The sequence below is a fragment of the Pristis pectinata genome, chromosome 4 (genome assembly GCF_009764475.1).
Source record: "Pristis pectinata isolate sPriPec2 chromosome 4, sPriPec2.1.pri, whole genome shotgun sequence".
Classification (NCBI taxonomy): domain Eukaryota; kingdom Metazoa; phylum Chordata; class Chondrichthyes; order Rhinopristiformes; family Pristidae; genus Pristis; species Pristis pectinata.
This window is the reverse complement of record NC_067408.1, coordinates 76,247,412-76,369,463: the sequence shown is the minus strand read 5'-3', so window position 1 is coordinate 76,369,463 and position 122,052 is coordinate 76,247,412. Positions and strand designations below refer to the sequence as shown.

The 122,052-nt window shown below is 38.6% G+C and overlaps 2 protein-coding genes across 2 annotated transcripts; one reads left to right on the top strand and one right to left on the bottom strand.

Moving 5' to 3' along the window:
* The first annotated feature begins 11,719 nt into the window (after nt 1-11,719).
* LOC127569324 (SR-related and CTD-associated factor 4-like) lies at nt 11,720-78,047 on the top strand. Its single transcript, XM_052013853.1, has 19 exons — nt 11,720-14,750; nt 51,374-51,457; nt 51,885-51,929; nt 52,035-52,196; nt 52,819-52,960; nt 54,243-54,382; nt 55,002-55,151; nt 55,339-55,433; nt 55,746-55,866; nt 57,325-57,504; nt 57,584-57,675; nt 60,183-60,373; nt 60,660-60,760; nt 62,345-62,458; nt 64,024-64,180; nt 66,027-66,142; nt 67,447-67,609; nt 70,751-70,849; nt 74,415-78,047. The coding sequence occupies exons 1-19, from the start codon at nt 14,721-14,723 to the stop codon at nt 75,272-75,274; spliced, it is 3,042 nt and encodes a 1,013-aa protein (XP_051869813.1). The 5' UTR covers nt 11,720-14,720; the 3' UTR covers nt 75,275-78,047.
* Nucleotides 78,048-81,699: 3,652 nt separating this feature from the next.
* LOC127569657 (superoxide dismutase [Cu-Zn]-like) lies at nt 81,700-115,983 on the bottom strand. The gene is made up of 6 exons (XM_052014457.1): nt 115,912-115,983; nt 115,528-115,809; nt 110,324-110,420; nt 93,231-93,300; nt 84,178-84,295; nt 81,700-81,816 (listed from the first exon to the last, which is right to left on the bottom strand). The coding sequence occupies exons 1-6, from the start codon at nt 115,981-115,983 to the stop codon at nt 81,700-81,702; spliced, it is 756 nt and encodes a 251-aa protein (XP_051870417.1).
* Nucleotides 115,984-122,052: the final 6,069 nt, after the last annotated feature.

The following is a 122,052-nucleotide window of genomic DNA, read 5'->3' as shown; positions in this document are numbered from 1 at the left end:
GATAGGTTTGTCCCATTGAGGCAGGGTAAGGATTGTAGAGAGAAGGAACCGTGGTTGACACGAGATGTAGAATATCTTGTCAAGAAGAAGAAAGAAGATTACCTGAGGTTTAGAAAGCATGGATCAGACAGGGTTCTGGAGAGTTACAAGGTAGCCAGGAGGGAGCTTAAGAATGGACTTAGGAGAGCTAGAAGGGGGCATCAGAGGTCCTTGGCGAGTAAGATCAAGGAAAGGCATTCTACACGTTAGTGAAGAATAAGAGGATGACAAGAGTGGGGGTAGGACCGATCAGGGATAAAAGAGGAAACATGTACCTGGAGTCAGAAGAGGTAGGGGAGAACCTTAATGAATACTTTGCTTCAGGATTCACCAGAGAGAGAAAGACCTTGACGATTGTGAGGATGGTGTACAACAGACTGATACGCTAGGGCATGTCGATGTGAGGAAAGAGGATGTGCTGGAACTATTGAAAAACATTAGGGTAGATAAGTCACTGGGGCCGAATGGGATATATCCAAGTTTATTACAGGAAGCTAGGGAAGAGATTGCTGTGCCTTTGGCGATGACCTTTGCCTCCTCATTGGCCACTGGAGTAGTGCCAGATGATTGGAGGGTGGCAAATGTTGTTCCTTTGTTTAAGAAAGGGATTAGGGAATTACAGGCCAGTGGGTCTTTCTTCAGTGGTAGACAAATTACTGGAGAAGATTCTTAGAGGCAGGATTCATGGGCATTTAGAGAAACATAGGCTGATTAGGGACAGTCAGCATGGCTCTGTGAGGGGCAGGTCTTGATCAGACTCAGAACAATGTGATAGACTTAATTATTCTCTGAAATGAATTAACAACTACTCAATTGTGTGAAAGCAAAAGTCTGAACAGACAACCTGATATTGACCCAGATACTGGATGTGGGCATGGCAGAGTCTTCATCATGGAAGATGTGCCTAACCTGGGAGAGCAGTCTCAAGTCTAGCCAGACAAGGACCCACATGGGATACTTGTTCTTAAGGTTAGGGCCCATTGGATCCTGGGTAAAATGGCAAACTGGATCCAAAATTGGTATGGCAATAGCAGACAGAGGGTGATGGCAGAGGGTAGTTTTTTGTGATTGGATGCCCATGACTAGTGGTGTCCCACAAGGATCGCTGCTGGGACCCTTGTTTGCAATATACATGAATGATGTGGTTGTGGGAGGCAAAATTTGTAAGTTCATGGATGAAAAGAAGATTGACAGAGTTGTTGATTGTGTGGAAGGTAGCTTTAGGCTGCAAAAAGATATTGATGTGTTGGTGAAATGGGCTAAAAATAGCAGATGGAGTTTAACCCAGACAAATGTGAGGTGATGCATTTTGGGAATACTAATGAGGCCAGACATACACCATCAATGATAGGGTCTTAGGAGTACTGAAGAACAAAGAAACCTTGGAGTACACGTTCATAGATCCTCGAAGGTGGCAACACAAATAGTGTGGTTAGGAAGATATATGGGATACTGTCTTTCATTAATCAGGGCATAGAACACTACAGCACAGTACAGGCCCTTTGGCCCACAATGTTGGCCTATCTAACTCTTCCCTCCCACACAGCCCCCTATCTAACCCTTCCATTTTACAGACCCCTGCAGATGGACATTGATAAGATCTAAAAGACTGCAGATCACAGTTATCCTCTGATAATAATTTTTTATGTGCAGGGCCTGTGAGATAGAAATCAAAAGTCTCTGAGAACTGCCACTTAGCCCCCAAGACTAACAGTGCCTATTCTTAACCAGCTCTTGTTCAGTGTGCCAAGTAATGTTCCCTGATATTCCCTGATGTACCTGAGCAAGTGATAATGAAAGATGGAAATTTTAAAAAATTTATTTATTTTTCATGATCAGGGCATTGCTAGCAAGGGCAGTTTTTATTGCCATTCCTCATTGTCCTTGAAAAGGTGATAGTAAACTGCCTTTTTGAATACTGCAGTGCTTCTGGTGAAGGCATTCCCACAACAGCTTTTGCAAAGGAGTTCCAGGACTTGGACGAAGCAATGATGAAAGAAATATATTTCCAAGATGGTGAGCAACTTGGAGGGCAAAATGTAAGTGGAGGTATTCTCATGCCAGAAGCCCCCGTCCTTCTTGGAGGTTGAGGCCATATGTTTTGGGGATACCATCAGAGTCACCTTGGCCAACAACTGCAATAGATTTTGATGGATGATACACATCATAGACACAATGCACTGGTGGTAAATGGGGAACCATTCAAGTGGGGTGCTTTGTCCTGAATGCTGTCAATTTTCTGGAGTGTTGCTAGAGTTGCGCTTCTCTAGACATGTTGAGAGTATTCAATCGCATTCCTTCCTTGTCCCTAGTAGATGGAAAACTTTTCCAAGCAGGAGGTAAGAAGCTCACTGCAGAATACCCAGCCTCTGACCAGAATAGTGACCTCCAGAATTTGGACATTCTGGGATGTTGGCTACTTCTGGGGAATTGGGAATTCTGAATGATACTTGGAAGATATATACACACATGCATGTTGAATGAAAAATATCCCTCCCAGTTACATTACATGAGAATAGATGATATGCAGAGATGTTGTATTTTTGTGTACGTCAGTAAGGCAGCAAATTAGAAAATAGATAGGAAAAGGATAAGAGTTTCTTGGAATGGAATTCAGGTGTGTCTTACCTCACCTACTTCCTTTTCTCTGTAATCTCCACCGTGGAGATTTCCAATGGGTCATCCTCAAATCTAAGTTCACAGGGTTGTGTTTTATTCTAGCCTCATGCCATTTTATTCTGCAAGATGTAAACATAGTTTTGAAATGTAAGTTTGGGTGCAGGTGGTGCAGTTAGTAGTGCTGACGACTTACAACTCTGGCAACCTGGATTCAACCTTGATCCAACCTTGACCGCTGGTGCTGTCTGTGTGAGTTTGCAATGTTCCCCCTGTGATTATGGAGGTTTCCTCCCACATCCCAAAGACATGGGAGTTAATAGGTTAAGTTGCCCATAGTGAGTAGGTGAGTGCAGAATCTGGAGTGAATTGATTGGAATGTGGGGAGAATAAAATGGAATTAGTTCAAATGGTGTCTTGATAGCGCAAACCTGGTGTGCTGAAAGGTCTGTTTCTTTGCTGTATGACTCCATGATCTGACAGAGTGACACTTGAATGTAATATTTTTCTCTAATTGAGTAAAGAATAGTGTGGCACTTAACTAAATTTTATTGGAAGTTTCCTTTCCAGAATACTATTATTGACATTGATGTGGCAATAGTTTCAATTGGAATAGTTGCTTTCTATGCTGTTGATCAGAAAAGAGTATTTGAGAATGTGATTAAATGTGGCCCAAATCAAGGAGTAACAGATTAAAAAGAAACTTTGTGGCATGTTTAATTTGCATTAAGAAGGAACAATTTCTCTGTAAACAATCTGCCTCCTGAGCCTGCAGCATAGCAGCAGTGCCCAGAGTATTCAGACCTAGCTAGTTCTCCTGCACCAATATGTGCACTGTTTCAAAAATTTGTAGGAAGTAAGTATGCTGTCATCCTGAGGAAAGCACCTCCATCAATCCATTTTTATTAATATTTAATTAGTATGTACATGCTTATTACCTAAAACATCCTACTGTTACTTCTTTTCTCATACTCGTGTTAACATTTGTCCATTACAGTATCAATTCCTATGTTAAGGTTTGTAATGGAAATCGCATATAAACATCACTCAGACTGCACTATTCAACCATTAGGAGGCCTTTCATAAATAGCTAAAAATGCTTTCGTAAAAGTCATCTGAAAATGTTTCAACCACCAGCTTTTCTTTACAATGCCCAAAATAAAACTTTAAATAAAATTAAAAAGATAAAATTTATGCAAATCACAGTAGTATATTTATCCAATGAATTCCCTTAAATTAAGATTTCTACTTGATACCATCAACCTCTCTGTTAGCTTCGGTTATAATTTGTTCCTTTACTTAGAATCAGCACTTCTTTACTTTTCAAACTGCGTGAATTGGACCTTCCAAAAGGTTACATCACTCCTGCCCTTTCTAATTGCATTGAGTAGTGTGAATGCTGATGGTCAACCACAGAAATTTGTTCGTAGTGCCTCCCTCGGGATGACAGCATGCTTACTGTCCTACAAATTTTTGAAACAGTGCACATATTGCTGCAGGAGAACTAGCTAGGTCTGAATGCTCTGGGCACTGCTGCTATGCTGCAGGCTCTAACAGGCTTAACTCTTAATATTACCATCTCAGGTGCCCTCACTGGGAAGCACCTCCTGGAAGTATCTGCGTAATAACAAAAAAGAAGACAAGATTTACTTTAAAATTCATTGTAATGAATCTTGGAAAGAAGCAGTATAGTAGTTTTCTGATTTGCTACTCGACATTAACTAGCTCAGTGTAAGGAATTGCTGCAAATGGTAGGAAGGACATTGGCACTTTGGGGGAGGGGTAGCATAAAAGAGAACTTTGCAAAAGGAAGGTATTTGTCTTGAAGTACTTGTGCTGCTCTTTTTATCCCACACCCAATCTTTTCTCACACTGCACTGCAAATCAATTATCCTCAAATGGATGTCTAATTATCTTGTGAAAGTTCCTATGGAGTAGCCTCCCACCATCCTTCTGGAAGTGTTTCCACACCATTAGTACACTGTGAAAATAAAAAAATAATATTCACTTCATTTTGCCTCTAGCCAATTACTTTAAATCTATGATTACCAAAGCGCAAGTCAGAGGAGATATCTTTTCCCTACTTGTTGCATCAAAATGCCCCTCTGTATCTTTAGACAACCTTCTTCGCTGTTTATAACCCCACCAATTTTCGTGCATATTCCATGATGTTTCCCTCAGTGCATCACTTAGCTTTTATCCATACTAAATTGCATCTGCTTGTCATATATCCACTTCATCAGTTTGTACAGTTAAGCCTGAATTGGACAATACTGCTTTGCATTTGCTACATTTGTAAGTTCTGTATCATCCACAAACATTGAAATATCTGTCCAGGTCATTTAAATAAAACAAAGAAAGTAATGGTTTGAACCTCTATCCCTAATTTATCTCTGCAGTCAGAAAAAAAATAGTTCTGCATCTCTGCACTGCCTTCTTATCCCTAGGAAATTATGCACCTGTTACCACCATCCCTTTATAACCACATGCTTCTATTTTCTGATTAGATCTGTTTTGTGGTATTTTATCAAAAGCCTTCTGAAACTTCATATCTACAACATCTACTGTACTGTCTGCATCAACGGTCTTTTGCTTCATCAACAAACATAACCAGTTTCACCTGACAAGATTTGCCTCGGACTCATTCAGTGGAATCACTTGTTGTTATAAAACTTTGGCATCTGGCAGCATTAACCAACATCATGTTCTCACATTTCTTTACAACACAGGTCTCAAATATCTCATTGAGTCTATGCTGGCTTTCAGAAGATTCTAATCAGAGCCATTCTCCAGTTATTTCCCTGTTGCCTATTTTCTCTCACATACCCATCAATTCTCCTGATTCCCCAGTGACCTACCTGCACTGGGGGCAATTTACACAAGCTAATTAATCCACTAGCATAACTTTGGGATGTGGGAGGAAACTGAAGCACCTTGGATACCTCTGGTTGAAGCACAATATACAATATGATGTTGAGCATCTGTGTTTTGGTTACTGACAGAAGGGTCAGGTATTCAGTGAATAGAGTAAATGGTATCATAAATGTTGACCCTGAAATCTTGGTGGCTGTTTTTTTTGGTATTGAGATATTAATAAGAATGGTATTTTTGTTTTTGTTGACTGCCAAAACAATCATCATCAAATGAGAAGTCAGTACAAATTGAGTATGTACTTTTCCACTGAACTGTAATGTCGTGAATAACAGAGCACAACCTAAACCCTAAATCAATAAGTGCAATGCTTCTACTAAGTGACTACAGGTGTCATTCCTTCTCCTTTTCCAGTGCTTTTCCTAAGTGCAGTTCATAACTAGAATATTGAAAGATGGTCAGCTCTAGATGGGCCAATGCGTAACTGATCGATGATGTAGCTGAGAGATGTATTCCAGGCTGGGGATGGAGATGGTAAGTGAAGACGTTGGAAAAACAAGTAAACATCTGGAAAAGAATAGATGCATAGACTTATAATTGGCTGTACGGAAAAAAGGAGGTATCTGGAGAGTATGTGAAAGAATGTATGAGGTATTGGCTGTGACAACTCCAGAGACCAACCATTGCAAGGAAGAAGGTGATTCCTCCACATCTGGGATGGGGAGTCAGGAAAACCCTTTATTGTGAACCTAGTCAGTTTACGAGGCTAAAGGTAATATTCCAGCTGAGTAATAGAAAAGCAAACACAATGATGCACATTAACAGTGACAGTGAAAGTAATTGGTTTATGCATGTCAGTATATGGATGAGTTAAGATATCAGATCATAAATATAACTGGAAATGTTGTCAGACGTACAACAGAGGCAATCAAAGAAAATGTGATCTTGTAGTGCACTGTTTCAAGAAGGTGGCTCACTACCACCACCATTACAAGATCAGTTAGGGATGGACAATAAATGCTAGTCTTGCCAGTGACAACAACATGATAAATAAAATTATAACAAAGTACTAAGAACAGAAGGGAACAGATTTACAGTAATTGGCTAAAGAAAGGGAGATCTGAGGAAAGTCTCTCGTCATGAGTAGTTATGATTTGGAATGCGCTACCTAAAACAGCCAGAGGATGGAAGTACAAATGAAAGATGTGGGTTCAATGATCTCCTTTAGAGCCATCATGATTCGGTAAGAAGTAACATTAATGTGGTTCTTCTTTGTTGACATGGTGCCACAGTTTAAATACTCCGTATAAATGTATTCTACAGTCAATCAGAGATCAAATACTTCCTGCTTTTTTATTGTTTATTTGAAATGCTATTTTTACTTGTTTCTTCAGTTGTAAAAAATTACACTCTTATCAATTTTTTTTATAACCAATCGGGTGAGAATTTGAAAAGCTTTGTAAAAGGAATGATCAAGTGTTACAAAATGGGAACTGGCTATTTTTCTCCATGTTAAACATTCAGGCAACTCCCACTCTCCTATAGATGGCAGGGGTAAAGGGTGTCCATTCAGAGTGCACAAGGGGGAAAAGTGGAGTCCCACAAAGATCAATGCTGGCACCATTAGGATTTCCAATTCATATTAACAATTTAGAATCAGAAATACCCTTTCCAAATTCTTGGATAAATACAACTTTGGAGAAAGGGAGTGACTGAGGAAGACTTGAACAACTCACAAGATGACATTTAATAAATTTGTAGAATGGGTAAATAATTGGCAAATCAATTGCAATCTAGATAGAGTAGGCTGGAGGAACAAAATGAACTTACAAATACATATATCATTAAAACTGGCATTGGATAAAAAGATCATAAGAAGCAAATCAGGCCCAAGAGTTTATTTATGAGCTGAGAAAAGTTAGAAATCAAACATGTTTTAAATTACAGGAGAGAGGGAGATGAGGAAACAACAAAGAGAATGTCTGTGAAATAATCTTCTCTCTCCACAGATGCTGCCTCAACAGCTCAGTATGTTCAGAATTCTTTTTTAAAAAAACAGATTTCCAGTATCTAAATTTTTTGCTTTCTAAGGGATTATTTACAGATGTATGGAATTTAAATTTAGAGAAATTATGTTAGAGACAAGTACAAAGCAGTCATCAAGAAATCATACAAAGAAATCAGAAGAAAACTCTTGCTCCAGAAAACGTGAACATCATGACCGCAAGGAGGAGTTCAGACAATTTATACAAGTGCATGTAAAGAAAATCTGGAGAGCCATGTTATGTACAAAGGAATGCAAGGTGGAACTGATTGAGGGAGGTTGGGAGAAAGTTCAAGTAATTCATCAATGTTGATTTTTTTTCTATTTCTGTGAAATTCTATACACAATTTCTTTAATGTTCTGCTTTCTCAACAACAATGTGATTCCTTTTATAAATAATTTGTGAATCATTCAAAAATGTTTTGTGCCAGAAAATCCATACAGATGACCTCCAGGACCGGTTTGCATTCCTGGAAAATGGTCTATATCACAACTTTTTGTTACATGAAGCCACACTATCTGCACATGCGTCAAGAAACATGAGTTGAAAAAAGATTGTGTTTTTTCACTTTTTCCTCCACAAATTCCATGAGAGCAAATTTTATTCTATATCTCAAAGTTTTGGGTAATAATTTGTGAATTCTGCAAAGGCAAATTCTGTTACCCGAATGGCCATAATGTGGGGGTTGTCTGCATTTTCAAAATTTCTTCCGAACTCACCCTTAATTCTTTTTGCTTACATCTTAAAATCAATTCCCTCTTCTGACAAACAATCTGCCACTATTTACTGAGAAAATCGTTAACTCTTCAGTTCATGTTATAATTGACTGACATTTTTAACGCAGTGACATATTAATCGAAAGACTATACAGTATTGTCGATCTTTTATTTCATTTGCTCATGATGTTAATTAATATGTTAATAAATGTGTTCCAACATTTACTGTCATGACAAATGTACTTTTGTGCTTCCAGTTTTTTCATATTATCGTAATTCTCATGAGGCACTTTTAGGAACATAATATCATGTAAAATGCAATGCATTATTCCTTTGTCAAAGTGTAGGTACGTATACTTGTAAGGTTGCAAAGACTACGTGCTTTTAAGCTTTATGAGACTAAGAAGTGATTTAGTAAAGTGAACTGGAAAAAGGTACTTGAAGACAAATTAGTCTGAGCAGCTTGAGGGATTCAGGCTAAAGATATTCCCACAAAGAAAAGGGATAAGACTGTCAAATCCTAACATCTCTGTATAAGATGCACAAAGGGTAAAATTATGCAAGTTATGTGAGCCACAGAGAGCTTAATATAGTAGAAAGCCTGGAAGACTATAGAAAACATAGAAGAGAAATTAAAAGAAAGAAAAGGAAAACAAAGAGAGTACCATGAAGGTCAGTTTGTAAGTACGGGCATTCGTAAGTCGGGAACTTCCTGTATTTGGGAAAAAAAACAGCAAATAACATCATATAAAAATCCGAATGTACATAAAGGGCAAGAAAACAAGTAGGGCATATCGGAGACCTATTTTCACAAAAGGTGAGGGGGGAGGGATGATGCTAACGTTGTTCAAGGAGCATGTTTGAAGTATTGGAAAGGATAAACATAATAAAATAATAAATATTAAAGGGTTGAGCATCTTTTGAAAGTTGTTAAATAATTAAAATGATATTGTAAGAAATTAGTGTATAATCACAGGAATATTACATCACTGGTGTTGAGTAACCGGGGGCTCCTGAGATTCGACAGTGCCACAACTTGCAGTTTGAACTATAGGCAAAGGAGATACGTATCTGAAAGTTAGTACTGTTGAGAATGGCCTTGAAGTATGGCTGCACTGAGATGTGCAACCTAGAGCTCAGATCACTGAGGATGGTGAATATGGTTTTTACCATTGTGAAAGGTAAGTGCAAGTTTGGCAAAATTCAAGGCATGAAGCTGGAGACTGGCATCAAAGGAGTAGGAATCCATATGTACATTTATCACATAAATTTTATGCAGAGGTTTGTTGAGCTGTTATGTGACAGCCTTCATTTGGTACCAGAGAGCTACAATAATCATGGGGTAGTAATGCCAAAGTGCATAAGCTGCAATTATGAAAAAATCTATTACTACTTCATTCATCTTAGCCTTCAACTGGGTAACCATTCTCTTGAAACTCTCTACATGTTTGACTATGTGGGACTACACTTCTGGAGTGCATAAACATTTCCTCTTGTTTACTGCTAGGTGTGGTCCTTACAATCAGTATTCTGATACATGTCCCTGGATACTTTGTTGGTTTGAAATAGCCCACATGCTATATTATTATACAAGAATTCACTGGAATTCAAAATATTTGCTTCTTATTTTACCTTCCTGTTTTTTTTTGTCCTGGGAAACTTGCTCTTGCTGACCTTGAGTACTTTATTCACTGTGCTTCAAATTCCATCTGTGTCTTATGTTATCTTTTCCCAACTCTTCTCTTTCCTCCTTCTTCTTTGTTATCAGGAATTGACTTTTCACAGCCATTTAATAGAAACTCACTGACTCCCACAACTGCCTGGATGATCTCAAGCTATCTCTTTTCAGCATATCTTACCTATTTCCATCTTCTGAAATACCCTCCACAGCGGAACAACAATAGATTCTGCTGCACAGAGCCCCAGCAACCCAATTTTATCCAAAAGTCATGCTGCCTGTGTGGAGCCTGCATGTCCTTTGTGTGATTGTGTCAGTTCTTCCCCAGGTGCTGTTTCCACCTACATCCAAAAGACATGCTGATTGGTTAATTGGCTGCTGTAACTTGTCCCAGAGTAGATGGATGGCAGGAAATTGGTCGTATGTGGGGTAAAAGGTTACTGGGAAATAAGTGGAGGAATGGACTGATGGAAATGCTCCAAGAGCCAGCAAAGACATTAATAAATCTATTCATAATTGCCTAAGGATTAGAGATTTTACAATTAGGTATAAATAGTACAAAAGCAAATGCTGAACCTGCACAAATCATTGTTTAGGCTGCAGTTAGAACAGCTTTCAGTTTGGTGGCCTTATTTTCAGAAAGGTGTGAAGATGAGATATTTGTATACTCAAGGATGTCAGCCCTCACAATATTAATTTTGGGTGTGTGGGTTCTCTGTTCTTGGAAGCTTTTAGACCATCCTTGGAAATTACCTTGTCCTGGCAAAGGTGTTTGAACATTCAGAGGTGTCTCTCATTGCAGATATGTAACTGAATGGAAGCATTGTCAGACTCAAAAGTATCGAAGTAAACAATGTCATTGTCGCTATTGAGCTTGTATTGAATCACTTATTGTTACCTTTGTTCTTAAAAGTATAAAAACTTGATGTACATTGAGTTTGAGGGACTCTACTGAGAGGGTTTTCAGGAGAATGCCTGCTTGTCGTGATGAATAAAGACCATTTATGTCAACCAGCTTCAGTGTCTCTCTGGTGATTCAGTTCACATTCACAGCAGGAACATTGGACAGAGAAAGGTTGAAGGAGAGGGACGTCAGGTCTCTCATCATCATTCCATGGGGAAGCAGAGGGGAGTGTGGGGATGGGAGGCATTATTTATGAGGGAAGACCAGATAGATTTTGAGTCTTCACAAAAAAAATGAAGAGTTGAGAAATGTGTTGAAAGGTTCTGAAGGATTCTGATTGGATAAAAATGTACATTTACAGATTTCACAAATGACAAGCTAAGCCAACTAAGGATATAACTTAAAAATTAAAAGCAATATAAACAAGGTGTTGAATAAGTTTTCTTCCCCCACAGGTTTTTCAAGAAGTGGTCCACAAGTGGACTCCATAATAACTTTTCAAGAAAAAGTGAATACAAATTATCAGAGAAACACTGTCAGGGTGTAGGGAAAAGCTAAGAACTAGCTCTGTTAGAGTGAAGCCCTTCACTATGCTGCTGAACATGTTTTATAATTCTCTTGCTGTCCAATATTATATGGCTCAAAGGATAAGTTAGTCATGTCGATGAAAGTTCTGAAACTTGGGAATGTCATATTTCTTATCCAAATGGATTAAATGAAGCAAAGCTGTAAATAAGCACTGACGATGTTTTGAAGTTAAATGCTAATCTTGAAGAATTAAACACAGTTTAAATTCTTTTTGATTTTGTGTTTATTTGAGAGCTGTCAATGAGTAGCCAGCAATGACATACAAATAGCCAGCAAAGACACGTAACTGGAAAGCAGATACATTGATATTTCAGGCAGATGTGACCCAGGTTAGGCTAATATTCTTCAATTCCTTTCGTTCACAATAATCCATCAAGCCTTGTTTAAAGGTTACAATTGATCTATTAGCAAATGTGTTAAGTGTACTTTAATCTTTACCATGTAAAGAATTGCCTCCTAACCAGTCCAGAAAGGCTAGACTATTTTTGATTATGCCTCTTGTTATGAAATTAGAAACAAAAATTACCCCATCATGATCTGCTGGATATTTACAAGGACTTATCTTTGGTTTGTATTTCAGTTTAAGAATTTCCAACAATATGTAATAAAAATCAGAAATTGCTAGAAGCATCCAGTTAGGCAACGATGTGAAGTTTATGTTTTTTGTCATCACTCTTTAGTAAGAAGACTTGACACATCAACATTATTTCTCCCTTTGCAGGTGTTACTTGATCAACTGGATGTTTCCAGTATTTTCTGTTTATTTGATGTACACTCCCATAAATGAAATACAAAGGACACAACTCTATGATACACATCAGTCAGAGATGAAAAAAGAAATCTGAAATTAGAATACGAAAATCACAGAAATATTACAGTACAGAAGGCAGCCGATGGAAGCCTATTAACAATGCAAAAATGATCCAGATAATCTCACTCCCCCACCCTCCCCTTGGCCCTGCAACTTTTTTTCCCTTCAAGTATTTATCCAATTTGCTTTCGAAGCTGCATCCATTACCCAACTTTCCCTGCCTTAGCTGTGCATTCCAGATCCAAACAATTCATTTCTAGTTCTTTTGTCATTAGTTTCATCCTGTGTCCACTGGTTTAGTGTCATAGAGAGATACAGCACAGAAACAGGCCCTTCAGTCCACCAAGTCTGCAATATCAAGCACATGATATTTACATGAATATGTAAATATTCATCCTACATGAATCCCATTTTTTAAAAATTTTCCCCTCATTTCCATCAACTCCTCTCAGATTCTACTTCTCACCTGCACTGCACAATTTACAGTCATCAGTTAACCTACCAACCCATATGTCTAATGAACGTGGGAGGAAACTAGCGCACTCAGAGGAAACCCATGCAGTCATTGGAAGAATGTGCAAACTCTACACAGACAGGACTGGAGGTCAGGATTGAATCCAGTTTTTTGGCGCTGTGAGGCAACGGCTCAACTAGCTGCACCAGTGTGCAGCTGGTAGAGGTTCTTGGCCTTTCCAACATTCAGAAGATTTCTCATAATCTATTCTGTCTCGATCCTTCACTATTTTAAATATCTCCACAGATTTCCTTTCACCTTCTCTTCCGAGGAGAACCACTCCCATTACTCCAGCCTATGTAACACAGGCTTTGACATCTTTCTTAAAGATTAATACCCAGAACAGGATTCAATACTTCAGATTTGGCCAAATAATTGCTTTATAGATGTCCATTATGATTTCCTTGGTTGTAATTTCTACCTCTAAAGCCCAGAAAGATTTCTTCAACAGCTTTTTCAGTTTACTTTTTCAACCACTTTTGACCCATTTACACATTTTTTTGTCTGATTTTGGCCATAATCTCACAAACCTTTATAGATTCAAGGTGGTGCCCAAGAACAGAAAAAGATGTAAATCTTGTGTTCAAAAAGGTGTACTGATAAACCCAGTAACAGCAGACCAGTCAGATTAAACTGAATGATGCATAGAGTTCTAGAAACAATAATTAGGGAGAGCTACAGGTATATATGCGTGGATAAATTGATTCACAAAGCATAGAGTACAAGGGCAAGCAAGTCACAACGAATTTTTATGAGACTATGGTGCCTGTGATGCTGCTACAAGTAAGTTTTTCATTTCACCAGTGCACACATCTACTTGTGCATATGACAATAAACTCGACTTTGACTAGTTTGCCACAACTGCAGTATTGTGTTCAGTACTGAGCACCACATTTAAGAAAGATGTAAAGGCTTTGGAGCAGGTTCACAAGAGATTTACTGAAATGATTTTAGGGATAAGGGACTTTAGATACACTGATAGACTAGAAAGGCTGGGATTTTCTGGAATACAAAGCGGTGCGAGGAGATCCAAAATATTTCAAGTTATGAAGGATTCAGACAGAGTACATGGAGAAAAATAAGAAAATAAAAAACTGCTTTAATTCTTAAATAAAAACAGTAAATGCTGGAAACGCTCAGCAGGTCAGGCAGATGAAGAACTTGATACGTTAACCCTGTTTCTCTTGCCGCAGTTGCTGCCTGACCTGTTTGATCCAGGTAACTGGTCCCATTGATAGAAGGGTCAAGAACATAGGAGCGAAGAAATGAAGCTGATTCGCAAGAGAACCAATTGTTTATAGTCCGGAATAAACTGCCGGTGATGGTAATGGAAGCATACACAACAGTAGTAGTGGACAATAGAGTGCTGGGCAAGTGTCTGAAAGGAAGAAGGGCAAGGAGTAGATTATTTTTACCTAGAGCCGGTTCAGATTAGACGGGCGGAATGGCCACCAGTCGTGCTGTAACCAGTCTGTAATCTCACTGCTCCTGGACCGCTTGTGGATCTAAACTGTGAGATACAATCTCTTAACATTTGAATGCACTTGCAGTTAATGTGATAAAAATACGTGAGGGTAAGATTATTTCCGACACAATGTACACCAGCAGGCCGAGTAACTGCGTCGCCCACACGGCCAAGTCAGCCCGCAGAAGCGCGGGTTCGCGTCGCCGACCGGGCCCGGGGGCGCGCGTCGCCAGGCGGGCGTCTGCGCGCACTCCCACAAGCCTCCACGGCGGTGTTGTGCAGCCGCCGCCATGTTGATCGAGGCGCGTGTGGAGCCGCTTTGGAGGTGAATGCGGAGTCGGAGCGGGAACCGAGCCGAAGGAAGCCGCCGAGGCCGAGCTGTGAACTGAGGCGAGCCGAGGGGCAAACAGCTGAAGGGACCGCGGAGCCTTTGTGAAGAGCCTGGAGACGGCGGCACCCCAGACACCGACAATATGGAAGCCGTCAACGCCTTTAACGACGAGGTGAGTGAGAGCAGAAGCCGCTCGCACCGGCCTCTTTCCTCCTTCAGCCTCCCCGAAGCAAGGTTTCCGAGGAACCCGGGGCGGATATCATATCCGACCCGGCACCATCAATCCGAATTCTCCGGGCTCTTGCTGCACTCAGTCCGGCCGCACTAGGCCTCGAGAACCCGTTTCTACCGAGGAGGAGTTGGTCACAGCGGAGCAATCAGAAGATGGAGGCGGCTGACGAGCGCGGCGTGTTATGGCGGCAGGCCGGGCTGGGCCGGGCCTTGTCTGCGGCGGTTGTCACATTGAAGCTCCCGCGTCACGATCGGGGGGAGGGGGGTGGGTAGGCATTAGCCCGGCCTGGGCCCTTCTGGCTCTTTTGGGAGCCAGGGCTTTGCAATGTTGTAATTGCAAACGAGTTTGCCGGGGTCATTCTGGGTCGGGATTCTTTTGATGTCCTTGTTCTTTCACCCCCCCCCCCCCCAACATTGTTTCTGGTGAAATCCTGGGGTGGTATTGAGTTCTGTTAGACCCGGGAGAGAGGACAATGGTTCTGGATCTGTGTGTAATTAGAGGACGCTAAACCCTCGGCCTGCAATTTGTCTGCGGAAGCGTCGCGCCAAATTACTCCGCCTGCCCTGGTTTCTGGCTTTTATAAATAGTAAAACCAACAGGGTGCTCATCCGTGGTTAAGATCTTATCCCATTTGTGCAATTTATAATCAACAAAGCTTGAAATCCAACGTGTTGTTTTGAAGGCTGATTTACGGCAATACATCCTGTAACTTGTTCTGTTCGCGCATTGTCGCTTGTCGATAGGACAGTATTTGGCAGGGGGACCTGGACTTTTTTTTAACATCAATGGTTCTACTTTAGATGCGAATATTTTTCACATTTTAATTGAAGAAAATACGAAATATATAGCTAATATAGTTACAATACAATAATGGCTATTTTAAAATTAATAATTAATACTTCATATGCTTCCCTTGATCTGGGACGTGCTATTGTTGACGGGGTAAGGTTAGATTTTCCCAAAAAATCTGGCACTTCTCCCTTAATTTGTCTTATTTTAATAAAGGCAGTATGCACATGTTCATTTGTATCAGTGTTTATTATCTGGGTTTGATTAAATACACTGGTATAATGAAACATTGCTTGTTAAATAAGTATTTGCACTAAGTTAAGTCCTTGTACGTGGTGCAGTTTTTTTTATTTCAAGCACATGAATATAGTTTTCTTCAATTTTCACAGCCGAAAATTCATCATTATTCAAAATGTAATATGTGCTATTCACCCCAACTCTGAAACAAAAATGTGAAATATTATGACTGTTGAAAGGAATCTTCAAATTACACAGCTAGAAAGCTAGTACTGAACTTTTGCCAGATTTTCTAGGTACATATTTTCTTTTTTTATTTACTGCTGAAGATTAACTTTTTTGCATTTGTGCAGATTTAGTGTGGTATACATTGCTGCAAAATAATTAAAAGAATAATTAAAATTTAATGCAGCAATGTAAACACTGATGAACATTGAAAGGGAAGATAGTATTTAGATTTTGGCAAGAAATGGATAGAAGTCTTGATAAATTTGATACAGCATATCCAACCAATGCAGACCCACTATCAGCAAAAGCCAATTCAATATTCAGCTAAATAGCAAAAAAGAAAGCTGAAAAAGAAGGGTGAAATTGTATTTGTTCATGCCCTGGTTAGACTGTACCTTGATTAGTGCATTTCAGTCCTGATAACTTGGGCATTTATCTGCTGACGGCATGTAAAGAAAAGCAATGAGGCTGTCACCAGTGAGAGTGGTTTGCTTGATGAGGAAAGGCTGGAGAATTTTGAAGGAAGGAGTGAGGGTAAACTTGTGAAGGTGCAGATGAATAAATGTATGAAAAACGTTTTTAAAAAAGTGTGATCTTTTCAAATGAATTCAGGAATTAATGTTCAAAATAGTTAAGGCCAAGATTAAGTCTGATTGGGGAAAAAATGAAAATTGTGCCAATTGATCTTCTGAACAGAATTGTTGTGGCAAGAACATGTAACCACTTAATGATCAAATTTTCTATTGAGAAGTTCAGATGAGTAAAATGGCCACCTTCATTCATTATTGTTTGTCTCATGTTTTGTGCTTTAAGTTGTCTCCTGTCATGTAAAATGAAGTCAAACTACTGGATCATAATCAGACAGCCATTTTGAAGTAATCATTGATAGTCTTTTGAAGGTAACATTGAAGTTGTTATCTGCACACAACCTACACTGATAGTTTGAGCAGTTAGATGGCTTAGCAACTTTGTTCTTTGTGAAAGCATTTTGGCAAGGGCTTGTGCTATAGCTTTAAAACAGTGCAGATGTCACTACTGTAATGAATACATTCCTTCAATTTATTGTCCAGTTGTCCTCTCATGTTAAAGGGAGAAACCCATGAGTTTTCTTTTTGTCTTAACACTTGTAAATCTCCTCTGGACAATCTGATGTAGTTTGGATTTTCAAATTCTGGCATCATGGATGCCTTTCATCTATTTCCATGCATCAGCTTCAAATAATGTAAATTTTATTTTGTGTTTTCATGAACTTTGTAATCAGCACATAAAGTCTATTTTCTACTTTGGGTACATGGGAATGATGAGATTTCAATTGATACAATTTGGCTGCTGTTGTATGATAGCCATTCAGTTGGTTCTGCTGTTCAAATTTCCAAGAAAATGATTGGTGGTAGAATTATAAACAAGTGGAATAGAATGTTTCAGTCTCCTTTGTTCTTCTCATGGGCTGCATCTTCACTGTATCAGTGAATGTATATATCACATTCATGTGAAAGGATGAAGGGGCTGATGGTAGTGATCAGTTGGAGGTGTCAGGAATGACTTAAGTAAGAAGTTGAAGATGGGAAAAGGCATAGGTTGTATTTGTTTACTTAAAGTGTGCAAATAGTAACTGCATGTTTATTATTCAGTTGTATGTTAGTAATTTTACATTAACATTGAAGATTACAGAAAGGAACTATTGAAGTAAATTTTTTGATTTAATGTGCAGAACTGTCTATTTCCAAGAGAATTACAGTTTAAAGTTCTTTGACAGAAACAAGTTGTCACATCTTGAAATAGTGACATTTTAAATTTGTGACTTAAATATTTTAGTCACAATAAGCACACAATTCAACCTTATAAAGTTTTGACGTTGATCCTGATGATTGAGCAATGGAAAGGCTATAAAGGAAGTGATACGCATTAAAATCAGAATTACATTTTAATTAGTCTTTGAGACCTGATGGAAGAGATGTTTACTAAAAAAACTTGATGATAAAAAGTTTTCTCTTGACAAGTGAATCAAAAAGGGAAAAGGGAAAAAGGGAGCATAGCTTTAACAATACCTGAACAAAGTTATTTTTCTGAAGGGATTATTTGAACATGTGCTTTACAACAGTTTGCATTTGTATAGTGCCTTCGGTGTAGCACATACATTGATAAGTCACACAAGATATTAGCGCAGATGACCTAAAGCTTAACTGAAGAGAAGTGAGAAGTATCTTGAAGAAGAAAAGAAACATTGGAGTTTAGAGGAAATTCTGGAGTTTAGAGCCTGGGAGCTGCTGGGGCAGCTGCCTGTAGGAGAATGAATAAGCATAGGGATGAACAGGAGGCCATGATTTAAGGAGTGCAGATATATGGCTGGAGGGAATTAGTGACAGAGCTGAGGTTGTGAAAAGATGTGGAAACAAGGAGCAGGAATTGGCTCCTTTGCCTCTCATCTTGTAATACCCCTGATTTACTGAAATCTGTTAATGTCCAATTTAAAATTAGTAATTGACCTTGCAGTAATTGTTATTTGTAGAAGAAAGTTCCATATTTCTTTCATTAAAGTTAATAATTTTAAAATTTGACTTTTAGTAAACTGAAAGCTAGCAAGTGAACACCTGTAGGGAGAATGAGACCTTGTGTGAGTTAGGCTAAGGGCAACAAGGTTTTGGATGACAAGATGTTCATGGAGAGTTAAAATAATAAGGCTAAAATAATCCAATCTGGAGGTAACAAAGGCATGGTTGTTAGCTTCAGAATATCATGGAGGTTAAATTAGGTGGTTATTGATAGCACAGATAACAAGTCTAAGGCTCATCTTGGGTTCAGGTGTAACACCATCATGCAAGCAGCCAATTCAATGTGAGAAAGTTACTCAGGATGTGAATGGCCAGAAAATTGAGTTTGTGCTTGGATCCAAAATAAGTTGCTTGGTCATTCCAAGATTGATTTGGAGGAGTGTCTGTTCGTCCATTGGTATGGTACCAGAGGTGCTGATGCAAATTTGGGAAGAGAATGGTTACTGGTATTCGGAACGGGAGAGGTCGTCAAATCCAGCCAGCAAATGGTGGAAATGTGTCTACTGCAAATGACAAGAGGAAAATATTAGGATTTAAAATTTGATTCATTGAGGAGAATTTAAAATTCAATTTAACATTAAAACAAAGGGCAGTGGAGTTGGATGAGAAAGTTACAGCAGTATTAATCTGTGCACAGTGGTTCATATTCCTTCCTCACAATAAATTTGACTTTTTTGTACATATGCTTTGATGTTGGGTGCAGGTGTTAATGGTAAGGGATGGTAAAATTTGAAAATAGTTTGATGCTGTCCTTATTTAAAATTCTGTCTTGGAATGGTGTCTAGCTGAACAGTGCTGCATTCGTTTGGTTTTTGTTGCTTTGAATGTTGTGGTGGTTACTTTCCCAGAATTGTTATCTTTATACTTACAATTCTTTTAGTCACAATGAAGGAAGGACGCCTGTCTCGTAACATAATGCTATGCTGTTTGGGGATGTCTTATCACATTCCTGAGAAGTTCTCTGTTGGTCATGGTGGGCAGTGAATTCATTGACAAGGAGACTAAGAAATTGACCTGCTGTACCCTTGTGGTTCGTAGTGATAGCCATCCATCATATTCTTGGCTTGAACCTTATTGGAGAGGTATTTTAAGGACAATGTGTCATTTGGCATTAAGTTTTTTTTAGCCTAAGCAACATGGTTGAACCTATTAAATGTCTCATAAATAGTTAGCCTTAATATGTTGATGATGGGGAACTTAATAATGATAACCTTGTTGATGATTGATTGGGTGAGGATTGAATAGATTGAGTTTTAGTTCGGAGGTAAGTGTTGGCATTTGTAATTGTTACCTTTCATTGTAAATTGAGCTGAATACTGGAATCGTTTGCGAGCAACCCTACTTGGGACCTTGTGAAAGGAGGTCTTTTATAGGGCAGCTCAAGGTGGTTCCAAAATATGATGCTCTTTGCCAAAAACCCACTTGATAACCATGGGGATGCTGAGATTGGGTGATCCATTACAGGAAGAGAATGTCATTCTAACCCTTTACAGATTGGGATTTCTTTCATGTTCTGATCCCTTGAGATGAAGTAAAAAATTTCTGTTCGTCTTTGGTTAGTTTTGAACCTTTGCTGTAACTTTTAGTCCTTTTGGATACCTGAACATCAAATCCTTTTAGTGTTTGGTAATCCCCTCCCCTCCCCCCAGAATGTTTGAGGGATTCAGAGTAGATGAATTTAAACTTCACACAATACAGTGTATTTCATTCACTTGTTACTCTGCTCTAACTTTTTGTTTTCTTCTGTATAATTCACCATTCATCCTCAATTAGCATCACTTGCAAACTTGGCGGGTACAACATTATTCCTTTATTCATGTCACGATAAAAAATATTTTTTAAAAGTTGAGATCAAGGGACATATCCCTGGAGAATGTCACTTTTTATATCCCTTCAATTGTTCACTTCCTGTCTCTAGTTCCACACACTTCATTTTTGATTCCTTGCACGAAGCTTATGAAGTCCTAACTGCAAATTCACACAATCAGCGTCCACAAAGCCTTTCTTCTCAATGCTTGCAATCTTCTCAAAAAACGTTACTGGTCCACATGGCCTAATCTTCACAAAAAGACTTGAGATGGTCACCTTATACTTGTTAAGTGCTGATTCACTGTATCTTAGTGATAAATTCCAGTAACTTTCATGTAAATGTTAATCTGGCAGTTTGGTAATTACCTCATTTCTTCCACCCCTAAAACAATGGAACAGATTTTTGTGATCCACCAGCCTGATTCCCATCTTAAGCAAGGATTTGATAATTGAAAGAACAGTGGCCCAACAAATAACTTGGCTTGGGTTCATACTCTTTCAATATTTTGCACAAAAAGCCATATTCTGGGGCATTATTGCTCCTGTGGTGACAGTGCCTTTTTGTACTCGGCTGAGCAATTCAAGTAATGTTTCTGTAATGGTGTGTGCTCATCTTAGGGGAATCTATTGAGAGGAAGAAAGATTCTGCTTTGAAAGTAAGGAAGGGGTAGAAGTTTTGTTTTCAAAGCTGTCCAGAAAAATCTTGGCAATTATGCTTAGAAATTTTGTTAAACCATTTTCAAAGTTTCCTATTGCATTACACATTCTGAGGGTGTCCACACATGACCTGATGCCCATGTCATCATGCCAATACATGAAGTAAAGTGGATTTGCACATGAGGTGATAGTTATTAAAGCAAGTTTATTTGCATTTTTTCTAACTTGATTTTTTTTTATCTTTGTATGTGTTTCTGCAGGTTTTCTTATCTTATCCCTCTTTTCTCGAAGGCAGGGATTCATGCTGGACGCAGTTCCATCAATGGTATTGGCTCTTCGGGGGTTTGGTGCCCGCCATTCCTTTCTAATCTATTGTTATTATTGAGCCTGAATAGTGATCTTGGTAAACTGATTTTGATAGGGCATAATAAGCTGAGGTTGACCCTGTTTCTCTCCTGGGACATATTAATGTGTTCTTCCAGAAAATATTATAAACAGTTTGGAAGTCATGTGCAGCATTACGTGCTGTCAGAGCTTGCTGAGATTCATTAGTTGAGCCCAAGACCTTGCTGGTACTAATTATTGAAATCTGTATCTTATTGCTTGTGCATTTATTCAATAGTATCAGGATAGTGAATATTTGTCTTTTCCTTTTGCTTTCTACCAGAATCTTTTCCAAAGAAGTACTGGGTTTACACCAGATCGTATAATAGAAGCCTTGTCTAATGGTGAATTTGGTTCTGCCAAAATTTCCTTTTTTTTTGAGCTTATGTCAGGTGTGCATATCTAAAATTAAGAATTTCTTAATTCAAATATGGTAAACAAAATTTGTATGTGAGTACAAGGTTACTTGTTTTTGCCATTAGGAATGATCAGGCTAATGATTGTAATCTGCAATTTAAATCAAGTAATCAGCAGAGCATCTGGAATATTGAAAAAAAATCAGAATAGGTTGATATCATTTGGTAGTTAGCCCCAGGAAAAACCAAGGTATGATGGGTTCTGAAGTGGACTTAAGAGGCAACTTGTGACCCATTAGCCGTCGTCAGGAGGAATCACTGATCACAAGTGAGATTCTGTGGAATGGGAAACAAACATTTTGAAAGAGACATTAAATCTGTCTGTGTCAGTCAAAGGTTCACTGGCTTGGTATTTTAAGCTGGTTAAAAATGGTGTCTTTTTCTAAGGGTTAGATTATGCATTAATAACTTAAGAATATATCAACTCAAAATTTAGAGATATCTCACAGCAAAGTCATAGTGCAGCATACGAAGATTTGGCTTAATTTTGTGTTGAGAAACTACCTGATGAAAATTTTAATCCAAGATAAAATGAGAAACTGATCACAATTGGAGGATATAAAGCAATAAGTTAAGAATTTGTAATTTTAGTTGTCAGGTGGAAGGTTGTGGTGTAAGTCAGGTTTCAGAAGGTTATAAAGATAGCATGGAAACTTAAACTAAACCAGCTTGTCAGATTTATATTAACATTGGTAGAACAGTTGAGTGAAATGGATGCAAAAAGAATTTTTGTGATGATCTTGACAACTGATTAATGCTAAATTCGGACTGCTGTATACTAAGACTGATCAGATGGTACTTGAGTAATTGTATTTAATTAAAATCTTGCTGCATTAAAAATGAACGCAAAGTCCGGAAGAATTTACAGGTGTGCCAGTCAGCATTGTGCAGAAATAAACATGGAGCATGGCATTAGGAATGTGAATTCAAATTTCCACATCAAACTCTGTTTATTGCCTTCAGTAGTGCTAAGAAAATGGTGGCATATATGGAAATCAATGAGAAGTAAACTTGAAAGCATATTCAGGACATTGTATTCAGGATATTGCCATTGGCTGGACAAGAATATTTGGGGGGTTTTAAGGTAGTTTAGGCCATGAACATTTTTTGATTTTGTGTCTGAATTTTGTTGGCCATTGTAGTACAGCACTGTTCACTGTTGCATTTTAGTGAGTGATTGTATATTTTGAGGAAAAACTCTTATTTTTTTTCCACAAAATCTAACATATTCCTCTCCTGTTTAAAATTTTGGCTTAAGTTTTACTTTTTCTTATTTGAGGCCATCAACTCTAGCCACGTCTTGAATTACAGCAAGATAGCAAGACTGCATTCAGTGGTAGAATCAACAACTTTTTTCCCTTTACTGATATTTTTGTTAAACTCCAGTTGCATAGATATGAAATTTTCATTCAACATTGATTTAAACTGTGAAAGAAATCAGTATAGTTGGATCAGCGGTTTCTAAGTTATTTGACTTTATCTGCTTGTGGCTACAGTATGTCATGAGCCACCAGTGATATTAAATGAGTCCACATTTAAATTTCGGATTCTAAACTAGAATGAGTCAGCAAAGCAATTATCATGAGATTCAAACACAAAATTGGTAAAGTAAGTCAAATTGTGTGGATTATGGGCTGGATGGCCAGTGTTTGTGGAGTACATGTGGGTAATGAGTTGCAGTTTATCCACCTGAATTCAAGTATAGATGTTTTTATTCACACATCTGTCTTCAGAGCAATATAACATCTGTGATCACGTAATCTGTCTCAGTGAAGTTGATGTACTGTTAATTAAGGTCAACTTCCTTGGTTTTCAAAAACAGAAAATAATGTAGAAATAAAAATAGAATTCGTGTTTCAGGTTGAAGATCAATGACCAGAAGCTCAATTTTAAGTATAGTCACTATTTTGTAAATAAAGTTAAAACAACATTGTATAATTTTAACAAAACGATAATTGAAATTTTAATTAGGTTTAAAATTTTTAGGTGGGGGTGGTGAGCAAGGAAATTAAGCTTTGAGTTTTGAAAGCTTTGAGTGGGGGGGGGGTTTCCTTATGGGAAATAATGCATTATTTATGATGTAGAGGATGATTAATGACACAATGGTTTTTAAATCTGTGATCTTACTTTACATGAGCAGTTGTAATCTGCTTGAGCTTTGTTGTTACTGTTTATACTTGAAATTTGAAATTTAAAAGATTGTAGCTACATAATGTTTCAAAGGAAAAGCAAAAAAATGCAGACACTGGAAATCTGAAACAAGATCTGTGCTAGAAATACTCAGCAGGTCGGGCAGCATCTGTGAAGACAATTAACATTACACACCAATGACCAATCATCAGAATTGGGAAAAAAAATGTTAGCAAGTGGGTTTTTTTTAAGTTAGGGGAGGTGGAGAGAACAAAGCGAGTGTTTGTGATAGGATGGATATGATGTCTGAGTTGCATAATGATTTCAGTGGCCATCCATTTAATTGGATGAGGAGGACATGCTGGAACTGTGAGATGCAGAACAGAGCAGTTGCTGAAATTCTGAAACAAAAGAGAACGGTGGGAATATCCAACCAATCAGGCAGCATCTGTGAGGAGAAAATATGAATTAATGTTACAGATGGATAACCTTGCATCAGAACTGGTCAGTTCTAACACAAGCAGAAGTTGAATTCAGTTATTCAGTTGCAAGGGCTGCTACGTGCTGAGACAAGATGCTGTTGCTTGAGATTATATTGGTCTTTCTTGGAACAATTCAGGAGGTCAAAGATAGGGGTCATAGTGGGATTGAGATTTCAAGTGACAGGTGACCGACTGAGAGCTCAGGGTCTCACTTGTGGACTTAATGGAGGTGTTTAACAAAGTGGTGCTTTACTTTCCCATGTGTAGAGAAATTACATTGTGATGGATACATTAGATTTGAAGAAGTGTAGGTCACACTTCAAATACAATAGGTTTCCTGTGATAGTGCTCACAATGTGTCAAAAGTTGCATCGTTATTAAAAAGTGGCTGGATATAAGAATACAAGTGAATATGGGAAAATGTTTGGAAGATATTTGCCCAGAAACGGTGCCAGAAGCAACTTGCGTATTTCAAAGGCAAATTTGATATTCCCATTACCTACTGTGAATAGAGAATTAACTTTGCAGCCTTCAGAGCAAACATACATAAATCTGTTTAAGGGTGATAGGGATTTTTTAAAAATCAAATGGACTTCTTTCCATTCAGGTGTAACATAGGTTTTTTTCAAACATGCATTGGCATTCAGTGAGCTCATAAGTGATCTGCCTCATCTTTGTTTTCCCAATATCCTTTGATTCATTCAAGTGAGCAGAAATATATCGATATCAATCTTGAACAGTTTGCTCAGAAGCTCAGTTGCCAAAACCATGATAGACATGGACATTGCAGAACAAATTTTTCATCTGAAAACTTAGTGCTAACTTGTTACCTTGACTCTTAGTTAAACTTATTTCCCTTCAATACAAAGACTAATTAATAATGGCAATACTGAACAGCTTAACCAGCATCTGTAAGAAGAACAAACGTTTAAGGTGAAATTCTGTACTTTTACTATGCTAATTAATTCGGGCGGCGCGGTAGCATAGTGGTTAGCGTAACGCTATTACAGTGCCAGTGACCTGGGTTCAATTCTGGCTGCTGTCTGTAAGGACTGTGCATATTCTGCCCGTGACTGCATTGGTTTCCTCCGGGTGGTCCAGTTTCCTCCCACATTCCAAAGACGTATGGGTTAGGAAGTTGTGGGCATGCTATGTTGGCACCGGAAGCGTGGCGACACTTGCGGGCTGCTCCCAGAATATTCTACGCAAAGATGCATTTCACTGTGTGTTTCGATGTACATGTGACTAATAAAGAAATCTGATCTAATTTACTTCTAAGTGTATTCACTGCAAGTGGTAATTTGTATGCAGCTATTATGTAATGGTGAACAGATCTCTTACGTTGGCTGAAAGATTTGTATTGTTATGGGATATTGGTGGTAACTTTCTGCTCTTCTAAATGTTTACATGGGATCTTTTACTTCCACCCAAGAGCAGGTTGTGTCTCTCTTTAACATCTCATTAAAAAGATGATTTTCTACTGGTGTGTTGCATTTCACTGGTTCAAGTTATATCTGGCAACAGGAAGGTGGTTGTCATCAGAGGTTGGTAATGTCAGACCCAGTTCTAAAGACTGTGTTCTTGGTCCAGCCACTTCAATTGCTTCATCGGTGACCTTCATTGCATAAGATCAGAAGTTGGATTGTTCATTGTGCTGCTGTTTTAAATTGAATAACGTGTGTTGGCAAATCCTCAGATAACTTAAGTATCCACGCCTGCATGCCACAAGACTTAAACATCATACACGAGTTGATACTGATGTGTAATATTCATGCCCCACTAATGCAAGGCATTGAAGCTATCCAACCATCTACTCTTGATATTTGTTGGCATTCCGAATGCTGATTTCCTCTGCCATCAACATCTTTGGGATCACCAGTGACCACAAACCTAACTGGACCAGGCAGGTAACTACTGTGGTTACAAGAGCAAGTCAAGAGACTGGGTATCTTGTGGTGAGTGACTTTACCTCTGGCTCCCTGATGTTACGAACCAGCAACAAAAGAAACACACTGAGTCATGATTCAGTGTTAACAACTATTTTATTAATCACTACTTATGATAATAAGAAAAATAAAAGTAAAAATGTTAGTATGTTAGAAGTAAAAATGTTAAACCTTGAACATTAACCCCAAAAACTAAACTCTTCGTGTGTGGGTGTGGGTGGGTGGCAAAGTCCCAAACTCCAAGTCCAGGAATGGTTCTTAAAGTTCAGTTCCGCAAGCCATAAGGTGAAACATGAGCAAAGGCTTCTTCAACAACCACCGTTGTCTGAAGATAAGGCGTAGATGTAGAGAGAACATAGAGAGTAATTACGAAATGCAAATGTTCCATGATGGAACCCAAACGACACTTCAGTGTTTACTCGGTAGTGACTTCCTCACCCCGAATAGTATCCGAATCGTGGTCGTCCACACAAATACCTGTTTCCTTCTACAGGTCAGCAACAAAGTGAACTCCACTGGATTACTTCCAATTTCCATACGTGGATGCCAGTAATAGACACAGTTATTGTTTCTCATCCATCAATAGAGAAACTAGCAGACTGGTGTGTCTCTCCCTTTTCCTCTCTCTCTCTCTTCGTCTTCGACTTCGACTGACTTATTCAACAAGGTCATTATGTCCTTTATCTTCTGTTGATGTAAGCACGCCGCGCGTGTGCGCGCGCGCGCACACACACACACACACACAACTAACTCTATCTTAAAGGGACATTCACCGAGTCCGTAACACTAAAAACTTCTCACTATTGACAAGTCAGTGCTATTCCATTAGAATTCAAAGGGCAATCCAGGACAAACTTGCCTAATTGATTAGAACCCAGTCCTTCACCCAAGATATTTACACTTTCTATCATTGCCACATGACCATGGTATGCACCATCTGCACTTTGGCTGCCAACTCCTTCCCACCACACCCCAATCCACAACCAGTTTCTCCCAGAAAGGCAAGGGCAGTGAGGGAATAGGAGTACCACCATGTTTATGTTCCCATCCAAGTTGTATGACACTCTGTAATAAAAACAGAAAGTTGTGGGAATACTCAGCAGCTCAGGCTGCATCTGTAGAAAGAGAAATGGAGCTGTTGCAGGTTCAAGGTGCTTCGTCAAAATGAAGATGGGGCTTCTTTTCCTACAGATGCAGTCTGACCTGCTGAGTATTTCCAACATCTGCAGTTCTTTTGATTTGCACAACACCCTGGCTTGGAAATATATTGGCATTCATTAGTTGTTGGGTGAAATCCTGGTGCATCCTATACAGCGTTCCTTCATCAAATTGACTACAGCAGTTCAAGGGTGTCTTCACTACCTATGATGTACAATAAATGCTGGGCTGCCAGCAGCAACCACACCCCACAAATTGTATTGAGTATTCTCCCAAAAATCAGGATTATTTTTGTTTGTACAATTTTCCAACAATTTGCCAGTAATTCCATGTGAATGAAGTAGGTTGATGTGTCAACTTTCTGAATCCCACCTACATCATACAATTTGATAGCCATTGAGAGCTTCCTGAAGTTCCCATTTACTATTGCCTCCCATTGTTTATGATACGTTCAGTTGCTATAAACAAAAAAGATGCTTTTCTGCTTAATATTTATCAATCAATTCCTATATAATTGCTACATCAGGCATGAATATATTCAGTGCTGTTTATCCAATTGTAGACTGATAAACAGTAAGTGCAAGAAATGGTCTTTTTTGAGGCACTCTATCATCTGCTCAGTTCTGTGACATTTTGAAATTAGAGAATGCCAAACAGTGCAAAAGTAGTCCAGGCCCCAAGTTAATTATCATATTATTGAATGTATTGATGCACCAGGCAGGTATAATCAGTGTTCCACCTGATGATTAACTCTCATATCACACAGATGAAATAGAAATAAATTGTATGTGAATAAATAGCTGAATTATCTATTTAAAAAAGGAATTACAGGTATGAAAACCATCATTCAAGTATGGCTGGAAGGCATAACTATGAAACAAAAATTTAGGCCAGCAAATTTATTATTTTTAACGATCAGGGTAACTTTTGAATTTCTTTTTTGTCAATTTGATTGATTGCAGCATCTGATGTGAAAATATTTCTGATGCAATAAATTCAAATTATACAATAACATCAATCAGTAAACTTATCCAGGCTTAGAGAGGAACTGGATTGCTACAACAAAATTATGAATCATAGAATGCACCTGTCTGATTCTCCCTAAGCTCTTGGGGAAGATTGTGGCGATAATGCAGCTAAAAATGGTCTTCAAAAGTAAAAAGAAAAGCATGGTGGAAGTCTGAAATAAAAGCAGAATGTGCTGGAAATACTCAGCTGGTCAGACAACATCTGAGCAGAGAGAAACCATTAACATTTCAGGTTGACCTTTCATCAAAATACCACAGGTGCTTACTCTTCTGGGTATTTCCAGCATTTTCCGTTTTATCAAGAATGTCCCAAGTTGAGATTAAAAAAAGACTTCTTGTTTGGGATGTCAAGTGCGTAACTTGTATATCAAGGCGTATTTTGAACTTTGACATTGCAAAGCTAAATGTCAACTGTATTGAAACGCAAGAGTAATCACTTGGCTTCCTCCTTTACTGGTACCATTTTGAAGTAGATGACTAGTTCAATCGCATTCTTTCTTCATAATTGTCTAACCAATGTTCTATTCAAATTTGACACAATATTGATTTTCAGTTCTGTCACATTAAAATTAAGCCTATTTAAATTATTTTATTGCTTCATTAACACATCACTTATTGACGTATCTTTATGCCTGGATCTCTCCTTCAGTCATAAAATTATTGATTTCCATGGTAAATGTGATCAATTTCCCTTGACTGTGATCTGTCTTCAATGAAGGATTTGTCCCATCCAATAACTGGTGGTACCTCAGTGCTGCATTGAAGTAACTACTTAGGGTATGGCAAAGGTCTTGTAATTTTGTAATTCCACTCTTCCACCCCCCCACCCGTTTCCCCCCCCCCCCCGAATTGCCAATGACATTCCTGCAATAATTCACTAACAATTTTTCCTCCAGAATTTTCATGTCTTTTAGTTCTTGAAGTGTTAAACAAAGCACTCAAAAAGGTGTGTTCCAATTGTTAACACATTCATTTTGTTACATTGTTACTATGGACATGTCTCAGATACAGTACTTAATAGTATTTTGGTTAAGGATCTTAACTATTACTTTGGGAGATCCTCGCTCTTTTCAATTCTTCATGAACATTAGCAATTATCTGTAAATGGTATGTGTGCAGTTCATTTTATAATTTTATTCTGAATTAATTTTGTGTAACAAAAACAGCCAGAATATGTGATATTGTCATAATGGAAGTATTGAAACAGTTGAGAGGTATTTGTTGTTGATAACATTAAACAAAGTTTAGGAATACAGTGAAAAATAATTCCTTCATTGGTGGAGCTTGGTTTTCATAGGAAGTTATGGAAATAAGAACAAATGCCAAAGTCCAGAATTTGTTCCTGGAATTCAATGGTAATTGGTAATTAGTTCATTCTTGTCACATGTACTAAGAAACAGTGAAAAACTTTGTTTTGCATGCCATTCAGACAGATCACTCCAAACATAAGTACATTGAGGTAGTACAAAAGGAAAAGTAATAACAGGATGCAGAATATACTATTTTAGTTACAGAGAAAGTGCAATGCTGCCAGTGGACAAATTAGGTGCAGTGGCCATGACAAGGTAGATTGAGAGATCAAGAGTTCATTTATCATACAAGAAGTCTGTTCAAGAGTCTTATAACTGTGGGATAGAAACTGCCCTTGAGCCTGGATGAAGTCAATGGAGGGGAGGCTGATTTTTATGATAGACTAGCCTGTGTTCACAACTCTCTGCAATTTCTTGTGATCTTGGGCAGAGCAGTTGCCACACCAAGCTGAGATCAAGCAAAGAGGTGCATCTGTGAAAATTGGTGAGGGTCATTGGGGACGTGCTGAATTTTATTAGCATTCTGAGGAAGTAGAGGTGCTGGTGTGCTCAATTGGAATTGGTTTATTATTGTCACATACACAGATACTGTAAAAAGTTTGTCTTGCATACTATTTACACAAATCAATTCATTACACAGTACATTGAGGTAGTATCAGGTACAACAATAACAATACAGAATAAAATGTAACAGCTACAGAAAAAGTGCAGTACAGGTAGACAATAAGGTGCATGGTCATAACGAAGTAGACTATTTTATCATACTAGGGAACCGTTAAATAGTCTTAACAGCGGGATAGAAGCTGTCCTTGAGCCTGGTGATATGTGCTTTCATCCTTTTGTATCTTCTGCTGATGGGAGAGGGGAGAAGAGAGAATGTCCGGGGTGGGTGGTGCCTACGTGATTGGACCAGGACAAGCTATTGGCGATATTTACACCAAGGAACTTGAAGTGCTCAACCATCTCCATGTTGGCACCATTGATACAGATGGGCATGTACTCTGCCCTGCTTCCTGAAGTCAATGACCAGCTGATTTGCTTTCCTGACACTGAAGGAAATGTTGTTGTCTTAACACCATGCTACTAGGCTCTCCATCTCCTCCTCCTCCTCCTCCTCCTCCATTTTGTTGTCGTTTGAGATCCGGCCCACTACAGTGGTGTCATTTGCAAACTTGTAGATGGAGTTGAGTAGAATCAGATCACAGTTGTGAATGTATAGAAAGTAAAGTAAGGGGCTAAAGGTGCAGCTTTGCGGGACACCAGTGTAGACGATAGTTGCAGCGGAGGTGTTGCTGCTGATCCTTGCTGATTGCGGTCTGTTGGTCAGAAAGTCAAGGATCCAGTCGCCGAAGGAGGTGCCAAGTATGAGGTCAAGGAGCTTGGAGATGAGGTTGCTTCATTTTGTGATGGTATGCTCGTACTAACATGCTTTTCATGTTCTGGGTATTTTTTTAAATATTAAAGACATTTTGGCTGCTTCAGTTTTTGGTAACAAAATATGATTGAGTTATTTAAATTGCCAAGGAATTTAACCTTTCTTTTGGAATGAATAAGCATTTTATTGACTGAAAAAAAACATGTTATTTCCATTGTGCTGCACACTTGGGAAGTTACCTGCTCTTTATGATGAATGTTTATACAATACAACTGTTGTGTTATAATAGTTATTTAAATTAATCAAAGGAAAGGTCCAGCATCTCAGTTTTGATTGAGTTTCTTGGTTTTCAGAAGAGATATTAACACTCTAAAATAATAAGCTTCCATTGAGAATATATGATAGTAGTGGGATTTGATATATTTCCTGATCTGCATGCTAATCGATAGTCTTGCGTGACTTCAGTACTTGAGGTTTTTTTTCTTAGACCTAGTGTGGCAAAGCATAAGCATCCTGCTCCATGATGGACTGGATCATGCAACCCAGTCCAACAAAGCTAGTAACTTTGTTTCCAGTTAGAATGTGCCCAGATTGGTTGATTAATATACTGGATGCCATCTGTTAACTAAGATTAGTACTGCTGGAAATAGAATCTCCCGGCCTTTATGGTGGAGGGGATGGGGTGGGGTTTCAGCCACTCAGTGAACAAGTTCTGCTGAAATCTGTTAGTGCTGGACTGATGAGGGGCTGAATGCCCCTATCTGAGCTGTACCCTGGCCATCCTGGAGTCGGGTACTCCGGGTGGAGTGTTGCAGTAATTGAATTTAAAATCTTGTGTGCCCCAAATACCAGTCAACAACCAATTTGGGACAAACAGTTAAGACAGCCTTGACCCCAATATTTTATGAAAATGTTCTCAGACCTTTTCCTTCTGGTGATTGAAATGAAAGTGCTGGTGACATTTTTTAGTTGTGCCCCTGATTGAGGTGGAATTGGATTCATTGTCAGCAAAGGTTTCCATATTAATCATAAGTGAAAAGGACAGAGTACCTTCAGGGAGTGCAAGGGGTGGTCATGTGACTTTCATGCTTCGATGGTCAGTAAGTGGTGTGCAGTGCATCAAAAGTTTGTTTGGCCTACTTTTGTCGGGTTTGGCAGACTCTATTTTCTTCGGGCTGACTGTTGCAGTTTTAACTGCAAGGTGAGTAGTAGATGGACCTCAAGTCAGGTGATTCAGCTCAATATGTTGTCCTCTTTATCGTCCTTAAGACTAAACTTTCTCACAAGATGAGGATCTTATTGTAAGGTATTGGAGTATCAAATGTGATCTACTCTTGTGTTGCAGCTAATGGAATGTTCACAAATGTGACATCTATGATGACCTGCAAAGGCACGTTATTTTAATAATCAATCTTTTGGATCCACATCTCCCTTGTAAAATTTAATTCACTATGACAGAGATTGTACTTGCCCAACAATGTAGCTATTAAACTGAAGGTATAATGTCTTATTGTTGCAAAACATCCCAAGTTATTTTATAAGAGAATTACCAAATGAAGATCTACGTAAGTATTTAACTAGGGCTAATTATCAAAAATTTGCCAGACTTTGAGGCATTGGGAGCTAAATATGTTCAATGAAGTGAAGATTATTTTGCTGGAGGAATAAAAATGAACAAACTTGAGGATCATTCTTGTACTGTTGATGATTTGCAAAATCTTCTATTGGAAGAAGTCTAATTAAATAATTATAGAACATTACAGCACAGTACAGGCCCTTCAGCCCATGACATTATGACTGATGTTATCTTTTATAGCTAATGCTAATAGGACCATCAGAATTAATATGGAATAAGCATTTAGTGAACTTGGTAATTATTGTAAACCATGTAGCTGTTTTCAGTTCGGATGTCAGAATATCAGATTGTTCAATGAGAAGACATAGCCAATCACCTTTTGCTATATCATGTGTGGTCAACTCATTTCCTTGAATTCAAGTCAAATGTATAAAATCATATTTTTCTACATATTAAAATCTTTTGATTGTTTGGATCTTTTATTTGAGTGAATTCTGTGGCATTTTCTTAGATCAGTTCTAATTTTCTATAAGCATCTCCATATATTTTGCAAATACATGTTATGATGGCCAATAATTGTTGCAGTTATTTGTTGAACTACATGACATGTTTGGTGATTCACATATTTGTCTATGTAAGTACACTAACTGGATCTATCCTGTTGTTCTTCATAGCCTGTGAATATTGAACGCTGTTGTTATTCCTTAAAATAGTGAAAATTCTTGATTAAATTATGATAAATTATCTTTTGAAACTTTCGTAGATTAATCTGCTGAAAATATCAGCTGAAATTCAACACATTCCTTCCAAAGTGTTTTCTCTGAACTAAATGTTAATGCTGCAAAATTATAAAATCCCTTATTTACAAAAGGATAATATAATTTTAATACAAAGTCAATGGAAGTATTTATCTTTATGTATTTTCAAAACTTGTGTACATTCAAAATAGGTGGTTTAGCCTTCATCCACCTGTAAATGGTGACAGTATCCTATTTGGCCAGAAATGTGTGCAATATTCTGAACTGATGTTCACTGTTCTTATCCTGGAAGGCATATTCCTGCTCTGCACCACCACTGGTGGCCGTTACCACCTCTGTCTCCCATTGATCCACAGGACCTCATTGCCAGATTTTGCATTTAGTTTTGTAAATCTGCATTGTTTTATTCTACTCTGAACAGCACAGAAGTACTGTAATTTATCACTATCCCTGCCCAAGTCCATACATACATTGCTGTTATGCCTTGTGAATATTGACACTTCTCTGCTGCTAATTACAGGAATATGTAACATTCCATTATTTAAAACCTTGCACTTTAAAACATCTTGTTGCACTTTGTATTATGTATCATGTTTCAAAAAATAGCATTGAAGTTCAATAATAGATCCTCTTCCCTAGAAACACAACACACTGAAGCTTCTGTATCTGCCAACTCTGAATTCAACTTCCTGCCAACAACTGGGGGTCTCAATAGCAGTTAACTGTTGAATGAACTTCTTAAGTGTCAATTGAATAACATTTTGACTTTGTAATCATTAGGTATTGCACAACCATGCAACAGCAGAATTAATTCCGCATAGAAATTTGATTTGCTCTTCTTAAGGCGCAAGGTATATTAAACATGCTGCAAATGCAATGATTGGTCTGAGTAAATAGCGGATACTGAGTTAAATAGGTGCTTTTGGGATGATGTGTTCAGGGACATAGTTTCTATACATCCTAATTAAAAGGCAATTGTTGGTGTGCTGACTAGATGCATAGTTGAGGCTTGATGGAGGGTGCATGCATAACCAGTTTAAATTCAAAATGTGAATTTATAAAGGGAAAATTGATAGGAACATTTTAAATATGTTGCGTGTGAATGGGGCATATGGGTATGTGGGGAACATTATACTTGTTATAGAACATTGACTTAAACAGGGGTGAGGGGAATACAGAAGCTTAGCTGTAAAATTAGATGTAACATATTTGAAGTACCTCTGAGGCATTTCTCACTCACAGATCTTTCATCTGTCTCAGAAGCCTGGATTTGATTTCTCTGATCTTAGATCCTTCTGGAAAAACAAGTGTGCTGTAATGAATTGTTCATGTCAGTTTATGCATTTTGTTCTGATGGTCTTAAGCTTACCAAAAAGATTTATTCTCAACTTAAATAAAGTGAGAGGTAGAGAATTATACGTGACAATAAACTCAGAATCAGTAGTACCATACTCCTTCACAATAAAAATACTCTGTTGGAAATTTTACATCTTATGCAAACATTCTCTTACCCCACCATTAAAACAGACAAGACATTCAGGGCATTGTCTCTCATGAAGGTCTCAGTTTTGAAATTTTTAAAGCTTATATCTCCACTTGTTTTGATTACTTAATGCATCACCAAATCTCTTTTCTGTATCTATACTTGGAACATTGTAGTACTGAAGAAATGAACATTACAAAAAAATCACCCATAAATAATCAGATGTGGGAACTAGTTCTTTGAAAATTCTGAACTTCTGGTTTCTGCTGCCTGTTCTGATGCTTATCACTACTTCCAGAGATTGACCCTGACCAATCCTACTCAGATATTACTGGATGCAATGAAAATCAGCATTTGAAAATGGAGGAAATAAACAACGAAACAATTTGATTATCCCCATAGTACAATTTCATATTAAATTAAAATACGCTTTCTGGCAGAAAGGGGAGATACACTATAGTTCTAATCATAGCCTACCTTCACAATTTCCCATCTTCCTTTGTTTTCTCCAGTGACCAAATATTCAACTCTTTAATTTCCCCATTTGCACCAACCTTTGTAATTAAGTAATATTCCCTGTCAGTGAGCGATGCCCTGGTAGATTCACTATCATATGTGCCCTAAAGATGGGAGGTTGAGAGCTATTAACTTAATGTTTTAAAAACAATAATGAATGTGAATTCGGTGCACCAGGTGCAGATTGATCCTCAGCAGCCCATGCAAGAAGTAATAGTTGATATTTTTGTTGTTCATTTTGTCTTAACATAGAACAGCACAGCATGGGCCCTTCGGACCACGATATTGTGCCGACCTATATAACCCTTATCTCCATTCAGTCTACCCCCTCTCTACTTCACCGCCCATAACCCTCGATTTTTAATTCATCCATGTGCCTATCTAATAGTCTCTGAAGTGACCCTATCATATCAACCCCTACCAGTAATCTTAATTACTGAATCCGGAGGAATATCTTCATGCTCTAGCTGTTCCTGTTAAATGTCTGAAGTTCATCCAGTTATGTAAATTGCTCTCTAGCAAAGCCTCAACTAATTATAAAACAGCTAACCCAGTTTATAATGTTAAAAAAGAAACCCCATTCACCAAAATCCAGTTGTGATTTTCTAAAAAGATGATGTTACTTTGCTGTTCAGCCCACTTACAGGTTGTACTCTTTATTACACGGATTTTTATTGTTCCACAGGTCAAAAACAGTGGAAACTATACATTGGTTATCATAGTTTACATGTGTATGGGACTTTCTGCAGGTATTCCACTTGGTTGCTAAAAATCACCCATCTTATTTCACATGTAAATGATGTGCAACTTATTTGATCGCAGTCTTTAATTATAATTATAATACATGGGACTAGGTTTTATCTGACAAGAATTGATTTAACTTAATTTTCTGCTCACATCAGAGACTGAAAATAGTTTTATACAAAACAAGCTTTGATTCCAAATAGATTTGCTTCCTTCAACTGCTTGTGTACTAGTTACTGTGGGGCACCTTCATTACTTTAAATATGTGGAATTTTCCCTTTTATATACTGTTGAAATAAAGGAAGTACACCTGAAATTGAATAGAAGATTCCAGAAAGCCCAGATGATCAAAGGACCTTTGTCTTCCCAGCTTGCAGAGTCCATAAACAAAATTTTCTCATGCCCTGTTTCAACAGAATCTATCAAATGTCAAGACTTGACACTTGTGCATTGCTGATTTTACAATTATGCATAGTGTGCCTTTATGATTTTGGTATGTTCATTTTGTATGGATTATGCTAATTTATATTAGATTATATAATGCAATATACAGTGATTTATTTAAGGCTGTCATGTGAATGTGTAACTTAAACTTTAATTTGATCATATGTATCAGTAGCAGAATGGATCCTAAGGTATAAAAGTTCCATAAACTTGATCATTCTGATTTTAATGGACAAAATAGTTTGTCCTGCACAAGCTAGTTAAATTGCAAGTCATATTAACTATTTTCTAAGGAGCAACAGAACATTAATATGTATAACGCTATTGAAAATCACCTATTGGCAACAGAAGTTAAATTTAGTTCAATTTTTTCTTGAGCTACTCTCTTAATATATGTATATATAATGCTTCTGGAAGTGAAACAAATTGTTTCTGATTAGACAAAGAAATTAAGGATTCATTACATGAACCTTTAGTTATCCATTGTTGCTTTTTTAATGCATATAAACTGTTGCTCAAAAGAGTCCTGAGGAGGAGATGACATATGCGACCATTTCTTTGCAGCCACAGGGATTGAGGATTTTGCTCAACAACCCTCAATCCATTTACTAAACTAGAGTTGTGCAGAAGAGTTGGTGTTTTATTGGTGTCTGTCCATTTTCTGACATGACTAGCCAGGTGCTCTGTTGAACCTTGTCATTTCTTTTGAGTATGATAATTCATTTTCCTGAATATTATCATCAAAGATAACTTATCCAATTGGGATTCGGATGTTAGATGGTAAATTGAACTACCTCCACTTAGCACAGGGTATGAAATTAAGTCATAAATTAATGACATTTTAAACCTGAAGAGCTATTTCTACTGTCTTAATCTATTTTTGGATAAATCAGTTTATATTTTTTAAAAAAATAGGAAATCATGCTGAACTAAAAATTATGAAGGATACCACCTTTTGACTATCCATACTACAAAATGAGTGCACACTTGTCTAATTATTTATGAAATTTAATGCTTTATTTGAAAGAAATTAAGGTTCAATGTGGTGATTTTGCAAATAATTTTGTGAATGTAATGAATGCCGCAGCCTTTCCAATTAAAACTATTTGATAAATACAAACTGAAAATTGGTTGCAGAAGTAAATGCATGTGCAAGACTGCATTGTGCCATATACTTGAACATTGTGCAGCCAACCAAATTAATATTGTTGAAATTTGTAAATTGAATATGTAATAAGTGTGCTGAGAGCTTGTAAAAGATACTGCAAAAGTATTTAAAAATTGCTGTGAGAGTAAAGTTTTCAATTACTAGTACATTTTTAGTTTTAATACTTTTATGGTAGGACATGTTGAGGGAGTAACCAGCCATTGAAGAAGGAAGATATAGCCACGAATGTGGTGACATTGATTAACTTAGGTTCTAGGTACTCTGGATTGATATGATGGGACTTTCTTCACTGAACATTACCAAATATGAACTCGTCTGGATGAGAATCAAAAAATTGAGAAATGTAGACAGTGTTTTTAAAGCTAATGTGCTTGTGCGTTGTACAGTTCGACAATATGCACAATGGTTTTTTGAGACAGTTATAAATTGTTTTTGTGGTATTCCTGTAAAACTCTGTATAGTCTTGATTTGCACCACACTGTATGAATTGCTGATTTGAAATAAAAAAATTAAATCAATCTGCTGTCTTTTAATAATCTACTGAGGATACAGTATACTCTTAAGCAATTGTATCAAAAAGGTATGTTCTTTATTAATACCTGCAAAAATTAATTGAGATGTGATGATTGTTTCTCACTGGCATTTGCTATGACATCATTTCAAATCTGCTAGATTAAACAGCATGGTAATCTAATTGATTTAGTAAAGCAAACACAATTAATGTCTCTTTGATACTTGAAGAGATCTAATTCTATAATTATAGAGTTATTTTAAAATGTTAGTTTTCTAGTTACCATTTAGAGCTAACTTTCAAAAAGGATAAACAAGGAAAGACCTGGCAATTTGTCCATTCGTTGTCATTAACACTGTGGTCCCTAAACTGGAAAATGTGACAGCAATTTTTTTTTATGACATGATTCCCAAAGGGATTAAACAGCAGAATCAGTCTTTGCGTTGGTGAATCCATATTTGAACATGCAAGTGCCGTAACACCATTTTTAAACCTTCAATTTATGCTGTAAAGGCATACATTAAAGGTGAACAAAGTCAGTTACCTGAATTATAGCAACAGACTAGGGATCTTTCAGAGGTATGACTTGGAAAATTCTTTCGAAAATAATTCCTGAGGTTTATTACTCTGGCTCTAAGTACTTCACATTTCATTTGATTCAAAGGAATATTTAAAACAGGCTTAACAATTATTGATTTAGGTCAATGCTATATACTGAAAAGTTATTTTGGGGTTAAATAATCAAGTTTGAATTAAACTGAAAACAATGTAGTAAAGAGAATAAATAAATTACCAGTTGATTTTGATCCAGGTTTGATTAAGACCAAATGTTTATCCATCCTTTGTGTGAATATATGAGGAAAATATTGGCTAGTATTTGCATTAGAAACAACAAAATATTGGGAAATTCTTACAGCTAGTTATTGCACTGTCATTTTTAGGTTCATGGTGGTGATTACAAGTCTTCATTGTTTTAATTATTGCTCTATCTATTTACTGATTATTCCCAGGATATTTTACTGAAATTATGTTTTGAGACAGTGGAAAGCTAGAAAATGTAGGCTTGTGTTCATGATGATTTGAAAATTAGATCTAAACTGGATAAGATAGAATACAGTAAATGGTGAAAAGCTGGAGACAATGGATGCTCAAAGATCATTTCAGGTATGTGATATAAAAAAAATTCTCGTATGTACAGTACACAAGCAAAGTTAATTGAATGCTGGCCTTTATTTCTAATGGATTAGACTACGAGGGACTCGAAGGTAAGCAACAGGTGCAAGCACTCTAGTTATATTGCATCGACTAAGAATTTCTGGAGACTGCATCTTAGGAAGGATATATTGGTCTTGGAATATGAAATGTCGACAATTAAATTAACAGGCCACACAAACAAGGGCTGTCAGAATTCGCTGGGATTTTCAAGGCTAACTTGAGGGTCAACGACAACTATTCTGACAAATTAAGGGACACTGACAGGGAAGAAGGAGAAACTGTCCTCACTATTTGGGGAGTCCAGCATTGGCGGAGTGGGGTGGAGGTGGGGGTTGTCCTTTGAAGAGTGAAGATGGGATGTATTTCTTTACCATCTTCTGCAAATGGCAATGGATGTTAGATCAATTGTTAATTTTAAATCTGAGATTTGCTAAAACTGCTGTTTGTCAAAGGAACTGAGGATGCAGGTTAACACAGCTAAATGGAGGTAGGTCATAGATCAGCTTAGATCTCGTTCAATGCTGCACAAGCTTGAGGGCTTAAATAATCAGTTCTTTTCCATCTTTACAAGTTGCCAGTTATCAAGGTCATTCTTAAAATGTGCTGCCAGCAGATGCTTCATGACCAGTGTATTTAACTTCAGTTGAATGAAAAATTTAATACTGTTAAATGCATCAAAATTGTGTGAATCTTTGCTACTTTTCAAACAGAAGAGATGAGCACTTTCACAACTTCGGGCTGCCAAAGCAGGTTACACCTTAAGAAATTTAGTCACCCTTGTAAATTAGAAAATTTGGTGCCCATCTTCATTATAGCAAGCTTGCACAAACAATCTGATAACCATATGAACTGCTTTTGTAATATTGGGATGTATCTTGACCTGTAGTATGGGTAATTCACCTGCTGCTCTTGGAAGCAGTTTCTCTGTACCTTTACTATTCCTTAAAAGGGAAACTGAACTTGGTTTAACACCTCAACAGAAAGGCAGTGTTCTGACCATGTGATACTCGATGTGGAGAACAAAGGTATCAACCCATATAACGGCATTCAAGACACTAGCGCGATTGAATGTTGCATCTTTTAATTTGGGTGTGAGTTTTGCTCGATGAACCACAGCTGACACTTTTGATATCTTAACTGGTTTTAAATGGTGTGTTACCACCAAATCACTGCATGCTGGAACTGTGAATGTTGACGTAAATGTAACCTGAATGGGTTTTTTTTATAATAAATGCAAATTTATAGCATTGAATTTTTTAACAGTTGTCACAAATACAATTTGTGGTGCTTGGATGAAACTGCAATCTTTTACCTCGTATTTGCCTTCTAATATCATATCCCATGAATTGGGATATGAATGGCGATATGGGTGAATTCTAGCTATATATGGAAACTGAACTGGTATTTAATTTTCATGCCACAGATTGTAGCTTGTTCAGATTGAATTAGGGGTTATAAAAGCATATGAACAGTATTTTCAGACCAGAATCCCAGATGTTAGATTTTGTATACAGTTATGCTGAGGGGGACGTTACCTTTGTAATTAATGTAAATAAACCTAAACAGTTTAAACGTAATTTTAAATTTATTGAAAACAAAATGCTGGAAGTCCTCAGCAGGTCAGGTTGCATCTGTGGAAAGTGACTATTTCAAGGACCTTTAATCAGCTAGAACTAGACACTTGACTTGAAATGTTAACCCTGTTTCAGTTCATTGCCCTAAATCACATTTGGTTAAAGCCAGAATGTGAATAAGCTTAAAGGCAGTGATCTGTCATTTGGTGGATAATTATTGACCTGGAACATTAATGAAAATAAAAAAAAACTGCAGATGCTGGAAATATAATATTTTTTTTTAAAGCTGGAAAGATTCAGCAGGCCAGGCCGCATCTGTGGGAAAAGAAGCAGAGTTAACTATCAGGTCAAAGACCCTTTGTCAGAACTGGAAAGGAGTTGAAAGAATCTTGTTAAGCTATGGGGGCTGGGGTAGGGATGGTGATTTGGAACATTAACTCGGTGTCTGTCTTCACAGATGCTGAGTTGGCATCTGAGTATTTTTTGCTTTTTCTGATTTATAGCACTTTTTCTGCTTTTCATTTCATGTTTACTTTGGGAGGATGAAAGATTTACATGTAGCTTTGTGGTTATTGTGCTATGAAAAAGTATTGGGAAATTTTAATGTTCAGTTACTGGGTTGGAAACCTTTATCTCAATATAGCATTAAACTAACAAGCCAAGTCCCTCTATTAAGTCTTGCATGGCACAAGATGAAGAGGGCAATTGAAATTGATTTTTCGAGTATCTCTGTTCTGAACCTTGCAAGAAGATGTACACTGATGGTTACAAATGTAGAAAATTCACTGCATTAATTAATGGCTGCAAAGGTAACAATATTTAATAAGTTGTATATTGGGCAACATTTGGAATTACAGTTTTGACCCACGCTGATACTAAAGTTGCATACTCTTAAAACATAATTAGATAATTTCATTTAAATTTATATGCAGAATATTCCAGTTTGTGTTGAGTAACAGACATAAATTGGATGGTTATGTGATGCCCCCAAAACTTTTGGTGAAATGCTACGTTGTCAGAAAATACTCTGGAGGATGAACAACATTTATTGAATGACAAACACATGATTAACATTTCAAGCTGTTGACTTTCATTAAAACTGAGTGTTGAGGTGTGGTACAAAACACAAGATACAATTTGAAGATTTGCATCAGTTCATACTATTGCAGTGATACAACAGTTGACCTTGGCTTGGTGGATGGAAATTGCCAGATGCTGGTCCTAGGTGTGTATAAGAAGCAAAACGAGAATGAAGCACACCCCACTTGTTCTACTGCTGACATTTCCCCACACTAAGAATCCATGGTAAAAACACTTACCAGTGAAGAACTGTGTGCACTCTCTGTAAGAAAATGATACTTAATCTGGATCTCAGTTATTAGTTGTAGAAGGAAAGTAAAGGTACCTTGTTATTTTAATATAGCTTGGTATTTCAAACTTAAATGCAGAATGAGTTCTAATGTTGGATTTTTATAAAGCACTGGGTAGTACTAATAGAAATTTAGGTTTGCATTACTTTCCTGATGAGAAGCAGACAAGTTCAAACTTCTAAAGTCGCCAAATTGCCTAATTTTAATGTGAAAATCTGACTTGCTGCATCATAGCTTGTGCTGTGGGCTATAATGAATAATCAGGTCAGAATTAAATGGATCATTTGGTTAATTGTGCAAAATGAAATTTACTTGTGATATTCGTGTTGTTAATATTATGTATTAATTATCCATGATTTTTAAGATTCTTCATACACAAGCCCACTGCAACATTTATAATCTAAATTTTGAGATGAATTTAAAAGGTGCATTGGAAGGTGTGAAAAGATGGTTATAAACTTTTATTACTCAAGTTATGTTCCAGGGGCATAAAAGGATAGGTTTCCCCAGTTAACTATGCATTTAAACTTAACCCTTGTATGTGGACAAATACAGTACTGAAAGAGATTTACAGCATTACTTGACCTGATTTTCTTTTGTCTGAAAAAAGTGTGAAAAATGTTGATTGCAATGTTGTAAAAATTATGTTGATTTGTTGGATTGATTATAACCCATTTTAACTGGGTCTCACTTTATATAGACATAGGTTCCCATACAGCTGAGAATAATTAAGCCACCTGAATTTACTGATTGAAACAAAATTACCCAAAGATTTAAATTCTGTATTGGGAGTGAAGAGTGGGAAAGAATTCTTTGGTTGCAGCATCAAATATGGTCTGTCTTTGTGGATTCCATTGAAATCAGTGGAATGTGAATGCCAAGAAGTGAACACAACTGCTGTAATGCACCTGCCCCCATTCACTGCTAGTAACCAAGATGAAATTTTCCTTGGTAGTTCTTTGCCTACTGGTACACATTTGGGAAGCTGTATATTTAAATATAATGGACTTCCTTGAAAATCTGGACATGACGATACAGTTTTATACACCCTGATTCGAGACTACTTTCTGCTGATCCAGGTGCTGGAGAAAATGGGAATAGAGAGAATCATGGAAAACCCGAAGAAAAAATCCAGAGGAACTTAAGTAAATAAATAGAGCGGGTGAACTGCAAAGGTGTGATTAATTTTGTTTTTTTAATCCACTATAGAATTGAACAATGCTAATTTTTATGCAGTCATACGACTTAAAATATTATACCTACAACTACCATCAAACTCGATCAAGAATATTTGATTCATGATTTAAAATTAACTAGATTTTAGCAAGTTTTAATTAAATCTCAATACCAAGTTTGCTTATAACAGGAATTTAACACAACATAATGACTAATTGGTTAGGCTTATTTTACTGTTTTGAAACCAGAGATTTAAAGTAAAGCATTGTTGTGAAAGTACTTTTTCCCCAAATATGCTTAAGAATTAAACACATGTATAACAGACACAGTAGTTTTGTGATTTCACTGAAGCCCAGTGTAGCAAACTTTACAGTCAATTAGAATTTGATTTTTGTCTGAAACTCTCTTTTAAAATACTGAAAACGGTATGGCATTGCTGGCCCTTTTTTCCCTTACCCATTTGTACTAATTTTGCTGTTAAGGAGCAGAAGATGTGTGCTGATACCTTGATTCAGGCTCAAGTGTAGGATCCCTTGAGAATGTAGTTGGGGGTTTTGAGAGATTAACTTTAAAACACAGACATTTCCTTGGTAAATTAAGCATAGTTGGAGGTGCGTGGTATAAAGCAGGAGGGAGATATCAATGTTGGCTGATAGAATATTATCCAGAAATTGGAACTGAATTTTTGCTTTGATGCTCTTTCCTCACTCCCAATTGCATTTTAAAAAAAGAACATGCAAGCATGTTTTAAAACTAATTTGGCCTGGTCCTTTGGAGAAACATTTTAATAGTTTGAAGTGGCTAAATCACTTTCTTTTGCTGTAATGCCTATTAAACTTAAGCACCCCTAATGGCTGGATTTTGTTGAGAAGTGCTAATATTTCCACTTTAAACTGCCGGCATTTTCCTTTTCAAATGTCAGGAAATCAGGATTTCCTGGATTGATGCAAGCTCAAAGGCACAGGCCCAGAACTTCAGGGAGCTCACCACTGGCTGTGGCACAGACGTTGGATTCGTCATGGGGTTCAAAGGAAAAGCATCAATTTCTTGCTGTTCTCAAGCAGTTAGGCAAGCAAATCTTTTCACAAATTTTGTACCACATTTGACCTGGTGCAGGTTCAGTGACGTTTATTAGCAAAATAAGGCTATAACGGAACTGGGTACTTCTCAGGTAATTGAATTAATTGAGTTCACTTGTGAATGTTTTAACGGATTTTGAGTTTAAAAAAACCAATCATGAAATATTCTAATCACGTAATCAATTTTTAATAATTTTTGAATGTCAGGGACAAAGACATTCAAATTTGATGTTTTCCCTTGCTGGGTGAGTTATGTGGTATAGTTTAGCCAGCTGTCAAAGCTTTATAATGTCCCTGCGGGCAAAGCTGTTCAAGCTCCACAAGTGATGGTGCTACTTGCAGCTGAAGCTACGTAGGACCACACTGATCACATTGCATCCTGTTGAATGGAGCAAATTGCCAACAAAATGTACAAAGTTTGTAGGGGAGCACTGAATGCTAGAAAACTTTGCTACTGCTGGAAAATTCTCGGCCATTGTTTATTTTTAGAACCTGGAGTTCTTTTGGGCACTCTGCAGTGCCTTTCTGTTGTAAATATTCCTTGCTGTTGTGCTGAGTCTTTCAACTATGTCCGAATTATTAATGTAGAATTCCAAATATTTGCAAATGTGTATAATACAGAACATTTTTGCCATTTTCATGAAAACCCATGCCATTCCGTGCATCATATCAGTTTTCTACTGCATTCATTCCTTGGACAGGCTGTCTGAGGGGTTTCTACAAAGGTTCCAGCTTATCAGCTGCAATGGCCCTTAAACTGTGGACTTTTTCCATAGAGGCTTTTCAGTGCCTGTGCCAAGTTTCAGGTGGATCGCACAGCACATAGACCTGGACCTTTAGAGTGTGTCAATTGCAGGATTCATCCCTGGACTGCTCGTGCCAGAAGACCAGTGATTTTTAGGCAGATGTGACGGTATGTTGAAGCATTTGATCATCGTGGATCCCTAGGAACAACTTACAGAGTGTAGAGTCCTTTGTTACTCTATTTCCTTGCAGACTTCTTTGCCAAATGTGCATAACAGATTTCTCAATGTTATAACCTGAAGAAGATTGTTTCTTGAGGTTTATACTGTATTGCTCTGTCAAGTTTGTACCCCATCATATTGCTAGAGCAGAATTCCAAAAATCTCCATCTGAGAAATGCTCCTATTTGTGCGGTTCTTTTCAGCTGAATTAACCATTTTCGGTCATTGTTAATATATTAAAAATCTTGAGTTGCGTCTTTATCCTAAGCTTTCCTGATACAAATACTTAACCTTTTGGAGGTAACATATCATTGAAAGCCTGTCATGTTGTAATTGTGTCGCATGTTCCTTTTGCCTCAGTCCAGGCCCTTTCCAGTTTAATTCCAATTTGATGATTTTACGTTTGTAGTTTCCTTTCTAAGTATGGGTATAGCATCTTATAAAGGTTTGTGTGGCCAAAGCAATGCACAAAATAGACACTGGGTATGAATTATGCCTGCACAACCTGGTTGTCTCATTTGTTGGCCCTTCACCTTATTTCATTATTTTTATTTTTTGTGTACAGTGGTAAAGATAGTGTTTTTTTCTGCTCTCTCTTCAAAATCATGTCTTATTGTCCATTTCTCATCATTTATCATCACCCTATTTAATCTACTTGCCTTAACATTCACTGTGGGCATTGTCTACCTTTTGGTTTCCTGTAGAAACCACCGTAAACTCCTGCGGTTTGTCAAGTAAAGGTATAGCACAATGCTTTTAAGTAGGAAGCTGCATGATTTTGATCTAGCAGCAATAAAGGAATGAGACATTTTATAAATAGGATTATTTAATAAGGAGGGAAATTTATGGGTGATGGCATTCCCATGTGTCTGGTTTCTTTGCATTAGGTGCAGAGCTCTGGGGTTTTGGAGATGCTACATGTAAATAGAATCTTAAAGAAATGGTATTATACCATTCCAACTTGCAGCTGGTCCCTGCACCCCAGATTACCCATGAAGAAGGTTGGTGTTATATTTGTTGGTGAAATGAGGAATGTGAATAGTACCCTAATTCCAAACAGCTGGAATCTCTCACCTTGATGTAGCAAATTATTTTGGTATAAAAACCTTAATTGTATTTTGTTAGAGAATGTTATTAGGAAATGTAAGTGTTTTTATATTTGTGTATAATCATGTTTACGTGGCCTGTTGAATAAAGATACTGCACAATTTTGCCCAAGTCATAAATCAATGATTCAGCAGGTGATCTGTTAATCAATCTTTGGAATGTCCAATTATTGTTTTTAATCCCTATTTACATTTAAACCATGAATATAAAATAATTGGCTACACAGGGAAAGTGGCTTTGTTGAAAATTCCAAATTTTACAAATCCTGCCTTTTTAAAGGCGGTTGTGATTTCTTATATATGTAGTGTAATTACTGCAACATCTTTTAGTTGTAGTCACGATTATTTTCCTCAAGCTGCTTTGAATGGCACATCACTCTTGGTTTACCCTTATTAATGTGGTTGCATGGAGACAACTGGAATGGGAATTCGGTCCATCTGAGAATTTTGTGCGTCGGAGGAAGGAGGTACTGTTTTGTGACTTTAATACTTGTGGATTGTGGAAGCTGCAGGCTCCAAGTGTTTAATTTTCTGTAGTACTTAGTGGAAGTTGGTGTTTTCCTTTTTTCAAATAAAAAAAACTTGCGTAAAAACTACTGAAACGAAACCTCAAGTAACTATATTAAGCAAGACTTGATAAAAATAGTAGGGCAGGTAATGTGATGTAGCTATTGCAGCAACGGTGCCAGTAACCACATTGACAGTAAGTTCAAGAAATTCAGGTAAAGAGTTGACCAGAAGTACAAGCTGTTGATATTTTGGTGCATCAGGGTGGGGGGGAGAGTTACCTGTACAGAACGATTTAGAAGGGAGTAACACTCCTTGGATTACTTCGTGACCCGGATTTAGGTAATTGTCAGGGACAGAAGAATGTGACTGGGTGTCAGGCAGTTTGTGGTGACACAAGATAGTGTTATTAAAGAGTCTTGGCCTTTGACCTTGTCCAATGGTTTCAAGGTGGTACTTGCTCATAGACTTCTGAAGGCCAAGATTAACATGCAGACCCTTGAGGGAGAGAATTTCAGCAATGTTACCCAAGTGCAAATTGGTATACATTTGAACAAATTAAATAACTAAATATGTGGTGGAGGAAGACATTTGGATTAATTGGACATTGGTACAACTATTGTGGAAAAAGAGCTACTCCTTGCTTAAACTCTTCTGGGAGTCACCTGGTGAGTTGCATAAGTAAGGTTTTAAATTGATTTAAACTAATAATGGTGGAGTTGGGGTGTGGCAATGTACAAGTGAGTGAAAGGTTATTGGCATAAAGAACAAAGTTACACATTGGTTGTGAAGCAACGGTTTGATAAGAAATGACGTTAATGCATTAGTGAACAACAAACTAAACTCATTTGTGGGCTTATTCTCATTTTTCCTTACAAAGTCATTGGAAAATAGGTTTAGAGGATGAGTTTATGGAAAATGCTTGATAAAACTTTTTGTAGCAGTACATCATGAAGCCAACTGGGAAACAGGCTTTCTGAGATGTGTAATCAAAGAGGGTTGATTCGTGGTCTTGTATATAATTTTCGTATGCAGTTCAATCGATGGACAAAACAATTGGAGACAAGAATCTTGTAGGTATGAGGGATACATTGACTAAGGTAGATTAGCAAAAGGTTTGCCAGTAGGTAAGCAGTGACAAACATGAAATATTTCAAATATGCCTTCATAGAGAATGGAAAAACTTGATGGGAAATGGTCAATCAACAGCTAATTTAGGAGGTTAAGGGCAATATTAGATTAGAGAATCATATAATCTTCCTAGGAATAGTAGTAAGATTAAAGAGTTTTAAGAAGCAGTAACAAATGACTAAAAAAAAAGATGACAAACTAGCAAGATACCGCACGACATAGTTATGTGGGGAAAAAAGGCAGTTGGAAAATAAAAGTGGATCCCATTGAGACAATGAGAAATTGTATTGAAAATAAATAAATGCAGAGGTATTCAAGAAATATTTTGTCTTTGTTGAAGAAACAATAAATATTGCAAAAATGCAAAGGAACCAGAATCCTAGTGATAATAAGACACTTGATTATTAATTACACCGAAGAGATATTGGAGATAATGGCCAATTAAACAAGAGATTTCCAGAGCTTGAAAGTTTATATTCCCGGAGTGATGGCTGCAGAAATAAGTCAGGAATTTGCGATCTTCTTTGGCAGTCGCGCCACCTGGAAGGTAGCCAAAGTAACATAGCTTCATAAGAAAGAAGGGTGGGGGGGGTGTGGAAATGGGGAACTATAGAGCAGTTAGCCTCGCATTTATGATTGGCAAAATGCTAGAGTCCACCATTTGAGGATGTGGTAACAAGACGCAGAAAATAAGGATTACACAGGATCAATCTAGGAAGATCATTTATCACCAATTTAGTGGTCTCTTGAAGATGTAACAAGTCAGGCTATTTAGGTCTTGATGTCAAAAGAAGGATATATTTGCCTTGGAGGCAGTATAGCATAGGCTCACTGAATTCCTGGAATGAGGAATTGTTATGGGGAACAGTGACCAAGAGTGGCATATAATCATGAGTTTTGAAGGATGAGATTACACTGAAATTTACAAGATTCTGAAAGAGATTGTCAGGGTTGTTCCCAATTGGCTTAGTTTCTCCAGCTCATCTCTAGAATTGGGTGATATTTCTCAAGGTTAAGGGCTTGACTATTTAGAATTGAGATAAGAATTTCTTTTACACAGAGGGCTGTAAATCTGAGCAAATCTCCACTTGAGCTGTGAATGTTCAGTTTAGTATGAACAAAGCTGAGAGATCTTTTGAATATCAAATCTGAGGATTGTAAGGATTGGGCAAGAAAGTAAACATGGGGGAAAAATCAGCCATAATCTCCAGCAATCCAGATTGAGGGGACCATACTTTTTCTTCTACATCTGCACTTTTTATGCTCATTCAAAGGACATGGGCATGGCTTGCAATGCCAGCACTTACCATGCGTCCTTAATTGTACCTGAATTCAGAAGACAGCTAAGAGTCAATCACATTGGAGGTGGAGTCTCATGCAAACCAGGCCCAGGTAAGAATAGCAGCTTTCCTTCCCTGAAATGAACCACATGGCTTTTATGGCAGTACAGTAGCTTCATAGTTACTGAGATTAGTTCTTTGGGGCGAAAGAAAAAAATCTGGTTTAGTTAATTGAATTTAAATTTCCCAGCTGTTGTGAGATTTGAGCTTGTGTTTCTCGATTAGTGATCCTGGCCTCCAGCTACAAATCCAGTAGCCAAACCATGACACTGCTTTATCCCTATATAATACCATATGATACTGGGATATTTGTGATTAATTACGAGTTAAATTCAGTGGTTGACTATTTAATCATATTTTGAATACCATTACATAATCTTAAGAAATGAATATTTGAGAATCAGGTAATTTTAATTTTGTAAATATATTTAGAAATTCATATTTGCTGAACATGAGTATGTAAAATTATGCTATTAAATTTTCATCCACTTAAGATTGTTAAATGACCTTTGCTGATATCACATTGTGGCAATTGTAAATTAATTTTTCTTTGAAAATTCGTTTGATATTACAAAATTCTTGGGGAAAGGTTATTGTATAAATGAAGGATTTATTCATTAATTGTTATATTAAGAATTCTTTTTGGAAATTGTATATAAATACTTGAAAATTAATGTCATTGATTTTCAACTTTTTTGGAGACCATAGATTTTAAATTGTGGAGGTGAAGAAGAATGTGCTTGACTCTTTTAATAATTGATAAGTCTATCATTGCTTGGTAGGAGGTGTTCTGAATTATATTAAATTTCCAAATAACAAAACTTAATGAATTATTTAGAAGTGTATTTGAAGGAGAATTGTATGGCTGGCTGAAATCAATCTTTTAGTTAATTTGCTGAAAGTGAAAGAGTTTTGTTCTTAGCAATTGCCAGATTTTCAGTTTTGATGGGTACACTTGGACTTGATATTCTTCAATACATTTTTAACATTTGCAAACATATGTCAAGGAAACTTTACCATGAGTTAGCAAGTGTTTTTTTGTGACCTTCATAAACCTTATTGCAAATCAGAATGATTTGTTTTCATTGGAAATGTGTGATTTTTCACTCTCCTGTTGCTTGATTTCATAACTGATGTAGTAGAACTGGGCAGGTTTGAGATATTGCCATTGTACATTTGAGACCTTGCAGGAGATGGTTGTAAAATAGATTTTCTGAAATCTAAATTACTTAGTACTGCAGATTTTTTTAGCTTTCTGTTGTGGCAAAATGTTCCATGCAGCAGGAAATGCCAAGATACTGTATTCCGGACAATGCGGTGCTCCCTTTTATAAGGTATATATAAACAAACTTTGAATTCTATGCAACCTGATTAATTTTGATTTTCTTGTTTGTTTTAGCTCTTTTCCTTGATGGAACTAAAGCCACCCATTTCACGGGCAAAAATGATCCTTATCACAAAAGCTGCAATTAAAGCTATTAAGGTAAGAAATCTTGCATGATTCACTTCATTGTCTTCCTGCCTTTGTTTTCATGTTATTCCTCCGTTCTTCCCTTTCAATTTCTGGTGTAGACTAAGTCCATTACATTTGCATGAGGTTATGTTCTTCCCCTCCTTCAAAGTCTCATAGGGGTAAAAGAAGGAAGTAATATTTCTTTTATGCACATCACAAAATTGTCATGAATATTTTTAATAAATTGCATTTCATTTCATTTAATGCTAAACATGGCTGTAGATAGGTATGATTCAACAATTCCCTGGCCATAGAGTTACAAAATAAGTCAGACCCAAGTGAACAGGTGTTCATGTGGGAAGATAAAATTTATATCATGAATAGGCTAGAAGTAAAGATATGACTGAATACTTCGAGAGATGATAAATGGGCCTATAATAATATTTCTGTCTTTCAGCTTTACAAGCATGTTGTGCAAATTGTAGAGAAGTTTATTAAAAAGGTGAGAAACATATTGAATTTTTTTATTTTTTAGCAATAAATAATTCCATTTGTCCAAATCAGTTTAATTTGGAATATTTAACCTTTTTAATTGTTTATCTTGCAGTGCAAACCAGAGTTCAAAGTTCCAGGATTGTATGTTGTCGACTCTATTGTTCGTCAATCCCGTCATCAATTTGGAGCAGAAAAAGATGTTTTTGGGCCGCGTTTCAGTAAAAATATCACTGCGACATTCCAGTATCTGTATAAGTGCCCATCTGATGAGAAGGTAAGTGCATCAACCAGGCAGTAGATATTTTCAAGTCTACCATAGTTTGATTTGGTGTGGTTAGTTTTTTCTTCAAAATGTTTTGGTCTGGATTCCTGATTAAAGTTGCACTTTATCATGTCATTAAAACCTTACTGACAACAATGATGAGTGCCAGTTGTGAAAAATACATAGTTGTGGAATTTGTTTTTCCAATCTAGGGATGAGCATGAAGAGGCTGTTTAAAGGAATAAAATTAGGAAGATATACCTTTGGTTGCAAGCTAAGTGGCAAACAATGGGAATTAATGAAATTGTACAATTTTTTGAAATATAGGCTCCCAAGTGCAATGCAGTAATTTCTTTTTAAATAAAGATTCTTGACATGATTCTAAAGATTCTTAATATTAGCAAATCTATAGGAATAACTGCCATTCAAAATGTTAAATAATATCATTAACATTCAGTTTTCCGTGCTCTAAGCAATTTTTCCAACCAGTAACAGTGTAAAATCAATCAGAAAAGTGTACTTGGAGGTGAATGTCAACATGGCGAAGATGTGGAAAATAGTAACACATCACAGGTATGTTACTGTTTAGTATATGCATCAGTCAAAGAGTCATTATGTTATTTTGTTTAAACAGAGTAAGATCGTTCGTGTTTTGAACTTATGGCAAAAGAATTGTGTTTTCAAGATAGAAGTTATTCAGCCATTATTAGACATGGCAGCTGGGACAACGCCAACTTCTGCTCCACCTGCTCTGGAAAATGCTCCTAATAATACAAGTAAGTAGGAGTTCACTGTTGAATAGTTTGTTTATTTAAAAATAGAGTAATATAATATGGCACCATAGTGAATCAGCTTCATAACTGATTTATTCTTTACCTCAATTTGCAGGGTAGTTAACTATTTGAATCAGGTTTCCTCTACAGGAATGGGCTTTTTCAGTTCTTCACGGGACATTACAACGAATGCAATTTTTAGTACCCTCTCCATGTCATTGACCCAAAATTTCCTTGGGTGTTGCTTCTTGCCTATGATTGCCACTAACCTTGCCACTAAATAAACTACTTTGAGTAAGTCCCCCAATATAATCCCACACAAGGAAGCTGGTTCCAATCTCTGCAAGGCCCCAAGCAGTGGACTTTTCTCCAATTGTAATTCTTAAAAATGTGCCTTGACAGATGGAGTCATGCTCGAGTACATACTAGCAGCCAAGGAGCTTGATATACTCATAATTTTCAAAATTAGGAATTTAAAATAAAAATGAAAATACTTGAAAATACTAAAGAAAGCAATAATTAAATAAATTTACATTAACAAATCAAAAACAAATAAATTATTTGAGACAACCTCTTTCCTTTGTAGCCATTTCTCTCCATTGAAATAAATGGAATCTGAAACTACTTGGGTCCAGTGGGCATGTGTTTCAGCATAATCTATGCGTTGTGCTCTATTGTAGGACTTCATGAAGAGTCCAAACTCGGAGTGTAGTTGGAATGTCATGGAAATTTGAAAATTCAGCTCAGTATACCCTTGCACACAAATGAGAGAAATGCTGCATATTTACAGAGATAAAGCTTGCAGTCCTGCACAAAGCCACCAGCCTTTTTTGCCAAAATTTCAGGTCTTTTGCAATTTTGATTTGTGACCCCAACTTGCAAGTTCCACCAAGCTTTGGTTTCTGAAGGAATCAAAGACCAGTTCCATCTGTGACCAAATGAAAAGTGTGCATCCTGCAAGAGTTATTGAATTGGGATTTGGAGTGCGGACCTTGGCATTTTGCCATTTATCAAACCCAGGATGATGAGCTCAGTTGTAGCACCCTAACTGCCACGTCCCGTGAAATCAGTTAGTTCAAACTGAACTTCTCAGTTCCTTAATCTGAAGCCCAAGTCTATGGGAAAGGGATATTTACAGTTTTTATTTTTTTGCGATCTGTGTAAGAGTAAGGTTTTATGACAAAATAATATATCTTTAGTGTTACTTGCTTGTTAGCAATATTATCAATTGGATGTTGCAGAGAACTAAGGTTCAGTTATTTCAAAGTATATTTTTTTTCTCCAGGTCCCCCTGTTGCTCCTCCCACACCTGCACAAATTCCTCAGATTACTTCTGATTCTTTATCTGCAATGCAACAACAGCTACCCACTTCTGATGCTTTTGTAGCTGTCGCTCAGCTTTTTCAGTCAACGCAAGGAGCACAGGTAAAACATGACTTGTAGCATTTATATTCAAAGTCACTCAATTGATGTGTTCTGTACATTATGTTAATGCTGCCACTATAAATTGAATATTTATGTATATTGCTTTGAAATAGGGAGTCAGATTCCATTTTCTACTTTATTGCAGTGATACTGAATAGAAACCAAGTCTTTTCTTGCATTTGCCGAATTAATAGTTGGGTATTTTGTCCTGAAAAACTGACTAAACTCTGGAATTTCAAAACTGACAGTGCCAGCATTTGATTTGATTTGTTCAATTCTAATCTTCACCTTAAAAGAGAAATAAAAACATAAATATTAACTGCTTCAAGGTACTTAGTTTATGAGGTAAATGCAGTGTAAGTGGAATTTTTTTGTGCTGTTTCAGATTGGTTTTAAGTTGCTCCCTGCGCAAGGTTATCGTCATGTTCACAATAAACTTGAACAGGCAGTAACTTAAAATGGTATAACCTGAAAATGGTGCAGCATATGGAGAAAAAAGTTGAAGGATTCATTATCTTTTGGCTTTGTGTTTGGGTCCCATCGTATTCTGGAACATGCAATTCCAGTCATTTTTATTTTTGTATATTAAAGGTTTAGCTAATTTTTTTTTCCACTTTAGATACAGCAGATATTGCAGAACTTCCAGCAGGCTCCAAAACCGCAGTCGCCAATTGTAGACAGCGCCATAATGTCTCAAGTGGAGGCAATAACTGCTCAATTGAAACCACCCAGTACACAGCCTCCAGAGCAGAAAGCTGCCTTTGACAAGGTATGGAGAAACAGCTGAAGTATGGTGCAAAGCACAATGTTCAAGGACAAATCAATATTTAGTATTGAGTAGCCTGGTCACATTTGTATAAGCAGATGGTTAAAATGTAGAATGACTACTTTAGGGGCTTTCCCCATAAGTGAAAACAAAATGAAATCGTGACAGATTGTTCATAATTTTACTGCAGAAATTGCTTGACCGATTTGATTATGATGATGAGCCAGAACAAGTTGATGAAGTAAAGAAAGAAGAGTCTACTCCTCCACCTGCTCAAACTTCTTTGTAAGTGCCAATGAACTGATTGTCCTGAACTCATGCTCTTACTGACAATCTGTTTCATGAGTTGTCTATACTTAATGAAAATGTAACACATTTTACATAATTAGTTAAATTACTTGAATTAGATGCATTAATTCTACTGCCGCCTTCATGGATGTGCTGCTATTTATGCACAGTATCAAATTGTTTACTACATGAAAACCTCTCATATGTATAGTTGTGGTGCATGAAGAACTCTGCATTCTGTGGGTATTTTTAATGGGTGTTCTAGTCTGCTGAATTAAACTGTTGTTTATTTTGTCTGCTTAATTTTAGTGGCTATTCTGGAGAAGGTATACAGCCACCTATGTATCAGCAGCTTGGAATACGACTGCCAAATATGGAACAATTTCAGCAAACTTTGATGGGTCTTCAACAGGAAACATTGCAACAACAGGTTAGTGAATGCAAGGAGCTTAAAATCCTGGAATAAAAACGTTTTTCACTGAAGAATTTTTATGTATTAGCTGTTTAATTCAGATTCTTGAATATGGGAGCATTGTGATTAATATTTACAATATCGAAATTGGATAATACTAATCTAGAACAGGAAGACCAATTAAATAGTCCCCACTGTAAGAAACAATCTGAATTTCCACATTCCCTCCCTCTTATTGGAACAAAATATAAATATTATATTTAACTAGTTAGGCAGCAACTTCACAATGACCTTTTTCCACTGATGCAAATGAAGTAGCCAGTTGAAGTAATCCCTTAGTAACTTGGGGAATAGTTAGTACATATTTTTGTAAAGCATAAGAAACAACGGCTTTTCTGGGCCATTCAATTCCTTGTGCTCACTGCACTGTTCACTAAGTTTGTGGCTGACTTTGTCTTAGTGCTACTTTCCCACACTAACCACATATTCCTTGATTCCCTTATTATCCAACAATCTGTCAAGCTCTTTTTGAATATACTGCACAACTGAGTCTCCCAAAGACTCAGAACCTCCTGGCTGAAGACATTTCTTCAGCCCAATCCTGATTGGCCCACCACTTTCAGACCTTGATGCCTGTTTCTGGAATCCCAGCCAGGGGAAACTTCATCTATGCATACACCTAAGTGGACCCTCTAAATATTTTGTTTGTTTCACTGAGAAACATAGCATATTAAATAGAGAAACAAAGTATGTTGACTATTGTATCATCTCAAAAGTGAATCATTTTTATTTCTCTTCATTGATGATAAATTTGATGAATATGTGTTTGTTGAATAGCATCATGTGGATAATGTGGAAAATCCTCTCAATCTGTACTTTTGGCAACAGTGATCAGTACTCTGAATAGAATGACCTTTCTGCTTGCTTGTCCGTAGCACAGTGGGTTATTTTTATTAAGTCCTTGGGAACCTTTGAAAATACGTTAGAGGAATTATTAAACGTGGAAAAGGAAACTTTTTAATTTGGTGAAATACATTTACCGTACATGAGGCCTTCTCAGATTTTTATTGGGTTCTTCATTATCCTCCTGATGCTTGCAACGGGAATATTTGCTTCAGTGTGCAAATGTGAAATCGTTTTGTTGCTTTTAGTAACCATCTTTAAGGATTAAGTACTTCCAAAATTGCACTGATCAGCGAAGAAACCAGTGTTTCAGTGCATTATTTGGAGGCATGGTGCGTTGTCATAACTTACAGGGGAAAATGTGTGCTTTTTCAAAAAGATTATTTTGTTTTTGCTTTCCCTCTCAGATAAGTTGAAGCTTTACCCATGAGTAAGTTAGAATTCAGATGGTAAGGATGGGTATATTCATCCCAAGGTCACCCAAGTCCAACATGTCAGGCTTTTTTGATATTAAAAATAGTCTTTAAAAACTTGAACATCTTTTAGAATTTATGGTTATTTATTCTCTTTCAGATGCCTCCACCTCCCAATGGCCAACTACCGACTTATGGGATGGTTCCTGTTCATCCTTATGCAGCTATGCCTCAGCCTACTATGCCTCCCGTACCACCTTTACAGCCTGTTTTTCAGCAAGACTACCATACTCCCACTGAAGTACCACAGCAACAGCAGCAGCAACAACAACAACAACAAGTGAGCTTAATTAACATTGTGATATAAATTACTTTAACTGGTCCCAACAAAATGATCATTGATTTTTTTTCTTTTCAAGGAAGTAGATATGGAGATTGAAAAGCCCGATATACATGAAACAAAACGTCGTAGTGTTGAAAATAGACGATCACGCACTCGATCTGGATCCAGGTTAGTAATACATGAAAAGTCGGCAAACTATATTAAGTAGTTGCAGCAGCTTCAAGGGTGTAACTATATATCTCCTGCAGGGATCCATGTTGGGACCATAACTGTATACAATGTTAATGACTTAAATGATGGAGTGGAAAGCTGCATATTCTGAGTATGTCGGTGGCATAGGAAGGACCAACTTTGCAAACAGAATCAAAAGCATTGAATTTCGTATATCAAGGGTGAATGGGCTGAACAAGCGTTCTGTGAGGTTTGGCGCTTGGGACCAAAAAAGAATAGAACAGAATACTTGTGATAAAAGCTGGAAATTGTAGAGATCCAAATAAGTCTTGGATTTTGTGTGCATGGATCATTAAAGTGTAGAAGAGTGTATTCACAAATCAATTAAGTAGTGGTCTGCATAAAATGTCATATGTGCCTTGAAGGCAATGAAGTTGGTGCATCCTGTGGGATGGTTCCCTGAGCAGACTGTCAAAGTTGAGCACGAAGACCTTGCTTGGTTCCTTTTGCAAAACCCTTCAAACCTTTAGGTGGAATATTGATCACATAGCATATTGAGATGTGTGGGGAATGAGATCATGACCCACCTCCTTCGAGAATACATCTTTGCCACAAAGTTCTGGGAGAAGACTCAGGCATTTGTCAAGGCTTGTCCCAGACAGCTGCTGTACATGGGTCCCTGTGCTTTATGGGCTGTTCCTAGGGGGATACGCTGAAAGGAATATCAGTTGCTGTGAATGCAGTGAAAGGTGCCCTCTGAAATGTCTGAAACTCTTGGGTATTTCAGCAAAAACATGTTATGGATGCAAGGTGTATATGGAGAAGTTTATGGTCATGCTACTATTTCATTCGTATTAATGCTATGAATGAATGATAACCAATGATTTGCTAATGTTAAGAAAATGTACACTTGAATATTCTGCACTAGATACCTCTTGAATATTTTAATAAAATACATTTTAACAGTGTCATCGGCCAATGCAGAGAATCATTGGAATTGCTAGTGGAATGCTGTCTGGGGCCTGGGCTGCAGAGGTTGTGTTGCTACTTTATAAAGGCCTGGCCAGGTCATTTTGGAGTTATTTGGGCAGATCTGGTAAATACAGCTGGGAAGGACATATTGGTCTTGGAGGGTGTGCAAAGTGGATTTGCCAGAATGGCAGATATGATTGAATGTTTCAAGATGTTGAGAAGTGATCATCAAGAGAAATTATTTTCTGCTTCTTGGGGAGTCCAGCAAGAGTAGGTGTACCCTGAAAATTAGCCCCGGACACAAAGGGTGGTAGAAGTTTGGAACGATCTTGGTAATTGACGTTGGATAAATTGTTTACTTTTAAGTCAGTGATTGAATATGGAATGTTAACCTGTTCAATATTCAAGGGATATGGAGCAGGCAGAAGAAATTAGGTCCCAGGTCCCCCATAAACTCATTGAGGTCATGTTTAAGGATTTAAATGGCATACTTCCTTATCTGCATTCCTTATAATAGTGAGCAAATAACTTTATGCACTTGTTTTCTCTTCAGTTTGCACTCAACTAATAATTTAGTTTCCTGCCTCCTTGTTTAATCATTGTTACCCTGATCTAGCAGCTTCTGAGCCAGATCCTTGTGGATATGTGTCACAGTACATCATGGCACCTATTCTGCGTTGTCTGGATTTCCTCCTCATTCAGAGTAATCTTAATTCCACTTGAATATTTTAAATTGTTCAATGACTACAATTTAAATGTTCATTGCCCTCAGGAGCGAAATGCAAGTAAGTGAAAATTCACTTCACACTTAATTTACCACATTTTCACAAATTGTCTCTGTGATTAACCAATGGAGATTGCTGAAATATGATGTCGGGGCAGAAATGGCGGTGGTAAATTACAAACTTTTGTATCATATATTGGCAGTTAAAATACTTTTCAATCTGGATGATAGTTTATTTTTTTGTGTCCTGGTAAATTTCCATTGTCAGTTACTCTAAATGTTGTTTCTTCTCCTAATTAAACATTAAATTTGACAGTCGATTATACTGTTTACTCAAATGAATGTTAAATGACCATAATTTTTGCACTTCATTGTTAAGCCTTATGGCAGAACTTATAGGAAAAATTCAGAATATAAAGTCATGTTTTGGAAGTTTGAAATGCAAATTTATAGATTTAATAGCTTAAAAAGCTAAAAATCCTGACAGAATACAGTAAGGTAGGTGTATTAATCAACTTTGCACAACTTTGTTTCATTTCTGTTAATTGAGACTCATGTTGTCTGTTTATAATTGTTAATAGGCATCCTAGCTGAGATGAAAAAGTATATTCTCAGCTAGGGAACGTGAGTACTGAGAACAGTGCTGTCTTTAATTCTTAGCATTGACATTCAGTTTTGGCTATCAGAAACCGGGAGGATTTGGAACAGGGTGGTCCTGTATTTGTTCAGAAGACTTGACAGTTAAATGCAAATGGATTGTAAGAAGTGATGTGGAACATAAAGCAATTCTTTCTTTTATTTCCCACAGATCACCAAAGAGGAGACGTTCTCGGTCTGGTTCTAGGTCCCGAAGATCAAGACATAAACGTTCTCGATCACGATCCAGAGAAAGACGTAGGCACTCTCCTCGATCCCGAAGTCAAGAAAGACGTGAGCGAGAAAAGGAGCGAGAACGGCGGCAAAAAGGGCTTCCGCCAATTAAGTCTAAAATTGTCAGCGGTGGGTGAATTGAATCCAGCAGAAAATCCTTTGTTACTTGGACCATTGACGTATTTGATTCTATCTTTAAAGGAGCATTCTGCCATTAATGTAGTTCATGAATATAATTGTCCTGCCACTAATAATAAAAAAGTATTATGTTCATAAATTTTATATAAGATCGTATCAGTGTCTAAATTTAAGTGGGATTTTTGGTTTGTACATTCAAACCAACCCTATTATTAAAACATTTTTCATATTGCTAAGGTTAAATATTCCGTATTTAAGCTTTTCATCTTATCTCCAGTTTGCAGCACAACACTCTGGATAGGACAGCTGGACAAAAGAGCAACACAGCAGGATGTTGCAAATCTTTTGGAAGAGTTTGGCCAGATAGAATCTTTGAATGTAAGTATCTCTTATCAATGAAAATTAACTTGTTGCATTGGATTATGTACTTGACTTCACTGATTAGACCAATGTATAAATTATTTGGTTTTCAGTGTATGGAACTCGCTTCTTGTCAAACGTTGAACCCATGGAAAAAGGGATAAGTCAGCTTATGTTTTTATCTTCAGTTTATTATCTGATTGCTGCTGGGCAGTGGATAGATATTGTCATTGAGAGACCTGAGCTGGGTTTGACTAGCCTATTTTAGTAAAAAGCTTGTTACCACACCTAAAGTCTGACTTTGAGTGTAAAATGAATACTTGGGTATTGCTGGGATCTGATCAACCCTTAACACAGAAATTACATTATTTGTAGATTTAAAGTTGGGGAGAAACTTGAATATTAAAATTTAGATTTTGTAAAGCAATATTACCATCAGACTACCTTTTGTGCCATTTGTATAAGATGTATTACTGTTCTTATCGTTGGGTGTTACATATTTGCTGGTCAGGGTTTCTAAGCCAGATGTAAAGTATAACATTCCAATTGAAAGACCAACTACCTCTGCTCATACATGACAGTTCTGTTTACCATCTGTGGTTTACTTTATGTATCAGTTTAATGTTGAAGTGGACCAGAATCAATGCAGTACATCAGTGAGGTGGCATAGTAGATCTATTAGAATGGCATCAGTGAGCCAAAATGTTGCTCACTTTGAGACTAGAAGGGGAAGTTGTTGTCCTTAGAACAGAGGATATTTATTGGAAGTGTTCAAATTCTTGGGAGGGATTTCATAGAGTCAGTCAGCAGAAGTCCTTTCTAGTGGCAGAAGGATTAGCAATGAGAGAAGAGGTGTAAGGTAATTCACAAAAGAACCAGAGGTGAGATGAAGTGAGCTTTTTTTCATATCTATTATGCTGTGATCTGGAATTTAGTGGTCTGGGAAGCAGATCTAGTAATAGCAAAAGAGAACCAAATAAATAACGGAAGAGGTATGTAAAAAGTGCAAAGAAGACTGGCGGATAGGTTAGCTCCTACAAAAGGGTGACAGGCGTGATGGGCTGAACAGCCTGCTCCTCTACGAGAACACTTCCTCGTCCAGTCCCTTGAAATTTAGTTAACATGTAATGTATGTTCCATTTGATTTGCATTCAACTTCTATATATAAAATGAATACCAGAATATGATGTAACATTCAAAGTAATTTTGCAAATAATGTTATTCCTTCTGATATGCTGTAAATTCTCTTCTTGCATATAGCAAGTCATTGTGAAGATAGAAAGCATGATAACTTTGCTACTTGCTTTAACTGCTCATCAACATGTGGTAGCCTAAGTGCAATGGCAGTGTCTTCATAATAGGCTTACAAACAGCTGTATGTACAGTCAAGAACAAATCAAAACCTGGTAATGATTTGTTATAAAAACAAAATGCTATAGATGCTCAGATCAACTAGCATTTGAGGTGAGAGGAAGAGAGTCAGTGTTTTGGTTGATGAGCATTCATCAGAATGTTTGTATGTAATTTGGTTGTATATTCTTTCTGGCTCTACTTTCTTTTGGGACGTGGTTAGCTGTTAACCTATCTTTTGTCGTACTACAGATGATTCCCCCAAGAGGTTGTGCTTACATCGTGATGGTTCATAGACAAGATGCATATCGAGCCTTACAGAAACTTAGCAGAGGAACATTCAAAGTTAATCAAAAGCCTATAAAGGTATGCGTTGTGCAGATGCTGAAGCAAAGGTTTAGTAAACTGGGGTTCTCTTCTGTCAAGTGTAACTATTATTTACTGAAAGATTTGATTTTGTTCTGCACAGCATTTATGGAAGATATCCATTGTTGGTGTACCTCATAGAGTCATACAGTATGGAAACAGGCTGTTTGGCCCGACTGCTCCATGCTGACCAAGATGTCCCATCCAAGCTATCCCATTTGCCGGCGTTTGGCCCACAACATTCTAAACCTTTCCAATCCTTGTACCTGTCCAACTGTCTTTTAAAAGTTGTCATTGTACCTGCCTCAACCACTTCCTCTGGCAGCTCATTCCACATGGATACCACCCTTTGTGTAAGAGGAACATGAGTTGCCCTTCGTGTTCCTGCTAAATCTTTTCCTTCTCAGCTTAAACCTATGCCTTATAGTTCTTGATACCCCAACGCTGGGGGAAAAAGTACTGAGTGCATTTACCTTATCTATGCCCTTCAAGATTTTATACACCTCTATAAGATTACCTCTCAGTCTTCTATGCTCTAAGGAATGAAGTCCTAGCCTGTCCAACCTCTCCTTATAACTCAGTCCTTCAAGTCCTGGCAACATCCTTGTAAATCTTTTCTGCACTCTTTTCAGTTTAATAACATCTTTCCTATAGCAGGGTGACCAAAACTGAACACAATACTCCAAGTGAGGCCTCACTAGTGTCCTGCACAAACCACACCATGACCTCTCAACTTTTATACTTAATGCCCTGACGTATGAAGGCCAGTGCCAAAAGCCGCCTGCACCACCTTGTATACCTGCAAACTCCACTTTCAATGAACCATGTACTTGCACACCAAGGTCTCTATATTCTACAACACTCCCCAGGGCCCTGCCGTTCACTGTGAAAGTCCTACCTGGATTTGACTTTACAAAATACCATACCTCACACTTATCCGAATTGAACTCCATTTGTCATTCCTTGGCCCACTTAGTCAGCTGATCAAGATCCCCCTGCAATTTTTTGATAACCTTCTTCATTGTCCACTATACCACCTATTTTAGTGACATCTGCAAACTTACTAACCATGCCTTGTATATTCTTATCCAAATCATTGATATAGATGACAAACAACAATGGGCCCAGCACCAACCCCTGAGGCACACCACTAATCATGGGCCTCCAGTCTGAGAAACAACCTTCTGCCATCACCTCTCTGCTCATTCTGCAATGGTGTAGAATGTCCATCAAGTATGGTAGAATTAGGATAGAGATGCATTTTTCAATTTTCCATTTAAGCAAGGATATTTTTAAGAATTTTTGTTTAGTAAATGGTAGAACTAAAGATCAAAATTTCACAGAATTTTAATATACTTCAGTTATATTGTTTCTGAAATAATTTATGAAATGTTCTATGCAATAGAAATGGTCATAACACGAGTGCTGGATATTTTGATTGAGCAGGCCTCATAACTTTTCATTACAGGACAGATAAAATCTCTGTAGATTTTGAACAATACAAGACAATGCAAACAATGTTTACATTTCCACCCCCCCCCCCCCCCCCCCCCCCCCACCCTCAGATTGCCTGGGCCTTAAACAAAGGAATGAAAGCAGAATACAAGCAGTTTTGGGACGTGGAGCTTGGGGTCTCTTACATCCCTTGGGATAAAGTTAAACCAGAAGAACTAGAGCGTTTATGTGAAGGAGGAATGCTGGACAGTGAAACACTTTGTCCAGGTAATTGTTGTCAACTCTGAATACTTTATCCAATTGATATTTTTTTCAAAGAATGATGGTGCTTAGAATATGTGTGGTGTTTTGTTTTAAATAAGATTAAATATTTCATTCATTTCAATGGTACTGAAAGAGGACAAATCTCTGGGGCCTGATGGTTTATATCCTCGAGTTTTATGGCAATTGAAGTCATGGATGCACAAATTGTCAGCTTCCAAAATTCAGTAGGTTCGAAGGTGGTTCCTACAGATTGCAATGTACTTGATGTAACCCTACTATCTAAGGATAGAAAGAATGGGAAATGTCAACTAGTTAGCCTGACAGCAGTAAGGTAAGTCTGGAATATTATTGAGCAATCGGTGGCACAGCAGTTGGGAATAAAGACAGGATTAAACAGAGCCCACATGAAGTTATGGAAGGAAAATCACCAGCAGATAAATAAGGGGGGAATCAGTTGACGTGTTCTTCGATTTACAAAAAGCCTTCAACAGTGTGGCTCACGTGAGATTATTAACAGTAGGGATCCATTTTGAATGGGAGGCTGTGACGCAAGGGTACTCCAGGGATGGGATTGGATTGGGGTTCCCAGATGTTCACAACCTATTAATCAGTGATTTGGATGAGGATGTGAAGTGTAGTATATCCAAGTTCGCTGATGAAAGCTTGCTCGCTGTGTGGGTTGCAAGTAGGATGCAGTGTGGTTTCATGGGGAACAAATGGGATAAATCAATGGGTGCAGGTGCAGCAGAAAGAATTTAATCGGCAAAATGCAATGTTGTTCAGTTCAGTAGAAAAATGGGAAGACAAAGTTTTCAGATTGCCTGAAGTAAGAGGAGATAAGGTTTGGAGGACCCAAATTTCCTGATAAATGAATCACCTGAAGTTAATACGGAGGACCAGCAGGAAATTAGGAAGACAAATGGTATCTTGGCCTTGATTACAAGAGAATGCTTCACTTACAATGCTTCAGTTAGAGTCATAGAGCACAGAAATGAGCCCTTTGTGTCCATGCCAACTGTTTTGCCCATCTATACAAATCCCACTTGCCTGCATCAGGACTGTTCTTCTCTGGCTTTCCTATTTAAGTGTGTGACTAAATGCCTCTTCAACTTAGTAATTGTATCTGATTCCATCACCGCCTCTGACAGCATGTTTTAGATATCAACCATGTTCTATGCAAAAAAAAAGCTTACCCCTTTAAAAATCCTTCCTCTCAACTATGCTGCCTTGTTTTTGATAGCCCTACTATGGGAGAAAGATCCTGACTATCTACCTTATCGATGCCTCTCATAATTTTATATACTTCTATCAGATCTCCCCCTCAGTCACCTTCACTCCAGGGAAAACAAATCCAGCCTATCCAATCTCACAACCATAACTAAAGTCCTTCAGTCCAGGCAATATCCTGGTGAATCTCCTCTGCATTCTCTCCAGTGCAATTACATCCTTCCTTTAGTGGGGTGACTAGAACTGCAGTCAATGCTCCAAGTGTGGCCTAACCAGTATTTTGATCAGTTGCTGATTTGTAAAGTCCTAATAAGGTGAGTTGGAGCCTATTGCCTGACCTTCATTTCCATTGAAAGCATAAATAATGAAAAGTGAGCAATCAATTCTATCTGCAGTCTTACAGCCTTACTGGTGACAAGTACATTTGATTGGCTGGATTTTGTAGTGAACAACCAATGAGAGATATGTGCCCAGAGCCAGAACACGAGAGATATGTGCCCAGAGCCAGAACACACATTGGACCATGGTCTTTTCAACCCATAAAAGGAAACAGGATTCTACTTTTTGTTCAGTCACCTACAGAATGACTGTCATGCTTGATTCCTATTTGTGTTTGTATTAGAATGGAAGAATATTACAAAGCCGCCAGCAACTGTTCCCGATACTTCTGAAAATGGCAGCACAGCAGTAACACAATCAGAAGAAATGCCTCAAACATCCCTGCCCATGCCTACACAGGTAAGAATGAACTATGATTGATAGTTTCCAAGTAATTATTTATATTTAATTGAGAGATAAATCTTTTCATGAGCAGAATAGAGGAATTCTGATTCCATTACCACAGTTGCAAGACAGGCCTTGTACATTTATATATTTCCTGAGGATAATATGACCAGGGTCACCCTAATTTGTTTGTAGACTTTTTCTGAAATGAAATATCGTTGGTCATTGTGTTCACAACATATGGTTGATTACTGTACACTTTCTTCAAATTATTTTTAAGTGTTTAGGAGAGATACAATATATCCCTTTAGTGAAGCTTTGATCACCAAGTGAGATAGTGGCAGATTACATTTGTGTGTTGATCCTTACCATCCTAAGCACTGATTTGTCACCTATTTATTTTGATGCTTTTGAGAAATATAATGTTATCCTTTAGACAACCCCATGAGAGAGTTCAACACTGTGCAACAACACTAAATGCTTTGCTTTTGGTACACCTTGCTTTCAGCTGCATCAACACTGAATCACTTTGTCTCTGCCTTTCACCCCATTTCCACTCATTAAAACAGTATTCCTTGATTTTAGGATGTTCGATTTACGAATTCCTTCAACAGCAGAACTATGTAAGCTCGCACCCTTGGGACTTTGGTGTCAGTAGAGCAAAGTTTTCAGACTGTTGGATGTTATTCCTAATAATGCCCTTCGATGTTTTTGTTTCACTTTTTTTTTAAATGTTCCACAGTGGCATTATAAATTTCCTAGTGAACCTGGTGAGCTGAAAAGGGTGTGGGAAATAAGTACTTCAGACCCCATTCCTGTTTGCAAACTGGCCCGTGTTCATGACCCCTGCTGTCCTGGACCCTGACCCACGCTCTGGCTGCACGCACACACACTCTGAACTGATGAATGAGCCAGGTGTCAGACAATCCGGACTCCCAAGCAATTGGGTACTGAGTTGTCAAAATTCTACTGTGCAATCCAATTGTCTCTTTTGAGTACTTGTCCTCTATTTACAAATTTTTTTTCTCACAATGATGAGCAATCCTTAGGATTGGGAGCAAAGAGGGAGATTATTTCAATATTAGCATTAAGCAGCAATTGAAATCCCAATCAACCAAGCTGTCGAGAAAAATTGCTGTCCACTCTGAATTGCACTGCTTTTTACACAGCAGCACCTGGATTTTATTTTCATTATAGCCATTTGTATAGTTGCTGTGGATTAACATCTTTAAATGTAAATTACCTTGATCCAAATATTTGTATGAGGTGCATTTTAAAAAAAAATAGGGAAATTTTACTGTAAAAATTTGTTGTTGCAGATGCCTGGAGTTCAGCCAATTCCAGCTGTTAATAGACTCCAACCTCCGAATTTTTCAACAATTCCACCACCTACTTTCAATCCAGGAGTGCCGCCACCACCGCCGCCGCCACCACCTCCTCCATTTATGCGTCCTGGTTTCAATCCAGTCCAGCCACCACCTGGTATGTCACTTCACAGAATCTTTAACGGTGGCTGAGAACACTGAATAATATGTTATGTGCCTTAAGTTTGTTCCTTCAAAGAGGAGTAATTACGACTTTGATCTTGTATGGTGCCATCCTTTTTCTATTTCGATACTTTCATTTATCTTGACGAGCATCATTAGGCAGTAAAAGGACCACTGTGGTGTTCACTATTTTTTGTTTTTTAAAGCACCAATGACAAAGTTTTTAAATAACTATGCAACAGAGAATATGAGAGAAGAAATCATGCGAATTGATGGAAAGATGCAGTGATAATCCTGCAGGATTTTAATCAGCATATACACTGTAAAAATCAGATTGGCAAAGGGAGCCCAGATGAGGAATTCTTAGTACTTTTGGGGTAGTTAATGAGAATGGCACGTTGTGTGGCCAGCAGGGAGCAGGCAGTATTGTGCAATGAGATAGGATGAATTAATGCCCTGATGGTGAAGGTGCCCAAGGCAAGAACAATTATGATCAAGCAACAAACAATCTGCTGGAGGAATTCAGTGGGTCGAGCAGCATCTGTGGTGGGTAAAAGGAATTGCTGATGTTTCAGGACTGAGAGGAGAGAGAGCCAGAATGAAGAGGAGAGGGGGAGTGGTGAACCAGGAGCCAGAGGTGATTGATGGACTCGGGGGGGTGGGGGGGTGGTGGTGATGATGATGAGGGATGACCAGCAAATCAAGTCACCTGGGAGGGTGGGAGGGTGGGGGGGTGGATTTAGGAGACGTGATGGATGGAGGCAGACAAAAGAAAAGAGGAAGATGAAGCCAGATGGGTGTTGGGGCGAGTGAAGCTGGAGACAGCTGCTGGACGGAGTTAAGCAGGAACACAAAGGTTACCAGTGTTGGAATCTGATAAGTAAGGAAGGTGATAATAGGAACCATTAAGGGAGAGGTGAAAGGCAGATGAAACCAGGACCAGATGAGGGGGAGCCAGTAGGTGAAATGTGTGGGTTGTAGGTTGATGGAACCTGGTGGAGGAGGGGTACTATGCACTATAACAATTTAATTTTATATTGTTGGAGGGAGAGAAGAATGGATCAAAGACTGGTATTTGGGCAATCATGAAGATGTGAAAGCAGAGCCAGGTGCACTGAAGTGGCAAAGTAGTTTCAGAAATTGGTCAATTGAAATGCAGTGACAGACATTTAAGTGGATCTTACAGAATAGTTGGAGTAGACACATTCTAGTGAGAAAGCAAGCTGTTGGAGGCATGAGCTGACAAATCTCCAGGTCCTGATGTGCTGCTTCATTGAGTTTTAAAAGAAGTGTTTGCTGATACAGTTGGTGCATTTGTTTTAACTTACCATTATCCCATAGATTTTGGGTCATAGTGGGTTTCATTAGATTAGAAAACAGCAAATGTATCTTTTCTATTCAACCGGGGAATGAGACAAAAGCAGGAAACTATAGGCCAGTTATCTATTGTTGTCATCAAGAAAATGTAAGAAGCTCAAATTAAAGATGGGGCACTAAGAAAAATTCAAGTTGATTTAACTTTGTGAAAGAGAAATCATTTTTGACCAATTTATTGGAGTTTTCAACGAGTAGTGTATGCTGTGGATAAAATGGAGCTGGTACCTAGATTTCCAGATGGCATTTGATAAGGTGTTGCATCAAAGATTATGACAGAATATAAAGGTCCGTGATGCAGGAGGTTACATTGGTTTGGATAGAAGATTGGCTCGCTAACAGGCATAAATGTTCTTTGTTTCCTGGTTGGCAAGGTGTAATGGGCATTGTGCCACAGGAATCACTGCTGGGATCTCAACTTTTTACAAATTATATAAATGGCTTGGATGAAGGGACTAAAGGTATGAATGATAAATGTGCTGATAACATGATGATAGATAGGAAGGCAAGTTGTGCAGGGATTTGTGGATTGATGGTAATGTGGAATTGAGGTGACAGTCAGATATCATGTTAAATGGAGAATGAGGCTTGAGGTGCCAGGAGGCTTTCTCATTTGTTTGTTCAAACTGCAGAGTAGTTTATTGGTATTTGTAGATGAGAATTTAAAAATTTTGTTGCTGAGAGATGAACATTATTTCCTTTTGTTACATTGATTAATGTTGCATATACTTCCTTGGATTTCTAGTTTGCTGCTTCCAATTTTAATTTGAAGCAGTGTGGCATTATTTCCTTCTTACATATCGGCTGCTTTAAGCAATTTGATTCAAAAAGATTGTTGAGTGGTCAGGCCTATTAAACAATAACAAAATCAGATAAAATGACATGTGCCAGAAAATGTTAGCATCCTGAAAGAACACCACCGATTTTCTTGTAGTCAGTAAAAAGCCCATTATGAGTTATGTAGATGCTGAACATTGCCAAAACAACAGCTTTGCTTATTTCAGAGCTTAAAATAGTAAATCAGTTTGGTTTTGATGTGGAATTTCAGCTCAGAATTTATGTGAACAGTTTCACAATGTAGAACATCTGAAGAGTTGTAGTAAAGCAATATTTTTAAATGGTGAAAAACTATTAGATATCAATATTCAAAGACTCGAGTGTCCTTATGCATAACATGAAATAAAGACAATTCCATGCTTGTTAACATTTGTGGAATATGATAGTTAACCGGAACAAATTGCTTTTAACTATCCAGTATATTTCTATCTGTTTAGTCTGTACAAGTCCCTCATAACTTTCCTTTGAAAAACCTGGCAGCATTTGCAGAAATCGTTGAATTTAACAGCACAGGAGGGGGCTGTTTTATTAATTGTCTGTGCTAGCTCTTTAAAAAAAGGTTCTAATTATTAGATTAGTGTCACTCTCCAGCTTTATTCTCATAATCTGTTTTATTGTTTACCTCATTTTATGGGCCTTGAGCAAAAATGGGGACCGTGCTTTTCCAATACAATGGTTAGCAATGATCTTGTGAAGCTCAATTACTGCTTATTCATTATGCTTCATCTATGTGCCTTTGGTAAAGTAAATGTCAGCGTAAAAGAACTTGCCTTAAATTCTTGTGGAAGAATAGTCAAATTAATCTTGAAATGTGGTGTATAAACGAAATATGTAAAGATAAAAATGTGAGAACATTTTTTTGACTCTTCTGTCTTTGTTGGAAGAGCCACTTTAGTCTTTTTTTTTAATGTTTTTGTTCATTCAGGTTATCTTCCTCCTGGAACTATGCCTCCACTGAGTGCTGCAATGCCCATTGGAAATACAGGAACTAACATTCCAACGTGCGAGTCATCCCATCTTCCTGGTTAGTCATTTTTCATTACTTCATTCTATAGTGAATTTCCCTAAACCACAAGTGTAATTTTCCTAAAGTTATCTGTTTGTTGCTTTTCAGAAGTTTTTTATTTTGACTTTTTGAACAAAATGGCACTTTTCAGGTTCTGTTAACTTAAAAAAAAATCTTTTCTTGTTAATCACTGCATGTTATTAATCATAGACTTGATTGTGCTGTTTTTCCAGTTAATCTTAGAATGGTTGAAAAATCCTACCATTAATGCCTTGTTACTTTTGTGCTTCTGAAACTTAATGGCTCTTGAACATATTTTCTCGTCTATTTCCCTAATTTGTTTGGGATCCAACATTGTGATTGTTCTCTTTTTTGAAGTACACTTTAACCCAACTGGCCTCATTTATTGATCTTTCTGGCATTTCACCTTTCATCGTTGTTGTTGTATTTTGTTTCCTCTTCTATCTCATCTCAAAATGCTCTCACCAAGTGTTGAACCATTGCTGCCCTCAAAATAGCAATAGTATCAAGCACTCACATTGCCAATCTGTGTACTCTGTCCATTGTCTCTATTAAAGTACACACGGTTAGGCCCTGTGATTTTTTTTTTCTTCTCCTTTGTTTCTAATGGACTTGTTTGCTAAATCCCTCCTTTATCAAGCTTTGCCTCTTCTCCTTCTGAAACTCACACCTCCCACCAGTCCCAATGCACCAGAGATCTCAGGCCTTTCCTCCTGGACTATTTCTTCAGCCATGCTTTCATTTCCTCTGCTCTCTTAATTCTGTTACCTCTAGTGGATGACAGAGGTGTTATTCCAGAGGTTATTAACTCTTAGGTCCTGCTCTTTATGTCCAGTAATCTGCTGCAGGATCTCATCCTTCAGAGTAGTGGTATTGATGTGAAGCATGACTTCTGGTTGCCATCCCTAATCCCTCAACGTTCTGCAGTGACTCAGTGACATTGTTGATACTGGCATCAGAGGAACAACGTATCATCCTGAAATCACGTCTGACCACAGAATGGCCTATTTGCCCTCTTAACTATTGAATCCCCTAGCCCCCTTGCTGTCATGTCCTTTCAACCCTCTCCGTGCAGCTGAGTTACCCATGGTGCCATGGGTGACTTGGATTGTGGTTCCCTGAGGAACTATCATGCTCTGTAGTATTCAGCGGCAAAAGAAATGTTCATGAATGTGGCCTGTACTACCTGCCTTGAACTTGTTTTCTTCCCGGGGTTAGGTGGCCATCTCTTGAAATATGCTGTCCACGTTGCACATGAGACTGTTTGGGTTGTAGGATATTCAGACTGCAATGACAGATTCAGAATGAAAATGGCTCCAAGTCTGGTTGACCAATACTTGGTTGGCAAAATCTTGGGGCAGGGATCACAAACGAGAATTTCCTGATAAATGCTGATCAAAGAGACCATTAGACAAATAACTGATTCAAAGGAGTTGTCACACCTCTGTTCCTTTTGACTCAAGTCTTGCAATCTCTAATTTCCCAAATGTGACAAAACACTTAAGGAATATTTTGCACCCTGGTTCTTTTGTTTTCCCTCATTGAAATGAGACATTGACACATTTGCGACTGGAACAGGATTGCTCAAATCTGTGTTTCAGGACCTTTTTTTTTGTCAGAAGCAGCAGACACTTGAGAGTGCTCGGCGTACTGATGTACATAAAGGGCACCTGAGGATGCAAACTATTAAAAATGGTATGCAGTGAGGGTTTGCAAAAGTTCAGAGAATGCAAAATTCTACTATTTATCTGAGGCCCACAAGCACTGAAGCAGATCTTAACTGGAGAGTTAAAGTCTGCTACAACAATGCCTGCACTCTGCCAGGGCTCTTGTTGGAGTCCAAGATATCGGTCTTTCAACTGGATGCCTCTGTTGACTCTATCATGACTGACAGTCCCCAGCATAACCTCCTCTCTCCTGCTCCAAGTTTATTTCCTTAGCAACATTCCTCCCCACTCCATCAAATAATTTGTCTGAATTTATTCCACCTTCACTATTCATCTCCTTGGCTTTCTCTCTCCTCCTCCCTTTCCCTTCATCTATCTGAACCCTCACATGCCACATTCCCACTCTTCTGCTCCATCTTCCCTATTTCTAGCAACTCTCTCTCCCACACATGAATCCTCCTTTCCCTTTTCATCATCCTCTTTCCTACCGTTCCTCACTTCACCCGCACTGCTCTTTCTTGTCCTGAACTTGCTGCCTGTACAATCTCCTCAATGGTGTGAGATCATGCTGCACAGCATACCTGGGGGTTTGAGCTCAACTGAATATAGTACATGCTTCAAAGGATGCCCACCTTCCTCTACCTCCCCCACCCCCCCAACCTTCCTCCACCACCACCACCACCTACCATGGTTTTGAAGTTCCCTGAACTACAACAACTTCAGCTCCTTTATCCAAAATAAAACATGAGATGTACCATTGCATAAAATTCATTCTTTCTTCCCAGTTTTAAGGAAGTGCATAAAGTTCCACAAGTAGCCTTAAATTTGTATATTTACAGTACACAGATTGTCATTTGGCAAGGTTACGTTTATCTAAAAATATTTCAAGTATAGTCTTTGTGCTAGCAAGTCCATTGATGTCAGCAGTAAAGGCATGAAGGTTGTATTTGGTACCATATGTTTATTCCTTGAAAGCTGATATCACTTCATTATCCGATTGGTTATATTCTGTGAGTGTGCAATCAAGGTAATGTACGCAGAGGCAGTATTTATTCAGTTTGATTAATATATTCATTTTGACAATTTTGTTGCATTTAATAGTTGGACATTTTATTCATTTTCTTTAAAACGAAACTGCAAATCAATTCTTTTGAATGTACCTAGATAAATGATTTGTACCATACATAACATCTGAGATCTTCAAAAGTAGCATCAGAAGTTGGCTGTTCTCTTGTTACAGCTTGAACAGTAGCTGAAGAGTAATAAAGATGCTAACTGGTGGTACAGCATTTTAACCCACATTCATACAATTAATTCATATGGGTAGATTGAATGGATAAGCATGTGTAGTCATCTTTATTCAGTTACAGGTGTAGAGTTCTGTTGGTTTTCTGAATGGCGCGAACTGGAGCTACTTTGTAAGTGGTCATTTGTGAGGTTTATTGAATAGTGTGGTGATGGGATTGCATTCAAAGAATAAAAGAAGATTTGAAATTATTTATTATGGCAAGTGTTCCCATATAATGCTACTGTTTGAAAGCATATTTAGTAAAATCTTTATGTTCAATGTCTAGCACTAAAGTCATTGCTCACTGTATAGTTGGAGTAGGGGGATGAATTTAAACTTTTATCTTACACATGGGAAACTTAAGTTTTTGCCTTTAGTGGCAGAGTAGTTATGAAGAGTTCATTTATTAAAATGAACTGAATATGGTAATTATTTTTTTAATGAGGAAATAAATGTCTCCTCTGAAATATTGTAGAGAATTATAGATTAACTTTGAGAGTAGGTACATTACTATACCGTAAATTAATTTCAGAGTATTGATTTCCATTACAATAAAAGAGTCATTGAATAATTTTACCTAATGTGCATTTCTGTATTTGGGTTTCAGGAAACCAGAGTGGAACAACTCACGCTCCCATGATGAATGTGCAACCACCAAGTCCTGGTCTTCTGGGTGCACGGCCTGGTTTAATACCCTTACAAAGACCCCCTGGAGTTCCCCCACCTCATTTACAGAGGTTTCCTGTTGCTCCACCACGTCCCCTGCTGCCACACTTACTACACAGAGGTCCACCACCTCCAGGACCAGGAGGATTTGGAGTACCTCCACCTCATGCCATGCGGGGACCGTATCCACCCCAGAATGTTTTTGGTCGTCCTGGAGTGTCGTCTGATGATAGAGATGGGAGACAGTTTAGGAATGACAGACATGGATTTCCTCCAGGAAGGGATCGAGAGCAAGAACAACGCTTTGGCAGATCAGAATTTAGAAATCGTCCTTTTGGTGGAAATCGAAATGAAAATGAGAATCGCGATCGCTATGGAAATCGACATGAGGAAAGAGATCATGATCGCCATTGTGGTGCACGTGAGAGAAGGGAATGGGGGAGGAGAAGCTCTGAACGAGAAAGACATAGAGACTCGGAGGAAAGAAATAGGCGGTCAAGTGGACATAGGGATCGTGATTCACGAGACAGGGAATCTCGCAGGGATAGAGATATGGATCAACGTGGAAAGGAAAACCCCGAAGAAATTGAGGGCAATGAAAAGCACCACAACTCTAATGGAGAGACACAGGAAGAAATAATGAAACAATCGGACGCGATCCCAGTTCCTGATTCTGCTCAAGGAGAATGTAATTCATCGAATATGGAATTGAAAGCTCCAGAGATGGTGGAATTGGCGCCTACCTCATCTACTGATCAACCTGATATGAAAGTTTCAGGCGCAACAGCGGAGGGTCAGTGATAGAAACTAATTGTAATAAAGCACATGATGTGGTGATGATTGATTTATCCACCGCAATATTGTGCCAAGAAGCTTTAGAGTTGTATAAAAAAAATGATGTATAAAGTATTTGCTTCTGCTATCCCACAGCCCTGTCTAGTTTTAAAGGTTTTAAGCAAATTGTTTGCTTTCCCCAGTATTCAGAATGACCACACAATTTACTCCGCAGTCTGAACACCTGATGACCAGAAAACAAATCAAATTTTTGCTGTACGTTTTTAAAATTTTGACGTAAGGTAGAAGTGCTTTCTATTCTTTTTAATTTAAAAAAGATAACAAACAGTGAAACCTTCTCCAAAAATTGAGCTTAGGATTTGTTTTTAATAAACTCTATTTTCTTAACAAACTTTAGACCGTGTGATATTCTTCCTCAGATTTGTGGAGAAAAGAATGTCATGGGATGGAAGAATAAGATTGTGAAACACCCTAAAGTTTGATATTTTCTATATCGGAAGCAAGTCTAAATTAGACTCTCATTAGTATGTGTTCTTAAAAAAACGGAAATTGTTTTTGAACAAACAACTGCAGCCCAAGACAGATTGCTTTGCAAAGTGTATTATAAAAATATTAGTGTATTTCACTGGTGATGTATAGAAAAAGAATTATAAAATTGCCCACTCAAGATCAGGAAACAAATGGTCTGAACAGTACTTTGTTTTAGAACGTTTCTTGAAAGTTTATTTGTTCATTGCCCTTAAATACAGACTGTTTCTTAAAAGTAACAGTTTTCCTGTTTTCTTCTCTTTTGAATGTTAATATAGTTGCAAAAAGAGAATATGTTTACCGTTCTGAAAATAGACATATTACAGCTAGGTTAATGAATGTTGTGTAGATTTAATATATAGCTGAGTAAGTATTGATTTAATCATAACTTAACACAAATTATTCATCCACTTCTCGCAAAAACAATGATTTGAATCACTTAAAAATCTTAATTATATAGGTGACCCCTGCGTTTATGGGGGGGAGTTGCGTTCCTGGAAAATGGCCCGTATCGCTATTTTCCAAAACGCAAAGCTGTGTCATCTGCGCATGCATCAAGAAACAGTTTGAAAAAAGATTTTGTGCTTATTTACTTTTTCCACATAAATTCCATAAGAGCGAATTATTCTGTCTTGAAGTTTTGGGTAGTGATTTGTGAATAGCTGTAACATGGGGGTTGCCTGTACCTGGCTCTGAGGTATTCCCAAAAGTAGGGTTTTTGAATTGTTGATGCTTGATTCATATTGGTAAGTAACTTAAATCTTTCTCCAACCAAAAAGCTGCTTGCTCCAGATTTTATTCCAACAATTTGCCTTTTAGTTGGAGTGTGTCCATTCTACTCAGAAACAAGTCAGAATAAAACACACCAGTACGTGGAAGAGTATTTGTATTTGTTTTGGACTCCGATGAAGCTTCGGCCTCTTGTTTCTTCATCCTATATTAATTTTGTCATCCAGTGAAAAGTCATGTTGACTTTGGGCCTTCTATGAGTTTGATAGCACACTATAACTGTCGGGTCGAATTGTGGAAGGTCACCAAAGCTCATTTTCTCCTGTCATTGTCGGTAAGTTTCTTCACACAATGTTGTAAAGTATAAATATTGTTAACATTAAGGACTAACTTTCCAGTTTGGAGATTGACAGGCATCAAGCAGTCCCAAATAAATTACAGCATGAAAAGACAAAATAAAGCTACCTTCATTTCACCATTAGTGAATATTTCTGCAGTTTACTATTTATAATGAAATGCAAGAACATGCAAAAGATGCATTTACAATAAATAATAAGCAGTGGAAATGTTCTTTTATTTAGCCTTTCTTTCTTCCAACCTCAAATGTATTCAATTTTTCCATTTCGCCATGAGCCTTGACTCAGTGGAAGCATGTACTTCTGAATCAGAGTTGTGGCTTCAGGCCCCACTCCAGATTTGCAGCAGAAAATCACAAATGACTTATGTGCTACACTGTGAGTGTATTTTTTTTCAGCTAACATCAAAATGAAGGATTTATTCAAATATTTGGGGGGATAATGCACAAATGCTATTACACTTGAAATCAGATTGGCTACACTTCTGTAATTTATTGCAAAATTCTTTGGGATGTCTTGGGACTAGAAATGCAAATTCTATTCAGCAATGCGTGACTTACGAGATTCTGTTCCATGTTGTATTTCCATGTCTAGATACCATTCCATCCAATTTCAATCGCATTCTCGGAGTCATTTAAAAAAAAATGAAAAATGTATCAATGGACCACACTACTGCTTTCTGGCAGTAGTTAGTTTTATAAACTAGAAAATGTATGTCATTTGACTTTTTGGTTTAAAAAATTGCATCCAGTAATGAGTAACTTTCATAGTCATTCTGTTTGAATTCATCAGAGACAGTTTAAGTACATGTTTTAATATTTTAGAGAAAGATACTATTTAAAGGATATAATACACCAGTTCCTGAATAATTCTGGTGTGACCATTTGCTAAGTTGATTTTTGTTTCACATTCCATCTAGATCAAGAGCATGATCAGATAAGTATATGACTTTTGCAAATGTATGTGATTCCTGAATGTAACTCTGAAAGATCAACTACTGTTTTGATGCGTTTCTCAGTTGTTTTACTGATGACACATACTGATGTGGAATTTGCTTGAGTTTATATCTGTAAATAGCTTGATTCACTCTTTAAAAACTATTTGCCTTGATACCTGTACCTGTAAAATTATATTAACTCTTTAAAATTAACCTCATCTTAAAAGCTCTGGACTTGCCCCTGGTTTCCATGAAACTGTTTTGCACTATTATACACCAGTGGAGCTCTGTTCTTGAAGACATTGGTAATTTGTTTGTCTTTGCCCTCGATATAGCTCTTTAAGGCGGCAGCTCACCATCTCTTTAGGGTAATCAAGTGATGGCAAGGTCCTGAAAATGTACCCATCTAAACTAGTAGTGATTTTCTTAACATTTACCAACTTTTTTATATGAACAACACAAATGTTTGCCTTTTTCCAGGTTAAAAACGAGGGTTGTTGGCCTGCATAATACCCTCAGGTAAGCACAAGCTAATCATTTGCAAGGTAATTGTGTTGGTACATGTTCTAAACATCATTAGAAGTGCAACTAATCACTATAGTCACAAGCTGAATAAACCAAAAAGTCAAACAACACATTTTCTAGTTTATAAAACTAACTACTGCCAAAAAGCAAGAAATGGCTTCATTTCTTGCTGTTCTTATGCCATCTCAACATACTGTGTAAAGATTCAAAGTGCAGAGTACACTTTCGTGGTCTGTCAGGCAGTGAAAATCTTTCGGTTAAGGGAAGTGGAACTTGTGACACATTTGAAGATGATGATTAGTCTTTGCTGAAATGGGCAAATAGCAAATACCTTGCAAATTATCTGTACCAGGCTCTGAGATTAATTTTGGCAGTCTCCTTGTTGCTGAATGTAGAAAAAGAAAGCAAAAGAGTCAGCTTGAAGAGATTATGCTGCTATAATTCCATTTTATTCTAATTCCTGCTTTGGAATTAATATGAAAATACTTTAAAATAAGAAATTGCATTATTTTTCAGGTTTGTCTCTCTCACCACCAAATTAATTAAGTAATTTGAGTTTGGTTGAAGTTAATTACATGCACTTATATCATCATCTGATTCGTTGCAAGGATCTGCTGGAAGCTGTAGCAATAGATGACTAGAACATCATTGAATCTCTAACTTATTTTTAATTACTTCAGAAAATGATTATGAACAGGCCACAACAAATGAGGACTGCTTTAAATGGCAGAGTCTGGCAAAAGATGACGACTAGATAAGCAAGCAATGTGGACAACTGAAAATGGGCAAAGCAACCTTTGCAACTGTAATTTATGACACAGGTAAATGCATATTTGAATAGAATTTTTAAGTTCATGATTACACTTAATCAGAAACAATACTGGATAAGCATATAAATCCACAGCTATATTTTAGAATATTAACACAAATAAATAAAGGAAAATAAGTATCTGTGAAGCAAAATTCCTTTTATACCACAAGTTCAGGAGATTCAGATTTGGCAAAAAGGCAAATGCATATTATCAGGAATTGCCTTCAGTACCTCTGTCACAGCAATGATTTGCTTCCATTACTTCATGGCTTTTCACAGATGAGATTTGTGTCTTCTGTCATTCAGCTGGCTGATGGCATACTTCCAAGTCCATCATTGGTTCCTACCATAATACAGTCTTGACCACGTGATCCAAGCTTGCACTTCAGTTAAATTATTTAATCATTATGCTGTTGGAGGTGCTGCTTTTGGATGAACTGTTAAATAAGGCCTTCTATTTTCAAATGTATATAATAGATCCAGTGGAATTGCAAAAAAAAATAGGTTAACAGTTTACGCTATAAATTTTTTGATTCTACTAACTATGGACGATGAGAAAGGGAGCTGTAGTCATCATTTTAAAGAATTATTAAATGGTTACAGCACACAGGTGACCATTTGGTTCATTGTGCCTGCTCCTGCTATCTCAGGTTCTACAACCCTGGTCCTTTCTCATCACCTTGCACATTTTTCTTTGCCATTTTTATCTATTTCCCTCTTCAAGGTGTAGTAGGGGGATAGTAAACTTATAGTAAAGGCTATAATGGAACCTGCCTCCACCACATTTGCAGACAATGTATTCCATTTTCCAACCATGTTTTGTGAACAGGTTTTTCTTCATGTCACTTTATTCATTTTTTAACTTGTGACATCTAGTTCTCAATCCTTCCACCAAGGAAACAGCCTCTTGATCACTTTATATACTTCCATCAGATCTTCCCCTCAGCCCTTTTTTCAAGAAAACTTCCAGCCTCTTCAATTGTACATGCTCTATTCTGATATCAGGTTTGATGCACCTTCATACGTTCAGGTTAGGATTCTCCATTATCTCCAAAAGCTGTCTTGAAATATGGAAACTAGATTGTGTATGGTGTTCAAGTTGTAACCTGATTCAGTTTTGACCTCTTTGCTTTAAGTGTCTGTTCCTCAAAAGGTGAACCTACAGCCTGCCAGCTTTTTACATGGCCTTATTCCTGTGTTGCTATTAGAGATTTGAATACATGCAATTTCCTTGACTGCTCCATTCATAGAAGCAGTGTGGCTTTTTTTCCAACTGAACTTCACCATTTTATATTTATTTAAATGGAAATCAATTTGCTAAATACAACCCCATTCTGTAATTCCTTTATTTTAGTGCATGCTCCTTTTGCATTAATTTGGAGTTGCAAATTCTGAAATTACATCCATTTCCAAAATCTATAAATTGTGAATATTCACCTCAGTGCTGATCCCTGCAGAAGACTATTTCAAACCCTTCACCACTGAGTATCACTTAACATCCCCATCTTGTAGTCAATTTGCTTTTGATTTAGAAAAGCAAGAGAAGGAAGAAGGTCAGAGGGGTAGGGCACATGCGCAATATTGCTGGTTGCAACAGCAACTAATACAAACTCCAACAAGCAGCAATAATAACCAATTAGAAACCAGCAGGAGCTTATGCTGTTCTTCCAGTCCTTCCTCCATTAATGACAGAAGTTTGCTGTGCTGAAGATGCAAAACCTCAAGAAACCCCAGCATTTCTAAAGGGTGGAAATTGGGATCCAACTGCACTTTTATCAAGTCTTGGATGATGATCTGGAACCTGCTCATCAAAACTTGGGTCAATTAATCTGTCGACTTTGCCCCAGAATTTGTAGAGAATGCTATTTATTAGAGGGAATCACAACCATACAGCTCAATGTACCGATGGTAACTTTTATTTTGACCATTTTAGAAAAATGACAGGCTGTTGTGTTAGATTCACATGGATGAAAAACGTTTGACACTTTCAAATACTTTACTGTTAAATTCTAGGTAAATAGTTTAAGATAATAACAAACTGTATTTGGATTTTCCAAATAGAATATGGAGCATTATTACATTGCCCCTTTTAAAAATAATTGATTAATTTGAACAGCATTGACTTTCCCTTGAAATGTTTAAGCAATTAATCAAGTGTTACTTACTGACTTGAAGGCCACTTATTCTCATGCTATAAAGAAGCTAAATTACCTATTGGTACTGTTATTAAACTAAGTTACTTCAGTCTGAGCATTGTCATGTCTGTTTGCTGGGCCTAGTAACATGTCCAAGTTATTTGATGTCAATATTCATACTTAAAGAAAAAAGCTGGAAAAAACTGAAGTTTATCACAATTTTCTTTTCCTAAAACACTGCCTTTAGAATAAGCCCTGAAGAAATTTCTGACATACTGCTCAATTACATGCATGTTGCTATAAACAATCCAATATTTATCTGCATGTAATTTTGAATCAATTGCTGTTCAATACTGTTTAAGAAAATGAAATCAGTCACAGTGTCTCTAATTAGAATTTCTGTTACATATTTACTTGGGGTCTTCATCTATCCCAATTATACCCCAAGCTAAACCTGCTCCTTGGTTTCCTGATTCAAGACTCTCTGAATTACCACCTTTGCCCAGGTCATCTTCATTCTCGTGAACCTTAAGCAAGGGAAAGCAGTTTATTCCGTTAGTAAATACTCAAGACTTTAGTCCAGTCTGGGAAGACTTTTCACAGACAAAGCACATTGGTTTACAACATAAATTATATAAATTAAGATGCATTTCTGGGATAGCAGAATCTGAGTGATTTGATTAAGATTTTTACAAATTTGTAAGACCACAAAGTTTGACTCGATGGAGCCTGTTTGGGTGATGCTGAAATAGTTCCACTGCAGTGACCAATGTGTAATGTTGTGGTTAAAGACTAGAACACCCAAATATGCACAGGGAACAGACTGTCAGGAAAATCTAGAATTGATTATGCTAATAAAGCAAGGCTCAATGCCCCTGTTAACCTGCCAGAGCTGAACATGCACTCAGCAATAGGCAGGACCCTCTATCTATCCAGTCACTGTTACAAAAGGGATCAGCATGTTACTTCCACCATAATATGTACTGGCTGCTATTGGATTGTCTAAGTATGGTACTTTCTGAAGTTCTTTATCTACAGGGAGTAAAATATCAAATGCTGACGTAGTTTGCACAAATTTCCCTGAGCAACCTGAATGAGTAGAGACAGGTGGCACTGAATATGCAGCCATATTCTGTCCCATCACAACCTCAATGTTCATAAAATAATGCCACTTTACCTTGGCCAGGAATATTGAGAGGCACCCCAGTAGGGAAGTTCTCACCAAAATATGCCACCTCCACCAACCCATGACATTAATCTGAGCGGGTCAAGGACCACAGTGCCAGTGATTGTTACTGTGTCCATATTATTTGGGATACCTCATGGCTTGCCACACACTCTCAAGTGAGAACACTAGTATTCTGGCAACAGGCACAAAGCCTTCATTCTGCAGCAATATACTATGGCATAAGTCACTACTGCAAGACTATGGAATGGGAGAATACTGAATTTCTTGATTTTGTTAGTGCAGTTTAAGAGATTGATGTTAAGGAAGAAGCCTTCAAAATAGTTCACATCCATAGCAAGTTAAACCACAAAAATCAAATGTTAGTTTTGTACTGTAATTTTCATTAACTCAATTTGTTTTTAAGATCCCTCTATGGTACATTTCAGAAGAAACTAGGCTAATAAATCACGACTTTAAAATGTTTTAAGATACAGGCTTTTGTATACACTGCCATTCTCTAACATGAATTTTGCATATCTGCTGCTAATCACATTTCTTGTTTGACTCTGGAGATGGGGGTCTTCAGTAAATCAGGATATGAACAACACATTTTTGCTTTGGTAACTTTTGCTTAATTTACAAAGAAGAGTAACGTTGAAGCAGGCAATCTGACCTAAATGACCTTTGCTCAAGTTTTATAATTATACTAATTACCTCTGCAGTTGTTTCTCTCCCTAGATAATTCCCGTATGAATAACGCCTCCCCTGATATGTCAATTAATGTGATGGGATTTACCTGCTTCAACCTCTTCATATTCTCAGCACATGCAGAGGAACTTGCCACATGATGTTTTTAGTTGTTCACTTTTACACTCATCCCCTTGTTCTGGACCAAGCCAGAAGTGGCCATTATTTTTAATTAAAATTACAAAGAAATTCCATGAAGTAATCATACTTTCCTTGAAGTGCCTGAACAAGTTATTCTTATAGCTCTATTTTAATTGTTAAAATATTTTAAATTAAAATTAATTTGAAAGTAATCCTTTAGAAATAAAGCCTACTTCTTTGTTCTTGCTCTTCTATGGCCAACTTCTCTTGCTACTTTTAGTGCCTTGTGGATTTTTGCCAGATTTGTTGGTCTCTGCTCCAGTTAGCTTATTTAGTTTCCGAAGAATTAATGTTTATGTCAATGTGATAAAGTCAATTTTCTTCTTGTCGGCTCACCTTCCAGTTGGTAATCAACAGCAACTTTTGACATTATACTCTGAAACTGGAACCATTTCAGCTTGCCATTTCCCATAAACTGGAGAAACTTCTAACTTTTACTCTCCCCTTTGTTCTGTCACAATTTTTCAATCCAATCTGCTACTTGGTTCATAACTAGGTAGCTTTGTGTGAAGTCAAGTCTTCAATGTAGAACTTTATCAAAAGGTATTTGAAAGTGTAGCACCCTCATTGCATTTACCTGCTCTTTCCAATATGTTCACAGAATTCATCATGTTTATGAGTAGGCCAATGTCACTGTCATGCTCTGTTATATTCTGTCAACAGCTATTCTGTTGTCTTTCATTAATTCAAGAAAGGAATTTGGAGACACCATTCTAATTTGGGTCATTCAACCAATTTTTGCTCTCTTCTAGTTGATTGAAATCAAAACCTTATTTTCTCCACCATTAACACTATTTGCTGTTTTGCTTGACAGTACAACTTTTACACTTACCACCATACTACGTCCAATAATTGAATGCTTTCCTGCCAGGCGAAGCAGCCGGTCTTCCAGTTCAAAGCGGGCTGTGCCATTTTCATCAGCTTCTATGTTGCCCAGGTCACCTACATGTCTATATGAATTAGAACATTAGGATTTAATCAAAGGAACATTCACTATTTATGCATGTTTAATAAACCAGTGAAGTGATGCCTTTTACTCAGTGACAGTGCATTTAAGAGGCTTGGGGGTGGGGGGGAATGGCTGAACCTTCCCAAAGCCACTTCCCTGTGCCATATTTCCTCAAATGGATTTGTAGCAGCTCAGCTGAACTCTGCATTTTGCAAACTTTCGCTTAACCCCAGAATCATGACTAGTTTAACGAGTCCACCTGCAGACTTTGACAGCATATTACCTCTGGAAAGGAATTGCTTTCGTGAGAAGTATAATTAGATCCCTTTCTTAAAAAAAGTTTTTAATCTTGCCTTAATAAAATATTTTAACTGATTTGATATAAAACTGAACCTCTCAGCTATTATGGTGCTTGTTTAGAACCCAAGGTTGAGTGTTTAAATTGCTTTGTGACAAGTTTTGAAAGTGATTTTGATACGTCTTTTAGAAATTGGAACCTGCCATCCTTAACTGGTCTGTCTGACCAAAGTTGTGCATGTTCTAAATGTTTAATAATTATCTAAATGATTCTTAACAGTCTTACCATGAAGAAACAATCCTAACTTCTACTGGATAATCAAAACTTTGGCTTGCCCACCAGGAAATGATTATTTCCACTCCTATGAATTTCAACTTGCCAATTTATTGATTGTCTATCCTATCCTTGAAAGGATATAAACAAGAGTCACTCCTATTTTTTATATAAAGCACTACTTCTAATTGGGAAAATAATGTCAAACCATCAGAGCTTTAAAATATTGAGCAACTCTCAGATAAGCCATGTGATTAATAAAAACTGAAGTCCTTATTTGATGCTGAAGTGCCTGGTGCAGTTCATTTTAATGCACACAATTCTTGTGACCTTTCCTAAGAAGCACCTGTTTACTTCATCATAACTTGTAAGGATTCCAATTCCCAGTACACAGCTATGGTTTCATTATAAATGCCCCAGACTCGTGTCACTATTAGTAACTATAGGAAACTGGACAGGCGCTGGGGAAGAATCTCCTTTTGTGCATTAGGAATCTCACCCTCAAACAGAAACCTGTATTGCAAATGGCACCACTGCCCCAAGACATTATTTTACTTCAGCTGAACAATGGACATTGCTTGGTGGTACATATTCCTTTGTGCCTGTAGCCATTGTGGGTTTGAAAATTGCTGTCATTAGTAGTCTTGGTATTGTTGTGATAGTCCGCAACACAGCTCCCGTGCACCAGTGGTGGAGGGAATAAATGCTGAGGATGGTTGAAGAGGTACTTATCAAGTGGGTTGCTTTGTTTTGGATTCTATTTTTTTTTCCAAATGTTGTTGTAGCTGCACTCATCCACTCCTGATTTAGGCCTTCCTGGAAAGATTTTGATACCATCAAGGCAGGATTTGACTGACAGTGGTAAGGGTGGGCATTCTTGCCCCTGCTCTGGGAATTAACTCTTTGGTCCAAGTTTAATCAAGGCCGTCATGAGGTCTGGAGCCAAGAAAGTACTATTTGAATGCACCATTGATAACACCTCTCTCTTTGCTGATGATTGAAAGTAGGCTGGATTGGGCAGTCATTAGCCGGATTAGATATGTCCTGCTTTTTGTGAATTGGACGTACCCTGGGCAGTCTTCTGCATTACCAGATAGGTGCTCTTACTGTGACTGTGCTGGCACTGCTAATTCTGGAGCACAGGTCTTCAGTACTATAGCTGGATTGTCATCTTGTCCCACAGCCTCTTTTTACATCTATTTTCTTGATACCACATGAACTGGCCAAGACATCTGTGATGGTGTGAACAGTATGGATGAAAAAACAAGGCAGTGGAGGAACTCAGCAGGCCAGGCAGCATCCGTGGAGAAAAGCAGATGGTCAATGTTTCGGGTCAGGACCCTTCTTCACGACTGAAGATAGGAAAAGGGGAAGCCCAAAATATAGAGGGGGAGGAGGAGGAAAAGGTGGTGATAGGCAGATGCATTGGGGGATGGGTCAAAGATATGGAGGCAGGTGCCATGGGGGAGGAGAGGAAAAGGAGAGGGAAAAGAAGAAGCAAGGTTGGGGGCGAGGGGGAGGTTGGTTTACTTAAAGTGGGAGAACTCAATGTTCATGCCGTTAGGCTGTAAGGTCCCACAGTAGGAGGGAAGCCACGGTTAGTAAAGAAGTTGGACATCTCTGTCCTGGAGTGGAAAGCCTCATCATGGGAGCAGAGGCAGAGAAATTGAGAGAAAGGAATAGCATCCTTGCAAGAGACAGGATGAGAGGAGCTGTAATCAAGGTAGCTGTGGGTGTCAGTGGATAGTGAATCTCAGATGGAGAAAGGGAGAGAGGTATCAGTGATAGTCCAAATGAATTGGAGAGCCTGGTGAAAATTAGTAGTGAAATTTATGAAACACTCAAATTCTGCACAGGTGCAAGAGGTGGCACCAATGCAGTCACTGATGTGGGGCCAGAGTAGGCTTGGAACAGAGACTGTTCAATGTAGTCAACGAAAAGGGAGGCATATCTGGGGCCCATGGCTACACCCTTGGTCTGTAGAAAGTGAGAGGAATCGAAAGAGAAGTTGTTTAGGGCGAGGACAAGTTCAGCCAGGTGAAGGAGAATGTTAGTGGAAGGGGACTGGTTCTGTCTGTGGTCAAGAAAGAAGCAGAGGGCAGTGAGGCTGTCATGATGGGGAATGGAGGTATACAGGAACTGGACATCCATGATGAAGATGAGGTTGTGTGTGCCAGATAACAAAGTTATGGAAGAGTTGAGGTGTGTGTGTGTGAGGTGTCACATATGTAGGTGGGAAGAGATTGGACCAGGGGGACAGAGTAGTGTCCAAGAGTTCAGTGAGGCAAGAGCATGCAGAGACAATAGGCCTGCTAGGACAGTCCTCTGTGGATTTTGGGGAGAAGATAGAAGCAGGTAGTCCTAGGTTGCAGAGATGCATCATCAATTGGGGACTTCGAGCTGAATGTGGTTGCAAATGCTTCTGCTGTCTCTAACAGGCATACTTCATGGGCCTCCCCATTAGGAAGCAAGCTATTTCTAATTTACTGATTAAAATTATGAAATTCCATGAAGTTACTGAGGAAGTAATTGACACATCTGGCCTCATCCAGAACAACCAGTGAGTTTCTCCACAGCAGGCTGAGAATGTGGAGTGAAACAAATAGTTCTATCAGATTAATGGACATTTAAAGGGAGCCCTCATTCATATGGGAATTATCTAGGGGAAGAAACAACGGATGAACCATTTAAATAGCCACCCAGTTATTTTCAAAACTCAAGAGTACCTTCACAACAATCTGACCAAAGCCATTATTATTGCCATTTGTGCCCAAGGCTTGCTACTGCACATCAACATGACACCTAGCTCAGTAATGTGGATTGGAACTAATGGGAAACTACTTGCAGCAACTATACTCCAGAACCAGAGTCATCCAACCTTAATATACAAACTACGATTGCAATTCTACTTGCTCAGAAGCCAAGCAAGTCATTGTCAACTCATTTATGAAGTTGACAAGAGGATGGGCCTTGCACAGAACATCCACAAAACAAAGATCCTCAACCAAACTACCCACACAGGATAACACACCCTCTAACAAGCAAGTTTCAAAGAGAGACACTGGAATACCTGGACTAATTCTACTTCAGGAGCCACCTCTCAGGGAAGACGCTTGGTTAAAAGTGTCACAGGCAATCACTCCACCTTCAGCTTGGGATTCTACATTGACATTTTTAAAATTACAAAATTTTGAGATTAAATGTTTCCACTTACAGGAGAGACCAAAAATTCAAGTCAGTCATGAATAAAACCAAAAGAAATTTCAAGAGAATTGCCTTTATCCAAGGAATTATTAGTATGTGGAACAAGCTATCTCAAGTAGCTGGGCAAACAGCATTAGTTAAGAAGCTAGTTAAACATTTGAAATAAATCCAAGGATGGTGTAGGGCATGTATTTTTCCTATTAGGTTGCTGACCAGAGAATAGCAGTACATTCATTTTCAAAAGATTCTTGTTGCTCATCTCATATGGAAAGAATTTAATTAAAGACAGGGTATTTGAAGAATGTGCAAACACAGGAGAACATGGACTCCTTTAGGATATGGCCACAACTTGAATCAACTTGAATGAACTGAACAGCTTCCACCTCCAGTAGTCCCATCAGATATTATATATCACTCCTACAAGTCTTTCTTTGAAACATTCCTATTTCACCCCCTAAATGCTATAAATTTAACTTTCTTCCCCTGACAGCTTATTCACAATTTTCACTTCTGAAGTAATACCATTTTATTTTCCCCACAGCCTTTACATCAAGAAATAATCAGGTTAATTTCCTAATGATTTACAACTTTTCATGTAAAAACAGACATCTGGCCTTTTGAGTACAAGACAGGACAGTAAACCTGGAAATCGTTATAGTTTCCTGTTGCAGAGTGGAGGAAGGCAGTGGAATAAAAATAATCTGCAATAATTTCTGCAGAACAAATTTGAGCATTTGATCTGATGTTTAGAAGTCAAAGGCTTCTTTTTGTAAAGCCCCAAGATAAAACGTGCAAGGCACAGCTCCTCACTCAATAGTTTACAGCTTCGTATCCTTGTTTAGAAAGGGGGGGAGTGCAGATTGACCATATCCTTTAATCTTACCTCATTTTTCTTTCTCCACTCCATATAAAAAGATTTTCCTCAGAAAATTAAAACTACAAAACAGCATCTTTTGTTGTCAGTAGTACTTGCAACTTTGTAGCAACTTATTTCACATATTTACTCTGTATCCATGTTATAACTATAAAGTAAAAAGCCAAAGCCAAGACACGAGACAAGATTTACCAGGGCCAGTAGGTACCTTTAACTATCCACAAGATTATCTAACATTGTAAAGTTATAATAACTCATTTATCTAGTAGCAAGTTCCAACTTACTATAATGGGGAGTTGAAAGTAAAACATTAGTGGAGAAAGGACAATAAGGAATGGTTCCTGAAGTTTAAAGTTCAATTGTTAACATCACTTCAAAAGGAAGCAGTTACCATATTACTCATGTGTCTGTTGCAATTTCTATTACGTCAGTTCATCAGCCAAAAGCTATATCAACAAACTTAAGGCCACTGCACAACTTGTCCATTTCTGACTTCCCTGCTACCTCACAAATGGAACACTATCTTAATGTTCAATGGTAAGAATCTGTAAAACTTCCGAATGGCATTTTTCTTCATGCAGTGGGCTCAAAACCATTGGGATGGAGGGAGGGAATGCTGAAAGGGAAGTGGCACTGAAAGGAGTGCAGATTAACAAGAATGAAAGGAGGTATATAAAACAGGAGAACAGCAAGGTGACTGGCCAATCCAAATGAGAATTTAAAAATTTAACGTGCTGAAACATGGAAGCTGGTGCAGCCTATTGAATGGGGATCACAGGAGTGAAGGTAGCAAGCTGAGTCACAGTGTAATACTGTGCAGAATCAGGCCCTTCAGCCCAAATCATCTCAGCCAACTAAGGTGCCCATTTGCCAGCATTTGGCCCATATCCCTCTAAACCTTTCCTATCCAAATGTCATTATTGTATCTGCCTAAACTATTTTCTCTGGCAGCTCATTCCATATACACACCACCCTCTGCATGAACTAGAAGAGCTCTGCTGGTCAATCAGTACCTCTGGAGGCAAAGGGATGGTCGATATCTTGGGTCAAAACCCTGCATCAGGACTGAGTGTTGAGTTCTTCCAGCTGTTTAATTTTTGCTCCAGATTTCAGCATCTACAGTTTCCATGTATTAGTGCTCACTTCATGGGCTTATTACCACTTTGGATACCAGTTGCATCATCTGCTCATTCTATTTTCTAATATTTTTTTTAAAAAGTGGATGTGTTTAGTAGCAGCAGGACATTAAAATTCTGTAGGCTAGTTGCCCAAAACAGTGAATCAATGACTTGGTTGCATCAAAGGCTTCTCCTACCAATATGGACAAATTTTAAAGTTGGAAAAATGCATTTAAATCAATATCCCCATTGTTTTTAACATGGTACATGATTATTACAATACCCCAAACTATTAATGAAAGATTAAGATTTTCTCAATTGCTTGCGATAGGGCTCTATTATTTCACGAGCACACATACATCAAATAATTTTATTGCTCAAGGAAATGTAATTGCTCCTGCCTCTACCACTTCATCTGGCAGCTTGTTTCACATACTCATCACCCTGTGTGGAAAAAAGTCTCTCAGGTCCCCTTTAAATCTTTCCCCACTTCAACCTATGCCCTCTACTTTTAGACTTCGCAACCCTAGGAAAAAGACTGTGTCCATCCACATTACCTATACCCCTCGTGATTTTATAAACTTCAATAAGGTTACACCTCAGCCTCTTTCACTCCAGGGAAATCAGTCCCAGGCTATCCAGTCTCCTATCCAGTGGCAGTTTGCCACTTATTAAAAGCTACATAAATACTCTTGTTGGAAAAGTAAATCAGATATTCTGTGGCATCTCAAGTCGGTAGCACAATGGAAGAATGAGTGCAAGTCTGACAACTTTAAGAATGCACAATTCCACCCAGAACAAAGCCATTCATTTGACTGACACCCAACCCTCACTTTAAACATTAATTTCTTCCATCATTGACACAACATGGCTACTGAGAACAATCCACAATTTGCACTTGCAATAACTCAAGGTTTCCCTAAATTTTCAACCTCTAACAATGAGGAGCACAAAGCTCACAGGTACACACACCACCATGTGAAACAGGCAGGAGTATGCCTCTTCAGCCTGGAACACCATTCATTAAGGTCATGGCAGATTTAATCTTGATCTCAACACCACTCTCCATTATAGTTTTAAGGTCTAGGAATCTCCACCTCCAATATACTCAATAATTCCAATTAACAGCTCTCCAAGGTGAAGAATACTAAAGTTTCACAATTCTCTGAACACCCTCTCAGGAGTTCTCTTCAAATCACAAGACATCTTCACTTCATGGCTGGAGGGTCGAAATCCTAGATATCAACAGCCAGCATGCATTTATAGACTTCTTTTAATGTGGTAAGATGTTCCAAGGTGCTACATAGGAACATTAGTAAACAAAGGTTGACAATGCATTAAACAATGAGAAATCTGGGCACAGGATTAAAAGCTTGGTCAAAAAGATAAACCTTGAAGGATTTAAGAATCTCAAAAGGAGAATGGAGTTGTACAAGGAAGCAACTTCTGAAGCTTTGTACCTTGGCAATTCAAGGTACAACCATCAATAGTGCAGCAATTAAAGTCAAGGATGTTCAAGGTGGCTAGAATTAGAGAAAATGTATTACAAGAGGTTGCAGAGTTATTGAAAGTAAAAAACCATGACAGTTAACCATTCACCAAGGATGTGAATATTAAAAATTGAGGCACTGTTTAACCAAAAAGCAATGTAACTCATTCAGATACCAAGCAATCCCAATTCATGTTGGATTAGTTAATTTTGTGGCATTTTTAATGCAGAAATCCAAATATATTAGCCGATTCCCCATGTCCAAATAAACTGTGCATCAAATTGCACAATACCTAGTATCTTAGTGTAAATTAGAATGCAGCCAGGGAATGATGAGTTTATGCAGGTGGAAGATTAGAGGCCAGCCAGGAGTTTGTTGGAACTGTCAAATCTAGAGTTAACAAGAAATAAATGCATCTCAATAGCAAGTGAACTGAGGCAGGAAGAGAGAAGGGCAACATCACAGACTGGAAACAGGAGCTTTTGGTGGAAATAAGTGGTCAGAAGCTCTATTCAGTCAAGTGCAGCAATACAGCTACAAGTTCAGTTCAGTCTCTGACAGTTGTGATTGAGAGGGAGTTTGTGACAGGAACCAAACATAATGGCTTCAAAAAAAAGAGAATTTTTTGGTTTATCTTGGACTAAAGTGTTGCAGAAGCAGTGTGACTGACCATATTTACCCTGGAAATCTGGCAGTCCTAGGTTATATTATTCTCTGGATAATGCAGATTATCACTACATTATAGGGGGTGGTGTTCCATGCTAATGAATAGATTGACAATGCCTATTACTCTTCATAGTTTTGCCTGGACTGACAGCTAAGAATAGATATACTGTATGGGATAATAAACTCCACAATGGACTTGTTGGGCCAAATAGCCTAGTTCTATTTTAATATTTCATTTTTATCATTTAATCAGTGCTTCACAATTTCAGCAGAGCAATGAGCTTTATCAATACAAGGGGTTCTGCTGGTTGGGATGTGCCTCCGTTGCAAATATGTAATTCTGCAAAGTTACCTGACTACATTGAAAATGTTAAAGTAGGTAATTTCAGCAATTTAAACTGTAGTTAATTGTTTATTGTCTTTGTAATATAAAAGTGTGTGGGGAGAGGAGAAACAGATTCTCTAGACGTGTTGAATTTTGTCGTGACCGTTTATGTCTCCCGGCTACAGCTTCGATGTGGCACAGTTAAGCAGTCATAACAGTTTCATCTATTAATTTTGAAATACTGATCTTTCATCTTCTAGTATAAATATTTAGGTTACAGAAGTACATCACTGGGGTTGCGGTCATGCTGGGTTCACTCAACTTCCCAATATATCTTCAAAAGATATTTAGTTCATCAGTTGTAATAGTTTTCCACAAAGTTAACCTGTAGTGGTATACTTTAAATGATAATATGATTTCAAGTATCTTGAACACCTGTGATACAAGCTAAGAATTACAACGCAATCCAGATCCATCAATAACAATTTTTCTAAGGCATTTTAAACCTGAAAAATTCTCTCAAACAAGCTTGAGTGATTTTATTTATGAAAATTCCCGAGTTGAAAGATGGAACTTAAGATTAAAAGTCAGCATTATGTGGTACACCGAAGTAATTTATATTGTAACAAATCAAGACTGTCAAAAAAAAAACAAACATTTCAAGCATTACTGTTTAGATAAAACTAACCTCCTTTTATCTTGTGGTGCACCATGCTTCTCATTACAGGGATTGAAATGAGGTCCTGTACAGGCAAACCCTAAAAACAAATATTTAACTGGTTTTGTATCACTGTCAATGTTCTCCACTTTACTTAACAGATTTGTAATAAGCAGTGAAAACTGCCACAAATACATATTCTCATCAATACAAGGATCTTGCATGATTTTGAGGAGATGGATCACAGAAAGGCACAAAAAAAATCAAGAGTCTCAATTTTGGCTTCTGCCTTTGGGATTTTTCAGTAGAACCAAGTCTCAGAAACCAACTCCTCTTCCCAACCCAATTCACGTTGGATTATAGTTCACTTTTTAGCCTTTTATGCACACATCTAGATACATTGGCAGATTTGTTATACGTGAAGCAATCCTCAACCTACTGTGTTTATACTAATTGTGCATTGCATGATATAGCATTCCAACATCAGCTAGTGATTAGATCAGGCTTTCAAGCCATAGAACTTAATTATTATGCAAGTAGACCTTGGGCCATTTATGGGTATCTTTATTTCCCAACAATATTTCTATTGCTTTTAAACATTAAAAATTATTCTGGACTTACAACCTCAACTTCCATTCTAATATTATGTATTTAAACTTGCACATTAGGTATCTTTAATAGTAGTGTTTCTGTTATTTCCCATGTTATTACTCCAGTATAAGTGCAACTGTTATTTCCCCTGTTTTGATTCAAGCACTCCTTTGCTTTTCTTCCATGATAAAGATAATATGGCATTTTTCAATGATCTAGGAGTTATCCCGGGCAACATTTTTCTTGCAACTGACACCACCTGCAGACAAAATGGTTATTTCATTATTCTTCAAGATGTTATGTATAAATTGAGTACAGTTTCTGTATACGTGTGGACAGGCAGTCAGGCACCTGAAGAATTTTGACGTTTCCTCAATAACAAAGTAAATGGGTGCAATTTTTCTAATTTATTTCTACCAGATGCTTTTTTATTATCTGATGGCCTTTTTCCTCACTCCAAAATATTCTCTTGTGGATGTACTGATGACACAAGTGGTGTGGCAAGAAACTAGGATGCCCTACTGCTGATGTGAATTGCGCCCAACACCTTTTACCACAGAGCCAACATCTGCTGGATACAAGATTGTAGAATAAATCAGCATGCAAAAGCCAATTTGACACACACAATGCCTCCTGAAAATCAGCTAGAACACTGGAATCTTAACTGTGTGAAACCCACTCCACAGTATTTCAATTACTTAATGAGTTAGATATTAGTCAACTTGGTTTGGTTGTTAGCATGGTTCGACAAATGCTTGGTGCTTTCCATTGTTGAATGAAGGTTCAAAAATCTGGAAGGCATGATGCAATTGCTGAATTACCTTTTGCACAAGATAGTTACTCCTATCCAGTGTATCAATACGCATTCCTAATATGTCATGATTGGGAAAATAAGCAGAGGCATCCAGAGTGGGGAAATCTGCTGGAAAAACAGTAAGACAGGAGTAAAGCTCTCAGTAGATCACATCTGCACAAGAGATATTCAGGGAACACTGGGAGAAAACAAGGAACATCCTTAATGAAATCTATCACCTGCTTCAGCCACAGCTGTAATCTCAGTACAATAAAAGGATCACAGAGTTACAAACCATGTCAATAGCCTAAACACTGGTTTCTTCCAGGCTGGAGTAATTTGCAACATCTTGTAGGTTGCCACCCATTGTTGTGGGCTCAACATTTAATGACAGCAAACTACATTTAATTCTGTTTTGTGTATGGTGTAAGCCCATGTATCTGCAAGGCTTACAAATTTCCAATGAATTAGGGCGCCATTTACTGCAAGGCCACTGGCAAGAAGTAACCCATTTCAACTCTAACTATACCAGAAATGAAAGATGTCACTCTATCATAAAGCTGGTATATGATCACAGATAGCAGATCACATTGGTCAATGCCTCATTTTCTGGCAGCAGTCCACTGTATCCTCTGCCCTTCAACCAGCACAGAAAATCAAAGGTTGCTATGGGTCACGAGGACTGTACATGGAAGACACGGATCCATTATCATCATCTTGCTTTGCTTTCACTCTTTTGAGGTTGCTGTTCTTGAGCATCCAAAATTAAAAAGGCACAACTGCAAAGTTGAGAGGTGGGGAAGGGATGCAATGCTCATACCAACTTCAATTTGTAGATTAGAAGAATATGTAGTCCAAGGCGAATTGAGAAGGCCTGCATCATCTCTGTAGGTGTTAGCATGTACAGTCCATCTGTTCTCCTCTGGTTAGCAGGAACATGCAGCAAGAGTCGTATGATACTTCAAATATCATGGCCATTGATGGCTGTTAGTTTGTGCAAACATCTACTGATATGGTGGATCAAGTGAATATTGACCATGATTCCTTTAAAAGATTTTTGGTAGCTGAGTGATGGAAGTGTTTCAAATTAAGTAGTAACTAAGGCTAAGGATGCAGTTGCAGATATGCATTCCATGACCTTTTGATAAACTTCTTGTGGCAGGGGATCCAGGCACACAGGAATTTATTCCAGGCATTAAACTCCAACCATCTACTTCCACTGTGTCCCATGTTCAGGAGCCTTTCTAGGTACCTGCTAATGAAGGACTTATTCCTATCTTGCACCTTTGTTAGGGAGGTCACACTCTCCTACAATTTGCCATTTTTCAATTTCCAGGTTGTATTCACTTCCTGCAAGACTGCTAGCACCTCCTCCAGCCAGAACACACTTGGCCTTGATGAAGTTCAGGTTATCTTTAACTAATTCTGCCCAGTCAAAGTATAGCCTGTTATGTGTCCAACTAATCAAGGATGGGAAAAGAATAGCTGAATGCTGTAGTCATTTAATTTTTTTCCTAGCAGGCAGGTTGTTGGCACATTGCTTCCATTGAAATCAATAGGCACGGATTAATCCCTGCTGCTATTTGAGATGCCATGACCAACCTGGAAACACAGAAACTAAGTCCACTATTATTTAAGAATGACTTACTGGTTTTTACTGGGAGATGAAAAGATCACAGAGCCTGAAGGGGAAATCGGAGTTATACACAATTAGAGCAGAGTTAATCACTTTGCTGTTACCTTATGATTTGCTTGGTGCATCAGGGCACTGCTAGCAAAGCTCATGTTTAAGTAGAGATGACTGATCAGGTGAATGGAAATAATAAAAGTTAGATATAATACCATCTGCCAATCTCATGAATAACCAAGTTTACACTACTGCAGAGTCCCTATCACAGGGTCAAAATCTACTCACCCTTGCTTTCAACCTACAAAAGGACATTGCACTATCCCTGGTGGGAAACTGCTGTAAAATAACGGCTCCAAACTCAGCAGTGGGGTCCTGTTGCTCATCATGTGGTGGTGGCGGCAACTGAAGCTTGATGAGAGTGGGATGGCGGAGGTCCCATTCACAAAACTACAGTATGTGACAGCCAACTCCCACCACTTGTCAAAACACCAACACTGAAAAGCATTCCAAAACAAATTAAAAAGAACTTATTCAATTTTTTTTAATAACACACTTAGTGCCATAACGTTCAAATAAACAAAACTAAGTAAGTATCAACATTTCATCGCCAGCAGCTCTTCACTTCCTGAATCAGGAAAAAAATTTACACAAGCTTTTCAAATAGATTTCCCAGCATAAGCCTGAAGAATTATAGCAACATCACATTCTGCTTTTGGACTTCAGCTGCGTAGCACTGCTGGCATTGCCGCAGTAAAAGCTATACAGTAAAACTCTGATAATCTACCATCCACATGGAAATCCTGATGGTTCAGCATCTGACTCACCAGACACCGATTTGCACACTCCCTCTGACACATTCGAGCCCTAATTCCCATAAAACATGTATGGTTCTATTTCCCGCACTCCATTGAAACTTAACAGGGCCTTGTTTCCCATGCTCCCTTTACACTTAGTGTTCACTGTTTAACATCTAAAAAGTGAATTAAAAATCATAAATGTGATGTTCACATAAAAGAGGACTTGAGGACAAAATAATTGGACCAGATGACGTTAAAATTGTTCTTCATTCTCCATTTTAAAAGTTATATGTATTGATTTTATGATTGCACTACATATAGTCAAAACAAATTCCAGGTTTTGAGAAGCACAGATAGAAATATCCAGCAATCGGGGCTTGATTCCATGCATGGAGGGTTCACACATTTTCCCGTGACTGCACGCATTTCCCTCCAAGTGCTCCCACGTCACAAAGACGTGTGGGTTCGTAGGTTAATTGACCACTGTAAATTCCCCTTTTTGTATCGGTGAGTAGAAGAACCTGGGGATTGTTGATGGGAAGTTGAAAATAGGTTGCAGGGAAAAAAAAATCAGTGGGGGACCAGGCTCAACCAACTCCATTGCCTGTTTAATACATGAAATTGTGAACAAAATAGTGTGTAATCTGGTCTTTTTTTTAAAAACGCTGTTAATCTTAGTTAATCTAAAAAACACAATTTACCTCAGTAAAGATGTAAGGTATACATCTTCTTTGAGAACAAACTGCTTAGTCAGAATAATACTGGTCATGATATTCCCAAGAATCATTTTATTCTGGAACAGCCAGGGAGCAGTGGCATCCCATACAAACAAGCAAATCTTTAACTTCCTGACAGGTTCTTGCCAACAATTTTCCATAAGTGCTTCATATTGTTCAAAAGAGTGACAACATTCAGCATTTTCCCAGGATTTACCATGGTAAATCTGCCAGCTGAACACGTGGTTCAGTGACTCCATTTCAATGCTGAGGAATTACTGCAACAGTACAAGGCCGAGTAATTTAGGTGTTTTGAATTAGCTGAGTTTCACAATGTGAATTGTTTCCAAGTGTCTTCATTTTTTAAAAATTGAAATTTATATTTTAAAAATGAGATTAATTTTTGCAATATCAGAGACATTCAAATATTCAAATTGTTTGAAAGTCAGCCAGCCTTTGGGAATGGCTTAGAAAGCTATCAGGGAATTTCTCTGACTGGAACTTTCCATTTCTTGCTGAAAGGACCAGAACTATACAAGACTTAGCGAGCCACACTGGGGTGTGCTTCATTCCAGAAGCTGTCCCAAGAAGATCTGTGAGCATTGACAACTTACAGCACAAGGAAATTCTGGGCCATTCTTAAGATCATCGACTGAATGGCAATGCATTTCAAGGAGATTAGATGAAATTTTACTTATTCTGATTTCCTATCCATATTTGGCTCAAAATGCAAAAACTATCTACGTATTACAGCAGCCTTTAACTTAAACTATGGCTTCAATCTTACAATAGAATGAATAAATTGAATCTCATTTGAAACATGTAGGTTTTTAAAAAAAAGTAATTTTAAACCTTTATCTTTGGATATGGCAAATAAATTACTAAGGGGAAAATGGTGCTTGAAAAATTGGTTCATAGTTCAAGGGTGAATCCAATGGATAACTTGTACATTATGATATTGATTAATATAGTCAAAAATCAGGCACAGGATTTATAATGGTAAAAAGTTGTTCCAAGAAAGTGTAGCAACAGAATGCAAAAAGGCACCAAGAACTGCAGCTCGATTTGTGATTTAATTATGTTACGTAGTCTTAATTTAGATCTTACCCTATGCATTTAGATAACAGAATTGCACAAGATTCCATTATCGAGAAGGTATGATTATGTATGCCCTAGTCACATCTGCCAGTAGCACCACTCAGGAGCTTCATAAAGTACAGAACCTCAATGAAAATTCACAGCCTCTAAATCACAAAGGCACAAGTATTCCTTCCATGTGAACAAGGGTTTGGTACAAGAACCTTCAAATTCCTATCCCTGTTTCAATTTACCCACTTGCTGAGATCTACTAGTATTTAAAAAGTTAATAAGAGACCTGTGCTTTGTCTTATCTGTGGAGAATCACACTTCAAAATGATCTACACACAATGAAAGAATTATGCATGGCCCAGAGATCGCAATCAACAGTTACCTTGGCAGGAACTTGCTGAGAGAAGCCAGATACATGTTATTGTGAGGCCCTGCTGGACCTTACACAACACAAATGGTATCATGTTAGGAAGGAAGTTGGGGGAAGAGAAGGTGAAAAAGGAGGGCTAGAACAAACCTCACCCACATAATAGCTGCAAACAAACTTTGAAAGACTAACAAAGACTATTACTATTTTAAATGTAGAAATATCAACACTCTTAAAAACAATGAAAATTCTAAATTAACTACTCTTACCATAGCTCATTGGAGCTGCTTCTCTACACTGACATGAACAAAGCTTAACTTTGTGCAATATGTTCAAGTAGGTTCTCCAATGCGAGCAGTGGAAAATTGATGCAATTTACCACTCCCTCACCATTACAGCACATGTGCAAAATTCTCAGAAATGCCAAAAGCAAATTCAAGACCTCCATGTTTTCACAGAAACTTGAAGTTGCTTGAATCATGTGGGGAAACACTGACAGTTATTCAGGTAACTACCTAATTTTTCCTGTAAAAAAAATCAAGCTATATAGTGCTACAGCTGCAATTGACTGAGAGAGCCTGTCCAGTACTATGGTATAGTTGGTGCAGATTTTCAAATTGAGGAATTGCCTGCTCTCTCAGGTGGATGTAAGATTATTTACAAAGAACAATACAAAGCACAAGTCAATAACATGATGGAATACTCCCCAATTGTCCGTATTACTGCAGATCCAACAGCACTCAAGAGACTTGATTGAGGACAAAGCAGCCAATGTGATTGATTGATACCCCAAACACCACCTTAAAATTCACTGCTCCATCAAATGCACACTGTGGCTGCACTGCATATTTTCAAAATATATACCAGCAGTGGGAAAGTTATTGAAAGGGATTCTGAGGATATGGATTTATTTGTATTTGGAAAGGCAAAGACTGATTGGGGATAGTCAGCATTACTCTATGCGTGGGAAATCATCTCTCCCAAATTTGACAAATTTATTTCAAGAAATGACCCAGAGGACTGAAGAGGACAAGGCAGTCGATGTTGGCTACATGGACTTCAGCAAGGCCTTTACAAGGTCCCTCAAGACTGATGACTTGATAGGAGGGAGAGGGTGGAAGTGCAGGGTTGCTTTTCAGATTGGAGGCCTGTAACCAGTGGTGTGCTGCAGAGATCAGCGCTGGATCCTCTGCTGTTTGCCATATAAATTATTTGTACGAGAATGCAGATGGAATGATTAGTAAGATTAGTAGTATAGTGGACAGTGAAGGTTGTTTAAGGTTTCAACAGGATATTGATCAACTGGGAAAAGTGGGCAAAGAAATGGCAGATGGAATTTATCACACACACAAGTGCAAAGTGATGCACTTTGGGAAGTTAAACCAGGCAGGCTATACACAGTGAATGGCAGGGCCCTGAGGAGTATTGTTGAACAGAGACCCAAGGGTATCAGTATACAGTTCCCTGAAAGTGGCAACACAAATAAACAGGGTGGTGAAGATGCTCTTTGGCATGCTTGACCCAGAGGCATTGAGTACAAGAGTTGGGACATCATGTTACATTTGTACAAAATATTGAATTGGTAGCATGTGGAGAACTGTATGCAGTTCTGATCACCACACTGCATGAAAGTTGTGATTAAGCTGGAGGGTGCAGAAAAGATTCATGTTGCCTGAATTGGAGGCCTTGAGTTATAAAGAGATTGGATAGGCTGGGTCTGTTTTCCCTGGAGCAAAGGTGGCTGCAGATAACATGATCAAGGTATACAAAATTATGAGAGGCATGGATAGGGTAAATAGCTGGTGTCTGGTTCCCACGGTAGGGGTGTCTAAAATGAGAGGGCATAGATTCAAGGTGAGAGGAAGGTTAAAAGGAAGTGAGGGATAAATTTTCCACATAAAGAGTAGTTGGTATCCAGAGTGAGCTGCCATTGGAAATGGAGGAGGCAGGATCAGTAAAAACATTTAAGAGGCATCTGAACAGGTATTTGAGTAAGGCATAGAGGAATATGGAATTAATGCAGGCAAGTGGGATTAATGTAGGGATGATGGGCAAAAGGGCCCATTTCTATGCTGTCCAAGTCTATGATTACAGCTGTTCACCAAGGCTACATTGCATCTCAAACTCATGACATCCATCACCAACGAAAACAAGGGCTACAGGCAAACAAGAACACCACCACCTGCAGCTACCTCTCAAGTCACATACTACTGTGACTGAAATATAATAGTTGATGGGTCTTAGTCCTGGAACTCTCCATTGTAGGTTGCAGCAGTTTAAGGCAAGAATTTACATTCAATGCTCAAAGGCAATTAGGGATGAACCATAGCAGCAATGCTCACATATTACAAGTAATCAATTCTACCACAATGTCCTTTTTATTAAGTAGTGGAGAGAGTATTGAACAAGGCTCAGAAACAACTGAGTGATATTAACCAAACTAAAGTGATACATACAAAAGGAGCAATCAATAAGAATAAAGTAAAAGACCTGCAGCCCAGTCTTCCACAGATTCTTTCATTACGTCCTCCAGCCAAAGTAATTCATTCTCCAAAAGGCAGTTGATCAAATTTTCAATGAGCCAGTGTGGAATGCAAATTCTCTTTTTTCTGGATTATTAATTTAGGCTTCTAGATTCTTCCAGCAATACAATCCCAACTCTACTGTAGCCTATAAGGGCTTCCTTCTCTTTGCTTATGGGAGAAATCGCAATACAGAAGGGCTCACAAAATCAGCTGGAAAGATATCTGGCTGAACAACACCTTTCAAATGTCAAAAATTAAGAATATGCCTCAAGTTCAAAAACATTCAAAAAGAACTCTCAATCCAGTAAAACAAACATTTTAAAAAATAAGGCATTTAAATAATCTAAAAATATTAAAACTTACCTTAGTTCATTACAGCTATTCTTACACCAGGTCTACTCAGCCAAGGTTGTTGGAGTGGATTCCCTACCTTTTGTGGAGTTAGCTCCTGTGGAGAGCCTAATAACAGAGTATGGTTGTGGAAAAATATTTTAAACAGCTGTCTGCAGCTTTGGTATTACTGCATTCTCCAAAATGGCAGACAGCTGCACAGGGGACTGTCAATAGATGTGCAGTGAAATTCAGACATATTCCTGCCGTATCTGGATCACTGTTGACTGTTAATAGAAGCCCACATTTAAGTTAGTAATGCTACTTAAAGAGTTGTGAAATTTATACACACTTTAAACCCATTCTTCACAGTCCCAAACACCATTGAAGAGCTTTAAAACACACTAATACTTTATTCTATTTTCTCCCATTTGCCTTCTTCACTGATGTTTGAGTTCACATTTAATTTCTAAATAAGAAGTCCAACTAGAAATTCACCCTGAACTAAAATGTCCACATTGGTTGAGATTTTGTTTAAAAACTGGTGTGGTCGATTCATAATACAGTTTAAGATGATTTTGCAATTGCATATGTCACTCACTACCAAAGCAAATATGTTTGGCAAGAATTGGTAAAGCAAATTATGCCTTTAGCTTTAAAATCAGCAAAACAACTGACAACAATTCTGTGAAAGTTTCAGGATGAATGGCAAAAATAAATTTTAATATACAATTGCATATCTGTCATACGTTTACAATACAAACTTGATACAAACACCACAAAAATTTTACATGCTTGTGGAATCTTAAACAGAGCAGGTCATTCTACTTGCCAAGAAAGGTGCCAATTTACTTACTTTGCTCTCTAAAACGTCACTCAGTATTTTATAACAAAGACCACTTGCTTGTTCCCAAAATAGTCACCACAACAACAAACCTATACATCAATTTAGGATTGAAAGTTTCAGACCTCATCAGGAATAATACAATCCGTTCTGATCAGCAAACTTCAGGCAGGAATACATCATAGGTCAACCAGAGTTAGAGCAGGATTAAATGTTGACAGACAGTTGCATGAACGATATGAATTCCCTTGAATCGAGAACGATGGGAGTGATATAAAAAGGATCTTCAAACAAATTTGATAATAGAAAGAAAACCAATTCAATTGTGGACAAAATCTAGAACCCACTGGCACAATCTGAACACTGCCAGTCTATGTAGGAATGGAATGAGGAACAAGTGTCCCTCAAAGAGGCCACAGAAGTAAAGATTTTTCTCTTCCCAAAACATAGTGGATGTTGATTTGAATAAAATTTAATATGGGAGACAGATTTTTATTTATCATATCATAGGATAGAGATATCATAGGAAAAAGAGCAGATGTTGATCAAAGAAGTTATGATACAGATGAGATGTGATCTGATAGAAGAGTTGAAAGGAGGCTAGTCTACTCCTGTTCTTATGTCTAAAGCTATTCGTAAATGACACTAATGTAATATAATAGGTATCATGAAACAAACTGAAATAATCTGAAACCATTGAAGAGCATTTGGTAAGGTTCTCCTTGTATAAATGAATACGTGAAAGCTTAAATCAAAAATGGTTGAAAATGCATGCAAAAGGTCTGCTCATGCAAAACCAGAAAACTTATTTATTAGATGCAAGGTAATTAGCCGTGACATTTATGGATAACCAGCATTGTGTCGAGCACTTGACTGCTGAGCATTTGCACTTTTGTCATATTGAAGGTTATTTTGTTTTTACAGCAAGTGAAAGAAAGGAGACAATAATGAAGACATGCATAAGGTTGATGACTGTTTACAAGTAACAGTGACTAAAGAGTTGAACTGATACTGTTGAATAGAAAGGAGAGCCATGAAGCAAGCAAGCTAAAGATTTTACTCATTATCCAATAAATTCAGGGTTTAAACATGTATGCATTCTTGTCCTGAAGCATGTTAATTGCACCAATTTTACATTATTTAACCATGTTTATTTTGTTTACAGTTGCAAATTGGTATTGGTTTATTATTGTCATTTGTACTGAGGTACAGTGAAAAACGTCTTGCATACGGTTCATACAGATCCATTCATTGCACAGTGCATTGAGGAAGCACAGAGTAAAAACAGCTACAGAAGTGCAGTGCAGGTAGACAATAAGGTGCAAGGTCATAAGGTAGATTGTTAGATCAGGAGTCCATCTCATCATAGAAGGGAACCATTCAATAGTCTTATAACAGTGGGATTGAAGCTGTCCTTGAGCCTGGTGGCATGTGCCCTCAGGCTCCTGCATCTTCTGCCTGATGGGAAAGGGGAGGAGAGAGAATGACCCAGGTTGGTGGGGTCTTTAATTATGCTGGCTGCTTCACCAAGGCAGCGAGAGGTATAGACAGAGTCCATGGAGGGTAGGCTGGTTTCCATGATCTGCTGGGCCGAGTCCATAACTCTCCACAGTCTCTTGTGGTCCTGAGCAAAGCAGTTGCCATACAAAGCCAAGATGCATCCAGATAGGATGCTTTCTATAGTGCATCGATAAAAGTTGGTGAGTGTCAAAGGGGACATGCCAAATTTCTTTAGCCTCCTAAGGAAGTAGAGACACTGGTGAGATTTCATGGCTGTGGCATCTACGTGGTTGGACCAGGACAGGCTATTGGTGATGTTCGCCTCAAGGAACTCGAAGCCCTCAACCTCAGCAGCGTTGATGTAGACAGGTAGATGTACACCATCCCCTTTCCTGAAGTCAATGACCAGCTCTTTTGTTTTGCTGACATTGACGGAAAGGCTGTTGTCATGACACATGTCACTAAGCTCCCTATCCTGTACTGACTCATCGTTATTTGAGATATGGCCCACTACGGTGATATCATCCGCAAACCTGTAGATGGCATTAGAGCAGAATCTGGCCACGCAGTCATGAGTAATAGGGAGTAGAGTAGAGGGCTGAGGACGCAGCCTGTGGGACACCAGCGTTGAGAATAATCGTACTGAAGGTGTTGCTACCTATCCTCACTGATTGCGGTCTGTTGGTCAGAAAGGCAAGGATCCAGGTGCAGACAGAGGTGTTGAGTCTCAGGTCTCAGAGTTTGTTGATGAGTTTGCTTGGAATTATAGTATTGAAAGCGGAGCTGTAGTCAGTAAACAACGTAGATGTCTTTACTGTCCAGATGTTCCAGAGACGAGCATAGAGCCAGGGAGACAGCATCCACGGTAGACCTGTTTCGGTGGTAGGCGAATTGCAGTGGGTCGAGGTTTTTCCGGGAGGTTGGAGTTAATGCATGCCATGACCAGCTTCTTAAAGCACTTCATGATGGTGGATGCCAGAGCCACCAGTCGGTAGTCATTAAGGCACGTTAACTTGTTTTTCTTAAGTACCGGGATGATAGTGGTCTTCTTAAAACAGGTAGGAACCTCAGATTGAAGCAGGGAGAGGTTAAATATGTCTGCAAATACCCCCACCAGCTGATCAGCACAATATCTGAGGACACAGCCAAGGACACCATCCGGGCCAGATGCTTTCCTCGTGTTCACTCTCCAGAAGACTCATCTTACGTCCTCAATATCCTCCCACGGGTTCAGTTGCATTGGAGGCTGTCAGGATGGGTGGTGACAAACCAATCCCCTTCCGTTCAAAACACACATAGAATGCGTTAAGCTCATCAGGAAGGGATGCAAAGTTGTTGACTATGCCGCTTGACTTTGTTTTGTAGCCCGTTTTTGCATGCAAGCCCTGCCACAACTGACGACTGGTCTGGGACTCTATTTTGAACTAGTATTGTCTCTTGGCATCTCTGATAGCTTTACAGAGGTTGTATCTTGATTTCTTGTAAAGGTCATGGTCACTTGATTGGAATGCAGCAGTCCTCAACTTTAGTAGGGAGTGGATCTCCAGTTCGTCCATGGTTTCCCGTTTGGGAACACCCATATTTTCCTCAACACATTAGCTGATAAAGTGATGGTGGATATGTACTCATCAAGGCTGGCAGCTGAGTCTTTGAACGTGGACCAGTCCACTGACTCAAAGCAGTCGTGTAGAAGCTCATCTATTTCGTTAGACCAGCACTGCACAACTTTCTGCACTGGATTCTACTGTTTTTGTTTGTATGCAGGGAGAAGGAGCACAGCCTGGTGGTCTGATTTACCAAAGTGAGGGTGAGGGGTGGCTCAGAAGGCATCTATGATGGTTGTCTAGCAATAGTCAAGGGTGTTAGGGCCCCTGGTGGGACAGGAGACATGCTTTCTTACAGATTCCTTTTTCTTACAGATTCCATGAATACATAAAACAGGGCAAGCACTCCTTCCAAATTGCCACGATTTTAAAGGAAGATGATATATACTGGACCAAGATTTACCATAGTTGCAGGTTCATCAGCAAATTGCACTTACAAATTCACCACTGATATTGCACTGTATTTGTGCTGTACAATGTTTATTTGACCATAGCACAAGTGAAATGTTGCATCAGACACCCATTGAGTATGGGGGGACAGATTTTGCAGATGCTGGAATCTGGAGCAATACACACAAAATGTTGGAGGAACTCAGCAAGTCATGCAGCATCTATGGATGGAAATAAACAGTCGACATTTCGAGTCGAGACCCACCTGAAACGTCAACTCTATTTCCCTCCATAGATGCTGCAAGATCCCCTGAGTTCCTCCAGCATTTTGTATGTGTTGACCCATTGAGTATGTGTTCTTGCTTATCTCCCTGATGAAATGATTGAATACAGCAAGAGCAATGGACAAAAAACAGAGAAACACTTGGGACAGGGTGAGAGTGCAGCAAAAGAGAAGATTGAGAGGGAGTGATCAAAAGGGAGAAAAAAAATAATTTTTTTTTTGAAAAAGAGAAAGTTATTCTAACTTAAGTGTTTCCAGTAATTAAAATGAAAATGCTGGGAACACTCAACAGGTCATGCAGCATCTGTAGAAAAAGAAACAGTTAACATTTTGGTTCAAAAACCCTTCAGTTCACCAGTTCTGATGAAGGATGTTTGATTTTAAAACATTAACTGATTCCACTGCCTGACTGTTTTCAGCATTTTGTGTTTTTAGTTCAGATTTCCAGCAGCTCCAGTTTTTTGATTTTAATTTGCTTCTGGAAATTTCTGCCCTGGTCCTTTTAATTTGGCCCACTAGAATGAGACACAAATCAACCAGCAATTACATTAGACATTCCAGGTGAACAGCGATTTAAATTCCAAACTGCAGCATACTACAATGTTCCATGATGCCACCACCAGCAAACTTCCACACCTTTTTCAGAATAGAGAACTCATTCAGAGTGACAGGAAATGGAACCAGCTCATACAATAGGAGAGACTGAAGTCGAGCTAGAAAAGAAAGACTCAGAGGATTGGCAAGATTTGAGATTGAGATCCAGGCTGATAGCCTGCAAGACAGAGACTGGTGAGTAGGGGAAGAGCAGTGCGTGAGATTAACTGAGAAGGGTGAATAGGTCAACTTGTATGATGATGGGGGACCAAATTAAGATCCACAAAAAGTCTTGGTGGTGGATGAAACAAAATGAAGGAGTGCCAAGCGCAAGCCACATTACTGCAGAGCCAGAAGCATTATTCCTGGAAAACATAAAAAGGTTGATGCTGGAATCTGAAACAAAAACAGAAATGCTGAAAGAACTCAGCCAGCTAGAACCGAGGAAGGGTCGCTAACCTGAAATGTTTACTGATATCTCTTTCCACAGATGCTATTTGACTGGCTGAGTTCTTCCAACATTTCCGTTTCTGTTTAGCATCTGTTCCTATCACATCAGCAGTTCCCAGTTGTTCCTTTAAGGGCAATCGTTTAGGTCACATTGGACTGAAACAAAAACAATCATATCTCACATAGCACAATATTAATATACTTAGCAAATTTACTTGCATTTTTTTAAAAATTCCTTTAACATTGTTAAGTATCCCAGAAGGCAAGAGCAATAAAGAAAGCCGCATTAGGAGATTTGGTCATCTGCTTAATATATTCGACAATGAGGTAGATCAGAGATACAGGAGGCATAGAAAGTTTTGTTTAATACTTCCATGGGATCTTAGTGTTGCTGCCAAAAGCAACATTTAATGTTCTACCTAACTGCCCTCAAGAAGCTGATTGTAAGCTACCTTTACAAAACTCCCAATGTGCTATCAAGGAATTCCAGGATTTTTCATCAATAATAATGAAGAAATTGCAAATATTTTTCCAAGTTAGGAAAATGTTCTCAAATAGTCACTGCCCTTCTTTCAAGCTGTAGAGGTCCTGCTTTTAGGAAATGCTACTGAAGAATCTTTCACAAGGTGCTGTTGTATATCTAGCAAATAGTATACATGGCAGCAAAGGTACATCAGTAGTGGATGAAACATATGTCTAAGAAGGTGGTTAGGATGCTCATCAATGGATTGCTATGTCCTAAATGATGACAAATTTCTTGAAAGTTGTTGCCATTGCATTCATCTATGTAAGTGATGAGTATTCCATCACATTACTTGGCCTGTACGTAATAATAAAACTTTTGGGAGTCAAAAAGCAAGTTACTTGCTGCAGAAAACCCAGCTCCAACCTACTCTTGCAGACAATTGATTTTCTGATCCAAGGTGGTCCCAATAATTCTCATGAGATGAAGATTTGGCAAGTCTAATTCCATGGAATCCTAAGAAATCAGAACATTGTGCGAACATAGGGGGAAAAACGTGTCTTCACCAGGGGGCAAACCCAACTAGGAGGGCTGTCCCACAGATCTGTCACACATAAATTGACAGTGGTAAACTTTCATCAAATATTGCAGCAATGCAAGGCAAGCCACAACCTACAAGTTCTCTTAAAGTCATTAGCAATTCTAGCCTGAATAAAAAAAACATTCATTCATCCCAAGACTAACTGCTGGAGCTCCTTAACCAAATGCACTATGGGGTTATCTTCAGGCTCAAACAGATCAAAGCATTTGCTCACTTAGACCATCCCAAAGGAAATAAAAGGTAGATAACAAATGCTGAATGCAGTGCCAGATTTCAAAATGACATCAAGGGAGGCCATTTTGGCCCTTATGTCTATGCCACCTCACTGAGGAATCCCATTTTCCACTTCACCCATTATGCCCACAATCTTTAATTTGATAAAGTCACCTTCTTCTTAAGCAGTCCCTCATAAGAACATAAGAAATAGGAGGAGTTGGCCATCTGGCCCATCAAGCCTGCTCTCCCATTCAATAAGATCATGGATGACCTGGCCGTGGACTCAGATCCACCTACCTGCCTTCCACCCCCCCCCACCACACCCCCTCCCCCCCCCATAACCCTTAATTCCCCTACTATGCAAAAATCTAACTGTATCTGAAATATATTTAATGAGGTAGCCTCTACTGCTTCCCTGGACAGAGGATTCCACAGATTCACTACTCTGGGAAAAGCAGTTTCTCCTCATCTCTGTCCTAAATCTATTCCCCCCAATTGAGGCTACGTCCCCTAGTTCTAGTCTCACCTACCAGTGGAAACAACCTTCCTGCCTCTATCTATCCTTTTCATAATTTTATATGTTTCTCTGACATCCCCTCTCATTCTTCTGAATTCCAGCGAGTATAGTCCCAGCCAACTCAATCTCTCCTCATAGGTTGAACCTCTCATCTCTGGAATGAACCTGGTGAACCTCCTCTGCACCGCCTCCAAAGCCAATATATCTTTCCTCAAATAAGGAAACCAGAACTGCATGCAGTACTCCAGGTGCAGCCTCACTAGTACCATGTACAGTTGCAGCATAACCTACCTACTTTTAAATTCAATCCCTCTGGCAATGAAGGCCAACGTTCCATTTGCCTTCTTGATAACCTGTTGCACCTGCAAACCAACCTTTTTTGATTCATGCACAAGCACTCCCAAGTCCCTCTGCACAACAGCATGCTGCAAACTTTCACCATTTAAATAATAATCTAATCTTCTATTTTCCTTTCCAAAGTGGATGACCTTGCATTTATCAACATTGTACTCCATCTGCCAGACCCTTGCCCACCAACTTAACCTATCTCTCGCTGTAGACTCTCTGCGTCAGAATCAAAGACGACTCCAGTTTTGTGGATTCTGAGGTGACTAATGAGGGAAAAATAGGAGTCATAATTTGCAGAGGGCTGAAATTTGTCTTTTTATTCTAAAAATTGCTGGGTATTTTAGAAGTTAATTTATAGTTTGCATAATTAAGACTTCATCCCCAACAATTTCTGGACCAAAACTTTCACCCCTTCATCCATTAAACATTAAAACAGGGCATTTCGACTTAAAAACTGACAAAGAACTGTTCATACCTTTGGAAATATCTCCAAAAGTGTGGACATGTAGTCCATGTTTTCCAGGAGTCAATCCGAAAATTTCCCCTGTTACAGTGGTTGTATGGCCACCTTCCTGCAAAATATTACATATTTTATCTTTTCTGTTCCAGGATTTAACTCAGAAAATTGACAAATGCTACAAGACAAAGATGAAAACGTTGTAAATATACTGCAAGCCAGTCAGTATTTGCAAGGATACAGGTCAGTCTGTGCAATTTCAAACTTCCATTTGTCAAGAACAATAGTCGTGATGAAGCCTGCACACCTGTAACCTTACTGGATTGGTTGTGCCTGAGAAACCAGACAGACACCAACGATCAGGCCTAAGAATTACATAGCACAGAAACCAACCCTTTGGCCCAACCCGTCCATGCTGACTAAGGTGCCTTCCTGAGCTGGTCCCATAACTCTATTTAGCCCATATACCTCTGAACCTTTCCTATCCATGTTCCTGTCCAATTTTTTTTTAAAAAACATTGTAATTGTACCCACCTCTATCATTTCCAGGAGCTCGTTATATATGCCCACCACCCTCTGAAAAACCTTGTACCTCAGGTCCCCTTTAAATCATTCCCTTCTCATCTTAAACCTATGCTCTCTGTTTTAGACTCCCTCACCCTGGGAAAAAGACAGTGACCATCCACCTTATCGATGCCCCACATGATTTTATATAATTCTATAAGGTCAGCCCTCAGCCTCCTTTGTTCCAGGGAAAAGAGCCCCAGCTTATCCAGTCTCTCAAAGTCACACAGCACAAAAGGGACCTTTGGCCCAACTGGTCCATGCCGACCAAGATTCTCATCTACACTAGTTCCATTTGCCCATGCTTGGCCCGTCCCTCTAAACCTTCCTTATCCATGTACTTGTCCAAGTACCTTTTAAAAGTTGCTCATGCACCTGCCTCAACCATTTCCTCTGGCTGCTCATTCCATATACTGACCACTCTCTTGGTGAAAAAGTTGCCCCTCAGGTTCTTATTAAATCTCTCCGCTCTCATCTTAAACCAATGCTCTTTAGTTCTCGATTCCCCAACCCTGGGAAAAAGACTGTGTGCGCTGACCTTATCTATGGTCCTCGATTTTATATACCTCTATAAAATCACCCCTCATTCTCCTACGCTCCAATAGAAAATATTCCAACCTGCTCAACCTCTCCATATTAGTCAGTCCCTCGAGTCCCGGCAACATCCTCGTCAATCTCCTCTGCACTTTTTCCAGCTTAATGGCATCTTTCCTATAGCATGGTGACCAAAACTGAACACAATATTCCACATACAGCCTCACCAACATCTTATACAATTGCAACATAACATCCCAACTTCTAGACTCAATGCCCTGACTGATGAAGGCCAGCGTGCCAAAAGCCTTCTTCACCAGTGTCTACCTGCAATGCCACTTTCAGGGAACCACATATTTGTAGTCCTAGGTCCCTCTGTTCGACAACAATCCCCAGGGGGTCCTCCGTTCACTGTGAAAGTCTTATCCTAATCTGTCTTCCCAAAACGCAAAACTTCATACTTATCTGAATTAAGCTCCATTTGCCATTCCTCGGCCCACTTACCCAGGTGATCAAGATCCCTCTGTAAATCCTGATAACTATCTTTACTGTCAACAAAAACACCACCTATTTTAGTATCATCTGCAAACTTACTAACCAGCCCTTGTACATTCTGATCCAAATCATTGATATAGATGACAAATATTAATGGGCCTAGCACCAAGCTAGTCACAAGCCTCCAGTCCAAAAAACAACCTTCCACCATCATCCTGCTTCCTACCATCAAGACAACTGAGTACTCAATTGGCTAGCTCTCCCTAGATCCCATGCGATCTAACTTTCCATAGCAGCCTACCATGCAGAACCCTTATCAAGGGCCTTACTGAAGTCCATATAGACTACATCTGCTGCCCTGTCCTCGTTTACCTTCTTGGCTGCTTCTTCACAAAAAAAAACTCTCCTTGTATCTCAAACCCTGGCAACATCATTGTGAACCCTTTCTGCACCCTTCCTAGCTTAATCACATACTTCCTAGAGTACAGCAACCAAAACTGCACACAATCTAATGAAGACAACCATGCCATATGCCTTCTTTACCATCCTGTCTATTTGTGTTGCCACTTCCAGGGAACTATGTACTTGTACCCCATTTCAGGGGGTGGAAGGGTGGGTTAGCAAGCTTTCAGATGACACCAAGATTGGTGGTGCTGTGGATAGTGTGGAGGGCTGTCGAAGTGTACAGAGGGATATTGATAGAATGCAGAGCTGGGCTGACAAGTGGCAGATGGAGTTCAATCCTGAGAAGTGTGAGGTGGTACACTTTGGAAGGACAAACTCCAAGGCAGAGTACAAGGTAAATGGCAGGATTCTAGGCAGTGTAGAGGAGCAGAGGGATCTGGGGGTTCATATCCACAGATCACTGAAAGTTGCCTCACAGGTGGATAGGGTAGTTAAGAAAGTTTATGGGATGTTAGCTTTTATAAGTCGTGGGATCGAGTTTAAGAGCCGCGAAGTAATGATGCAGCTTTACAAAACTCTGGTTAGACCACACAGAGTACTGTGTCCAGTTCTGGTCACCTCATTATAGGAAGGATGTGGAGGCGTTGGAAAGGGTGCAGAGGAGATTTACTGGGATGCTGCCTGGATTAGAGAGTATGGATTATGAGGAAAGACTAAAGGAGCTAGGGCTTTACTCACTGGAGAGGAGGAGGATGAGGGGAGACATGATAGAGGTATACAAAATATTAAGAGGAATTATCTATTGAGTGGACAGCTAGCACCTCTTTCCTAGGGCACCAATGCTCAATACAAGAGGGCATAGCTTTAAGGTAATGGGTGGGAAGTTCAAGGGAGACGTCAGAGGGAGGTTTTTCACCCAGAGACTGGTTGGTTCATGGAATGCGCTGCCTGGGGTGGTGGTGGAGGCTGATACGTTGGGCAAGTTCAAGAGATTGTTAGATAAGCATATGGAGGAAGTTGAGAAAAGGATATATGGGAGGAAGGGGTTAAATAGTCTTAGGAGTGGTTTGAAGGCCAGCACAACATGGTGGGCCGAAGGGCCTGTATTGTGCTATATTGTTCTATAGTTCTACAACGCTCTCCAGGGCCCTGCCATTCACCGTTTAAGTTCTGCCCTGGCTTAACTTCCCAAAATGCATCACTTCACACTTGTCCAAGTTAAATTCCATCTGCTATTCCTTTGCCCGCTTCCCCAGTTGATCTAGATTGTGTTATAACAGTAAGACAACCTTTTTCAATATCCACTATATGACCTATTTTGGTGTCATCCACAACTTACTAACCACCCTACCTATATTCTCATCCTAATCATTAACATAGATATCAAACAACAGGGAACCCAGCACCTATCCCTGCAGCACATCACTGGTCACAGACCTCCAATCTGAAAATCAACCTCCACTACCATCCTTCCACCAAGCCAATTTTGTATCCAATCAGTGAGCTTACCAGCCTGTCATTCCCTGGCTTGTCCTTGCAGCCCATCCTAAATAAAGGCCCATCATTAGCCACCCTCCAGTCTTCTAGAACCTCACCTGTGGCTAAGGAATATACAAATATTTATTTGTATATTCCTTAGCCCCAGCAATTTCTTCCCTTGCTTCCCACAATGTCCTAAGATACACTTGGTGTTATAAGAGGGATTTATCCACCTTTATGCACCTCAAGACCTCCTCTTTTGTAATGTCCTCCCACATTCCAAAGACATACGGGTTAGGAAGTTGTGGGCATGCTATGTTGGTGCCGGAAGCGTGGCGACACTTGTGGGCTGCCCCCAGTACACACTACACAAAAGATGCATTTCACTGTGTGTTTCAACGCATGTGACTAATAAAGATGTCTTGTCTTGTTTAACAAGATCACTGTTTCCTTCCCTGAACTCCCTAGCTTCCATGGCATTCTCCACAGTAAATACAGATAAGTATTTAAGACCTCACCCACCTTCCATGGCTCCACTTAGATGACCACATTGTCTCCCTAGTTACCCTTTTACTCGATATATTTATAGAAATTTTAAGATTCCCCTTTATCTGCCAAGGATACCTCATAAGCCCTTTTCTTCCCTCCCAATTTCCTTAAGCGTACAGGCAACCCCCACATTATGGCTTTCGGGTTACAGAAATTCACCCTTGCAGAATTAACAATTAACTACCCAAAAATTTGAAATACAGAATAAAATTCATTATCATGGAATCTATGTGGGGGGGAAAAATAAATTAAAGTTTTTCAACTTGCATTTCTTGACACATGCGAGATAATGTGGTTTCACATTACGGAAAATTACAATACAGCTACTTTCTAGGAACACAACCCCACCACCCCCAAATGTGGGGGTCGCCTGTACTCCTACATCCTTATACCCCTTAAAGGACTCATTTGATCTCAGGTGCCTATACCTGAGATACGCTTCCTTTTTCCTGACCAGCGCCTCAATATCCTTCATCCACAAGGGTTCTCTAATTCTGACGGAGACACAGGAAGGCGATAATTCCTCGCCCCCACCCCCTCACAGATGCTGCTGGACCCACTGAGTTCCTCCCATAGATTGTTTGTTAATCCTGCCAGCCTTGCCCCTCCCTCCAATACAAACCTACCGTCCCTGAACTCTCCCGACCTCACTTGCAACATCCTCCCATTTGGTTACCTTTCTGCCGTGTCCGCCCCCCCCCCCAGAAAACGTTTCTTTTAAAGTCCCCCGTGACTGTAAAGCACCCGAGAAAATTTGCGCGATGGTGTAGAAGTAGGTGAACTCGTTAGGAAAGAGGTGTCACCTCAGGCAACTTTTGAAATGTGTGGAGACGGCCTGGTCACCAGCCCGGCCGGGCACCGCCAGGAGCCTCTGCGGACACAGCGGGGCCGCCCGCCGGCCGCCCGCCGACCGTTGCTTCCCAGGGGCGCGAGGCGGCTTCGGGCGCCGCGCAGCCGTTACACCCTCCCCGCAGGGGAGGGACGTCGAGCCCCCCTCCACCGCGCCATCCCGCCCGGCACTCGCCGGACCGCACGGTGAACACGGATCGGGCGGCCCAGTGCGGACACCAAACGGAGCGCAACGGAGTCACGGCGCCAGCGCACGGGCTTCGTTTAAAAGTCGATTTCCCGCCGCAGTCCCGAGGACCAAGAACTGCTGTCGCCGCAGGTCCGAAACTGTTTTTTTTCCCTCTCACCCCTGCTTTCAGATTAATTGTTCCAGAGATGCCGCCGGGACCCTTCAACACGCAAACCGCCTTCGTGACTTCCATAATTTCCCTCCTGACACAACGGTCGGACCGAGGGCGAAGGGACTGCGCAGGCGCCCCGCGGCACGCTCCTTGCGCATGCGCATTTTGAAAACGGATTTCAAATCCATCAACCCAAAAGGAAGAGCAATTCAGGATAAAGATTCTTGAGAGCGCTCTGGGAGCAACAGTGATTCTTGGTAATATTAACATAGTTGTCTCTTGACAATCCTTTTAAAAGCACAGAAATAAAGTATACAACGTTGCTGCAAAACTGGAAGGTAATCAATCTTTAATGAGAAATATTACGAAATATTAACTTTCTTTTCTTACCCACGGTTGGGTTAGTTTTCGTTTTGTGTTTTCATGCCAGGCAGGAATAATTCGTGTAGTTCCTGCATCCATTCCTTTAATGTTAGCCGTCTTTTACTGCAGCTTCCCAATCTATCACAACCAATTCTTCCCCAGTTTGCTTTGTTTAGGTGTAGGACTCTGGTTTAGAGTAAGAGTTGTACAGCATTAGAAACGGGGCCTTCAGCCCACCATGTCTATGCCGACCATCATGCCTATCTCCACTAATCTCACTTGCCTGCATTAATTCCATATCCCTAAATGCCCTGCTCCTTTTAGTACCTGTCCAGATGTTTCTTAAATGTTGTTACTGTTCCTGCCTCCACCGCCTCCTCTGGCAGGTCATTCCACATACCAACTACTGTGTGTGTGAAAGGTTTCGTATTGAACTACTTCACTCCCCATCATGTTACGTCGCTCTTCTCCAATAAATGCCGTTCAGCAAGATTATTAACTGACCGTTTTTTGTTGCACAATATCAAGTCTAGGATAGCCTATTCCACACCTGGCTGTTCTACATACTGTCCAAAATCCTTGGATATTTGGCTCCCAGCCTTGGTCACCCTGCAGGTTCATGTCCACAATCGCATCTTATCCATTTGTGCCTAATTCATCCATTTTGCGTATTTACATGCAGTATGTTGAGGTTTTTCTTTTTTAGCAATATAACATTATTTTGTTCTCCCTCTCTAATGTCTTGCAATGTCTGCATCTCGACTCCAGCTCCTCAGTACGGAGCTGAACTTCCTTGAGATATAGACATTTACTGCATAATTACTTTGGACAAAAATGGACACAAGCTTCCACATATTGCAACATCTCTTGTCCTCGCATTATTTTGTTAGATTAATAAATATGAATCAAACTTCTCATTTTTAGTGAATTAATTCAACGAAATTGTTATAATGTATTTAAATGCTATATTTTTGCTTAAAACGTAGCCCACAGTCAACACTAATCACTGATCTGGCTTATCTGCGGTGCCATGATGCAGATTTTCTCTGTTGCAGCTCCATTATAACAAAGTCCCTTCCTCAAAAGCCTGCACTCCGAGGACCACCTTGCTTTCTAACTTAGAAGTCGTGCTAACTCGCCCGACTTCATTTGATTTCAATTGACAGTTAACCTTTGTAACATGTTTCCCAATGACAATGGGAGGCATTGCAAAAGCAAGTTGTTGGCGACTCCTGCGTTTCGCCCGTTCGGGGTTACGGAATTCGCCCTTACAGAATTCACAAATTACTACCCAGATATTTGAGATACAGAATAAAATTCTCTCTTACGGAATTTATGTGGAAATAAAAGTAAAGAAACAAACATTTTTTCCAACATGCATCTTTGACGCACGTGCAGATGATGCAGTTTCGCATAACAGAAAATCGCGATATGGACTATTTTCTAGGAATGTAACCACCACCACCCCCCCCCCCCCCCAACAGTTATGTGGGAGCCACCAGCATTCGCCTCAGCAGAAATCTGCAAAGATGTGATTTTAAAAGTAACTAGATTGGCAGGAAAACTTTGCCAGCAAATTTTGTAACTAAATTTGGAGCTAGACTGTATTCCCGTTGTAAGCAATGCCAGCATTCTATTTGCCTCCCAAATTACTTGCCCCATCTGCATGTTAACTTTAACTGTTTCCTGTACAAAGACTCCCATATTCCTCTATACAATAGCATTCTGTAGTTTTCTCCAATAAACAATACTGTTTTTCCATTCATCCAACCTAAGTGGACAACCTCGCATTTCCCTACATTATGCTTTATACGTATGCCAACTTGTTGCCCGTTCACATAATCTTTTTCCATATCTTTGCAACTCTATATTCTCCTAACAAATTGCTTTGCCACCTACCTTTGTATCATCAGCAATTTGGCTACAGTACGTTCATTCCTGTCACTGAATTCATTAATATAATTGGCATTCAATTACAGCATTGTTGATTTGACTCTAAACTCCACGTTTCTTCTTTTGTTCCAATTTTCTTCCACAATAAAAATTTACTAATCCGAGTTTGGAACTTTGTTTATTTTTCTCAATCACTTTTTGGGAGAGAATATTCGGATTTTCACTGCCTTTCATGAAAATATGGTTTTTGACAACTCCTTTTACTGACTCAACTTTCGTTTCAAGGCCATGATTCCTTGTGGATTCCACGAGAGGGAGTAGTTTTTCCATGTGCTCCATGACTAAACATCGGTTGGATCATCAGCAAAAAGCAAACTGCTAGGGGAACTTAGCGGGTCAAGCTTCAGCTGCGGGGGCAAAGGAATAATCGCCGTTTAGGGTTGAGAATGATGTAGAGTCTCGACCCGAAACGTCAACTATCCCTTTGCCTCCATAGATGCTGCTTGACCCGCTAAGTTACTCCAAGTTTGTCTTTTGCTCCAGATTCCAGCATCGGCAGTCTCTTGGGTCTCGGTTAGATCATCACTTAGTTTTTGTGCATTCACAGAAATGCATGATCATTATTACTCCAATTATCTTTCTCGTGAATCTGTTCCATATCCATTTAAAGGTCAATATGTCTTTCTGATGGGTGTTCCGAAAGCAGATGAGATGAAACAAGCCCTCTGTACGATGTAACATAACTTTCTTCACTTCTGAGACGAAGGCAAACAATTCATTACCAGATGGCCTACCCCTGCTCTTATTTCTAATGTTCTTATGTATGCTCCATACTAGGTTTCGGTGTCTTTCGAACACGCGTTTACAGCGCCGGCGATAGGGGTTCGATTCCCGTCACTGTCTGTAAGGAGTTTGTACGTTCTCCTGTGTCTGCGTGGGTTTCCTCCCACATTGCAAAGATGTACAGGTAGGTTAATTTGGGTTTAAAATAGGCGGTGCGGACTCGTTGGGCCGGAAGGGCCTGTTACCACGCTGTAAATAAAATTTTTTTAAAAATTTAAATATTTGTGCTCATTCCACATTCCTTCCTTCTTCCTACTATGGAAATAAACATTTAAGGAAAGGATGCTGATATTAACACATTACTTCAATATATGGTTTTGGCCCTCAGCATAAAAACTTTTGCTGATTACCATTTTAAATCCATCTGGAGGCACTAATACAGAGACCTGTGCATCTAGCTCAGGAGCACTCATTAAGAGTGAAAAGTTAATAGCAGGATTCTGGGTAGTGTGGAGGAGCAGAGGGATCCCTGAAAGTTGCCTCACAGGTGAATAGGGTAGTTAAGAAAGCTTATGGGATGTTAGCATTCATAAATCCTGGGATTGAGTTTAAGAGCTGTGAGGTAATGATGCAGCTCTATAAAACTCTGGTTAGACCACACTTAGAGTACTGTGTCCAGTTCTGGTCACCTCATTATAGGAAGGATGTACAAGCATTAGAAAGGGTGCAGAGGAGATTTATCAGGATGCTGCCTGATTTAGAGAGTTTGCATTATGAGGAGAGCTAAGGGAGCTAGGGCTTTACTCTTTGGAGAGGAGGAGGATGAGAGGAGACATGACAGAGGTGTACAAAATATTAAGAGGAATTGATAAAGTGGACAGCCAGCACCTCTTTCCCAGGGCACCAATGCTCAATACGAGAGGGCATGGCTTTAAAGTAATGGGTGGGAAGTTCAAGGGAGATGTCAGAGGAAGATTTTTTACCCAGAGAGTGATTGGGGCATGGAATACGCTGCCTGGGGCGGTGGTGGAGGCAGGTACATTGGTCAAATTCAAGGGATTGCTAAATAAGCATATGGAGAAATTTAAAATAGAGGGATATGTGGGAGGAAGGGGATTAGATAGTCTTAGGCAAGGTTTAAAGGTCAGCACAACATTGTGGGCCAAAGGGCCTGTATTGTGCTATATTGTTCTATGATTCTAAGAGCAATTTTCATGAAGCAATGGAAAAACAGAAAATTATAGATATACTCAGGTCTTACAGCATATGTGGAGGGTAAAACATTTTAGGTATTTCTGTATTTCCAGCATCCACAGCTACATGCTTTTATGAAAAAGCCTATGTAGACTCCATGTGGGCATTTCCACAAAAGGTGTGCAATGAGCTGCCCAATGAACAATCTTACTTGTAACAGCATAGGCTTCTCTCACTATCAACATTGGAACTTCTACTTTATCTCTCTCCTTTTTTTCATAAAATAAAACCATAAAAAATTTACAACACAGATAATTAAGGCCAAAAGTCAGAAAAAAGAGCTACTCAGCTTAATCTCACCTTCCAGCATTTGGTCTGTAGTCCTATAGTAGCTCTTCAAGTACACATCTAGGAACTTCTAAATAAGGTGAGAGTTTCTATCTCTAAGATTACCTCTGTACTCAATGTCCCTCCCTTCAGGTTCCCGATCCCAATCATTTTTTGGTGAAAGCTTTTTCCCCCTCATCACTTCTAAATCCTTCCCAAAATTAATCTTTAATCTATATGCACCCTGCTTTTTTTGGCCTTCCAGCTAACAAGAGCAGTTCAAAAAGGAAGCTCACCACGATCTTTCAAGGACAACTCAAGTTGGGTTCTTAAATGCTGGCTCAGCCTGCAAAGCCCACATCATTAGAATAAATATGGGGAAAAAAAAAAACAAGTCCTTCTCATTTACACTATCTAGGCCCCTCAATTTTATAAACCTAAATTAATTCACAACTCAATCTTCTTTGAGTTTATCCAATATTTCCTCATGCCTAAATTTTTCCAGACCTCATAGCATCCTCCTAAATCATCAATACTTCCTTTCGAGTGCAATCACATCTTTCCTCTACCATGATGGCCAAACCTATAAACAATACTTAGGCTGTGGCCTAATAAGCATTGTACACGATTCTAACCTCCCTGTTCTCATGTTCTTTGCCTCAGCTAATAAAGGAAAGCATCTCAGATGCCTTTTTAAGATATTATGTGATCCTTGGCCCTCACTCCAAGGGGGTTTAAATACACCAGCAATGATGTCTTACTACAATTATACAGGGCCTTGGCAAGACCACATAAGGAGCATTGAGCTGTTTTGGTCTCCTTTCTGAAGGAGGATAGACTTGCCCCAGAAAGAATAGCGAAAGTTCACCAGACTATTACTGGATGGCAGAACTGTCGAATAAGGGGAGGTTGGGTTAACTAGGTCTGTATCCATTATAGTTTAGATGATTCTGAGAGGATTTCATTGAAACCTACAAAATTTCAACAGGGCTAGACAGTGTCACGAATCAGCAACAAAAGAAACACACTGAGCATGATTCAGTGTTAAAAACTATTTTATTAATCACTACTTATGATAATACGTAAAATAAAAATAAAAATGTTAGTATGTTAGAATTCAAAAATGTTAAACCTCGAACGTTAACCCCAAAACTAAACTCGTCGTGTGTGTGTGTGACAAAGTCCCAAACTCCAAGTTCCGGAATGGTTCTTAAAGTTCAGTTCCGCAAGCCATAAGGTGAAACATGAGCAAGGGCTTCTTCAACAACCACCGTTGTCAGAAGATAAGACGTAGGTGTAGAGAACATAGGGAGAGTAAATACGAAATCCAAATGTTCCATGATGGAACCCAAACGACACTTCAGTGTTTACTTGGTAGTGACTTACTCACCCCGAAAAGCATCCGAATTGTGGTCGTCCACACACAAATACCTGTTTCCTTCTACAGGTCAGCAACAAAGTGAACTCCACCGGATTACTTCCAACTTCCATACATGGATTTCTATGGCAAACACAGTTATTGTTTCTCATCCATCGATAGAGAAAACAAGCAGGCTGGTGTCTCTCTCCCTTCTCTCTCTCTCCTTCTCCTTCTGACTTCTTCAACAACGTCATTACGTCCTTTATCTTCTATTGACGTAAGCACGCCCCACACACACATACACACTCTCTATCTTAAAGAGACTTTCACTGAGTCCGTAACAACAGACTAAATGCAGGGAGAGGATGTTTCCCATAGCTGGGGGCGTGGGGGTGGGTTGGTGGTTTAGAATTGGGAGTCACCATCCTATATTTGGGAAAGAAACAGGACTGTATTGATTGAGTGTTTCTTTATTCAGAGGGTGATGAACCTATGGAATTCTCCACCACAAAATCTGGTAGAAGCCAAGATACTGAATGTTTTTCACAACAAGATAGATAGATTTCTGGATGTAAGAAGCATTGAGTAAAGAGAGAGAACAATGATTTGGT

Coding starts and splice junctions, on each gene's coding strand:
- LOC127569657 (XM_052014457.1), bottom strand. CDS start 115,983: ATGGATGCAGGAACTACACGAATTATTCCTGCCTGGCATGAAAACACA. Junction 110,421..115,527: donor CAATTAATCTGAAAGCAGGG/GTGAGAGGGAAA, acceptor AATATTTTGCAG/GAAGGTGGCCATACAACCAC. Junction 84,296..93,230: donor GCACCACAAGATAAAAGGAG/GTTAGTTTTATC, acceptor TAATTCATATAG/ACATGTAGGTGACCTGGGCA.
- LOC127569324 (XM_052013853.1), top strand. CDS start 14,721: ATGGAAGCCGTCAACGCCTTTAACGACGAG. Junction 55,152..55,338: donor AGAAAGCTGCCTTTGACAAG/GTATGGAGAAAC, acceptor ATTTTACTGCAG/AAATTGCTTGACCGATTTGA. Junction 64,181..66,026: donor CAGTGAAACACTTTGTCCAG/GTAATTGTTGTC, acceptor TGTTTGTATTAG/AATGGAAGAATATTACAAAG.